A 136,216-nucleotide genomic window follows, 5' to 3' on the forward strand; every position below is an offset into this window, starting at 1 on the left:
AATAATAATTATTCTTCAAAAACTTAATTATTGAAAGTATACAAGCACAATTATTCAATCTGCGAGATGAGGCTTCCCTAAATTAAGCGTCACTACTATTCTCATAGTATAGGGTCCATTGTGTTCAACCCAAACAAGTGAACCATAAGAAACTATTTGTGTCCCAACTATGTAATTTATGCTCAGAGTATAGCTTTGCTTCTCATATGTCTTTTGAAAGACAACTATACTTAGTGAACCTATAACTTCAGAATTAATTGGTATTGTCACTAAAGCACTATAAGTTTTGTTGCCATTTCCTACATTAGTTATAGTTCGTTAAAAGTGTTTCTCTTTCAACATTCCCAAGTCTGCAATATTATATACAACAATAAATAAAGGATAGTTGAGGTTAGAAGATGCATTTGAACAATTATAATCGTTATGTCTAACAATGGATCACATTTGGTTTGTTTTAAAACCCGAAGAGCATAATAGATTGATATAATCTTGTTGTGCTGCACCATAAATCAACCCAGAGTCAAGGGCCTGATGCGGGTCAATATAACCTGCTCCTATATCTAATGGCGAAGCAAGATGATGAAGTTTGCCATATATTTTTATTGGGTTTCCCGTATATTATCCAAATGATTTGCAGTGGTCATAATGGTAGACCTAATGGCAGCATGGCTCCATTTTCAATGAACATTTTTCAAAAGTGCAGCTATTCCAAAAACATGAGAACAAGCTGAAGATGTCCCTGATGTCAAAGTGTACTTATTATAAAGCGGAAAAGCTCCCAAGTGAGCTATAGGTTGGTTTGGAATCCAGCCAACAAGAACATACACACCAGGTGCCATTAGATCTAGCTTCAAAGATATTTGAATAGCTTCGTGAATGACCTCTTGAAGCAAATATAGGTACAGTTGGTGCAGGATTTATGCCAATAATAGTTTTTTGAAACTCTATAGTGACAACAGGTTTATCATGAGATTTTACATATTGTATAAGATCCATTGCATGTTTTGATGTGACCATGATACAAAAGCAAGGTGTATTTTTTAAGTCAAAATCATCACTAGTAAGTATAGCTCCTTGAATATTTGTTGAGGAACATTGAAGAGATTTGACCAACAATAGATCCTCCCTTACATATTATGATTTTGTGCTACATTATAGACTAGTGATACATCTTTTATTCAAACATATCCTAGAAATCTAGACCATCCTATAATGTGTAGCCCATTTTCAAGAATCAAAGTTCCAGCAAACCAACGATTAGTGGAACCTGCAGTGACAATTGTAACCTATGGAATCCCATTATGCATTGTTGCTAAGAGTGGGCCTTGATTCCCAGCTGAACATGCAACACATATGCCTTTTTGTTTAGAAAAAAATGAAGCTATTGCTATAACATTTTCAAACAGTGGTAATCCATAATCATGGAGAGAGCTATGTTGAGATTTCAAATATACAGAGCTATGCTCTTGAACAGAGAAGGGAAAACAAGAAGAGGAAAAAGATTGGAGCTGAGAGAGAAAAGAAATCATTGAGAGGAGATAGAGAGTTTGTTACTGAGCATTAACCATTGCAATGCACACATATTCACTATGATTTCATTCCAACGGAATTATACCTTTTACAAAGAATGAAAACAAAATCCAACCTTGCAATTGTGTCAGCAATATGAGCTGTACACTTGGCAAAAAACTAGGACATGTAAGTCCTAATGTGTGATGGCATCTAAGCCTTACATTTGTCAAACTAAGGATTAAACCATAAAACAATTTACATTTCAACATTCCCTTATAAATTGTTAATTGTTTTAACTCCTAGTAAACCTCTCAAATAATTGAACTGATATTTAGGAAGAGTATTTGTGAAAATATCAGCCACTTGTTCTTTAGACTTGCAGTACCTCAAATCCACCACTTCTTCTTATAAAGCATCTCGGATGAAGTGATATATGAAGTTGATATGCTTGGTCTTTTGATGGAAAATGGAATTTCTGGTTATTGCAATGGCAGAAGTGTTATCTACCATCAATAGAGTTGCTTTTGTTTGCAATTCTCCAAAATCCTCTAGCACAAACCTCAACCATATAGCCTGAGTAGTTGCTTCACTTGCATTAACATACTCAGCTTCAGTTGTGGAGAGAGCAACACTATGTTGCTTGACAGATGCCCAAGAAAACACACCACTTTCAAAAGAGAAAGCATATCCTGAGGTGCTCTTCATTTCATCTTAACTTCCACTCCAATCACTGTCAAATAATTGAACTGATATTTAGGAAGAGTATTTGTGAAAATATCAGCCACTTGTTCTTTAGACTTGCAGTACCTCAAATCCACCACTTCTTCTTATAAAGCATCTCGGATGAAGTGATATATGAAGTTGATATGCTTGGTCTTTTGATGGAAAATGGAATTTCTGGTTATTGCAATGGCAGAAGTGTTATCTACCATCAATAGAGTTGCTTTTGTTTGCAATTCTCCAAAATCCTCTAGCACAAACCTCAACCATATAGCCTGAGTAGTTGCTTCACTTGCATTAACATACTCAGCTTCAGTTGTGGAGAGAGCAACACTATGTTGCTTGACAGATGCCCAAGAAAACACACCACTTTCAAAAGAGAAAGCATATCCTGAGGTGCTCTTCATTTCATCTTAACTTCCACTCCAATCACTGTCACAATACCCGATTAGTATAGCCTCATTGCCTTTTTGCCTTTCTGATACTCAATACCATAGTCTATTGTCCCTTGTATGTACCTCAAGACCCTTTTGGCTGTTCCATAGTGCTTCTTGGTAGGACAATGCATAAACCTTACCAAAAGACTAGCTGCAAACATTATATCTAGCCTTGTAGCAGTTAGGTACAATAAACTCCCTACAACCTGTTTATGTTGAATCTCATATGCAAGTTAATTACCATCAGTCTTGCATAACTTCTCACTTGTCACCAAAGGAATACTCACAGGCTTGCATTGGTGTAATCCAAACTTATTCACTAGAGTCAATGCATATTTCTTCTGACTAATGAAAGTGCTATGTTCAGTTTGAATCACTGCCATTCCAAGCAAATGATACAGAAGTCCTAGATATGTCATTTCATACATTCTCATCATTTCTGACTTGAATTCAGCAATGAGTTCTTCACTGTTACCTATATGCACTATATCATCAACATAAATTGAGACGATTAGTGTTCCTGAATCTTTCTTAGTCTTGCAGTACAATGTGGCCTCACTTGTGCTTCTGACATACCCATAACTAATGAGATAAGCATGAATTTCTTCATACCAGGCCCTTGGTGCATGCTTTAAACCATACAAGGCCTTCTTCAATTTGTACACCTTATCCTCATAGTGTTTAACCACAAAACCTTCAGGCTGATCCACATATACCTCCTCCTTAAGTTTATCATTTAGAAACGTAGACTTGACATCTAACTGGTATAACTTCCACCCTCTTTGAGCTGCCAAAGCTATGAGAATTCTAATAGTATCAAGTCTGGCTACAGGAGTAAAAGTCTCATTGAAATCGATTCCAGGCTTTTGTGCATAGCCTTTGACCACCAACCTAGCTTTGTGCTTCTGTATTGAGCCATCAAGTTTCAACTTGGTTTTGTAAACCCACTTAACACAAATTACAGGTTTCTCACTTGGTCTGTCAACTAGCTCCCAAGTCTCATTCTTCTCAATCATTTCCATCTCAGCTTCCATTGCTTGTTGCCAAGCTTTGTCTCTTAAGGCTTCTTCAAAATTTTATGGCTCAATGATGCTCATATTACATCGAGCATATATCTCTGTTATATCTCTAAGTTTCACAAGAGTAAAACTTGGTGATTCACTTTGTGAGCGAGCATTAGTAGAACCTGAAGTTATCTCAGCTGCTCCACAGTCATTTCCAATATGAGATTATGGTGCAGATGAAGTTGTGACTTAATAATCTTCTTCAGTAACAATAGAATGCTCTTCAGAACATATAGGAACTATGACTTGTTCCACATTCTACTGCTCCCAATTTCATAAAGAGCTTTCATAAAAAAAAATTACACTCCTATAGACTACAATTTTATTAGTATGCAGATTGTAAACTCTGTAACCTTTCTCACATTTGCCGTAGCTAACAAAAATGCAATTAACAGTTGAATCCTCCAGTTTTGATTCCCATTTTGGCCATTTTGGTGGCTTAGCAATCGATCAAACCTCTCATTTATCTGAGCATTTTGGGTTGCTATGGTTTAAGCCATATCTTGCAACCGTTGATGGTTGAGTTGGTTTGATGTCTTCATTACTCAGATGACCTGTTGGATCTCTAGTGAAGTGGCCAGATTCAGCCTCAAGACTGGTCCTCCATTAGCTTCCGTAACATCTTCGACCACCACATGGTTGTGGTCGATGGCCGTTGCTCGGCCGATGCCGTTTTGGCTTTGTTGTCCGTTCATAAGATTTTGTGGCTGAGTGTTCATGGGAAGTGAACTAGCCATACTTGTCTCTGATTCTGAACAAAGTCTGGACTCTTCAAACTCTCGATCTCTTCTAGGATTCCCTCTAGTGTTCACGACCATACAAAACCTAGTGATCCCACGAGCCACTGACTAGCTTGAATGGAAAAGGTTGGATTGCTGTGTTCGCGGTTCTGACTTCTAAGTAGCCGACTGATTGGCCAAACAAGGAACCTCATCTTGGCCTAGGTTCTTTTACTTCCTTAGAGTCAAGGATGGTTAGGTTTTGTATAGGTATTTTAGTATTTTAGAGATTTTTAATGATAATGATGCAAATTAAATTAAAATATGCGATTAAACTTAAAGACGAGAATTGAAGTGCGATAAAGTAAATCAAAGCGATAGATAAACTTAAGTTAAACGAAGAACGAAATAAGAACGATATAAATGATAAAGGCAATAAAATAAAGCAATTTGAAATTAAATTAAGCTTAAAGCAAATTCGATAACAATTAACAATAAAGCGATAAAATTGAATCTTAAGACAACGTAATGAAAAATACAAGAAATTAAACTTACACTAACGAAAGTGAAGAACTGATCTAGTCTACTTCCTTGGAAAATAAAAACCTAGCCTAGGGATAGAAAATTGAAAACAAAAAGTAGGTTTTTGTGTCTGATGTCGGGGTCCTTTGCTATTTGTCTGATGTAGATTATATAGGTCATTCGTCAGCCCATGGGCTGGCCATTAAATGGCCAAAGGTCAACTTCATTCAAAATCTTTCCTTATGTGGCTTCCTAAATTCGTGGAGTTGATTTGAATGAGATCATCGGATTGCAAATCTAATCAATTGATTCTCTCCTCCTTAAGAATGTTCCAGATTGACATCACTCTCTTTTGATTGCTTTCCTTGGATGAATCTCGTCACGTGCATGAAAACATCCAGAGATTTTTGGGCCTACTTTCGAAGGCAGAGCTTGGGCCTCCAAAGACTTAGACCTAACATCTGGTCAGACGATGTGACTCCCAGAGTCTTTAATTTTGATTGAACATAATCCATCAATGTTGGGTGACTTGGAATTTCAATGAGTCCATCTGCACCATATACATATATATATATATATAGATATATAAACAAATATATATATATATATATAAATAAATATATATATATAAACAAATATATGTATTATATCTATATATTATTATATATATGGTATAAGGCCATTAAATGGCCATCCAACTTTCATAAGACCTTTTGGATAAAGGTCTCTAGGCCATTTGGCCTTTTGAAGAAGCTCAACCAAGGTGACATGACTTCATGTCCCTCCATATCAAAATATATATATAAAACAATTACATGTCAAGATGCAAATATCACCATATATATTTTATATAGAAGGAATCCGTAGGCCATTAGTTGGTCTTTGAATGAAATCCCAGCCATCAGACTTCTCTCTGCTCTAGTCGAATCACACAAACCAAGAAACATCCAACCACATCTTCCTTCTCAAATTATAAATATATATTATAATAAATAATAATCAAAGCTTTTTAAAAATATCAAACTGACCAGCAGCATGCCCATTTTGGTTCTTCGTTTTTTCTAGCATTGTCCCTACTAGAGATCTGATGACCATTAATAATATCAGAGCAACAGATTGGCAAGGGAGGGCTTAGCTTTTCATCCTTTCTAACCTTCACATCTTAAGTTTTGAAAACGATTTCCACCCAGGATCCTCAAGCATTGAAACTTACTTCAAAAGCTATACCCCAAGTAAAGAACTTGAGCCTTGAAGATATGGGAAGAAGAGCTTCAACTTCTTGACCTGCTATTTTTGGATCACGCAAGTGAGTGGTGAGAGAATCTAAACTTCTTGGATCAATTGGCTAAGCATGTATTCCAAACCAAACCTACTTGGTCTTTCATTTATTTGATGCCATTATAAATAATAATTTCTTTACTTGGCTAGACCTTGTGGAGTTGAGTCCCACTTTGACTTGGCTGGAATTGAACCACTCGAGTTGGCTGGAACTGACCACTCAAGTTGGCTGGGATTGAACCACTCGAGTTGGCTGGAACTTGGTGACCACAGCCAAACAATTATCCAAAGCTCTTGTTGGACACCTGTTTTTAACGTAGACAACAGTATTTATTGCTTCTCCCCATAACTTAAATGGAAGTCTCTTCTCATGCATCATTGCCTTACTCATTTCAACAATAGTTCTGTTTTTTCTCTATGCAACACCATTTTGCTGAGGTGAGTAAGCCACAGTGAGTTGCCTTTCCATGCTTACATCTTCACAAAACTTCAAAAATTCAAGTGAGGTATACTCTCCTCCTCTATCACTTCTAAGCCTTTTGATCTTGTAGCCACTTTGTAGTTCCACCATATATAGCCTTGAACTTCTTGAAAATACCAAATAGTTCAGACTTGTATTGCATGAAATACACCCAACACATTCTAGTGCAATCATCAATAAAAGTCAAGAAATATCTATTTCCACCAATAGTTGTGGTATGCATTGGCCCACAAACATTTGAGTGGATGAGTTCTAGTGGCACACTTGCTCTCCAAGTCTTCTCTTTTCGAAAAGATTCTCTATGTGCTTTCCCCATTGCACAACCTTGGCAAATTCTCCCTGTATTCCCAATTTTTGGTAGTCCATAAAACATTTTTTGTTGTTGTAACAATCTCAAACTCTGCATATTGAGATGACCAAACCTCCTATGCTAACACCAAGTAGATTCTTCAACAATTGCCTTCATAGCCACAGAGCTCACATATTTCAATGAGAGTGGAAAACATATATTCCCTATCATTGGAATTTTAGCAACCAAGTGTTCCTTTGAGCTGTCATCAAATATCTCCACCACTGAGTTTCCAAAAAACAGAAAATAACCATGTTCCACCATCTAACCAACATTGATCAGATTTTCATCCAGCCCTGGCACAAGCATAACTTCCTTAATGTATCTAGGCCCAAATTTAGTGTCAATCACCAAAGTACCTTTACCAGTTGCCTGCACCAAATCTCCAGTGCCCATTTTTACTTTTGCAGTGACCTTTGTATCAACATTGATTATAAAGGATTATTATGAGGTCATGTGATTGCTGCAAGCACTATCCACATACCACACATCATTATTTTTCACTACAATAGCAGAATGATAGGCATAAAACATTGTATCTTCTTCCTCCTTATGTGTTGCATAGTTGGTTGTTTGAGCTGGTTTGCCTCTGTAGTCCTTTGCCACATGACCAAACCTATCACATTTGTAGCATTTAGGCTTACCTTTGAACCAACAAGCGCCATAGTGAAGCTCATCACATGTTTTGTAAGGAACCTTTGCCCCTTCAGTCTGATTTTCCTTCTTGGAATTGTTCTCAAACTTTGCATCCCACTTCTTCCATTTATGTGGTTTCCAATTCTTCTTAGATTTTGAACTTCCAGTTTGACCAGTGTTTGGTTGATCCCTAGGAATCACACTTAGACTAGAAATTTTTTGTTGTTGTTAATTTCTCAGTATGCCTTTGCAATCGTTGTTCACGGGATTTCAAAGAGCCTATAACCTCTGAACTCCTATAGTTTCAATGTCCTTTGTTTCTTCTATCACTTCAGTAATGGAATCATATTCCCTAGACAAACTAATCAAAAGTTTCTGCATAATCTTTCGATCAGCAATCTCTTCACCATATGCTTTCATGTGATTTACTAACTCAAGCAACTTAGTTATATAATCAGATAAGGAATCATCCTCTTGCATACGTGTCATGTCCCAGACCCGGGGGTCGGTATAAACCTCGCGCCCGGCGTGTGAGAAAAAAATAAAATAAAAAGAAGCCGAAACGTGGGTTTAAAATAAACTTCTCTTATAAAAATAGCTCCCAAAATCTTACAACTTTACAATAAATAAACAAAGCTCTACTACTCTTCTCTAATTTAGCCTCAACTTGTTTAGTCCTTGTTTTGCCCACTAATTCATCTGAAAAATTAAACAGGGTGAGGGGTGAGCAACCACCGCTCAGTGAGTAGATTATGTAATATGCCAGTCAAGCAATGCCGTTTTACACACTCTAGAAAATATTATGAAAAGATACACCAATCCAGATCATATCACATCATCCCTTCATATCTTGGTTATCCTTCATAGCATGTAACCAACCATGTGACCTCTATTGGCCTCACTGCCCTATGTCCCCGTGTGGTACATCCATTATATATCAAATCTTATGATCAAGAGAACCTCTCAATTCTTTGGTACTCAGATATTCCAATGGTCCATAAAACTTTGAGTGCACCCACTGAACTCTCAAATATTTTGGTACTCAAATATGAGTCTGCAACAGTCCATAAAGCTTGAGTCATCTGCTAAAGCTATGAACAACATAATAGAACTTAGTTCATTAAATAAATTAAATAAAATACTAAAGTAGTTCACAATACTCTTACTCCAAATGGTTGAAATCATGATCGTATATCCAAGTTGTCATTGTATCTTCTCGAGCTTGAATCAAGTTTGAACTTGAGTAGTATTATTCAAGACGCAAATTAAAAGCATCACTTAGAATCAATTAGCATCGATTTAGAATCCTAAACCTATATTGCTTTATATTATGCAAATCTCCTGATGGGTAATTCTATATAATTAAAAAAAAAAAAAGTTTATAATTATCATGTGTGATAATTAACAGATCAGCTTTTTTTTTTTTTTTTTAATGAACAAAAGTTTAGAGGGAGGGGAGGCTACCCCATCTCAAGTTCAGGGCATACCAAGGCATGTTTAAGGATTTCAGATGGGGTCTTAGCCCATTTTTTAATTTTTACAGATTACCCACCAAGAGGGATTGTTGGGAGCTGGACTCGAACCTAAGTCTTGATAGCAAAGAGAACTATCCTTACCAACTCCTTTTTCGAGAGTTGAATGGAGTGAATCTTAATGTAAATCCATCAATTATCAATGCATATAGTCGTGTTGAAGCAGGAAGCAAATGTATTTCTAAAGTTCTTCCCAAGTACAATTAGTAAAACTATTACCCACACAGCGTTTACTAATTCATAAGAACATACATTTGGACCGTCAAATCCAAGACCAAATAAGGTAGCTGTCTACTAAAACCTTACCTGGACCGTCTATGACATTTATATACTATATATATATATATGAGTGGTGATTTCTCCACTCATTTTTCTCCTATTTTATCCACTTACACTCCTTTATAACTAAAAAAGGAGTGTAAGTGGATAAAATAAGTGAAATCATTGCCCATATATATATATATATTGTCCCCTTCTATTGAGGATCCTCAAATAATTTTATTTGAGGGACGCCCTTTAGGGTACCCTACAATTTTTTTTCCAATGATCAAAACCATCTATTTTTTAGGTCTTCATTCATAGATCATCTTTACAAAAAATTAGACAAATCGAAAACCGTTTCAACATCCAATTGTGTCCTACAAAATCAATGAACACGGTGCTTCAAGAAAGTACTAAGATTTCAATAACTCAATTGAATGGTCAAATGATATCGGATTCAAGTGATTTTTTGTAGAGATGATCTTTGAATGTGTATCTACAAAATAGACGGTTTGAATTAGTGAAATACAATCCGAGTGGGCCTACAAGAGGTGTCCTCAAATAAGCTTATTTGAGGGATCCCTCAATGGAAGCTCTCTCTCTCTCTCTATATATATATATATATGATATCAATTTGGTGCTTTTTCTTTAGTAAAAGGTAGCCCTCGGACCCTCAACTCAAGCTTCCACTTTTGTTTCTTGTATAAATAGTAATAAGGCATTAGTTGTACAACCTCGTGGTCCTTCTATTACGCGCAGAACTATCTGAAGACCAAGACTCGGTTCCAAACCACAGTCATGGTTCTACTTTTTATTTTCATTTTTAATCAACTTGTTTTGGGTCAACCTTGGCATCCTTCGTTGCATGTTGACTTTTAAATTCAGTGGGCATGATGAGGAAACTACCTTCCTAGTAGTTTTCTCATTTTTCATTTTATATGTTCTTGGCTTTTCTGAGACTATAGCTTCTTAGTTAGGTAAGTAGGAGGGGGATAATTTTCTCAATTGATCCATGTGAGAAAGGTTGTTCTCGAGTGCAAGGGGCTTGTTCGATTTAGAACCCTAAATCCTATATTGCTTTATACAAACTTTTTTTTAAGGTCATTTCCTCTTGAGAGGGGCGATAATGTATTAAACTAAAACATACTACATGGATGTTATGACTCAAATACAGAACCTTGTCTGGGGGAGCAATTACTCCAAGCCACTACATTAGTGGATACTTCGTTGCTTTATACAAACTTTAAATCTCCCGATGGGTACGACAAAAAAAAAAGCTTAGTTCATTATAATTATCATGTGTGATATAATTAACATATCAGCTTTTCTGCGTATTGATTGAGTGACTCTTATAATATAAATCCATCAATTACCAATGCATAGTCGTTGAAGCACGAAAGCAAATGTAATTTGCAGTACGAAAGCTACTCTTCCTAAGTACAATTAGTAAAACTATTACCCACACAACGTTTATTTTATTCATAAGGACAAACATTTGGACCGTCAGATCCAAAGACCAAATACGATAGCTCTCTCCTAAAACCTTATTTTAACTCCTAAAGGTAATTACTTATGAGATACTAGCTAGTTGTACTTGTAACACACTAATCATTTGTCTTGGACGATGGAGGGTAATTTGATCCATCCATAATCAGTTGCTATAGATATGATTCTATTCCATGGAAAAGTACTTCCTAGCTGTCCATGTGACGGCGCTGCCTTTGGTGGCGGGGGCGGGGATCGAGTGTTTCCATAATCAGTTCCTATCAATAACTTCAGTGACGGCGGAGGTGACCTTGGCTTCCTTACACAATGCTCAGTTACCGTAGATATGATTCTATTGCATGGAGAAGTACCACTTCCTAGCTCTCCATGTGACGGTGCTGGCTTCGGCGAAGGCGGGGGGGATCGACTTCTTTCGTAGCTTCTTCCTTGACCTATTGGTTTTGTACGTGGTGGAGCTGGTGGTGGAGAAGCTGTGGAACCAATTGTAGATTCATGGGTTGGAGGAGATGATGATGGGGATGGTGGTGGGCTCGGAGGTTTCCTTCCATAAATGGTTATAATCAAGGCCAACTTTCCTCCTGCACTCTCTGTGGAACAAGAAAATGCATGGATCAGCTAATATATGTACTAGTTGGGCTTGGGAGATAGACAAATAATGTACAAGTTTGGAAAATAAGAAAATAATAAAGCAAACTAATCATGCATATTATCAACTTTTCACATAACCAAAGAAACTTGCTAACAGTAACACAATTTTGGTGAAGTTGCTAAAAAATAATCATGAACCATAATTGGAAGAAGTTCAAAGAGAAGCAGGAATAAAATAGAAATATTTCCCTGAAAGACAAGAACTAATAAAACAAAATAATCATCCGATGTTGGTTAGGGCAGTTAGTCAGGGCTGTGAGGCCGTTTTTGCACTCAAATTTAAATTCCCTCTTCGTAAATTAGATTAATGTAGAGTAATTCAGATTATAGCTGGTATAAAAAAAATAATTTAAAAAAAAAAAAGCAAAATGCAATCAATGAACATATACTGGCTGTAAAGAAATTCATTACCTGATAAGATTCTGGCATGAGCAGGAACAACAATAACTGGGAGAAATGCAAAGAGAAGCAAGAGAACATTCATGATTGCTTCTAGCTAGATTCAAATGGCTGATGATGAGAATGCATGACATGAAAAGGCATATTTATAGTATCAAAGTGCTTTGGTTGTCATCACTGTTGAGTCAAAGCTTCTGCTTTTGTTTTTAGAAAATAAATGAAGCATGCAATTATTCACTTCCGATATCCTTAGTGCGTGGTCCTAGTCTGAACAGAATCCAAGAAAACCACCCGGTTTTCTATCCAATCAGGTTTTTTTTTCTTTCTGTTTTTTTATTATTTAGTTTTCAATGACTTATTTTGTGTCAATGTTTATCGCGTGACGTGCATATGGACCATACAAAGCAATAATGCTGTGGAATTTATATTCAAAAGCTAAATTAGTAAAGTAAGTGGTAGTCATTTTCTGAATTTACCCATGTGGAAAATATCATCCATGCATACAAATTTCAATCCATCAGATTGAAGGGTCGGTTCCTGATTAGCTGTTGTTTCTATTTAGTATCCTACTTGAATTCAATTTTATAAACTCAAAAATAAATTTTCGAAGCTTTAAAAACCTGTTTAATAGGCCCTTTTTAAAAACTCAAATCCAAAAAAAACTCAAAAACACCCCATTATTGAAAAAAAATAAATATTTGAGGTTTTAGAGTTTCTCTCTCTCTCTCTCTCTCTCTCTCTCTCTCGTTTGTCTTTTTTTTAGATCTTAAAAATAATTTGGAGTTCAAATACCAAACAAATTTTTAGATCTTAAATTCACTATTTGAAAACCCATCTTTTTAAAAAGAATCATATTTTTTAGTTTAATTTTGTTGAGTAGGATACCAAACATGGCCTAATTATATAAATTTTTTTTTTTTTTGAGTCATTTTAGATTTTCATCGAAGATGATTTTATTTATTTATTTATTAAGTCCATGTGACTAAGCTGTGACCTCAAAATGCTAAATAAATTAAACAGCAAAAATATTCAATCAAATGCCCGGCCGACGACCACTAACAGCTTTTTGAAGTGTGGCCCATAGTTTTCAAGTTTTAGCCTTAAAATGAGTTTCGAGGAAATGAACCACACCCTACTCTGGACTCCGCATGGAAGGAGCGACCAATGGCATACTGGCATGATGTGAATGCCACAACTTTCTGCCACTTTGTCCGGGTCATGTTTTCAACCTTTTTTCACTCTCAGTCTTCATGTCATCTCACCTGTTGAACACACCATCCAAGTTTCTTAGAATTCAAGTTGGGTACGTTTTAGTAGAAACACAAAGTGAGATCTTGTTTCTCTTCATCTTTGATGTCCAATGGCTAGGGTTTTATTTACATCAATTTGTGCGTCAAGAACAAAGCAATCTGATAAGTCAATTTTCTTCCCTTCTTTTTTTACACACTTCCATGCATAATCTAAGACCTATAAACTCATCTTTTTCACAATTCAAAAAATTTTAGGCATACAAAGATTTTATTTTTCACTCGCCTATTGCCAACCATGGCGACACAGGAGGTTAGGCGAAAGTAGCAGTCTTGGTCAATTATAGAGAAAGATCAGAGGGCTAAGAGACTTGGTCAGGTCGTTTTGCTTGACGGCTTGTGTTAATTATATTATTGGATGGTTGGTTTACCATGGTGTGCCATGCGCACATGCTGTGATCAGTTTGACTTCCAGAAGGTCTCCCCGCCATGCATATTGTAACGACAGAAGGTGAAGAAACTTAATTATATAATGTTTAGGGTTTAATAAGAAAAGATATGACATATTGTAGAAAGACCTAAGTCGTCCCTCGAAAGCGAAGTTACTTGGATTAAAATATTCTCAATTTGACATGACCATGGATTAAGATACCAAGGATTTGGCACTTTCCCATTACACAGTTCATTATTCTCAAAATCTTCTCATCTAAGGGTGTTCATTAGGTTACGGCTATCAATTGGTGTTCAAGCCCAAGTTCATTAGGTTACGTCTATCATTAGGATTTGGCACTTCATTCTTTCATTACCTTTATGTTCCAACTTCCAATATATACACACACTACCAAAAAAAAAAAAAAAAAACGGTTTATTGTTCTTGTGCAGATTCATTATTGATTTCTTTAAGATGTATATTTCTGGAGGAAATTGATATTGTTGATGCTTGGTTTTTACACCAGCAATTTAGAGTACGCCTAAGCCCTTTTCGGCCCAACCTTCCTCAAGGATGGTCCTTTTGGCTTAAAGAATTTGCTTATGTAAGACTCTTTTTTCCTTGCCTTCTTGGGCAGTAGCGTGGTGCCGTAGATGATGGATGTTAACTTCCTGAAGAAGAAGACAAAAATGTCACGGAAGGTGGTGATGGGGTTACCAAAAACTCTTCGATGGCTATGTCAAATCTTTCCCAATAGAAGGATTGAAAAATGTTGTACTTGAAATTGGTACTTAGGCGACGAGGGGTAAATTTAAAGATATTGAAACCAGACACAACAAACTTCACACATTTTAAACCTTGACAAAATACTCTTATGACTAGTCAATTATCAGACATGAATTACCACAACCAAGAACACACACAGAGCATACCAAGATGTACCTGCAAGCCTAGAGAATTACTAGTGACAACCTAGACACTTAGAAAAACCCGTCAATCTAGGCATCTTCTGTGCTAGCAACAACTATGGTGAAAGTGTGTGAAGACATCATAATCAATTAAACACCAAACAGTAGAAAATTATGACTAATCAACAGAAAGAACACACACCCATAAATACATGAACATCATGCGATGACTAGTCAACTGTTAAGAACACAAACCCAGAAAATTACAGAGATGCAAATCAGAAATTTTTCACCCAGAAACCCACCATTGGGAAAAACTGGGGGTCATCAACCAACCAGACAATCCACTAAGCAAAAAGATTCTTACAAGGAAACACTAGCAAGCTCAACAAATCCTAGGTTTATTTAGGAAGATGAGCTATACCTCATTTGTTCAATCTTCTTCTCCAGCTTAGCAAAAACCAGCAGCTTAGTCTTTCATGGCAATGACAGCTCATTCTTCAACTCTTTCATCCCATGGTACCAACTGCCAACTCCAACTCAGACAAAAATGAAATTTGGATTCAATGAGTAAATGACCAATTTCTTCAAGAAACCATACTCTTGAAGAAATCAATCTTGAATCTAACCTACATATATATGAGAGAGTGTTTGATCTAGCAAGATGAGGTTTTCATATTTCAAATGCAGTCTTCGAAAAATCAATTTTGAAAACTCAAAGATGAAAAATATGAAGGTTCACTCTTGTGGAAGAAGAAGAGAAAGTTTCCTAAGAAGCTTTCCAAAACTCACCCACAAAAGAGACGGCTGCCAAATGAGGAATTCTTTGGCTTTTACCCAAAAATTCATAGGTCAGAATAGTACACATGGCTGCTGAGAATTTCGCAGAATAGGACAAAAAACAATTGGGTAGGGTCCAACTGGAAACAGTGAGCTCGAAATCCTAACACTACAAAAGTTGACTAGTCATACGAAAGAAAGATGACTAGTCATAATTTTCAGGAATTTAGTTAATGCAGTGTAATGCAATGCAAAATTTACCTTTGTCAAATACATTGTTGTCCATCATAATGCAGCCAGATAAAACACCTAGAGATGTAATTCTTAATCTAAACTAGAGCTTGAGAAAATACAATGATTGTCAAGGGAAGCCAAAAGAAAATTACAAAATCCTACACTTAAGTCTGAAGAGAGTTTTCTACTCAAGTCTGGAGAGTTCAAGTTGCTTATTTTGGTGAAAGGACTCCTTTTTATATTGGGAAGGAGGAACCTTCTTTTTGTTGTCTTCCATCGACGTGAGACTACTGGACTCCTGAGGACATGGCATCCTTATATTGGGTGATTGGTAGGATCCTGGCACGTGATTGTTTCCGCTACGGGATCAAGCCTCATGACCCTCGCTACCAATGTTTGGGCCCTTGTAGAGGCTCGGAACATGGTCTGATGCATGGGGCCTTGGCGCATGGTAGTTGCATGGTGTAGAGAATTATATTTGATTGAATAAGGAAAAGCCATTACATATATACACAATTTACAGCAGCTAATAAGGAAATAATTTAATGCGATGTAAAGATCCTAAGTCAACTATACATACTAGGAAATGAGATCAATTACAGAATATTGTTTGGGAAAATGACATTTAGGAGGAGATCACGGTCTCATCATCAGAAGAAGATTGAGAAGATTGAGCTTCTGTTATACGCCCCTGCAAGATGGAGCCGCCATCTGTGACTCCAATCTTGGAACAATGAAGGAAGAAGAGCTGGTGAGAAAGCGGCTTCGTTAACGCATCAGCTAATTGATCAATGGTAGAAACATGAGCAACCTTGAGAAGTCCTTGAGTAACAAGATCATGGACAAAATGAAGATCAATGGCGATGTGTTTCATGTGGGAATGCACAACAGGATTTGCATAAAAAAAAATGTAGCACCAATAATATCGTTAATGCAACAGGAGGTGCCAGAAACGAGACCTAATTCTCAAAGTAAGTTCTGCAGCCAAGAGAGCTCTGCGGTGCAGGCAGTGGCGCGATACTCGGCCTCGGTGGAGGAGCGAGCAACGGATCTTTGTTTGCGGGAACTCCAAGAAATCAAATTTCCACCAAGAAATATTGTGTAAGTAGTGGGTGTAACTTGTCCACGTGTTATAATACAAGTTAGGGGTACAAGATCCAACCCCAATCGACCAATCCAATCCAATCCAATTTTAATAGGTTTCGATGATTTGGCGGATTGGATTGGATCCATAATTTTCAAAACCGACATGATTCGATCGGATGATGTATTTGCTTATTTTTCTCTTGTAGGTATTTGTAGTTGAAAACGTTATCAATGTAAGTCATTTAATGGAGTTATGTTTAATATATTATAGAATCAAAACAATTTTATCTAGTATTTTATTTATATTTTACATTGATGTCTATTAATATGTTTCATTAGATTAAACCTAAGGATAAATGTTTAATATTTCATTATTGTCTTTTTCCATTATCAAAACCGATCATCCAATCCAATCCAATATCAATTAATTGGATAGGATTTAAACATCTAAAATGATTGGATTAGATTGAAAAAATCACAATCCAATCTATATTGGATCGGATGTGGATTGACTAAATTGTATTGATTTCGAACCGACATACACCCCTAATACAAGTGAATATTTATTGATACTATATTCTAAAAGTGAGAAATAAAAAACCTAGTGATTGATTCATATTATAACGCGTGAACAAGTTATACTACGTAGCCTATACTATGACATCATATGGGCAAGCTTAAGGATTTTCTCAATGCCCGCATCATCTCCCTTAGCCACTTCGGGTCGTCTCTGCTCTCTCTCCTCTCCTCTCTCATCTCTCATCTCTCATCTCTCATCTCTCTTCTTCTCTCATCTCTTCTCTTTTCTAATTTTTCTTTTAAAAAAACTGATTTCTCTATTTGTTATCCATATTTTTCTGGGTTAGATATTGAGTGCTGTAGTTTTTTGGGTTTGATTTCTTTTGATACCTTTCATTGAAGATCTTCAGATTTTTTTTTTTAATGTTGTTTTTAGTTTGTATTTTCTATGATCTGAAAGTTATACTGTAGATTTTTTTCTTTTGTTTCAAATTACCATTTTAGTTTTGGTCTACAATCTTTTCTCTTGTATAATAAAAAAGATAGATTTTCTTATGATAGAAAAAGAATGACCTTTTTCCTTTTTCTGATAAAAAAAATATGAATTTTGGGGGTTTACTATTTTGATATTGCTCCAGTGTGGGTTGATTCCTTTATGCTGGATGATCTGCTTGGTATAGTAGAGCTTGTCTTGTGGGTACTGGGGCTGCTTAGTTTGTCTGTTGTTGGGGTTTACCCCTTTTCCTAAAAAAACAGATAAAGTTTATCTGATAAAGAGAAATTTTAGATTAGAAAAAAAAAAGGATACTGAAAAAAGAGAAAGAAAGATTTTGAAGGAAAAAAAAAGTAAGCATTGATGCAAAAAGTTGGAATTTTGCATCTGATTATTGTTAAATAAAAATTTAATATTTATTAAAAAATTGTTAATTTTAGTCATGTTGTTTGGTGCCAAAATGAATAGAACCAGACTCAAAGCCTAGCCATTCTAAGCTGGCCCAATCCAATACTTCAAAGCCCATCCTAACCAGTCCAAGTCAACATACCAAACGGGGCCTTAGGTTTTTGTGATGCAGATTGGGCTACAGACCCTAATACTCGCAGATCCACTACAGGCTATATTGTTTTTCTTGGTCATAATCCCATGTCTTGTTCTTCAAAGAAGCAGGTTTCAGTTTCTTGTAGCTCCACTGAAGCCGAGTATCGTGCTCTTGCTCATTGTGCCGCAGAGAATTCCTCGATTCGACAAGTTTTATGTGACTTGCATATGTTCATTCCAGAAACTCCAGTCCTGCATAGTGATAACTTATCAACATTACCTCTTTAGTGCTAATCATGTGCTTCACTCACGTATTAAGTATATGGAAATAGATTTTCATTTCCTTTGTGAGAAAGTTTAGAACCAGGGGCGTTTCTAGCCTATGGCAGGCTCGACTCATACCCAACTCAAATGTTTGTTAAAAAAATATTACCTACACTACATATGTCTAGCCCACTTAAATTAAACCTATACAAACCTTTTTCTTTCCTTTCTTTTCCTTCTATCCTCTCTTCTTCTTTTTTTTCCGTTCTTTTCCTTCTCTTTTCTCTCCCTCTCTTTTTTTTCTTTCTTTTCCTTCTCTCATCTCTCCTCTCTCTTCTTTTTTGGTTCTTTTCCTTCTATCTTCTCTCATTTCTCTCTTTTTTTTCTTTCTTCTCCTTCTCTCTTCTCTCCTCTCTTATTTTTTTTTCTTTTCGAATTAAATTAAAAATTATGATTATTACTTTTTTTTTGTCTTGCACAAACCCCAAGCCACCCTATAATTTTTTTTGTCTCACAAAAAGACAGCTATTTTAGAAATTATGAAACATGATGAGCTTGAGGTGGACAACCATAAATTATGGGCTTCGGAGGTCGAGGTGGAAAGCCAGAAACGGGTGTCATAATGAATGTCTATAAAAGGAAACAAAAGGAGAAAGGAGGTCACAACTCATAAAGAAAAAACCCTAGCTCCGCCAATTTTATTCTTTCCCATTTCTCTCAATATAAACCTAGCTCTACCAACCCAGAAATAAAATAGCCTATTCATTCCCATTTTCTCTTTATTTTGAATAAAATAGCCTCTTCATAATGAGATCTTTATTCCTTTCTGATCGGCTTTCAAATCCTGAAACTGCCATTATTTAGAATAAAGATCTCATTGTTCAATATGTACCTACTGATGAACAAGTTGCTGACATTCTCAACAAAGGTCTCATATTCCCATTTTTGTATCCCACAGCTACCATTAGGCCATCTCCAACGGAAGGACCTAAACCCAAAATATTGCCCAAAACTTCTCCAAACTCGAGAAAATGAAGGACCCAAAATTTGGGAAAATCCAAATTTGGACCCAAATATGGGTCCAAGTATTGCCTGGACCCAATACTATTCAATGGAGCCCACTGCACCTAAAACAGCCTCATGTGCATAGCATCTAACATGGGCCTAGCTGACCTGCTGTGTTGTTGCTATTTGTCTGCTTGTCCAGCCACTGGTCAAGCTGCTGTGAAGCTGCCGTTGGAATTGAACGGCAACAATTGAATTTGGTTTTTATTTATTTATTATTTTTTAAAATATGCTAAATGTAACTTATATCAACGATCTATATTAAATCTAAACTATTTTAATGGTAAAAAAAAGATCCAATGGCTGAAATTTAAATCCAATGGTCAAAACAATATTTTAAATTAACCTAGGTCAAATTATATTTGTGGAATTTCTATTTTTTTAGGTCAAATTGTTCAAAAAATTTAATTATGAAGTTATTTAAAAGATTGAATGAAGAAAATTTATCCATAAAAAAATAGACTTAAACCATTATTAAACAATTTAATCAAGTTGTGGACTTAAAATTTGAGTCCGGAGGTTGGGAGAAAAAACGATTTGAATCCAGGCAAAACGCAAGTAGTTATTTTTTGAAAGGGGAAAATTTGGGTTTAGCCCCTCGTGGGTTAGAGAAGGCCTTAAGGGAGGATGCTAACAGTATGCTGAGGTGTCCAATTAGTTAATGAGATGGCAAGTCTGTTAGCTTCACGTGTTAATTAGCATGTTGGTTAAGTTGTTCACGTACTTTTTAGCATGATTAGTTGGACTTTTAGCATGTGTAGCTTAGTGAAGAAGCAATGTACGTTTAGTTAGCTATATAAGTCTTGGTTAAGATCACTTTCATTCATTGCGTAAAAAAAAATTCAGAGAAATATATAGAACTTTCTTATTCTTCTCTCTCTTAAACAAAACCTAGATTACTCTCTTTCGACCTGGTTAACAGAAAGAATATTCCGTATATGAGGAAGAAGGAACTGATCTTCACAGCACGAGGACATGTTCATGAAGGGCTTTAGCATTCAAACTGAAACTGGATGATTAAGCTAAACATGATTCTAATTAAAGTTAATTAGAAACGAGCTTAGTCCTTATTCTAATTAAAGCAGCAAATACATAATAGAAGGTGTACGGCCCACCCTCATCAACTATGAACGGCTTGATTTTTTATGTTCAAAATGAAGCCACATCGGACACTCGCAGACTACCACCACCAGTTACAATACCATGTTATTTCGGTGGCCCAGGAGAGGGTCCAGGTGGAGGTCCTGGGTATGGAGATGGAGGAGGATAATGGGGTGGTGGCGGCGATTTGAGTGGACGCGGATGAGAATTTTCCGTATACGAAGGATCATCAACTGTTGTATGATGGGACAAGGGAGCAGCAGAGGTTGAGGACCTTCCAACTATGATTATCCTCGTGGATTGATCCCTTGGATTAGTTCCTGCAACGTGCACACATGTAAATGCAGATCAGTAGATAATTTTAGTTGATGGTTTCTAGATTAAAATAGATTGCCAGTGTAAACGGAATGTTCTTTAATTTTTATTTTTCTGGATGTATACGCCCTTAGACCTGCCTGTTATTTTCTACATTTGCTTCGACTCACACCAGTTTTGATCAATCATTAAGTTAAGGTGTAGAACTTTTTAAGTTTTAAATCTCGAGAGCTTTAACCTAAAATTTATGTTATAACTTAAAATCTGTCAGTCCATGGGAAATAGTGAAAATCAGAGCTCATATTGATCAGGTATTGTGTATCAATATTTGGCTATTAGTTAATTTCTTTATTTTTGCTTTTAAATGACTCTCAAGAACGACCCATTTTGAGGAACTCAATCTGTTGCCCACAAGTCAACTTAGTTGCTTGCCCCTTTATATCTACCTCAGCCCCTTATGTGAGGTATTTTATCAAACATGTTGCCCCCACACTCAAACAAATCAACATAAAATTACTAAGCAAGTTCATGGTGGAGAAAAGGCAGTGAGGGCAATGGCTCTCATTGGCCCCTTGCTGAAATTGGTACTAGGTCAAGAGGGGTAAATTAAAGGCTACTTTAAACACCTACCAACTACACAAATCTTAACTTAACTTGAGATCAATATGACTAGTCAACTATTAGTCATAAACTAGCAACAATCACACACACAGATGAAACAACCAATACTTGCAAGCCTAGAAGATCACTAGTGACAACTTAGGCACTTAGAAGGACCCGTCAATTTAGGCATCCATGTGCTAGCAACAACTAAGGTGAGTAGTGTGTGTGAATACATCAAGATCAAATACATAGCAACATTCAGATGATGACTAGTCAACAGGAAGAACACAACACTAGAAAAACATGAACAACAAACCCATAAAATTGTTCACCTAGAAACCCACCGTTGGGAAAAACTGGAAGTCATCATCCTACCATGTAATCCACTAAGCAAAGAAGATTCTTATAGAGAAATCACAATCAAGCTCAAGGAAACCGAGATCTATTTAGGAAATGAGCTATACCTCCTCCATGCAATCTTCTTTTCAAAACTTAGCAAAGCTTGCAGCTAGTTCTTTATGGCATAGCACTAGCTCACACAGCTCAACTCCAAGTAAGAACACGAAATTTGGATTCAAAATGAAATGATAAATTTCTTCAAGAAACCACTCTTGAAGAAATCAATCTAGAATCTAACCTAGATCTATATGAGAATATGTTTGATTTAGCTAGATGCAGATTTCATCTTTCAAAGCAGTTTTCAAAATCAATTTGAAAAACTCATTTATGAAAAGATGGAGAAATCACTCCAAAGGAAAGGAGAGCAAAGGTGGAGAAACTCACAACCTCTCAAAAACACCTTTCCTGAAGTGATAGCTCCAAAAGGAGTGAAGGGACCATTTACCCTAAAATGTCAGGTATGAAACAGATAGATGACAACAGAAGAATATCAAAGAATAAGATAAAATTCGTTAGCTAGAAACCAAATGAGCTGGCAGACCTCATGATGCACAAAAGATGACTAGTCAAACACATACAGGTTGACTAGTCATAACCTAATGCATTCTAATGAATGTAATGCAAGATTTACCTTTGGCATCCCTTGATTATGTTAAGCCATTGAAGAACACAGCCAAAGCAAAACAACTAGGTACCAATTTAACCTAGTCTAATAACCTTGAGCTTGAGAAATACATTACATGTTCTATTACAAAGTTGGCAAGGAAAGCTAAAAGTATACTAGCTAGAATACAACTCAACAAAACACATGCAAGTGACTAGTCATAACCTAATGCAATCTAATGAATGTAATGCAGAATAATTACCTTTGGCATCCCTTGATTATGATGAGCCATTAATGATCAAAGGCACAAGAGAACAACTAGATAACAATTTAAACTAGTCTAATAACCTTGAGCTTGGGAAATATATTACATGTCCTATTACAAAGTTGGCAAGAAAAGCTAAAAGAATACTAGCTAGAACAACTCAACAGTACTTGCTAGATCTGCCAGTGTATGTGGGACTTACATGTATTAGAGTGATGGTCAATAAGGTGGTCAATAAAGGTGATACAAATAACAATGCCTTAAATAATAAGAAATTCTTCATTTTGGAAGCTGTTATTAGAACATGAAAAAATGACTTTACGAGAGCTCTCGAGCTGAATCATGTATGGTTACAGCATATACATTTTAACATATAATTGCATGTTTTTTTGGTATCAAGGCATATATGATAATTTACCTATCAAAGGCCTCTCATCATTGAAGCATTCCTGTTTCCCTAGCTACCTAGAATTCATTGAAATATTGGGCTATATAGACCAATGTAAATGTATAGAACACTAACTGGCTGGTAGTAGGTAAACTTAGCAGTCAAGGGCGTTCCTAAGACTTGTAGGATCTTACCCGTGCCAGGGTCAGCCAGGGTAAGACTCGAAATACTACAAAAGTTTATCACATATGTCAATGTCATCATGTCCCAGTGAAAAGACACTAAAACTTTTTGTCTCCTGTTTTTATAGAGCAGAGTAGTTTATGCATATCACAAACACAACACAATGAGATGAAGCTGAACAAATTTGACCCATCCACCAAGTTAATTTCATTAACATATTTAAAATTTGACTTGATCTATTTCACTTGCTCAAAAATAAATCGTGGGTTTGAAGTAAAAATGGCAGTTTGTTGCTTCCTCTCCAACTCAGTATTTTTGTATAACCTACTTAAAACTGATATGAACGTAGTAACATGTGGATATATACATGCGCCATGAATTAAACTCAGCGAGGTTTAGGAATTAACTTTATGAAACATGGCCGAAGCACAAACAAGACCTCAAGCTAATTAAACACACCTTAAAATTGAAATTAAGTACTGATCAACTTGGAAGACTAATTTATATCACACATTTACACTGACTCCATTATTCCATCATCGTCTACTATCTCCCTCAGGCTGAAGATATGTATCGACTTCTCGGAGGAGATTTCTCGAGTATATTGGTGATCGTTGGTGTTTGCTTTGGGGTTGGTGCTGCTTTGGGCGGAGGGGGCGGGGATTTGGACCTTCGGTTATAATTTCCATTCAAACCTGTCTTGGTCACGAAAAACTTACTTCCAATATTTTCTGTACCAAGGAAAGAAGACATGGGATGCTTGGAAGAACTTTGGTCTGAATATACACACAATAAAAAATGGTGGGCATCAACAAAAACAAATCTATCAATTATATGTGATCTGCAAGTGTCATAGTATATTGTTGTTTTTCTGTTGATATAATGATGATGGGGATAAGGATTGATGATGATGATGATGATTATCGATTAAATTGTTTCATCATATGATGACAGCATGAATTATTTTAGAAAATTGACTTTTTGGTTGACACTTAAATTGTGGACAACTAGCGAGCACAGCTAAATGAAAGACCAGATGTTTTTTTTAATAGTAAATTTGACTTTTTCCCTTCAAAATAAGGGCCTATCTCCCATGAACCCCCTTTTTTTTTTTTTTTTTTTGGACAACTGAAAGACATACATAGTACATATCTGTACAGTGCAGAAACAGCTGTGAAGGAATATTATTTGGAAGCTGTTATTAAAACATCATAAAAATGGCTTTGTAAGAGCTCCGAAGCTGAATAATGCATGGTTACAAAAAATATATTTAACAGAAGAACACATACAATTATTGCATGTTTTTTGGTATCAAAGCATACATGATAATTTACCTATCAAAGCCCTTGCATGAGCAGAACTGATCCAAGTTCCCACAGCAAACATAAGGATAATTATGAACGTGCCTCTCATCATTGAAGCATATACATGTGTCCCTAGCTGGCTATAATTCATGGAATCGAATTGAAATGAAGTTATTTATAGACCAATTTATGTACTACAGTACTATTTGTATTAGGTATAGGAATCACGATGCTGGTAGTTGGTGTACTTAGCAGTCAAGGGCGGTCGTAAGACTTGTAGGATCATATCACATCAAAGCTTACAAGGAGTAATAATTAGGGGAGTTATGAAGTAATTAATGTGTTTCCTAAACTTAGTTCTCATCAGCATATCCTACTGCAAACTGCATGGCCAATTTTGGGAAGCTCGACTAGTTGTCCTGATCACGTAAGTATATGTATTGTTAGGTGTTTTGAGAATTTTTTGGTCGCCAAAATTTTCTCAAGACATCTACGCGCTGCCCGCGCTTCTGGTATGGGTCGCCCATTTTTAGGGCTGGCAATGGGTCGGATTGTGTCGGGTTCGTGTCGTGTCAGGATATTAAATGTGTCAAGAATGCTCAACCATAACCCAACCCATTTAATAAACGTGTCGTGTCGGGTTCTGGTCGTCTTTTATCGTGCGGATTTCAAGTCGTGTAACGGATTGATAAATAATAACATGCATGTTACAAAAGTCACAACTGAAAAAATTTAAATAAAAAAACAGAGAGAGGAGAGAAAGTATAAGGGAAAAAAAAGAAAAAAAAAGATAGAGAGAGGAGAGAAGAGAGAAGGAAAACAAAAAAAGAAGAGAGAGAGAGAGAGAGAGAAGGAAAGAAATAAAAATAAAAAAGAGAGGAGAGAAAACTAAAGAGAAGGAAAAGAAAGAAAAAAAATAAGAGAGGAGAAAAGAGAGAAGGAAAAGAAATTAAAAAAGAGAGAGGAGAAGATAGACGGAAAAGAAAGAAAAACAAAAGAAGAAAAAGAAACATTATACATATCAAAAGGCATAGTATATAATCACAAAGTTGTATCTAGCATAGTGGATAAGGTGTTGGAGAGTAATGAGGATGGAGGGGGTTCAAAACCGCATATGTGTGTTTTGAAGTCTCTATTTCTCTATATTTTAACGGGTTGGTGGTTTGACCCGAAATCCACCCGTTTAATAAATGGGTCAAAACGGGTTGACCCGAAAATTACCCAATTATTAATCGTGTGGGTTCGAGTCGTGTTTTTTCCGTGCGGGTTTCGAGTCATGTAACAGGTCGTGTAGAAAATTGCCACCCCTACCCATTTTGTCCAAAAATGACCCCCATGTCGTCCTGAGCACAATGGTATGCTCGGATTCAAATTTGGTTATCGTTTTATGGTTGAACGGGTTTTACTTATTATGCGCTATCAAGGTTCAATATGTTCGGACCTTTGGATCGACTCCATTTCCAGATATGTTGATCTAGGAACCTCTAGGATCGTGTAGGAACTCACGGATAGAGAATCGAAGTCCCGAATGCTTGGATTCAATTGTTCAAAAATTACGTAAAATGGTGACCGCTCGATCTGGACCAAACTTGCAGAACGTGTTTAGTAAATTTTGTTGAACCCATAGGAACTTTTGGATTATTAATCGAAGGTTGTGGATCCCACAGAGGACCGGGTTGACCAACATAAGAATTTAATCGTATATTTCATCTTGGTCTTTTCAGATCATTCTAATTGTCAGAACTATTGAAAATGGGCCTAGGAACTTTCTTGAGTTGCGCACCTGCACTTTAAGGCCGGTTATCAGAGTTTTGATTAAATATTTGTGATTGAGCTATTTTATTAATTAAATATTTTAATCGCTTAAATAGGTACTCGGGCTCCAACAAACCTGCAGGAAGGACCCTCGAAGGATCAGGCTAGCTCGAACGCACAGTGAGTGGATGTTTGTTTTATAAATGAATTTATGCAGTAAAAGTTTTATTAATTGATTATTAATGAATTATTTATGGTTTTTGCTTTCCAAGCATACAGCTTGAATTCAAATACTTTTATAAAATTTTGTTTATGATTAAATGTGAATGGCTTGGAAAGTAGAAAATGAAATGGTAACAGGATTTAAGGATTGAGTGAGGAATAGTATTATAATTTTCCAGGAAAGGTTTTTAAACCACCATAGGTAACTGTTGCCTTCAGATATAATGATGTCCACAGACATCCTAGTTGTCGTCGGTTGAGTCAGCGCGCATTTGGCATTTGGCCCACGAGTCCTAGGTATAACTAGACCGTGAGGAGCGAGGAATGCTGCTCAGGTTGACCAAGTGTTTCCTGAGTTCTGCGAGGAATGCCGCTTAGGTTAACTTTGTGTTTCTCGAGTTCTGCGAGGAAGTGTCACTTTTGTGACACTTGGAATTGATTGTATAATGTGGAAAATAAATAAATAAAAACCATGGAATTGACGGATTTATAAAGGGTACACCTAGGTGGAAAGGAATTATTATTTTTCAATGCTTTCAAATAGTTTTGATGAATTGATTGAATGTATGAACGGTTATATGAATATAAATATGCATGCTTGATTTTTGTACAAATATAGAACATGGATTAAATGATTTTTCAAATGGTCTTAACAGTGGTGGTAGTATGTTGATATTATACTTTGCAAAACTTTCTTTTGTCCACTTACAATTTTAATGTTTTGCTCCCTCAGGCAGTAAGCGAGTATAGGAGCATCACCATCGGGTAATCATCACCCACCACTCATCCACCACTTCCTTTATTTAGGCAATCGTACTGTAACCGTGTAATTTTTGTAAATTAAACTAATTTGTAGGCTCTGATCTTGTCCTAGGATTTTTGTAAGGCCTGAGGCCACACAAATTTAATGTGAATTGTGTGTGTTCTAACATTGTGCATGCTGAATGATTGTGGATATATGAGTTGCATTTTTGTACATGTGTAAATTTTGGAAAACGAGCAATTTACAGGAGACACTTTGCCGAATTTTTGGCAGAAGTCAAACCTTAAAAGAATTTTCGAGTTTTAGTTTATAGGGCAAATTTGTTGTGTGTCCGACACCTAACAGGTGTTGGACATGCACAGGATTCAAGACAAATTCCAAGGTGGAATTTGGGTTGGGTCTTGTCAAAATCAATAAAACCATTTACACATCAACACTATGTATTTTTATTTTTTATTTTATAAAGTACACGATATCATTTTGGACCCGGGCAAAAAAAAATTGAGATAAAGCCTTATATTCTATGGAACCTGCTGCCAAAGTGCAATCAGTATTATTAATAATTTAATATAAAGAAAGTCCACATTCACTCAATTTTTTCCTTTTGGTATTTTTTTCTTCTGTTTTTTTATTTCTAATTTTTTTTATAATATGTTTTTTTTATGATTATTAGTAGAAACACAAAGTGAGATCTTGTTTCTCTTCACATTTGATGTCCAATTAATGGCTGGGGTTTTATTTACATCAATTTGTGCGTCAAGAACAAAGCAATCAGATAAGTCAATTTTCTTCTCGTCATTTTTTACACACCTCCATATATAAGCATGTAAAGATATTAACTTTTTGTTTTTTTTTTGGGGTCACAAATCATATATAAGCCCTAATACAAAAATAACTGATGCAGCAAGTTTAGCAAACACATACATGGACCATTGGGATCTCGTTCATGCGATTAAGGTGGGATATTAACAGTATGCTGAGGTTAGTGAAGATGCAATGTACGTTTAGTTAGCTATATAAGTCCATGGGGATAAATTACTCAAATGGTCATCAAACTTGTACTCGATTTACATTTTGGTCCATAAATTAAATTATTAGTGCAAATGGTACATAAACTCTATTTTAATCGCCCATTTTATCCAACCGTTACATTTTCTGTTAAATGTAACCAAATTTTAGAGGCAAATACGACTTTTCATAATTAACAAATAAAATAGGGTTAAAATAAATACAAAATTAGAAAATAATTGAAGAAAAAGAGAAAAAAAAAGTGTTTGGTCCCTTTGATGTCTCTTCCTCTTCCAATAGAACCCATTTCTCTGGAGAACTCCAACACCCCATTCTCAAATTGCCTCCCATTATTAATCCCATCTGAGTAAACCCCTCCTCCAATCCCCTCTCCCTCATCCCCACCACTAGTAAACAAAGACCCATTTCTTGAGCCTGGCAAGCTGTATCCATGTGGCAAGGACTGAAGCAATTCCCTGAACAATGGTGGCTGTGGAGGCAGGTTCAAATGCAAAAGTGGGTCATAGAGAACCGAACTCGCTATCCCTGGCGGGGTCACTACAAAACAAAAGCCCTTTGTCTTTGCAAAGGGCTTTTGCCGAAAATATCTTTTTCAAGGCAAAAGTTCGTTGGCAGTCGTCGCTAAAAGCTCGGTTGCAAATACTTCATTTCCGACCATTCCGTCGGAAATAATGTATTTCCGATGCCCATGCTTCGTAGCTATTGCTTAAATTTCTATCGGAAATGAATTTTTAAAACGACCCTACATATTTATTTCCAACCGTACATGTGGTTGTAATTACTTATTTGATTGTCGGAAATAGTTCTTTTATCGTGATTTTTGTTTTTGTGAATTCATATTTTCAACCAATGAGTGTCGTCAGAAATACTTTTTCCGACAATGATATATTATTTGTGAGGGCTAGATTTCGTCGCAATTATCATTACCGACCAAAAGAGTTTATAGAAAATATATAATAGCTCGTCGGAAAAGAGTATAAAAATATATTTTCGATGGGCAAGTTACGTCGGAAATATATATTTCCAACCATATTTATTCGTCGCAAAGTTTGTCGTAAATAGATTAATCCTGTCGGAAAATATTTTCGACCAACAAGTGGTCGGAAATATAATTGTTTCGACCCGATTATGTCGTGGGGAATTTTGTCGGAAATAGGCAATTATTGTCGGAAACTATTTCCGATGATAAAGTGTTTGTTGGAAATATGCATTACCGAGAGGGAAATGCGATCGAAAAATGTAATTATTTTATAAAAAAAATTAATAAAAAGAAATTTGAATTATAATATTTGCTAGAAATAGTTTTCTAATCATCCATATTTAATTGGTAATAATAATAAAAAAAATCATACGACACCATACTGTACTAAAATTTTATGCATTCAATTAAAATTATTCTAAATAGTTAAAACATAAACAATCCCCATCATCCTTAAAACATATAAGCAATCCGCAAATATATCAAAACTTTGAAAATCAAAATACATATTGTAGCAAAATACAATTGATGTTGCACTACTCGTCTTCGAGGTGAGCATTTGAACAACTTTTTACATTGTCCTGTCGAATAAAAGATAATAATTAATAAGACATAAATCATTTGAGAATAAAAATAACAAATACAATATTTAACAGTGAGCAAAATATTGAAATGAGAAAGAAAAGAGTTCACCATTAAAGCAGATTGTCTTGAGCGTGCATATGTATTTGAGTTGTTTTCCCTCATACTTTGAACTAGATCTTTCAATTCATACAGCACACTTTTCAAGTCCTTCACTTCCTCCTTTAATTTCTCATGCTCTTCTTCACGTTCTAAGCATATACGTTTATTACAACCTTGGTCATCTGAGGGATACACATCTTTTGTACTATAGCCACCACCTAAGCCAAGGATACGACCGTGACTTGGCCCACCAATAACCTCCTTGTATATATCCCAATCATCTACTTCATTCTCGTCTTCCGTTGCAGCAACCTTTTTATTCTCCATTTTTTCCTTCAATGAAATAGTAGAAATATAAACATGGATATAAAAAAAATGTCATGTGAATAAAAAAAATTTTAAAAAGAAAAAGAAAAAGAGAAACAAAGTAGGGGCAACGTACAAAAAGTTCTTTAGCCTTTTCACTTGGCCAACTTTCTTCTCCTCCATTCTTAGGCTTACTTACATGGAACTTTTTGAAACAATCAATTGGACTCGGTTCAATTCTAGTTCGATCAAGCTATTAAGATTTAAACAATGAAGTTTGTTAGGACCAAATTTGGAAATAACCACAAAAGGAACAGTCAACAAAAAGCAACAACCAAATGGATATTTTTACCTCATCTTTTCTGTACTTTTCCATTGGAACAGAACCTGTGGTATGCACAACTGTGGATTTCACCCTATTAGACTTGTTTCTTTTACTTTTATCCTACATGAAAAAAGTAAATCATAACCTAATATCAACTTAGTGAACCCATATAAGGCATCTATAAATAAAACAAAGCACACACTAGCTAGTCATAACAATATTATTTTAAATTGAGTTTTTACCTGCCATGTAGGCTGCAACCAATGATCAACTAGTATAGACCAAACATCTTGAGATATCTCTAATGGGCAATGAGTGTATCTATCACCAGTAGTCTTGTATTTCTTAAAAACGCTATTTCTCAATGCGGACATCCAATCGGAATATCGCAATTTAATATATTGTTCGAATGCCTCCCTCATCTCTTCTTCTGAGCACGTGTGTGTATATCCTGTTGTGTTAAAGCGATCATACAGTAAATCCATTTGAGTTGATGAAAATGTTTTAAATGTTGGCCATGCTCCATCGATAGCCTGATAAAAAAGCACTCCTATAGTTCGCACAGCTCCAGTGGTTATAATCCTGAAAATTTAAACCGAATTTAAATAAATAAATAAAAATGAATCTACACGAGAAATGGCTAACTTTGTAGGCCTTATACATTACCTTCCTCTACATATTACAATTGGAGTGTCATTTCCATCTTTACCCTTAGCCTTCCCTCTACCTTTTTTTATTCCAACAGTTGAACCTAATATATATATATATATATATATATTTGAAGTACAAGGTAAAAAAAAACTAGCTATAGGATCATATATAAATAAAAAATAAAAAAAATTATCATGTGAAGGTTCAGTTTAAACCTCATATATATATATAAATAAATAAAATTACCTTCTTCATTTGATGGTTCGGTTTCAAGAGGCATGTCTTCCATTTCATTATCATGTGATGGCACATGTTGGTCTAAGGAAGGTCTAGATGACTGAGGATGTGTAATGTCGGATGCTTTATTCTAATTCTTTCTCTTTCTTGCCCTGGCTACAATTTATAATAGAGCAAAAAATTGGAAATTAATTGAGAACTAATCATATAATTGAAATATATATATATATATACACACCAAAGAAAATTCAAAATTCAAAATAAATCATACATGTTTCTTGCATTTCGTTATCATGTGATGACTCATTGGAAATATGGCAATCTAAGGAGAGTCTAGATGACTGAGGATGTGCAGTGCCTGATGCTCTATCTTGACTCTTTCCATTTCTTGCCACGGCTAACATTTGTAAGAGAAATACAAACACAAAACATAATTGAAAAATTAAAAACTCATATAATAGAAATACAACTATAAAAAATAATAGAAACAAGAATTTAATCGATAATACGACACAAATAACTCATACATGTTTGATTTGTCTCTTGCATTTCACGATCATGTGATGCTCTATTATTGCTCTTTTTCTTTTTTGCCATGGCTGCAATTTATAATCACAAAAGAACCCATGTCATAATTTTAAAAAAAAAACATAAATCAGAAATAATACTTAAAAAAAAATTCATCCAAAAAGGAAAAACTAGGTAGAGAAAACAATTTGCTTCACCCGTTCAAACTAAATAGGTACTGATTTCCATGAGTACCCATGTCAGTATCACCATACATGGGTATTGATTTCTATCTTTCTGGAAGACAATTTGCTAAAGGTATGCTAAAGGCTGCCATAGATAATTTCCTCTTTTGAAAGAGTTTCAAACAATTTAAGAGGAAATTGCATGCTGTCCGTTCAAACAATTTGCTAAAGGTATGCTAATACCCAATACCCATTTTTCTATATCAATACCCATTTTTCTATATCTATATCAATACCCATTTTTCTGGTATGAAAACTCATGATTGTCATGTGTTCTTAGAGAGATTACTTCCGTTTGTGGTGCGAGATTTATTGCCCAAAGATGTAAGTGAGCCTTTAATTGAATTATCGTACTTTTTCAAGGAATTGTGTGCTAAAGTTTTAAGAGAAGATGACTTGAATCTTCTTGACAATCAAATTGTCATAACTCTATGCAAGTTGGAAAAAATATTCCCTCCTGCTTTTTTTGACATCATGATTCACCTAACTTGTCACTTGGCATGGGAGGCAAAAGTGGCCGGTCCAGTACAATTCAGGTGGATGTATCCTGTGGAAAGGTAATCTCAATGTTTAAATATTAATTTTATTCATGATTTGTTTAACTGCTGATGTATGATTCTCTAATTTTGGTATTTATAACGTAATTAGGTATTTGCATAAGCTAAAGACTTATGTTCGTAATAAGGCTCATCCAGAAGGGTCTATTGCCGAAGGTGTCTTGGGAGATGAGTGTTTAATATTTTGCTCTCGCTATTTGCATCGAGTTGAAACTAAGTTTAATAAAAGAGATAGAAACGACGATGGAGGTCAACCGTCATATGATACATCTCCGTTATCTATTTTCTCAACACCTGGTCGAGCTTTTGGGAAAGGTGTACTTAGAGAGATGAGCATCGAACTTCATAAGGCTGCCACTCATTATGTCCTGCAAAATTGTGATGAAGCTTTTCCATTTGTCCAGTAAGAATTCTTAAACACTATAATTTCTAAGTGTATTTAATAAGTTACTATTTATTTAGATGTAATATGTCACTGTATTAATTTGAATATAATCATTTGTTATGTATGCAGAGAACATAAGAACATTCTAATCCAGTCTAGTGCTGATAATGTGGAGGAGTCACATAGACTTCAATTTTCAAACTGGATTTCTAAAAGGGTATGGATAATATTGTATTCAAAAAATTATTGATTGTCATAGATGTTTATTTAAAAATATTTTTTCCTTTCTATGCAGGTCACAGAACTATACAACGATGGTAAAGTTAGTAAGCAAATGCTTTCTTTGGCTCGAGGTCCTGAAAGGCGAGTAACTTATTATCCTGGTTATTATATTAGTGGTTTTAGATTTCATACATTGCAGCGTGATGAGAATAAAAAAACACAAAATAGTGGAGTTATGGTTAAGGGGGAGAATCAGATTGACGATGTGCCTTGGTATGGAACCTTAGTAGATATTGTTGAGCTCCGTTATACAGAAGGAAATAGAGTTGTATTTTTCAATTGTGATTGGTATGACACGGCACGAAAAGGAACAGGTTACAAGATAGATCGTTATGGAATAATCACTGTTAATACAACACGCAAGCTAAATACTCAAGAGCCATTCGTACTAGCAAGCCAAGCGACCCAAGTTTTTTATGTGAAGGGGGTTAAAAATAAAATTTGGAGTTTTGTCGTGGAAACAAATCCAAGAAATGCTTATGAGACGACTAATGATGAGATTGAGCCATACCAAGAAGTAAAGACTCAAATTGAAAGCATGCATGCCATCCAAAATGATGTTGAAGACAATGAAATTGATTGAAGAAGGGATCGATGTGTTCAACTTACAACTATGGGATGAGTTGCCATGTAATTGTGATTGCTTATTTTTTTTGGATTGGCTATTTTTAGTTATTTATTTTGGAGTGTGATTGGTTATTATCAATATTTTTTTTTTACTTATTCTAATGGGAAATTCACAGCTAGCTAGGCTCTTCTTTTTTGTGGGGGAGGGGCCAAAAAGTTGATAGGTTCAAATAAGAACTGCATATCACTACAGAGAGCTTTGGTTTGTGCATCAAATTATAATTTTCATATCATTTTGATTTTTAATTTGGGTTTCATTTCATATGCAGATAATGCCTTTGTTTTGTTTTGTGTAGAGACTTGCGAATGAAACTGTACCAACCCCCCATGGAACACAGCCCCCACCAACTACCATATATATTGGCATCGGGTTTGTTGGGTCTACATGATAACCAAATTCTCTTTAAAAAAAATATGTTTTCTTCCCTAGCTAACAATATTATCAATCAAATTTTTTTTAATTTATTATAATGGGAAATTGACATTCAAACGTTTTTCCGAGAGGACATATTTCTCCTCGAAAGTAGTCAAACAATTTAGACGAAAGGAGAACCCCTCGGAAATGTTCAAGCAATTTCAACGGAATAAGAAGCCCCTCGGAAATAGTCAAACAGTTCCCGACGGAAAGAGAAAGCTGTCAGAAATAATCATCCTATTTCCGTCAAATGTACTTTTGGTCGTTAATAAAGTTGGCGCCAAGTCTTCCCACCAAATAAATTACATTTCCGACGACAATAGAGACTTTTTCCGAGGGTATTTCCTTTGTCAGAAATAAATTTCAGGCTCGTGACATATTTCCAACGGACAACATTTTTTGGTCGGAAAAAACACTTTTACTGAGGAAATTTCGGGGCCCTCGGAGAATGTTGGTCGGTAATGACCCTTTTTTTTTGTAGTGGGTGTCAATCCCACCATGGACATCTCCGAGGAACCCCAAAGAGTTCGGAAAATTCGAGCTTTTCGGGTTGGGGTTTGTGAAGGTAATGGACGAGTTTTGGAGAACAGAGGAGGGTGAGCATCTAGGTAAGCTGAAAAGGTTGAGAAGGTTAGGTGTAGGTGTAGGGTGACCATCTTGCAATTGTTGCTGCATCTGATCATGGACACCATGAATATTGTCCCAATTGGTTTGTTGCTCAAAGGAAACCAAATGGCTGCTGTTGTTGTTCTGGTCAGTATTGGTGCTGTATGGATTGAACCCAAGTTCATTTTGGAGCTCAATTTCCATGGTAGCATGATGATCTTGTTGATGAGGGTAGGAGAGCTCTTCCATGGAGAGTCTCAAGTTTTCTGCAACAGCAATAAAGGTGTTGTTGTTGTTGTTGTGGGTTTCTGAGGGAGAAGGCATGACAAATTGTGGTGGAGGTGGCGGACACTTTCTGCTGATTCTGGCATGGAGTTTTGGTCAAAGTTGCAGCCTACTGTATCTTCATACATTTTTGGACCAGTCTTGAAGTTGTCTTCTGGAGCTTTTTGCCTTTTATGGGTCTGTTTTGTCTATCTGCAGCATTTTCACATTAATGGCCTGGGATGGAGGGTGGTTGTTAGATGGGTTTGGGTGGAGAGTGGTTGTGGGATGGTTTTGGGGTTGGAGCTTGAGGGAGGGAGTTTTTATTTATTTTTTAGTATTTATTTATTTTTAACGTACGAAATGACCAATTTGCCCTCATATTTAACATCAACATTGATCGAATGTAACGGTTGGATCAAATGGGCGATTAAAATAGAGTTTATGTATCATTTGGACTAATAATTTAATTTATGGACCAAAATATAAATCGAGTACAAATTTGAGGATCATTTGAGTAATTTACACTAAGTCTTGGTTAACAGAAAGAATATTCCGTATGAGGAAGAAGGAAACTGATCTTGGAACGGGGACATGTTCATGAATGGCTTTAGCATTCAAAGTGACACTGGATGATTAAGCTACACAAGATTCTAATTAAAGTTAATTATAAAAGAGCTTAGTCCTTATTCTAATTAAAGCAGCAAATACATAATAGAAGGTGTACGGCCCACCCTCATCATCTATGAACGGCTTGATTTTGATGTTCAAAATGAAGCCACATTGGACACTCGCAGACTACCACCACCAGTTACAATACCATGGTATTTCGGTGGCCCAGGAGACGGTTTAGGTGGACATCCTGCGTCTGGAGGTGTAGGACCAAAATGTAGTGGTGGCCTAGGTGGACATCCTGCGTCTGTAGGTGTACGACCAAAATGTAGAGGTGGCCGCGATTTGTGTGGAAGCGAAGGAGCAGCAGAGGTTGAGGACCTTCCAAACATGATTATCCTCATGGATTGATCCCTTGGATTAGTTCCTGCAACATGCACACATGTAAATGCAGATCAGTAGATAATTTTAGTTTATGGTTTCTAGATAAATATAGATTGCCAGTGTAAACGGAATGTTCTTTAATTTTTATTTTTCTGGATGTAGACGCCCTTACACCCGCCTGTTATTTTCAACATTTGCTTTGACTCACAACAGTTTTAATCAATTTTTACGACTTTTTGATTTTATTCTTGGCAACGTGCATGTTTTTAAGTTTTAAATCTGTCAGTCCACGGGAAATAGTTAAAATATCACAAAAAGTATATTTAACAGAAGAACCATACAATTATTGCATGTTTTTTAGCATCAAATCGTATATGACAATTTACCTATCAAAGCCCTTGCATGAGCAGAACTGATCCAAGTTCCCACAGCAAACATAAGGATTATTATGAACGTGCCTCTCATCATTGAAGCATATATATGTGTCCCTAGCTGGCTAGAATTCATGGAATCGAATTGAAATGAAGTTATTTATAGACCAATTTATGTACTACAGTACTAACTTATTTGTATTAGGTATAGGAATCACGATGCTGGTAGTTGGTGTACTTAGAAGTCAAGGGCGGTCGTAAGACTTGCAGGATCATATCACATCAAAGCTTACAAGGAATAATAATTGGGGAGTTATGAAGTAATTAATGTGTTTCCTAAACTTAGTTCTCATCACTGCAGATCCTACTGCAAACTGCCAATTTCGAGAAGCTCGAATCTCCCACAAAATAAAATGACTTCACCATCATCTTTCAAGATTGAGCAATTACACACGCACATACAAATTTGTACACAAACAGAATAGAAATATTTGCCGACGGATAGGCTTAATAGTTCAATAATGCTATTTGTACCACCTTCATAGACCACTTTAACCTCTCTAATAGAGGTGAGCTCCACGAGTATATATATGGGACTCACATATATTAGAGAGATGGTCAATAAGGTGGTCAGTAAAGATTATACAAATAACAATGCCCTTAATAATTAAAAATTCGTCATTTTGGAACCTAATATTATAGCATATACATTTTAACAGAAGAATACATGCAATTATTGCATGTTTTTTGGTTTCAAAGCATATATGACAAGTGTAAATGTATAGTACACTAAGATTACTTCCACCCATTTGTCATGGCAAATGGCTAGGACAAGGCAATGACTATTACTATTCATATGAATAGTGTTAGCCCTTGCAAATTAAAGAAAAAAAAAGTATTCTAAATTTTTTGGTTTTTTTTTCTTTTTTATTCTTTAAATTATTTCGGCGTCGGCCAAGATTACATCATTGCCAGCAACGACGGGTTGGATTTGCTCGTGGGCTTGCTCGACGGTTTGTCGAGACCCACTTGCTTGCATCTTTGCCGAATCGCAATTTGGGGCTCGTGCCCTTTTGCTCAGGGCCAACCTCCAGGTACCGAACATGATCTAAGCCCGGCTTGGCAAGAGCGCCTAAGACTTGTAGGATCTTATCACACGTCAACCTTAGAGCAATTCCGACAACGTTGGGGCGCGGACCGGGGAGGGGTTGGGCCAAAAAGCGATTCCAAAGGCAATGAGGTGGCGGAACCAGGCAATGTGGACCCCAATGACTAGGCCGCGAGTTTTGGATGACGTCCGGGCTACGCCGCTATTAGCCGTAAGCCACGTGGCGTCCATCAGGTTCTCGATCGGATTTTCCTCCAATCCAAGTATAGCGAATTTTGTGCAATGAAATAATTAAAAAAAACCCCTAAATTAATGAATTTTTTTTTTTCTATAAATACCAACCAATACTTTTCACTTTTAATACCAAATCCTCATACATTTTTGTCTCCTTCAACTATTGTTCACTTTCTATTTAATATTTTGTTCACTTTCAAGTTTTATTTATCCAAAAAAAATTTCCAATCATGATATATGAATTTTATAATAAGCACGTACGAACCCAAAAATCTAAACCGAAAATATTATCCAAATTAATTGTTTAGGTAAAAAAATCTGAAAAAAACAAAAAAAATGAATAGTATTTGCCCTTTGACATGGCAACTAGTGGAAACACACATTGCTTTTTGTAAGGGCAGCCACTATTCACATAAATAGTGGCTGCCCTAACTCCCTTTGTCATAGCAAAGGGCAAACTGTTAGAAGTGCTCTTAGTATACTAAAAAAGAGACTAGAAATACTACGTACAAAAGTTGATCAGATGTATCAATGCCATGTCCCTGTGAAAAGTACCTAATACTTCGTCTTTTGTTTTTATCGAACATGGTAGTTTATTCATATCACACACACAGCACAATGAGATGAAGCTGAACAAATTTGACCCATCTACCAAGTTACTTTTATTAACTGGTTTAACTTTAAAAAAAAAAAAAATTGGTTCCTTATTAAGTTTTCTTTTTTTAGTTTTAGAGTAAATAATTGGGCTTAATATAATATTAATATAGTCAATGTCATGTCCCTGTGAAAGGACACTAATACTGGTATGAACGTAGTGACATGTGCATATATATATATACATACGCTATGAATTAACTTTATTAAACATGGCTGCAGCACAAACAAGACCTCAAGCTAATTAAACACACCTTGAAATTGAAATTACGTACTGATGATCAACTTGGAAGACTAATTAATGTTGGTGTTGACTCTTGCACATTGCCTGTGTGTTCTCTGAACTCTCGACAGAAACTTGGAAATTCAAAAGACAATAGTTTATATCACACATTTACACTGCTCTATTATTCCATTGTCCACTTTCTCCCTCAGGCTGAAGATATGTATCGAGTGCTCGGAGGAGATTTCTCGAGTATATCAGTGATTGTTGGTGTCTGCTTTGGTGTTGGTGCTGCTTTGGGCGGGGGAGGCGGGGAATTGGACCTTTGCGTATAATTTCCAGTCAAACCTTTCTTGGTCACAAAAAGCTTACTTCCAATATTAGTTGAACCTTTCTTGAGACAATTGTCTGTACCAGGTAAAGAAGACAATTAGTTGAACCTTTCTTGGACACAAACACATCATTAATTAGTTGAAGAGTTGAACCCATCCTCCATGAAAAAACCCTTCACGTTCTCCAACTGCTCTCTCCTTCTTTGATCTCTCAACCAAAAACCCACCACATGTTTTTTCTGACATTGATCTAGAGAAGCGTGAGAATTTGAGACCTAGAAATTTAAAGCTAACCATATTTTTTCTGCAGTTTTATACCAGACACATTTTTTAATCAAAATTGAGAAAAAGATCATTAAACGCTTACTATTAAGTAAATCAGAAGATCAACTGGCAGATATATTAACCAAAGCTGTTTGTGGAAGAGTATTTCATGACTCACTTATCAAGTTGGGCATTGGTGACATATATGTACTAACTTGAGGAGGAGTATTGACGTGAATCTCCTAATTAATCAAGGAGATTTACTTCCTTGATTAATTAAGGGATTTACTTTCCTATTTTTTATATAAATGATAAATCATTGTACAATTACGAGATACTTTCCTAATTCTTTATTGTATCTAATTCCTTGTAAGACCCTCGTGTAAACTCTTATATATACCTCCTTATGGAGAAGAATAAAACTCAACCTAATACATTCAAACCATATTCATATTTTAGCAAATCTTGCACACAAAAAAAGGGAGTTTCACTAAAACACCCAAAATGGAGGCTGAAATTATAAAAAAACCCAACACCCAAAACGCTTTATAAACACACCCAAAACCCATCATTACACACACGCAAAACCCATTTATAAACACACCCAAAAATATACAATTGTTGATTTTGGGGTTGATTTTAGGTTTGTTTCTATGTTTAAATAGTGTTTGGGTTTTTTTTTATAAATACATGTCTAGGATTGGGTTTATTTATAAATTTGTAAAAAAAAAAATTATGTCACATGAATTTTATTTTTCACTTAAATTATCAAAGCATTTAAAAAAATTAGTCCGATCCGATGTTATCCGACGGAGCACTAAACACAATATAACTTATTTAGAATATCCGAAACAGCATCAAACACCTTATAAATAAATTAATACTTGGGAAAATTGATATCTTTGTCAAGGATTGAAATATCGGCCGATACACCGATATATTGGCGATATATCGACATTTTGAATTTGTCGACATCGATATTGGGGATAAGGTTATATCTTCCCTATATGATATGTCCACGATAAGTCACGATATTCGATATTTTGCCGATATCTCCCGATATTTTGCGATATCTCGATATTTCCCCATACCCATAACAAAACCCAAAAAAATTAAAAAGTTTTGAAGCAAATTGAAACTGAAAATATTTTTAGAGGTATATGTGTAGTGATTAGATATGTGTGAATGCTTTTGGCAATATTCAATGCAAAAGATGTTTTGGAGTATGCATGTTTTGGAGTATGCATCAAAAGAATCTATGCATAGTCAATTGAAGGGACATACATGTCCTATCTCAAGCTTATTTGCCACTAACTTGGCTTCCCATCTTTTGGTCTAACGTGTATTGATCACAACCACTATATTTGTAAATTTGTAGATTATATGATAGACAAAATATTAGTATAATAATAATTAATAATGTAAAGAATGTGAGTGACTGTTTTTGAGCCATGAAAAGAAGAACTTGGAAGAAGAATTGATTCTTTACTTCGTGCTTGGAATACTGTTTTGAGCTTTGGGGTTCTCTTTTTTGGCTTATTGTTCCGCCTTTAAACTGTTGAAAGCTTTTATCTAAGTCTGAGCTTCTTGTGGAACTCTTTATCATTTAATATTTGTTTCATTTTTTGGTTGTTTCTTTTTCACTTTTCGAAGTCAGACAATTGGCAAAATGCAATTCACTGCCCACATACCTCCAAAAAATTTGGCTACTTTTAGTTCCATCAAAGTCAGAGAATCATCCAACTGGAATCCATAAAATAAAGTCTGCAAAGCCCATATACCATTGTCCCCCAACCCCAAAAGTTCCCATTGTTATCACGAGAGAAGCCCTCTTTAAATCAAAGGCTATTTTGCTTTTTTTGGGGCACCAAATCTTCCCTTCTCTTCTCTTTCTTTCTCTATTAGCTTTTCAATTTTTATTTAGTCTGTGAGCTTCTTTCCTTGTTTGCAAGTTCTCTTTGACTGCTATTTCAGGTATGTGGCTCTCCTTCATGGTCTATATTATTTTTATGATAGATTTGATATTGTAAGTTCATTTAATATATTTTAAGTGTGATAGATTAAAAATGGCAAGTAGTAGTGGACCGAGTGGAGCTAGTGTGCCTGGTGGTCTTGATGTGGCATGGAAATATGCTCATCCAATAGAAGGCAATAAGCATGGCACCATATGCACATTTTGTGAATCCACATTTAAAGTGGTGGAATTACACGGTTAAAGTATCATTTGGCGGTTTGATCCACATAAAAGTGTAAAGAAGTGCAAAGAAGTACCAAAATATTAAGAAGGAGGTAATTGCATGGATAAAGGAGAAAGAGTCTAGCAAACAACATAAGAAATCTGTTGAAGAAAACATAAGATCTCAGCAAGAGAGGGATACATGGGCAATAAAAGTAGCAATCCTGTTGATGATGATGATGGCGATGATGACGATGGATATGCATATCCTCCAGGACATGCACCCTGTGGAGAAAGAAGATTACCTTGCTGCCATTAGGCGTCGAAGCAAGAGCGGTTTAGACAAAGAGGAGTTTATGGAATAGGAAGCAAGCGATTTGCAGAGAGGAGCAAGTGGTAGTAGTCAACCGCAATACCGTGCCTCAAAGCCTTGAGACCACTTCCATCTCCTCCGGTACCAATGCCACACAAGAACACTAGAGCAAAACAGAGAACAATCAAAGGCATGATTAGAAACTCAGCAGAGGTACTTGGAAGATACTGCAGCAAATTCTTCATACTTGAGAATGTGGCTCCTCAAAAAGCAAGTTCCCTCATTTCAAAAATATGATTGCTGCAGCCCAACAAGCAGGTTTTGCTTTATTCCTTATAACTTTCCTTTCTTGAACTTAAATATTCTAAACACACCAATTACTAATATGAGTTTATATTAGGTCAAGGCGTATACACCATCACCGTATGAAATAAAGCATAAGTACTTAGATATGGAACACACAGACATGCAAGCCTATGTGGAAAAGGTAAAGGAAGATTAGGCGTGTATGGATGCACCATCATAGTGATGGATGGACTGGCCCCACGAGGTTGTCCATAATAAATTTCATAGGTCTACTCAAACGGGAAAACAATTTTTTGAAATCAGTGGATGCTTCAAATAAAACCAAGGATGCAAAGTACATTGCCAAATTGTTGAAGGATGTCATAAAAGAGGTTGGGCTGTCGAATGTTGTTCATATTGTCACCGACAATGGTTCAGCCTTTGTTAAAAATGGACAAATGATGATGGAGCGGTACACTATTTATTGGACTCCTTGTGCTGCACATTGCATTGATTTAATATTTGAAGATATTGGGAAGCAAAGTCGGTGGCTAATGTCATAAATAAGGCTAGAAATTAACCAACTACATTTACAATCATAGTTGGCTATTGGCTCAGATGAGGATCTTCTGTCAAGGAGATTTGGTCCGACAGTGCAACTCGATTTGCGACAAACTACATCACCATCAATAGCATCTTAAATAAGAAAGCTGGGTTGAAGCAACTTTTTACAAGTGAGGAATGGTATAATAGTCGATTTAGTGAATCAGACGAGGGGAAGAGAATTGAAAGTCGAGTCCTTGATCATAGATTCTGGGATGCCATGGAAGAGTGCAATCCATCTATGAGCCTTTGTATAGCATCTTGCGAATTGTTGACAGAGGTAGTTCCTACCATGCCTATCTTATATGATATGTTTCACATAATGAAAGAGAAGATTTCTAAGTTGAAGGGAAAAAAATGGCTTCTCAAAATCATCAATCACAGATGGGATGTCACATTATCTCGTCCATTACATCAAGCTGGTATGTTTTAATCTTTTAGTAAAAATATGCATCAATTTTTAAATTTATACAACGGGTATTAACTACTCTTCATATTTGTAGCCCACTACTTGAACCCTAGATATCAATATGAAACAGGGGTTGGCCACAATAAAGAGTTACTTCAGGACTCCAACGCGTATTTGAAAGGTTGAACCCAACTGGGGATAGAGGTTTGCAAGCATTTGGGGCTGAGGTAAGTGAACACAAAACAATGTCTTCCTCATTAAATTTAGTTTTATGCATCTTGAAAACAAAACATTGTGATCCAGGTGATAAATTTTAGAGGCTGTAGAAAGACATTTCACCGAGATGGTCAAATCAAAAATCGATCCCCAGTATGGTGGAATCTTCATAGTGATTCTGCCCGAACTTGCAAAATTGCAATCGTATATTGTCACAGACAGCATCATCATCGGCATGTGAGTGAAATTGGAGTACATTTGCTCTTATTCACACGAAACAAAGGAACCGTCTCGCATATACTAGGCTGGAAAAGATTGTCTTTTGCTATTATAATATGAAACTTAAGCTACGTGATGAAGAGGCTGAAATGAACAAGGTTGCAGAAAATGACTACATAGACCTTCTTGACATTGCAGGGCAACCATCTGATGATGATAATAATCCAATTCAACAATGGATTATGACAGCTCACTTGGATGATGAACAAGGCAACCCTGATGCCGTTATAGCACAACATGCTGCCCAAGAAGGAGTTGATGTTGATAGAGTCATATCCGAAGATGTTAGGAGTGGAGATACTTCATCATTTGAAAGGGATATGCTTGGACCTAGGCAATGTCAAAGACGTCCTTGAGAGACGATGCTAGTGCTAATAGAATGGAAAGTTCATCCAATTCGTCAGATAATGATGGAGGAAGTAATGTTGGATCGAAGTAATGAAGAAGGAAGACAATACTGCCCATTTACTGTTGAGGCTGATTTTACTCATGCCACAAGATGAGGATCATGGATCAGAGAAGCTGGACCAGGCATTGGCGCAATTGGGAAGCAATACTCAAAGAAAAGAAGCCAACCAATCAATCCATCTGAAGATGACATGGCGATCAGTTTTGGATCTATGAGCATAGGAACTAGACCTAGTACTAACTCAAATGAATCTTATGATGGCTATGGTTATGTCATGTCTGATTATAGTGGAACTAGATATGGAGCTCAAGATGAGGAAACAGATTATGGACCTACTAGTTGGGTTAATCCTAACTATCCCATATATGGGAGGACAGTAGGGAGCTCAAGAGAGACATATGTGCACCATGTTCTAATATGGCTTACAAACTACTTGGGTTACATGACTTGGTATGATTATTGTATGAATCTAGATGGTTGTTCCTCATTGTTTGAACCTCATAGGAGCTCTTCATTTATGTAGTTGGACACTCATCTAAATTGTAATACAATGTTTAAATAAACTATGGATTTATGCATGGTTTATTCATTCTAATCAACTTTTTATTTTCAAACTTTTCATTAACGCGCATTACATACCACTTATACTTCATCATATATATATCTTATTATTAGTAAATTTTGAGTTTTATTTTTTCAATACATTCATTGACAATGTACATAACATCTATGAAAGTTTTACACCAAAATGATGTGTTTCAATGCCTATATCTGTTATTTTTATTGATTTCTTCCCGATATCTAAAACGATAACGATATATCCCCCGAAATATCCGTAAATTGGAGGCCCGATATTATCTGCACGGCCGATATTTTAATCCTTGATCTTTGTATATGTTCTAACTTCATACAGAACTAGGACTTATATACATACGAGAACAGCTATTCTAGGTAAGGAATTCTATACATACAAGGAAATGGCTATTCTAGGTAAATAGATACTGATTATATAATAATTACATTCAGTTCCTACAATCTCTCTATAACAAATCATTGACTTATTTTCTTTCCTTTAACACTCCCTCTCAAGTTGGAATGTGGATGTTGATAACACCCAACTTGCCAAGAAGTGAACTGAAGGCAGGTGCCCTCAATGGTTTGGTAAACAAGTCAGCTATCTGTTCTCCTGTCTGCACATATCCAGTCTTGATCTCACCTCTTTCTATTCTTTCAAGAACAGTGTGACAATCGAGCTCAATGTGTTTGGTTCGTTCGTGGTACACTGGATTTGCTGCAATGTATAAGGCCGCTTGATTATCGCAAAACAACTTTGCAGGTTCGAATGTGCAACACGCAGATCCTGCAATAGATATCTTAGCCAAGTAAGTTCACATGTAGCTGCAGCCATTGAACGATATTCGGCTTCGGCAGATGATCGTGCTATTGTAACCTGTTTCTTGCTTTTCCAAGACACTAGTGCATTACCAAGAAAGATGCAATATCCAGTTACTGATCGACGTGTGATTGGACATCGAGCCCAATCTGCATCACAATAGCCAATTAGTTTCAACTTGTTCTCGGCAGAGAATAACAACCCTTGACCTGGAGCTTCTTTAAGGTAGTGGAGAAGGCGATATGCAGCATCAAGATGTTGGTGTTTCGGCTCTTGCATAAACCGACTAAGGGTGTTGACTGCATAAGTGATTTCTGTCAGTAATTGTGAGATAGATCAGACTTGCCAACTAACCGCGATACCAAGTAGGGTCTTTGAGCAGTTCACCCGTAGGAGATAATATTAAATTAGGATCCATGGGAACCTTGGCTGGTTTAGCTCTAAGTAGTCCAGCTTCTTCCAAAATGTTAAGAGTATACTTGCGTTGACAAATAGAGATCCCAGTTTTCGATCGTGCCACCTCAACACCAAGAAAATATTTTAAGGATCCGAGATCTTTTATTCGGAATTGACTTCCAAGAAAGTGTTTCAGCTTACAGATTGCCTTTTATCATTGCTTGTGATTATCATATCATCCACATAAAGCAATATAATAGTTAGGGAACTTCCCTGTACATGCGTGAACAAAAAGTTATCGGCCCAAGATTGCTTGAAGCCAATGCCATAAATAGCAGATGAAAACTTGCGAAACCAACTCCGTGGAGCTTGTTTGAGTCCGTATAAGGACTTGTGAAGTCGACATACAACATGCTCCCACGAGAACCGGGCGGGGGTAACATGTAAACCTCCTCTTGGAGGTCGCCATGGAGAAAGGCTTTATGGACATCCATTTGATGTAGAGGCTGATTGCAAGCAGCAGACGAACGGTGATCAATTTTGCAGCGAGCAAAGGTGTCGGTGAAGTCAATACCTTCGCGTTGATTGAACCCTTTGGCAACAAGACGAGCCTTGTAACGGTCAACTGTGCCATCAGAGTTGTATTTGATTCGAAAGATCCACTTGCAGCCAATTGGGCGATGGCCGGGAGGCAAAGGACCAAAGACCAGGTGTGGTTGGCTTCAAGGGCTTGCAATCAGAGTGCATCGCACAACCCATTTGGGATCTGACAAGCTGCGCATATGAAGATGGCTCGACCAGCCGAGAGATATTACATACAAAATTTCGATATGCGGAGATAAGCCAGAGTAAGAGATATACCGATAAAGGGGATATCGGGTTCCGGACGTGGAGGAAGAGACGGCCCCATGTGTGAGCAAGGCGGTGTGATGAGCTTTATAATCGTGAAAATGTGAAGGAGGGCGTTTAACACGCTCAGGACCGACGAGGTAAAGGGGGTGGGTCGGTGGGGTTGAGATGGACTGGGGGATCGAGGAGGTCGGCGACATCGGGGGATTAAGGGAGGTCGGCGGTATGGGTGGATCAAGGGAGGTCGATGAGGGCCAAGCAGCGGCAAAGGAAGACCAGAGCCGTCATCGATTGGAGAGAGGCGGCATGGAGAGTGAGGAGGCGAAGGGAACGAGGGACTGAAAGGGGAGCAAGAGAGGGAGTTGGGCGGGTCGACTTAGGCGGATCTGCTGAAGGTGAGGTTGGTAAGTGTGGGTCAGCTTGGGCCGGATGTGTGAGAGGAAAGGTGGGTAAAGAAATGTCTGACGTGGAACGGAGGAATAGGAAGAGTGGTTGTGGCTGGTTGATGTGCAGGGGGATGATCAGACAAAGGAAATATGTGTTCATGGAACACAACATCCTGAGAGACAAAAAATTTCTTTGTGTCAAGATCAAAGACGTGATAGCCTTTCTAACCAAGAGGATAACCAAGAAAAAGACAACGACGAGCCAGTGTCAAACTTGTGAGTGGGTGTAAGGTTAGTGGCATAAAAAGACACCCAAAAACCCGGAGGTGAGAATATAGAGGGGAAGTCCCATGTAATAGCTCATAAGGGGTATGATGAGAGAGTAAGGGGGAAGGAAGGCGATTGATGAGGTAACATGCAGTTTGAAGGCTATCTCCCTAAAAGTGTAAGGGTAAGTTGGCTTGGAAATGAAGTGCTCGACTAATGGTCAAAAGATGGCGATGTTTTCGTTTAACGACCCCATTTTGTTGAGGGGTATATGTGCAAGAATGTTGAAAATTAGTGCCATGAGTGAGGAAGAATGAGCGCATGGATAGGAATTCACCACCATTATTAGAACGAAGGGTTTTAATGGAACGATTAAATTGAGTTTTAACCCAAGAAAAAAAGGATTGCAAAATGGTTTGTGTATCGGATTTAAAATTCAGAAGATGAACCCATGTGAAACGAGTGAAATCATCAACAATTGTCAAAAAATAACGTGCCCCAGAATGGGTACGGGTGTTGTGAGGTCCCCAAATATCAGAATGAATAAGATCAAAAGGTGCAATGGTTTTAATTGAACTAGAAGGGAAATGTAATCTAGTTTGTTTAGCCAAAGGGCAAACATCACAAATATGCTGGGAATTAAACATTATTTCTGGAATAATCTTGGACAAATGGTGAAGGGGTGCAGGTGATGGATGCCCGAGACGTTGATGCCAAAGAGTTGAGATACGACGAACATGACTAGCTAGGTGAGGATTTTGGGTAGGCATAAGGTAGTAAAGCCCATCAAAATGCTCGCCCAGGCCAATCGTCTTCTTTATATCCACGTCCTGCACAACACAAAAATTCGGAGAAAAAATTACAATACATCGTAGAGCCCGAGTTAATTTATTGACAGATAACAAATTGACACGAAATTTCGAGACATGTAAAACTCCATCAAGAGACAAATCAGATGATAATTTAATAGACCCAGTGTTGCATATTGCTGCCTGTTCTCCGTTGGGTAAGCCAACAAATTCATGATGTGTCGCGGTGTGGTTATGTGTAGGAGGCATATGAGAAATGTGATCCGTTGCTCCGCTATCGACAATCCAATATAATGTGGAATGTGGATCATGTTGTGCAATATTACAAGTGGGTGTAATGATACCTATTGCATGTGCCAGTGGCTGAATGTTACCCTTTTTATTGTGAAGCATGTCAATAAGTTCGTTGTACTCCTCGGGTGAAGGTTGGGCCATTCGCAGTGGTTGTCTTGGCAGTGTCAGTATGTTTGGCTGGTGACTAATGAAGTTCAACATTGTGAGCCGTTGGGTTGTAACGTTGGTTTCGACGCGTTTTCCCATGCCATTTATGGCCAGTGAAACCAATGATGAAATGTAGCGTCCTTTCGTATGGCCATCTCCATCGCGATGTGCACTTCGAGGATTGTGGTTGTGAAGATCCATGACCGTGATTTGCATTGCATGGGGGAGGATCGGTGTATCATTCCGCTGGTCACCTCAACTCGGCGTTCATCTGAAGAATCGGACCGTGAACCTTGCATCGACGCAAGGGATTCATCATCGAATCGATCCTAGAACCGTAGAGTAGGTGTCGTTCAAGCCCATCAAGAACCGCATCACTCTCTCTTTTTCTTCTCTCTCGGCAAGGTTCTTTATCCCTTCACAGTCACAGGAAAAAGGCTCTTGGTATGAGGCTAACTTATCCCAAAGAGCTTTCAACTTCGTGTAATAGATGGAGATTGTTTGCTGTCCTTGTCGACACTCGACAATTTCTTGTCGAATCTGATAAATCCTGGAGTCATTGCTCTATGAAAATCGATCTCGAAGGTCGTCCCAAACAGCAGCCGCTGTTTTAGCGTAGAGAACACTGCGGCTATGTCAGGATGGAGGAAGTGCAAGATCCATGACAAAATCATATCATTGCAGCACTGCCACAATGGGAATTTTGAGCCATTAGATGATGGTGTCTTGACAGATCCATCAACGAATCCAAGTTTGTTCTTGGCGCTGAGGCTGAGATGCATAGATCTGCTCCATTGGCCATAGTTGTGGCCTTCAAGCTTGAAGTTAACTAGGGAAAGTCCAGGTGTGTCGGAGTTGTGTAAAGAGAGAGGATCGGAGGAGGCGTCTGTTGGCTTTGTGGTATTTGATTCAGCCATGGTTGCTGTGTATGGTGTTTGATATCTGTATTTGTGTTTGTAGCGGAAGGTGTTTGTACTTTAGAGTCATCTAATGCTCTGATACCATGAGAAAATTGATATCTTTGTATATGTTCTAACTTCATACAGAACTAGGACTTATATACATACGAGAACAGCTATTCTAGGTAAGGAATTCTATACATACAAGGAATGGCTATTCTAGGTAAATAAATACTGATTATATAATAATTACATTCAGTTCCTACAATCTCTCTATAACAGATCATTGACTTATTTTCTTTCCTTTAACAATACTATATGACAGAAATTAATCAATACAGTCTGACGTACCAAATAAGCCTTAAAGTTCATCAAATATCTTACTCGGATGACTTTGGAGAAGAGAATTTGAACTTAAGACTTATGTGGGTTGAATTATCTAAACTATTAATTGAAGCTACAAACCTCCACTTCAATTACACAATAGACAACAAAATCAATCTGATTTCCTATTCCAATTTAGATTATTTTTTAAAAGAAAATCTAGGCAACATGCTTTAAACCGTAATTTACCGAAAAATAACAGGTTTTCTTATTAATCAATGAACTTTCCGGAAACTAAAAAGTAATAGAAAATGATGAAACAAAAAAAAGTTTTTCATATAAGACAAAATGTTAAAATAGTCCAGCTCCTCCAAAATTAGACAAACCGGTCCAGTTACTGTCCAACAATTACATGAAAGAACTTTTATGTCACTGTCAGATAGTCACCCTAGAGTTGTTTGAGGGACTAGACCATTTTGTCTTGGTGCCCTTTTATTTGTCCTTAGAGCATCTCCACCCACAAGGGCTAAGTCTAAGGCAAGGGCAAGTAAATGCCACTTATTCACATGAATAGTGTCAGCCTTGCCATTTGCAACTCCACCCATGAGGGCAAGGTCTATGGCAAGTCAAAGGCAAATACTATTCATTGTACTTCATTTTCTATTTTTTTATACTTTAAACCATTAATTTTGATAATCTTTTGTAATTAAATTTTTGGATAAAAAAATATTGGATGTAGAAGAATTGTATGAAGATTTAGTGTGGAAAGTGAATAATGTGAGTGGAGACTAAAAAATATTGGATAAAGAAGAATTATATGAAGATTTGGTGTGGAAAGTAAATAAAATGGTTATGTATTTTATAGGAAAAAATACATAATTTTTTGGTATTTTTTTAAAAATTTCAGAATTTTTTCGAATTTTTTTTGCAATTTTGCCAAAAAAAGAGGACCGTCGGATTCTGGAAAAAAAAAACCATCGAGAGCGTCCCTGTCGCGACACGCACACAAAAAAATTGAATTTCCGTGTACCGACGTCATAAAACTCAGTGGCAGCAGAACTGCCCTTGGGCCTGCCAGGCTAGTGGGACCAGGCTTGCCGGGCTGCAGGTGCTTGCGCTAGAGTGCAAAACTGGGCTTTGGGGGTCCTTTTGCCCGGGTTATTGTCTAGCGATGGACATGCTCTTATGTGATAAAGCCCCAAAAAGTAACTGTTTGGTTTGTAACAATAATGAATTATTTATGACCAAAATAAATAAATTAGTTAGAAACATTTCTTGTCTTCTTTTCCGTACCTGTATTAGTAGATAAGTATCCACCGGCTTTACTCTTTCCTTGGTTAAAAAGTTTCCAATTTTTCCGTACTCTTTCTTACCTGGCTTTAAATTAGTAATTTCGCAACGAGTTTGCTTGGCGTTCACGTCTCAATTCAAAAAAATCAAATAAAACTTGACCGTTGGAAAGAAAACACACCAGGACTCCCTACTTCTCCTCAAACCCTAAACCGACACATTCATGTGCCCTATCCTATATAAGTACTGCTGATTCTCCAAACGAATACCCTTACAATTCACCAAACAAATTAACATTTGCTAAGTTTCTGTGAAGGAAAAGGAACCATGAAAAGAAAGTCCGAACAAGAAGAATTTGAAGAAAAGAAAAAACAGAGGATCTGGAGTCATGGAGAGCACTGGCTGAGAGGGGAGATGGTTGGAGAAGGAAGCTCTGGTTCTGTTTTTCTTGCCACTCCCAAAAACCCAAGAAGGGTGAGTTTGGTAGCATGCTAAACTTTCCAGGATTGATGGCGGTGAAATCGGCAGAGGACTCTGATTCGGAGTCAATCCGGCATGAGGCAGAGGTTCTGTTGGATATTAAGGGTTGCCCTTTTATCATTGAGGGCTTTGGTGAAGAAATCACAACCAGTGAAGAGGGTGGTAATCACATGGTCTATAACTTGTTGCTGGAATTTGTGTCTGGAGGAACTCTTGGTGATCTGATTGAGAAATCCAACGGTCATGGATTGCCTGAAGCTGAAGTTAGAAGGTATACGAGGTCGATACTTGAAGGGATTAAGCATATTCACAAGTTTGATTATGTTCACTGTGATTTGAAGCCGGAAAACATACTGTTTGTATCAAATCCTGCAACTAGTACTGGTAGTTTTGTGGTCAAGATTTCAGATTTTGGATTGGCTAAGAAAACCAAGGAGAATTACGGTCAATGGAGAGGCACTCCTACGTATCTGTCCTCAGAAGCCTTGAATGATAGTGAGCAGGAGCCGCCCTCTGATATATGGTCTCTTGGTTGTATCGTACTTGAGATGCTAACCGGCAAGTCCTCCTCAGATTTAAAGCCTGGTTGTGAACTCGAAGTTTTCCACTATATGTTTGATCACGTATGTACTCCCAAAATCCCTGCTGAAATCTCAGGTGTGGCCAGGGATTTTCTTAAAAGTTGCCTTGCCACGAGGTCTTGCGAAAGGCTGACCGCTGAAAAGCTCTTCCTTCATCCATTCGTTGTACGGCCAAAGCCATCGAAAGCAGCTCGTCATACAAAGCGGAAGGTGGTTTGATCATCTTCAGGCTATGCAGATGGCTCCAAACCAAGTGCAGATTGTCACGCAAGCTCTGCCATTGTTCGCAGAATTCTGCCACCACCAGGTTTTGAGATACTTGCTGCTCTTGTTTGATGTGATAAACTCAGGACAAATGTGTTCGGTTCTTTGTTGTTGTATTCTTTTGAATTGTAAAGTCCCTTACTTGAAACTATTCGTTTCAAGTTTATCAACACGGAATTTTTCAAAGTGATTCAAATTTTCTGTCCTGGTTTTTTGTTTACTTTTGTTCGTACTAAGTTGTGTTTACTTTTGTATGCCCTCATTTCTTTGTGCTTTATTAGCTCTAACAAGGTGCGCACGCCGGTAGTGGCGACCTAATCCTAATTAAGCTACTAGAATTTAGATCAGATGACTAATGACTTATTTCAATAATCTAGACTCAGCTTCTGCACTGGAGATAAATAAATTCACGAAGATTTGCAGTAACTTTGGGAGTATTTGTCCTTTTATTGCTTGGCCTAATTCCGGGATGGTGGAAGATTTGCTCACTTAACTATTTTTCTATTTTTAAAGTCCCTTAATTGCAGTTAACCATTTCAAAATTTCAAGTTTATAATGACAGAACTATGCAATCACTCAAATTTCTGTCCAATTTCTGATGCAGATTCACTCTCCCTGATGAGTGTACACTTCATTTGATTTGCTACTTCTTATTAAAACAGCTGTTTTGGTTGGTACTTGCTGCTATGCCTCATTAAGTCCCCTTTTTTCTGTTGCTAAACCGGATTTTTGTTCGATTTGTGCTGCCACTTATTTGCTCTGGCTTGGTCTTAAATCTTTTGTTCAACAATCCCATGTTATGCACACTTTTCTGACAGAGGCCCGAGTGCTAGACCATGAAAGGCGGCTAGAATTTAAATACTCATCCACTTGTTTAAAATGTGAGTTCATCAATGAAAGCTGCAAGGGGGAGCAAAGTTCAAATGAGGAAAATGATACCATATGATGTTTCATTAAGTCCTTTGTGTGGCAGAGATACCCTCATTTTGAAGATAGATTACTGAAAAAAGATATATAAATTAGTACTTGTAGTTCCCTCAGAGAGGAACAGGTTTTTGGATTTGTTTAAATTGACTCCTGAGCAGAGAGGCATTGGTACTTGCTTTAGGATTTGAACCACAGGGGCCCTATATCCATCAACATGCTCAGGGTGCTCTTGCTACTAATTCTTAGATAATTCTTATACAAGTACCATTGCATGAACAAACTTTAAAGAACAAGAGAGACTACACCAATTAATGTACGTATAAGCTGGACATAATAGACAGCCTAGACTAGCTAGCCTGTAACTTCCTGAAGCTTAAGCATTTCAAGCTGAAGCTGTGTATCGACTTGGAGGAGCTCTCTTGGACTTGGATAGAAGATCTTTTGGACTTGGTGACTGGCCTGGTGTCGGTCCTGCTTTCGGAGGTGGTGGCGGTGAACGGAGTCGGACATCATTGTAGTTATCTATGCTCACAAACCATGTTTTTTGTGATGACCCTGCACATGTAAGACGGCTCATGTGATTCTCAGAAGAAACTCAATCCCAGTAGACCCGTTGACAAATAATTTCCCTCGTCTTTGGAGCGGATTAATTATAACTTATAAAGCATCTCGTTACGCACGCAGACAAAAATATACAGTCAACAGTTTACCAAAGCTAATCAACAGCAAAAGTTACAAAGAAGAATGATTAAGGAGGACAGCTACTTACCTTGTGAACTACTCTTTGGTTTAACCAAAGTAGAACAGGTGGAAAATTGGAAAAAACTGATGAGAGAGAAAAGAAAAATGGCTCTCAGCATGGCCATATTCATCTTCTTGAATATTGGGCATGCACTGGACTAAGCAGGCAGATATGTCCATTCAATTTATAGTGATCGTATATTAGCAGACTAAGTAGCTAGCATGTCTGTCTCTCTCTCTCACTCATAGTGGAAGGATTAATTATATCAGAAAGCTTGACCTGCTCCTCCATTAAAAATCAGCAAGTGACACAAGAAACCCACTTCTTATACTGTCACTCCCACATGCAAAATTGACCGTTAATTTTAAAAATGTTTAATTGGGGAAGTTTAATTGGTCTATTGTTTTGTATATGACTGAGGGCGGTTCATATGGATGCAGTCATCATTTCTTTAATTTTGATTGCATGTTGTCCCTGTCTCTAGGTTTTGTTTTATTCATATGCTGGCTAGGTTTCGGTTTTGTTTTATTCATATTCTGTAATCAACTCTATTGACTTCTCATAGAGAGGAGAGGAGACAAGGAGCTGGCAGCTTCTGACTCTTCCCAACAACTTTAGAAAAGTAAAGGAAACTACTGTGACTACCCAGTGAATGTTCCAGAAACATATATCCCCCACGATACCAAACCCAAACTTGCCTTTTAACTTTGCTTTCCATGCCCAACAAGCACCTAGCCAACTACTACTTTTTTTATTTAAGGGTTTTTATTAAAAACATCTATGAGGCTTCCGAAACCTATTAGGTGTGTCACTAATAGTCCTTAAGGCTAACTTGTGTACTTAAAAGTAGTCATTTCGCTATAATTGATTTTTCCCGAATCTTGAAAAGTGGCTAAAATATAAAAACTCATCCGCTTATTTAAAACTTGTTTTGGTGGATGGAAATTTACAAGTGGAAGGAGGTGCGAAAGATAAATATGACCACATATGATGTTTAATTATAAGTTATTTGTTCTGCAAAGTTTTGGTATTGCCTCTATTTGAAATAGAACCATTGAAATTTGATCAAAAGTTTAACACATAGATTAATATTTGTAGGACAAGAGATCTGATCCTTTCCCTTTCTTTGCTAAAGATGATGACTTTGTTGAGTGGCCAAATAGAAGTGAATGCTCAATGATTTTTTTTTTCCTGAAGTCCATAACTTTAAATTAATCATTGTGACATTTAATGACACAATTGTACAAAATAAATATATGTCTTAGTTTTGGTTATCTGCATTGGATTTGTGCCTCTCTTTAATTTATTTTATGTTACTGAAAGCTTTTGGTTCTGCCTGGGAGGTTTGGTATGGTTGTTCTAGCTGGAGGTGGATATAGGCTGCCTCAGTTCCTTGCTGGAGCTGTTCTTATTTTTGGTGGATTCTGCACTGTAGTTCTAATTCCTTTGTTCTCCCCAATTCATTCACAGAATTGTACAAAACGATTCGAAAAAATTTCGTAAGTTTGTTTACTTTCGTTAGTCTTGATATTGCAGCCAGTGGATTGGTTTCATGGCATAAAGGATGGAGTTGGTATTTCCATTAATTCTGTCTTTGCTTAGATCCTAGCTTTTCCATTTCACAGCAGCCTCCCTCTGCCGGATTAGTTTCGCCTTGCTTGATTTGCTGACCTTTTGTTTGGCTTTTGGCTTGTCTGGCTCCTTATTTTCCTTGGCTAGCTGGTCTTCCAATCTTTTTTCCTTTCAACAACCCCAACTTTTGCCTACTCTGCTGAGAGAATAGTATACAGTTGTTTGTCCTAAATCTTGAAAGGTAGCTAGAATTTAAATCCTCGTCCACTCTTGTTTAAAACGTGATTGTGGAAATTACAAGTGGGAGGGAGGAGGTGCAAAAGCTAAAAGAAAGATGGCAATGATGTTTTTGGACTCTGAGTGTAATTCTTGTTAACATAAAAAGCAGGTGAGGAGTGCAAATGGACAAAATGGGGCCACTTCAGGCCACTGTGCTGATGTTTAAATCCTGGCATTCATGTCGCTTTTGCAGTCTTCGTGTCAACTGCTTTTCTTAACGGGTTAACACGACACGACACGATAAGAAAACGGTTGAAAATGTAAAATATGGACACGACCAATTACAATTCGCTATCCCCAACTCTTCTGTCCTGCTCCCCAAATTTCTTCATCATCTCAATTGCGTCGTCGTCCAGGCCCTCATCATCACGCCATCGCTTTGCTTCCGCTCATTGATGGTGCCATAGATCCAAACCTTTCAAGGGTTTGATTTTAAAAATAAATAAATAAATAACCTCTCTGTTTTTCATGTAAATGCACAAATAAAGAAGAAGATCAACCCCTTTGTCGATATTTACAAACATACGAGAGATACCCACTACCTAAATTCCAACCCAAACCCAATAATTCACTCAACAATTGTTTGTATCGTATTTGGAAAATGTGCCGAAAATACTTTAATTCTTGGAAAAGATTTATTAAGCCCATGCCCAATATCTTTCCTTTAGAAAAGACGATAAAACGAACCTTTTGATTTTTGGGCCAACAGTGGGTAAAACTTTATAGAAGCCCACAGTGCTAAAGAGTCCTCATTTGGGTTCACACTAAGTTGGAAATCAGTAACCGTTGCACATCTACTCATGTGAGGATCTGAAGAAGGATTGTCACCATTAATGGCGACTTGACCACCTTCTCTCCCAACAAGAAAAGCAAGCTGGATAATAGCCACTAGTACCGAAAGAAATTGATTACTAACTAGATTTCCAGCTACAAAGGACTCAAGTCAAAAAAACATCTCGTATGACCAACAGTTTTGACCGAGATATTCCGTCCTCTCACCTATAAACCGGTTTAAGAAGACAAACCAACAGCTGACTTTGGATAGCCGCCAAATATCCTCGTTCAACTTTCATCATTAGGAATTCTTGCCTATAAATATAAAAGCTCCGTAGCAACAAAAGAGGACTCTCTTTCTAAAAACCAGACGCAATGTCTTGAAAATACTTGAAAAAATTCAAGATCTTTTCAAATAAGTTTATTTAATATTCGATAACCAGTTGACCACTTATGCGTTTATCTTTTGTCGCTCTGTCATCCTCATGGTATGATTTCTTTTAAATAATCAGTTTGAATTGTTATAGATATATGTACTACTCAAACTGGATAGAGAAATCTCTAGTTTTTCCTATATTGTAATCGATGTTTGAAATTAGTTAAATGGAGAAATATGTGGCTCTTATCCTTTTTGTCATCAAGCTAAAATTGGATAGACAGATCTTTAACATCTGAAACCTCCCCACTCTCTGAAATTTGTCTTAGTTATTTTATCGAATATCTGCTATTTAATTGCTTTATATATATTCTTATAGAATAATTTGCTTTCCCACCTTTATATATTATTCAAGCCTATTATTCGGACCCGAAATAAAGGTCCAGGCCCGAATAAGGCTCTGTTAGTCCAAAAGTAAGGGCTCGTTCAAGCTCGAACTATATCACTGAGCCCGAATCGACTGAAATCTTGACCCAATCTAGGGTCACTTAGGATTTAAGTTAGGTTTCTGAACCCAAATAGGGTAACATTAGCCAGAATGCTGGCTTTCCTCTTGTTTGATCAGGTACTGTTCATATCTATTGAACTGACAACACACGAATGAAAGAATATTGAAGTCCTCTTGATTGAGGCATAGAAAAGAATTTATCGAGGCCAATATCCACCTTGGAGAACAATGACTTGAGCAGAATTCCAGAACAAGTGCAAATCCATCAAATCGATATCCTACACTACATATACCGGATCTATTGGGCTAGTCTCATACCTAATAGTGGCACTCCTACGCAATCCACGATCAGGACAAAAGAAACAAGTCATCAGGGTCTAGCTCGAGCTCGCCCATTCTTGTCAATCTGATCCAACTTTTAATTTTGTTCAGAAGTTGAAAGAATCCCCTCACAGGCTAGAAATCCAATCAGGGCATTAGTGTTGACTTGACGACCTTTCCACTCTCCAGAGCAGCTCAATCCAGAGTGTCACACAGAGTGTTGGGAAAATGGACCAACAACAACAAAATACATATCCAAAACTGAAAAGCTAGAGTACCAATTGGTGAGGAGGAGGGCTCCAATTCTTACCCAGAGCACGATGTACTTGGGAGGCATGAGACTGCTCTCCATGCCTACATATTCAATTTATCTTCCTTTTCGTTGTGTGACTTGTGTTTGTGGCAGGTGAGAGAATGGAAGAGTGAGAGTTTTTTGATTTTGAAAATGAGAGAGAGTTGGAGCAGAAGAGTTGGTGGAGAGGGGAGCGAAGGAAGAGAAGTCAGGAGAACAAAAATAAAGAAGCAAATAAAGTTATAGTGTAAGCTGTATAAATATAAGACAGAATTGATCTAAATATTGGGGTTCGAGTCCCCTTCTTAGTAAACAATGTTTTCTTATTTTTCCCACCCCATTCTAATGTAAAATTACAAAAATGCCCCTGACACGATAGCTTATCGAGTCAACATGATGTCAACACGACCCATATAGGATATTGCGAGGTCTATATTTAATGGTGCATATCCTAAGGCTGTGAAGAACTTAATTAGAAGAAGTGGGACTGTTAAAGGAACATTGCAAATTTGAACACCATTTTTTTATTAAGAAAGAAAAAAAGTGAAGTAGGTGTAGGGAGATTCCACTGCTTCCCAAACCCATTGAAATAGAGACTAGAATGGTAGGCTGAGTTCATTGGTTTTAGGAATCTGGCTGATGTAGGAAAGGTAAAAGTTAAGAAATACATATTACATATATAGATGAAATAAAAGTTTCAAAAGCTAAGGACCTGTTTGATAATCATTTCAATTTTAGCTTTTAGTTTTCATTTTTTATGTTAGAACCTAGAATATAGAGAAAAAGGAGGGAGAATGGAAGTGAGAATGAGAGTGAAGATGAGATTAAGAGGGAAGATGAGAGGGGAGGATGGGAGAAAGGAGTAACAAAAGTGAAAACAAAAACTAAAAACTGAAATTTATTTGAAATTGTTTTCAATTTCAAGTTTTTGTTTTCACTTTTGTTATTCCCCTCTCCCATCCTCCCCTCTCATCCTATCTTTCAAACCATTATCAAACGGGCCCTAATAATTTGGCTACTTGTTTAGGTTTCTCCAATGTTATATGGGAAAAATAACTTCATTTGCTAGCTTCATTGAGTCAATATTGGATTTTCAGAGTTTGCTTACTGTAGAGAGTATAAAAAACTAAAGTGGAATGCTGTTATCTTTCAAGTTTCCCATTCAATCCATTCAGACAAATAACGAGAGGCCCGTAGTTCGGAAAGAGTATACAAACTCAGTGCCCTCATACATAAGGTTCAACTACACACCAAGACAATATAAAATGTCAATTCCCTCCTCTCTTCTCCCTCTCTATTGTGCTTTCAGTGTTTGCGTGCTGAGATGACCAAAACGTTTCCTATCTTAATGATTTCTGCAAGGATGTCCTAAATGTAGACGGTTCCGATCATTAAACACATTTATTAGTGGAAGGATGTGCTATTACAACAAGGACATCCTTAACATAAACAAATTATATATGTATATATTGTTAGATTTCTATAGGAGTATAGGAGTCCGTGATCTTTCACACAATCTGAAATACATAGAAAACATGCATGGTGTCATCTTCCTTGAGTACACGATATCTGAATTCATTCAATCATAGCAGCAAAACACGAGCAAAAAGGCACAAACGGCAAGACCTCTGCTTTCTCTTTATTATGAGTTTAGAGTTAGAGAACATATGAGAGCAAAGTCTTAAGCTTATATAGGGCTAGGTCATGTCATCTCTACTTATCACCAAAGGCTGACTTGACTAACACTCCACGACCATCAAACAACAATTCACGCAAAAGGAAATAAATATGACCCCTTTAATTGGCTTCAAAATTTTCCTTATTTCACAAGGTTTCGGGCCTCAAGGTATAACCTAATTTAAACTCTTATTAAACTTGATATAACTTAGTATGTAGTGCACCAATCTAAATAGGAATATAACATATATATATATATATATAGTTCCCTTCTATTGAGGGATCCTTCAAATAATTTTATTTGAGGGACTCCCTTTAGGGTACCCTACAATTTTTTTCCCAATGATCCAAACTATTTATTTTTTAGGTCTTCATTCATAGATCATCCTTACAAAAAATTAGACAAATCAGAAACTGTTTCGACATTCAATTGTGTCATACAAAATTAATGAACACGGTCTTCAAGAAAGTACTAAAATTTCAATAACTCAATTGAATGGTCAAATGCTATCGGATTCAAGTGATTTTTTGTAAAGATGATCTTTGAATGAGTATCTACAAAATAGATAGTTTAGATTAGTGAAATACAATCCGGAGTAGGCCTTATAAGGGGTGTCCCTTGGATAAGCTTATTTGAGGGATCCCTCCATAAAAGCTCTATATATATATATATATATATATATATATATATATATATATATGCTGCCAATCATGTGGCAAGCCTCATGTCGGTTGAGATTGCGCTTGGCCTACCAAAATAGAAATTTCACCCATCAACCCATCACAATTTCTTATGCTGTCCTCTGTCTAGCTATCAATTTATATACGTTCAAATTGATAATCTACCATCATGGTTGAAACCACTTTATGGAAGGATAAAAGAGTATCCCCAGTCCCTCCACAAATCATAGCCTCCATTGAATTCTTATTCCAAAATATCATTTTCCACCTTCTCTATTCTCCATTGAGTGTGTGCTTTACACTCTTAAAATATGTTCGACTCACTATTTTGAACTTACTATTATGAAGCATGATGAAAGTAGAACAGAAGAAAATATCATAAACAAATATTATTAGGCTCTTTCAGTTTATCCAGTATGGTCTTGGTCGAAACCATGTTTTTTCTTCTGTTCCAGCATTTGGTTTTAACATCTGGTAATTCAGTTATAGGTCATCACCGCCATCCTCATCACTCTTTGCTTGTAGACAAGGCAACTCTTCTGGAGTTCAAGAAAGCCATCGTATATGATCCACATTCCACACTAGCTAATTGGAACGAAGCTACCAGTGTCTGCAACTTCACTGGTGTCAGCTGCAACAAAAAGCGTCATCGCGTATCAGAACTCCTTCTGCAGGATTATGAGCTTGTAGGGCGGCTTTCTCCTATCATTTCGAATCTAACAGGCCTTCGTAACTTATCGCTCGTAGGCAACCATTTTTACGGAACTATCCCTTCTGAAATTGCCTTGCTAAGGCGCCTCCATCATCTTCTGCTTGATGGGAACAGCTTTCATGGCTCAATACCAGATTCCTTAGCCCTTCCTTCACAGCTCACTATAGTTAGTCTGTTGCAAAATAATTTAACCGGTGCCATTCCACCTACATTTTTCTCCAACTGCACTATGTTAAAGGTTTTAGATCTTTCCAACAACTTTCTTTCGGGAAAAATTCCAGTTGAGATTGGAAATTGTCCAAACCTATGGAGCCTCAATTTATACAACAACCAGTTCACTGGAGAACTTCCTCTGTTTTTGACCAATAACTCACTGGCCAATTTAGATGTAGAATATAACCATCTTTCTGGTGAACTGCCCATCAAATTTGTACAAAAGTTGCCAAATATTGTCTATCTTCATTTGTCTAATAACAATTTGATAAGCCAAGATGGCAACACAAATCTCAACCCATTCTTCACTGCCCTCACAAATTGCACTAGTCTAGAGGAGCTTGAATTGGCTGGCATGGGCCTCGGAGGAGTATTGCCTAGTTCCATTGGCGGCCTTGGTATCAACTTTTCAAATCTGTTGCTGCAAGAAAACCAAATCTTTGGCTCAATTCCTCCAAATATAGGTAATCTTTCTAAGCTTGTGGTGTTGAATTTGACCTCCAATCTTCTGAATGGAACAATTTCAGCAAACATAAGTCAGCTGTCAAACTTGGAACAGCTTTTCTTATCACACAACCTTTTCGCCAGTGCAATTCCACCGGCATTGGGGCAGATGACTCACCTCGGCCTGCTTGATCTGTCTCACAATACGTTCTCCGGTGATATTCCAAGCAGTATAGGAAATTTGGGTAGGCTGAACTATCTGTTCCTCAACAACAACCTCCTTTCCGGATCAATACCTCCAACATTAGTACACTGCACAGAATTGTACAAGCTTGACTTATCATACAACAGATTGACAGGGAGCATCCCCCCAGAATTATCAGGTTTGAGTGAGATCAGAATTTTTATTAACCTGTCACATAATCAGCTTGAAGGGCCCATACCGATTGAGCTCAGCAAACTGAAAGATGTTCAAGAGATAGATCTTTCATCAAATAACCTAAGTGGAAGTATCTTTCCACAGATATCAAGCTGCATTGCATTGACCCTGATAAACTTCTCACACAATTCTTTGGAAGGGAAACTTCCAGATTCCATAGGTGAGCTAAAGAACCTTGAGTCCTTTGATGTTTCAGGAAACCACTTGTCTGGAAGGATTCCGCTAAGCCTCAACAAAAGTCGAACACTCACATATTTAAATCTTTCTTTCAATAACTTTGAAGGAAGGATTCCCTCTGGTGGCATCTTTGAATCAGTCTCATATTCATCTTTCTTGGGAAATCAGCACCTTTGTGGTCCAGTCGCTGTCAAACCTGCTTGCCCTCAGAAAAATCGTCTGTTTCGTTCATGCATTTTCTTAATCATATTCACCTTAGTCATATTCATATCAACATCCTTGTCAATAATATGCTGTGTGATTGCATTCCGGCACATTAAGGCACTAATTTCAGCTGAGAGGACTGAGACAGCAAGAAAACCCACACAACCAGGAATTGGTTCCTAATTTCCCAAGAGTTACATATCGAGATCTGTCAGAGGCCACTAGTGGATTTGATGATCAGAGACTGCTTGGGATGGGCAGCTATGGACGCGTCTACAGGGGAGTTCTTCCAGATGGGACAACTATAGCAGTCAAGGTCTTACATTTACAATCTGGGAATTCAACAAAGAGTTTTACCAGAGAATGCCAAGTCTTAAGGCGAATTAGGCACAGGAACCTCATAAGGATCATAACAGCATGCAGTCTACCTGATTTTAAAGCTATTGTTCTTCCTTATATGGCAAATGGTAGCTTGGATAGCCGTCTCTATCCACATTCACAGACAGGTCTAAGCTCAGGTTCTTCTGATTTGAGTCTGATCCAAAGACTGAACATTTGCAGTGACATAGCTGAAGGGATGGCCTATCTACATCACCACTCTCCTGTCAGAGTTATACATTGTGACCTAAAGCCAAGCAATGTTCTACTCAATGATGATATGACAGCTTTAGTTTCTGATTTTGGGATTGCAAGATTGTTGATCGCCGGAGGAGCAAATTCAGCTCTTGAGAACATGGGAAACTCTACTGCAAATATGTTATGTGGATCAATCGGATACATAGCACCAGGTAAAGTTCTATCCTCTGCTTAAGCGATTTGTAAAACCAAACAAATAGAGAACAAGTGTTGTTCACAACTACATTTATCAATCAGGCAATGTAAATTGGGACTTGTTGCACTGATTTCTGAGTACAAGTAAAATCTGTGCAAAGTAACCAAGATCAATAATTCATTTCTTCTTCTGTTTATTTTCATATTGAAGCCATTTTGAAGAGTAAAGGCAGAGCGCATTCAACTTATATCATCAGTTAACTATGGAAACAGTAAAAATAACCATAATGATAAGAAATCTCTACCCAAGTCAATTTTAGGTCCATTTATTAGTTCACACTCAATTCCTTGTATGCAGAGTATGGGTTTGGATCTAATGCATCAACAAAAGGCGACGTTTACAGCTTCGGCATTCTGGTCCTAGAGATGGTGACAAGAAAAAGGCCAACAGATGACATGTTTGTTGGAGGGTTAAGCCTGCACAGGTGGGTAAAGAACCATTATCATGGAAGGGTGGAAAAGGTAGTTGACTCTTCCTTGATGAGAGCTTCTAGGGATCAGCCACCTGAGTGAAAAAAATGTGGGATGTTGCAATTGGAGAATTGATAGAGTTGGGAATTCTCTGCACACAGGAGTCCTCGTCCACTAGGCCTACAATGCTTGATGCAGCAGATGACTTGGATCGACTGAAGAGATATATCTGTGGAGATACAACTGCAACATTTGCCTTTTCCCTAGGAATTTCTTCTTCTACCCCAGAGGATGATTAGCATCTGCCCTACCCTTTGAGCCTACATTGAAAAATGCTTTTCTGATTTACACTCTTGTACACAATAAGAACAAGCAGTATAGTTGGATATTTGAAATGGTGTTGTCATTAGCTAAATGTGAGTCCAATTAGCCAATATTGTGGTTCAGGTCATATCATACATAGCATGCATATGGCAATCTGAAATAATTGAAAGTTGCTCATCTGCATCAATGGCACAATGCAAGCAATCTGTTTACAATCATTTGCTACTTGCAGATACACTCATCATATTATAAGCAGAAATTGAAAAAAAAAAAATCCATAAACATAAACATGGTAGGAATAGATTTCTCTCACAGGAAACAATACAATACCAACCAAAAAAGGGTAATTGTTAGCATTGCATTATGCACTAGCAAGAGAAACTCTCATGCAACAAGAATAACACTTTTTTATTATCCTGGCCAATAACACAATGACACGTAGGATAACTTTTCCACGTGTCATTGTGTTATTGCCGGGAATAGCAAAACAGTGATATTCCGGTAACAAGAAAGTTTTTTTTTTTTTTTTTTTTTTTCCACATAAGCATATGTGACTGTGACAATGAAGTTTAGTGGGTAATGGTGATCCTGACATCAACCACTAACAATTATAGGAAAGATAAGAACAGATTAGGACACCCAAGTTGCAGAAAATTGCATATTAATAAATCATTAAAGATAGAAAACATGATGATTAAGAAGCAAAGCGCTGCCCTGTTGCAGATTATAAGAACCACATAAGCACACATGGTTCACATATATAACAATTATAGCTAAGATAAGTATGGCTTGGGACATCCAAGTTGCAGAAAAAAGGCATATTGATGATGAATAATTAAACATAGAAAGCTGGATGATTAAGAAGCACAGGGCTGCTTTAATGCAGATTATAATAACCACAAAAATACAAATCCTAACACCAGAAATGCATATGGTACACAGTAGAGAGAGGATGCAAAAACATACTGAGCACTGTGGAAAGGCATGAAAAGAGATCAAGCAAATCAAAAACACAACGATAAATAAAACATGATTGTTGTGCTCAGTGACACAGCCTCCAACCCACTATTCTAGTCATGCTGAGCATAAGTGCCTTACCCATCACTCAAGGTATTAATCTGTCTGCACATTTGATTAGATATTTGAAAGCTCCAGTCTTGAATCCTTGAAGGTTGCTGCTTGCTTATTGTCAAATGTCAACTAAAAGGTGTAGAGTGTACCATTTCCACATATATATCATCCTTATGTTTCCAGTGGCTTCCAGCATAGGATTAATGTCAGCATCACATGTGAAATGATACAACAGAGAAGATATCAATGGAGAAGGTTCTACATAAAGAAGTTCACAACTCAATCTCAATCAAATTTTATTTTATTTTTTTGCCACAGTTAAGGGGAAGGGGGGGAAATTCACACACCCGGGTACCATAAGGGTTTGAATCCACGATCACTTGGGAGCACACCAAAGGCCTGGGCCAATCCAAGTAACGCCCCATTGGTAACTCATTTCAATCTATTAGCTTCAACATAAAAATAAAATTTAAAGAAATTTAAAAAATCCAAGAAAGGATGGGAAAAAAAAAAAACAGAATCAGACAAGTCGAGTGCAATATTCACTGGACATCAGTTTTGTCAAATTAGTGAAATGAGTGGCCATATATCAACACCAATATGAAACAAGCAATATTATTTACCTTTCTTATGGATGTACAGAGACTTAGTATTTTTATACAAAGTCATTAAATCCCTTTTGGTAATATTACAAAATGAGTATGTCTGTAATTTATTGCATGCAATTTTGAGGGGTGTTCAGTGACAGAAACTGTGTTCACACAGAATTCCTTTCCAAGAAAAGATGGGCAGGCCCAAAAGAAAACACAACCAGATGCAGCAGAAACAAAGTAGGAGCTTCCAAGAAGATGTAAAATGAGCCCAAACAATACTTATACCCACCACTGAAAAAGGAGCAACTAACACACAAAGAAAAAGAAGAGACCCAAACAAACAAGACCAACAAAATAAACAACAATAACCAAACAAATCCTAGCCTTAAGATTGGAGGCACTTGCTTATTTTGCCCGAGACAAATGCGCTTGTTGGAGAACATTGCCCAGATAAAATTTCCTCAACTACCCTTAATAATCACTTGAAACTTCTTCCCCATTCTTCCATTAACCTTGACATGATTCTGCTGCATATCATATATGATAATGAAGCACAATTTTATGAGAACAAATTATGATTATGGTTTGGCTTGTTTGACCACAAAAGCAAGAGCAACAAAGGGTTCAATGAAAGGCAAACCAGTTCAAATTACAACTTATCTAGTGAGGCCCTGAAAACAACATTGTACTTAAACAGTAAACAACATTATGGAGCAAAGCAAATTATAATATTCCAGTAAAGAAAGAAATATGTACTTAAACATACATCATTGTAATTTGTCAGAAAATAACATAGACTTTGTATTGTTTTCACACATTCATTCAAGCAGAGCTCAAAAGCAGAACATCTTCAAGAAACCTCTCCTAGCTTAATCAACCTCTTCAATCTTTGGCCCAGCTCCTGATCCAGCAGAACTAGCATTGCCAAATCCGCCACCGGGCATCTGAGAACCGCCCATTGGCACATCTCCACCAGCACCTTGATACATTTTAGCAATAATTGGATTGCACAAGCCCTCCAGCTCCTTTTGTTTGTCCTCAAATTCTTCAACTTCAGCCAACTGGTTCCTGTCAAGCCACTCGATTGCCTCATCAATGGCCTTCTCAATCTTCTGCTTGTCTGCAGGGTCCAGTTTTCCAGCAATCTTCTCATCCTTCACAGTGTTCCTCATGCTGTACGCGTAGTTCTCAAGCGAGTTCTTGGCATCCACCTTCTTCTTCACCTCCTCATCTTCAGCCTTGTACTTCTCTGCCTCCTGCACCAATCTCTCAATCTCCTCCTTGCTCAGCCTTCCCTTGTCATTGGTGATAGTGATCTTGTTCTTCACTCCAGCAGTCTTGTCTTCAGCAGACACATTTAAGATGCCATTTGCATCAATGTCAAAGCACACATTGATTTGAGGAACACCTCTTGGGGCCGGAGGAATGCCTGTGAGTTCGAATTTTCCAAGAAGATTGTTGTCCTTGGTTCGAGCCCTCTCTCCTTCATACACCTGAATTAATACTCCCGGCTGGTTGTCAGAGTAAGTAGAGAAGATCTGCTCCTTCTTGGTCGGGATAGTGGTGTTCCTCGGAATCAAGACAGTCATGACACCACCAGCAGTCTCAAGACCAAGACTGAGAGGCGTAACATCAAGAAGCAGCAAGTCTTGAACCTTCTCATTCCCTTCCCCAGTCAAAATTGCAGCTTGAACGGCGGCCCCATAAGCAACAGCCTCATCAGGGTTTATGCTCTTGCACAGTTCCTTGCCATTGAAGAAATCTTGCAAAAGCTGCTGAACTTTAGGAATCCTCGTCGACCCACCAACCAGAACAACTTCATCCACCCGACTCTTATCGATTTTTGAATCCCTCAAACACTTCTCCACAGGTTCCATACACTTCCTAAACAAGTCCATGTTCAACTCTTCAAATCTTGCTCTTGTAATTGTGGAATAGAAATCAATACCTTCGTAAAGCGAATCGATCTCAATTGTGGTCTGTGCGGTTGAAGACAGAGTCCTTTTCGCCCTCTCACACGCAGTCCTCAACCTCCTCAAAGCTCTGGCATTGCCACTAATATCCTTCTTGTGCTTTCTCTTGAACTCTTGCACAAAGTGATTAACAAGCCTATTGTCAAAATCCTCACCACCAAGATGAGTGTCCCCAGCAGTGGCCTTCACTTCAAAGATCCCTTCCTCAATTGTGAGCAAAGAAACATCAAAAGTACCACCACCAAGATCAAAAATAAGAATATTCTTCTCGCCAGCCCTCGACCCTTTCTTGTCAAGACCATAAGCAATGGCAGCAGCAGTTGGCTCGTTGATAATTCTCATCACATTCAGGCCAGCAATGACGCCCGCGTCCTTCGTAGCCTGCCTCTGCGAGTCATTGAAGTAAGCAGGCACAGTGACCACAGCGTTGTTGACTGAATGACCCAAATAAGCCTCAGCAATTTCCCTCATCTTGGTCAGCACCATGGACGATATCTCTTCAGCTGCAAACTGCTTCTCTTCGCCTTTGTATTGAACGACAATCATGGGTTTGTCCCCAGGACCGGGAACGACCTTGAAAGGCCAGTGCTTCATGTCGCTCTGGACAGATGGGTCGGAGAATCGCCGGCCGATGAGCCTCTTGGCGTCGAAAACGGTGTTTTGGGGGTTCATGGCAACCTGGTTTTTGGCTGCATCGCCGATCAAACGCTCTGTATCAGTGAAAGCAACATAGGAAGGGGTGGTTCTGTTGCCTTGGTCATTGGCTATGATCTCAACGCGGTCGTTTTGCCACACTCCCACGCAGCTGTAGGTGGTGCCGAGGTCGATGCCAATACCCTTGCCTTCAGTCTTTGAAGCCATAGATAACAAATTCAGCAAGAAACTAGTTGATTATTTGATTGAGAAAGCAGTAACGAAGAAGCAAAAGAAATTGGAGCTTAAGAGCTAGTTGGTTGCTTCGGGTATGGTGTTTTGGTAATTTAAATCTGGATGCTTGAAATGCTTTTGGTTTTTTCACGATATGGTGGTGGATATTGGAGGGGTTGAATTTATATGCGTGGGTAGGGTTCATGGAAATCTTCATTGTAGAGGAAGAGAAGGGGGTGGAAGGGTCGTGAAGGAAGAAAAGAGGCCAAACCAGAGAGTTCTGGAGAGTGGTGGAGCTAGTTTGTTAGCTTTTAAAAAAATTAAAATTAAAAAATTTTATCTTGTGTTAGTTGGCCTGATACATTTTTTTCTTTTCCCAAAGAGAAGTTTAGCCAAAAATAACTCGTGACCAGGTTCAAACTCTTATGGCACATTAATAGTGAATTCATATCTCTTGTTAGAAAAAATTACTCCAGTTAAGCTGCAGGCACGGTAATTTTATTTTTAGAGTGTGATTCTTACTTTTTTTTTTTATCACTTACACTCATAAAAAGGAAATTTAAAATAAGTAAAATCATTTTTTTTAAAGAAGAAAGTTCCTTTTGGGCCTTTTTATTTATTGGACAAGTACCATATTTATTTTCCAATTTTAGGGGGTTTTTCTAAATTTGAATTTATGTTTATATGTAAGAAAAGTTGAGAAATAATTGCGGTTGCATGTTTTTTCTTTTGATATAAGCAATATTGTAGACGGGAAATTTGAACATAGAACTTCGAGTGCATATGTGATTACTCTTAACCATTTGAACTATTAAAAAACAAATCTTCCATTGTGGTTGCATATTTTTTAGGACATTTCCTATTTAGATGAGCGATAATATACTAAACTCACACACACAACACAAATACTAGACTCGAACTCAGGACCTTGCTTGAAGGAGCAATTACTCCAGACACTATACTAGTAGGCGCTATACCTTATGGTTGCATGTTTTAAGTGCAGCATAAGTGTGCGCTAATTTTCTTTCTTTTCTCTATAATTACATTGCCAAAATGTGAACTAAGTTTGTTTTTTGAGTGGAGAGAAACTATAAACCATAATTCATTATGTATTAATTATTCTATTATATCTTAAAAGTACACCATTACTATATAATCTGAAATGCAGTACAGAAGTTCAAACCCCTCCCCTCTGTCTCACTTCTCATACTCTTCAACTCCCTAGTTCAAACACTAACATGTAAATTGTAAATTAAAATGTAATATGAAATGATAATAATAAAAACTTATTTCTAGTTTGTTTAATTGTTTTTTGTTTTCATAATTATACATTCTTAGGTTGTTAATTATGACTTGTGAATAGAATATACAAAAGAGAATACCTGTATAAAAACAAAGGTATTTTAGAATACCTCATTTTGAACGTGTGTTGTGTGTTGTGTGTTGTTGTTGTTGCCATTTTGGGTTTTGCAGAGAATGTGGTACCAACCTTCGAACCCAAGACCACTAGGAGTTAGTGCAAGCACTTAACCACAAGGGCAGGTTGAAGGCCAGTGTTGAGACTCGTCAAACAAATGGCTTTATAGGGGAATCCAACACATTTCAACCATTTGATTTAGGCCACGTAATATAATTATTGTATTATCAAGAAAACATAGGGCTCAAATGCTAATTGGTTAGTGATTAATTATAGTTTGGTAATCAAGCACACGGTATCTAAACTACGAGGAGGGAGATTCGAACTTGGATGCAGAGTGGGAAACGCATTTACTTTAGCCAACTTGGCTAAGCCCATGTATGTTAATTTGGTAATTTTTTATAAGAAATATCCTTGAAGGTTGGCCTAAAAAATGAATGATCCATATTATGAGACTATATCTTGCAGTGGATTCAAGCGAGTGCATAACGTTGCATAAATTCACTAACCGATTAGCACTTGAACACCTCTCTACCAATAAATAGGTAGTTTTGTTTCCTTTTTTCAACTGGCATATATAACACTGGCGTCTTTGATGAATAAATTATCTAAGTCTACTATCGGCAAGGGATAGACTTGTCCTTGAGGAACATTATTGAGCTTGGGTGTCCAAATACAACGTTTGGGTGCAAATAGATCAGCATTATTGAAAGCCAATTACCCCAAACGTGTTGGACACCTTCAAATCCCATATCTCATTTGGAAAATTGGTATTGAATTGGACACCATGTAAGGAAGCATCCACAGTCCTCTGGACAAACCCAAAAACAGAGGGAATCTGCTTGTATCAATTTCTCCAGAAGTTTCTGGTTGCTTCTTTCTTTGGGTCAGCCCGTCAAGTTTGCTTAGTACAGACGGGGGTGACATGCATTCACGCAAGTGTACTTTTGTTTTTTGTTTACAGAAAAAGCAGAATTTCTTTAGAACATGAGCAAATACAAGTGATTTATGGTAACACATCCCAAACAAAGGTTATTACATACAATAAATCTGGAAAATTAAATCTAGTAAGACAGGGTGGAAAAACATGACAAGAGCAAGCCTAGCTCATTCAGAATTGAAAGATAAAGAATTAAGAAGACTTCTTGCAACACCAGTGTTCCAAAAGAGATTTTAACGCAAGTGTACTTCATTGTGGAGTTTACATGCATTTAAAACATTAACATGTATGAGCAAATTGTAAATTAAAATGTAATACGAAATTAAAAAAAAAAAATTTCTCTCAAAAAGAATAAAAAAAAACCTTCTTTCTTGAGAATAGGTGAAGAGAAAACATTGAAAACAAAGGTATTTTAGAATACCTCATTTTATATAAGGCCCTCACTATAGAATGACACATTGTTGTTGCTAGTTTGGGGTTTGTAAACAACAATGTTGAAGTACCAACCTTCGAACCCAAGACCACCGGTAGTTAGTGCAGACGCACTCAACCACAAGGGCAGGTCGAAGGCTCGTGATGAAACTAGTCAAACAACCAATTTATAGGAGATTCCAACCCATTTCAACAATTTGAGTTTGGGCTGGATATTACTATTTTATTACTGAGGAAAAATAGGGCTCATATGCTAATGGATTAGCGAGTAATTATAGTTTGGTAATTAAGTACAGTCATGTGAAATAGCTTGTTCATGTGTTATAATATAAATGAATATTTATTGACATAATACTTATAAGTTGGAACCATGTTGTCTATCCATATCATACTATGTCACTATATTCTAGTATTATACAATAATTCCTCCCAATTGGTAATTTAATACGCCTCTAACTACTCGTTTGAACCCACTTTACACTGACATCTCATGATCAGAATCGTTCATGTTTTATGTCCTCATTCAAGGAACATCTTTGCAAAAATTAGCCAAAGAAAAAAATCGGACTATTTGACTATTATCGTGACTATTTTAATTGTTTGCAAGAAATATGAAAAATCACTTGTTTATATGAACACATTTAGATGATTAAATTTTGTTTAATTTGGCTAATTTTTTGCAAGAGTGATTCTTTAATGTTATCCTAAAGAAAGAAATGATCTTGATCATGAGATGATATCTTAGAATGGGTCTAAATGAGTGGTTAGCGTCATATAAATTCACTAATCAATTAGCGCTACAGCGTCTCTCTACCGATAAATAAGTAGCATTTATCTTGTATTCTTTTTTCACTTGTATTTCTTTTTTCAATTGGAACACGTAAAGAGATCAAACGTGTTTGATTAGCCCAACTTCACTCACCTTCAAACCCCAAAATCAAAATTTGGAAATTGGTATTGTATTTGGACACCATTGTGTGGAAGCATCCACAACCCTCTGGATTCGTCCAAATAAAAATAAAAAAATCCACAACCCTCTGGACAAAACCCAAAAAGAGGAGGCTGCTTATATCAATTTCTCCAGAACTCTCTGGTTGCTTCTTTCTTCTTCTACTCACCTCTCCAAATTTCTTTCCACCGCCTTCATAGACCAATGTCTATATATACACTTTCATATCACATCCAAAGACCAACAAGCAATCAATCAACAACAGGAAAGTGCACACAACATAACCTTAAAAAAATCTCAAACCATCCCTATTCTTGAGCTCTTTCAATTTCTGTTTCATTCATATAGTTTCTTGCTGAGTTTTGTCATCTATGGCTTCAAAGACAGAAGGCAAGGCCATTGGCATCGACCTCGGCACCACCTACAGCTGCGTGGGAGTGTGGCAAAACGACCGTGTTGAGATCATAGCCAATGACCAAGGCAACAGAACCACCCCTTCCTATGTTGCTTTCACTGATACAGAGCGTTTGATCGGCGATGCAGCCAAAAACCAGGTTGCCATGAACCCCCAAAACACCGTTTTCGACGCCAAGAGGCTCATCGGCCGGCGATTCTCCGACCCATCTGTCCAGAGCGACATGAAGCACTGGCCTTTCAAGGTCGTTCCCGGTCCTGGGGACAAACCCATGATTGTCGTTCAATACAAAGGCGAAGAGAAGCAGTTTGCAGCCGAAGAGATATCGTCCATGGTGCTGACCAAGATGAGGGAAATTGCTGAGGCTTATTTGGGTCAGTCAGTCAACAACGCTGTGGTCACTGTGCCTGCTTACTTCAATGACTCGCAGAGGCAGGCTACGAAGGACGCGGGCGTCATTGCTGGCCTGAATGTGATGAGAATTATCAACGAGCCAACTGCTGCTGCCATTGCTTATGGTCTTGACAAGAAAGGGTCGAGGGCTGGTGAGAAGAATATTCTTATTTTTGATCTTGGTGGTGGCACTTTTGATGTTTCTTTGCTCACAATTGAGGAAGGGATCTTTGAAGTGAAGGCCACTGCTGGGGACACTCATCTTGGTGGTGAGGATTTTGACAATAGGCTTGTTAATCACTTTGTGCAAGAGTTCAAGAGAAAACACAAGAAGGATATTAGTGGCAATGCCAGAGCTTTGAGGAGGTTGAGGACTGCGTGTGAGAGGGCGAAAAGGACTCTGTCTTCAACCGCACAGACCACAATTGAGATCGATTCGCTTTACGAAGGTATTGATTTCTATTCCACAATTACAAGAGCAAGATTTGAAGAGTTGAACATGGACTTGTTTAGGAAGTGTATGGAACCTGTGGAGAAGTGTTTGAGGGATTCAAAAGTCGATAAGAGTCGGGTGGATGAAGTTGTTCTGGTTGGTGGGTCGACGAGGATTCCTAAAGTTCAGCAGCTTTTGCAAGATTTCTTCAATGGCAAGGAATTGTGCAAGAGCATAAACCCTGATGAGGCTGTTGCTTATGGTGCTGCTGTTCAAGCTGCAATTTTGACTGGTGAAGGGAATGAGAAGGTTCAAGACTTGCTACTTCTTGATGTTACGCCTCTCAGCCTTGGTCTTGAGACTGCTGGTGGTGTCATGACTGTCTTGATTCCGAGGAACACCACTATACCTACCAAGAAGGAGCAGATCTTCTCTACTTACTCTGACAACCAGCCGGGAGTATTAATTCAGGTGTATGAAGGAGAGAGGGCTCGAACCAAGGACAACAATCTTCTTGGAAAATTCGAACTCACAGGCATTCCTCCGGCCCCTAGAGGTGTTCCTCAAATCAATGTGTGCTTTGACATTGATGCAAATGGCATCTTAAATGTGTCTGCTGAAGACAAGACTGCTGGAGTGAAGAACAAGATCACTATCACCAATGACAAGGGAAGGCTGAGCAAGGAGGAGATTGAGAGATTGGTGCAGGAGGCAGAGAGGTACAAGGCTGAAGATGAGGAGGTGAAGAAGAAGGTGGATGCCAAGAACTCGCTTGAGAACTACGCATACAACATGAGGAACACTGTAAAGGATGAGAAGATTGCTGGAAAACTGGACCCTGCAGACAAGCAGAAGATTGAGAAGGCCATTGATGAGGCGATTGAATGGCTTGACAGGAACCAGTTGGCTGAAGTTGAAGAATTTGAGGACAAACAAAAGGAACTGGAGGGCTTGTGCAATCCAATTATTGCTAAAATGTATCAAGGTGCTGGTGGTGATGTGCCAATGGGCGGTGCTCAGATGCCCGGTGGCGGATTTGGCAACGCTAGCTCTGACGGAGCAGGAGCTGGGCCTAAGATTGAAGAGGTAGACTAAGCTAGAATAGGTTTCTTTTTGGATGTTCTGCTTTTGAACTCTGCTCTTGTTCTACTGTTTTCTCTTGAGTGATGCTTGAATAATAGGTAGAGGTAGGAACCATGCGACGATGTGATGTATATTTCAGTGTTTTTGTGTAATTAAATAAAAAACTTTATTCTGTTCTTCATCTACAAATATCATTCAAATCTCAGTGATTCTGTTTCAAAAGGAATTCATTCTAATTCTTCTCACCTGTAACTTATATCAATCAAATCAAGTTTTAAGCTCCAAACAACTGTATAATCTTCTGTCAGCATTGTTTGCAAAATCGGGTTAAGGAATAAAAGATTTAAGACCTAACCACAAGAACACAAGGTAAAAAATTCAAATACAAAGCCAAAATCAATCAATAGCAAGCACCGGATAGACAAATCAATTTCAGAAGCAAGACCAAGCTGAAGCCAATCATCAATGTACTTCTAGAAACATAACAAATAGGTTTAACCTGAAAAGGGAACAACCATCAGGCAGAGGTAGGCTGCAACAAACTGGCAAAACTGGGATCTACGCAAGACACCAATGGAAAAATAATGGACCAACTGCAACATTAAGCCAAGAAACCAATCCGCATGCTACAATTCCAGAATTAGGCAAAACCATAATAGATACAATTGGCCCCAGTTGCTGTTAATTATGTCTCCAGAAGTCAACAAAAATTAGGACAGAAATTTGAATCATTTCAAATGAATAAGGAAACTGATATTTCTTTAGTCAATTTATCAAATCAAACAGTTAGTTCTGCAGTCCAACTAGTATAACGAAATCTGCAGGTGGAGGATGAATTTTGGGAACAATGTTACAGAGGTCGCATGGTATTCTGGATTTGGTTCGAAGCAACAAGCATCTGCATAGCCCAAAGATGAGCAATAGTAATTTCACATAAATGTCAAGGCTCCGTTACCATGTCCATAGGATCTCCTTCTAATAGTTTTGGTGCCCTGCAGTTGCATGATAAAAGTGTTTTTCAGCAGTGTAACCCTTCCCAAGGCCTCACAGCTAGGAAACCTTGTCTGCCCGCATTTGAGACTTCAGCAGAGTTTGGGGAGTTGCATCACAAACCACGTACCTCAAAAATCAATAATAGACTGTAGTTCAAATCTATAACAGAGTGCTCCAACGATGAGCACAATTATGAACTCATAATGAAGTCCAAAAGAATAACAAAAGATTTCTTTGTTCCATATCTAACTTATACAGTGAAGTCATAATCACACTCAATACACCAAACTACCACAGAAGGCTGATTCCAGTGTATAAGCTTTCAATCAAATTACACTCAATACACATCAAGATATGAAATAAAAACCAAACTGAACAACCATCAAAGTCTGATTCTTTAAAAGGAACGTATTGTCATATAGATGATTTGGGAATCTTATAATGAAGAGGAGAAATTAGAAAACGCAATGCCAGCATGCCTCTGTAGTCAATAAAATATAATGATCATCACTATTTCCAAACTCATAAAACATCCAAAGAAGTGGATAATTCTTTTCAAATCAAGTTACATCTATCAAAAACTGAATCTTATCCTAAAAACTCCAAACTCATTCAACAATGTGTGACACACTAGAATCCATAAGCCCAAATGAGAAGGGTGTGAAACTACCTATAATCAAATCCTCGTAGATGATGAATCAAAATCATCAGGAGCAACCCTGGCAATCCAGCTATTCAGTGTCCTCTTAATATCAGAATGATTAACGTAAGCCAACTCGTACATACTACACAAATTCACCACAACGGTTTCATTCAATGCCACCGTAGGCACTCTTTCCAGGGCATTCTCCAACACTTTGATCGAATCTGACAGGTCCCGCAAGTACATCAAGCAAAGTGCCTTATTGTTGATGGCCACGATGTCGTTATGCTCCCTCTCAATGCACTCCTCATACTCCCTCACTGCAGACACATAGTCCTTCCCCACCATGTACACCAAGGCCTTGTTCCTACTTACTATGTTCTTAAACTCGTTGCTCGCCTCATCCTCATTCTCCACCAATCCTTGGACCACGTTGAAGGAGCTCTTAGCTCCTTCTAAGTCTCCCATTTGCATCTGAATGTACCCTAGTTTCGACACCAATACTGGATCTGTGTAATCACGGTTAAGCAAGTCATTGATCAAGCTCAAGCACACAGATACCTCCTTGTTGCTCAAATGGACCCCAATTATACCATTCATTACAAACACCTCCCTTCTCTTCCACACAGAGACACTCCCATTTTTTTGTGTTTCTTTTATTTTGCTCCGTACAAAATCTAACAAGCAGTAGAGCCGGTCCAGACCATCTTGTCGCTGGCCCAACTTGATGGGCATTAAGGCATAAAGCCACCGGAGGGAGAAGGGTACCATGGACCCAACCCGGTTTGGGTACACTTTTGGATACGACTCGTACTGGTAGCGAGAGCTGTCGAGGTCCTCTAAGGAATCGATCTCGGCAGCGGCTTCGGGGAACCTGCGTAGTTTAGTCAAGGCAAGCACGTTGTAGGTGAAATAAACGAGGTGGTCGTGGGGTTTGTGGAGGAGAGATTGGGCTCGAGCCCGGGCCACCTTGTCGAGGATGGAGCGCCATGAGCCGCGCGTGGCAAGGTCCTGGAGGGAGGCGAGCTCATGGGCCACGTCATTGAGGGAACCGAACTGGTCCGTCAATGGATCGTTGGAGAGGGTTAGGGTTTCCAGGTCAGTCGTTACGGTTTGGGGATCAGGTGTCTCGGTGGTTACGGTTTGGGAATCAGGTGTTTCGGTGGTTACGGTTTGGGGATGAGGTGTTTCGGTGGTTACGGTTTGGGAATCAGGTGTATCGGAATCCATACTTTTTACCCGTAGGATTTGATTGGAGTTCTAGGAAGGGACTGGTTTGTTGGCTTCCCTTGGAAATGGTATCCCCTGCATGTAAGGTTCAAATAAATCAATTAGGTAAGAAAAATCAGAAAATCATGCCCAAAAAACTCAGATCGAATGCCACAAACTCAGATTGAAAACCCAGAAAATTCAAATTCAAGAAAATCCTAGCTGAATTGATAGAAGGGAATAGAGAATAAAGTGAGAGAAGCAAAGAGAGGAGAGAAACAAAAACAAAAAAAATTACCTGAGCTTTCAGCCTTCAGCTAATATGGGGGAGAAGAAGAGCTTTAGCTACCTGACCTGAACCAGAACCAGAACGAACGCTGAAGAAGAACGCTTGCCAGCTCAAGACGACGTCGTTAGTTTAGGTTGGTGGTGGTGGGCATTGCTAAGTTTTTTTTTTTTTTGAGATTTTCTATTTAAACACACTTCTCTTAGTTCAAGTTCACCCCAATTTTAATTTAAATTTTCACAATTTCTAAGAAAACCCCACTATCTTCCAAACTACCCTTAAATACACCCCAAACTAAAAAAATAAAAACTAAAAGAGATTTTCTATTTAAATCCCACAATTTTCTTTGTTCTCAGCAAAAAAAAACACAAACAAATGAAACCCCAAATCTGAAATTTAATATTTCCTAGAGAAAGAAAACAACTTTACCTTTCTCCAAGAACTGTAACTGGAATTCTAACACTTGGGTATTGTTGAGTTGAGAGAGAGAGAGAGAGAGAGAGTTTGTAAACAGGAAGTTGGAAGAAGGTTTTTAAAACTTAATATAAAGAGTGGTGGGGTGTGCGGGGGTGTGTGTATAGATGTACTAGGGTTAATTATTAAGTTGGATGACCTTTTTTGTCTTTTTATACAATAATAAAATTTACAGCTTAATGATTTAAGTATTGGGGTGAACAAAGAGAAGTTTTAAATAGAAAATCTCTTTTTTTTTTTGGCGTTTCAATGAAGAAATTATCTGACAAAAACAAAAAGGGAAAATTACATTTTACCCCTCCAAATTTGCACTCATTGTCAATTTAGGGGAGTGTATTCCATTGAGATTTTAACATATTGTAATTACATGATTTTAATGTAATGGATTTCAACCGGATTTGTAATTATATGATTTTATTTATGATTTTAATAGATTGCAATTACATGATTTTACTCATATTTTATTAACTTAGGATTTTACTTATGATTTTAATAGATTACAATTGTATGATTTTACTTTATATTTCTATGGGAGCATTTTGCTCACCACATTAACCAAATGTGTATGCTCACCACCACCCTTAAAAGGTGGCTGCCTCATCCTTCTCAGAATCTCTTCTTCTGCAACACACTAGTACTAGTAACCAACCATCCACACCAATCAAAAATCAAATAGGCAAGCTTTGAGCTTTGAAATTGGGAGTAAGACTAAGAGCAAGAAATTCCGTATTTTCTTTTGTTAGATTTTGATTGATTCATAATTGGTGGTTTATTGGATTTGGAAGATTTTAGTTTTGGGTTTAGGGGTAGCCAAATCATATGGAGGAAGATGAGATGGATTAGTTGTTTGAAGGGATGATGTTGTTTACCCCTGACAATACCAATAATAATCACTATGTCATCTTAAGAAAAGTGGTGGTTGTTTTTATGGGGGAAAAAATGGTGGTTTACAATGAGGAAGAGAGGAGAGTGTAGGAAAGAAAAGAAAGAGGGTTCAGGGGAGGGAGGAGGAAAGAAAGAAAAAAAAAAAAAAAAAGGAAGAGGGAAATGAGGAAAAAGGGGGAGTGTGCTGTGATGTGGGCCCTTTATTGTTTCTCTTATGATTTTTTTTTATTTTTTTTTATAGTAAAAAGCATGAAAAAATAGTGGGGAAAAAAAAGTATGAGAGCATATATGAGAATCATGCATAGGAGGGTGTGATTTGTTATGTGGTTTGGTATGTATATTACCCACTCAAAAATCTCACACAATACACCATATAATGAAATACATTAAAATCAGTAAGTATTTGAATACCACAATAATTTTTCTTAATTTTTAAAAGTCATAATTGAATACTACCAGACTTGTGCTGATTATTTAAAAATCTTAATTGAATACCACTAGACTTTTATTGATTACTTAAAATTCCTAATTGAATACTCCTGTACTTTTAAGCTTCAAAATAATCTATTAAAATCACAATTGAATACACCCTCCTTAATTCCTCATTGTCAACCATGCATGTATAAACCAACAAATTCTAGCACCTCACTTCTCCCTGGCTACTATTTCAGGCCAGCCTCCGGCCAAACACCATAAGGAATGTTCTCCGGTTGGCCAACTTCGACGATTGTGACCAACTACCATCTAAATGCGGTGATTGCCGCAGTCAACCTCCAACTCCAACCACCATTTAGTTATTGACAAACAGTATAACTAACTAATACACTAAAATGACTCTTGTGACTAAATTGACTTTTAATAATATTTGTACTTAAAATGTAAGGTCAATTTTTACAAAGATTCATTTTTAGTCAAATTAACACTCGATTTGACCCAAAACACTTGTGGCCTCAAAATCTGCATAAATAGAGTCGATCAAAAATTGAATAGCTCATCTCTCAAATAGCTCCAATTCACACTCAATGAGTTCTCTTAATCAAATGTTCTAGACTAGACAAGAAATTTCAAATTCCAGTATCTCATCTCTCAGATAACAAAAGACTTATGTGGATTCATCGTCTTTGTAACATGAGTTTTCATTTTAAGAGCAAGGCCCCAAGTCCCCATGGTACCCATGTGTGTGACTTTTTCCCTTGCCCTTTCTAACTTTGACCAAAAAAAAAAAAAAAATTATGTCATGTGCTAAGCTTGACAAACACAACCATTGTGTAAAAATATTCCTCCACTCCACAGCAAAATGGCAGGGTTTCGGAATGTGCCTATATAATTGCTCCTCTTTGACGCTACCATTTTCTGAGTTCCTTTTACAGCTGGTGCTTGTGCCACTCTTTTAAGATTCTCTCAAAAGCTAGAAACTACCATCCCTGAGGCCTAAATCTTTTAACAGTTTGTCCCTATCCTATCAACCCAAGATCCCTAATCCCTCTCCCAATACGAAAAATGAAGGGAATGAAATTACTTGCATGGTTTTTGTTCATCTCATGCTCTCATGCCCTATCAAGCTTGGCTCTCAAAGGCTTCTTCAAGTTAGAATATGATCAAAAAGGTGCTAACCTCTCAAGGCCTATTGACAAGGACAAGACCTTCATGGTAAGAATTCCTTTATATTTACAAATGATTTAGTTTTTTGTTGCGCTGAATGTACATTTTATAGTAGTGAGGCATACAGGTGTAGACCGCGCGGTCAAGCTATGTGGAGAAAAATATGAAATGGATGAGCCAAGGAAGATCCAAAAAGGGAAAGGGGGAGTTTATGGGGGTGCAAATATTGCTCATAAGCCACGCCCAAATGAGAGAAGTAGTGCACCATCATTGCTAGCAAGGCCCCAACAGCCCTTTCTCTTCACTAAAACCAGGTTGCAAGTAACCTTTGCTTTGATTCTTATTCTTCTCTTTCAATTGCTCTAACAAGTTTCCATTCGATCGGAAATTTGTATTGAATATGTAGCTTTGGTTTGTCAGTTGTGTGTTCTTCTCCCTTTTTCTTTGGTGTTTTACCTCTTCGTGGCTGATTTTGAGCTTTCCCTTTGAGTGTCCTTGGAAGATCCTTTGATACCTAGTCTTTTTATAGGATTATGACACCCTTACTTATAATTAAGATTGTAATTTGATGAGTGTTGACTTTTTTGTTGCTAAGTTTTCAGAAATTGCTTGTGAGCTTGTACCAGGATTATTGTGCTATTCTTGTACTTTCTCTTACTAAATTGGTTGTGCTTGTGGTGTGATTTATGTTTATGTACTCTCTCTCTCTCTCTCTCTCTCAGAATAATGGGCAATTATAAACAGGACTTCAACACATTTCCTTGTTGCAGAATTATCATCTTCCACCAATTTGGAAAGAAATGAGCTCCTCAAAGAAAAACCGAAGAATCAAAAAGATGTTAGAGGATCAATAGCCTGAAACATAAGTGTTGTTATGAGGTGTATATTATTATAGCAAGATGACACTCTTGGTTTTTGCAAGGCATTGCAAACATGTTTGAGTTGAAATTAGTCCCACATTGGAAAACTAGAGTGGTGTTCATAAGACTTACTTTTGGAATAAAATAGTTTAGATTAGGCTATGCAAGTGGCCCAATTAAGTGGCTTGTGATTTCGTCTTTTGGGTCAATGCCTAATTAGTTAGCTCAATGATTAATTCATTTTTATATATATAAATATATAATATATTTAATTAATCAAAAGATGGGCCTTGGGCATTTTGAGCTATGTGATTTAAAATTAAACCCAATTAATTAATTTAATTAAATTAATTCCAAGTTAATTAATTAATTATTTGAATTATTATTTTTTAAACACATCAAAAACACAGATATCATTCAAAGTCATCATTCATGTTCATAGCTTGAGAGAAACACACAGATTTCGCCATAAATCAAAGCCCTAGTGCTAGGACTTTGATTTTAGATAGTTGTATCTTGGTAGAGCAGACGCCTGCAGAACTACAAGCACTGAGTAGGGGTGAAATTCTGTTTCAAGGACATTGCAATTTGCAAGCCTCTATTTGAAAAACCAGTCAGTTTTTATTTTACTGCCTTTTTTAATTTCGTGATTTTATTTATTATTGAATTTAATTGTTGAATTAAATTATTAGTGTAATACTGATTGTTGTTCCTCATGGAAGTCAGTGGGGCTATCCTTAAGAAATTGAGGAAACACATATACAATCTTGTATGATTAAAATTCTTGGCAGAGGAAAATATTGATTGTAGAAGGATTATAGATTAAGGCGGATGCCTGTAATTCGGTGTTAATCCCGAAATGTAAGGAAGGAGTGAAGATCTCTCTGAAAATGGAAAAGGATTTAAGTGTGAATCAACATGACCTAAGCTGCACTAATTAAGCTAAACTTCCACACCAAAGCACTTAAATGACACACTAATTGACTGTTCTGTTGAGTAATGTGCTCTGCTCTGTGCCTCACAGTTGTGCTGTGGTGTTGAACCTTTTTACACTCTCAAATATAAGTTTAAGCAGACACTAGTATGCCAACGGGGTCTAGCTCTATGGAAAATGGCATTGACTTGCAGAATAGTGGTCTGTGTGTGTGTGAGAAAACCCTCATTCCCATGTAGTTTGGACTATCGCTTATAGTAAAAAAAGCACAAACTAGTATAGTTCTTTTAGCTATGCTAATGCAGTTTCCACAATATATAAGAAATAAAACTACTACTGTTCTTGCATATATATTTGCATAAAACAAGAATTTCCAAAACTTGTACCAGTTTGTAGTTTTAGCACAGGCAAATATTCTTTATGCAACCTCTGATTTAACAAAATTAAACTTACTGTAAATTCAATATCAATGAGTAATACAATTGTTGTCAAAGTCCTTAAATGTATACAACAATGTCCTATTTCAGACATTAGTATTCCCACTGACATAAACCATGTATGAGGAAAAGAGCACTCGGAAAGACCATATCAGAAAAATATGGCAAACCTGAACATGACCTGCCCGAAGTAATTTAAGCTGGACTAAATTCATCAGGCATGTCGGTTCCTTATATGTCGTATAACAACTTGGAAAATGATTTCATATGTTCAGATTGAAGAGATATGGCCACTGATAAACTCCCATCATTAGTTGCACTTGGTATTACGAAAGCCAGCCCCTCAAATGCAATTCCACCAGGTCCCATGAAAATGGGTCGACCCCAACCAAAGTCAGCATCATGGATCGGCAGCCTAACCCAGCTAGTTATCCCAAGATTAGGGCACCTAAAAGAATGAGCACCGCGAACAAGGGCTGACAGATCAGGCTGAAGCTCAAGATAGTCTAGAGCCGATCTAAGATAGTTATCATCCATACGAACCAAAGAATCATGAATGCGGCTTGCTGCGAACCATGTTGGTTTTGATTGGAGATCCCCTGCGACAGCAATGGGTGTTGCTGTGAAAATCACATTGCCAAAGTAACCAGGAGGGAGTGGGGGTTGCAGTCTGGATCTTCCATCAGTGGCAATATATAGTTTGGTGTCTTGATCATTGGGAAGTTCGCGTGCCTTGCATACACATCTCCAAATATGACCCGCCATCATCTCATATGAGCTATAGCTGATTGTGTTCCCAGCTTCCTTGGACTTGGCTTTCAAGATGTTGAGCTGCTCCCGCGTCAATCTAAAAATGGAGACTGTTGTGCTATCAGCGCCAGGTTTTGTGCTTTGCAGAGGGGTTTTCAATGGTGGAGCAGGTTGGTATTCGATGTGGTGGAATGCAGGCTGCGGTGGATCTCGGGCACGAAGTAATGTCCTGTCAATGAACGGCGGAAGTGTAAGATCAAGGCCGCGAGCCATATCAGACCATGTGTTGACAAAGTGGAGACCAGAAAATCCATCTGCTGCATGATGCTGCATTCCAACACCAAGGGACACTCCTCCACATTTGAAGTATGTGACCTGCAAAGAGCACCATACCTTGTAAGCTCAACTCTTCAACAATTCCAATTGGTCAACTGGTTGAAACATTCAGTGTTACTCAACAGACTGTTAGCAATTGATCACCAAGAATCATGCAACCAAGTCCAGAGGGTGACATATTCAAACAATCATTCAATATTATTTCACTTGAAATGTTCAGCAAATATTTAGTCTCAATAATAACTTCTCAACAGCACATTTTTCCTATTAAATATTTTTTTTTTTTGAACTTTCACTATTTTGACGTCTGAGACATGATTGCTTAGACATTATATTTAATAATATCACACATCTGACTTTATCCTTTGAAAAATTCTAGCAAGGGACATCAAATCCATAGAGTTTTATTTTATTTTATATTTTATTTATTTAAAAATCCGGAGACTTTTTAAAGCTAGTTTTCAATAGTTTCCTGAATGGAAATTACCCTGATGTGTAAAATTAGTTTTCTAGACTTGACTGTATTATAATGTAGCTAGGAAATTAATAATTGGTTGGAATGTGACAAAACTTAGAAAATAATTGTCGTGAAATGTGAGCAAACTTAGAAAATAACTGTTGTGAAATGTGACCAAACTTAGGAAATAATTGTCGTGAAATGTTACCAAACTTAATTCTTTTATACTCTTCATCCGCCTATCGCCTTCGCTTAAAGCCAAAAGTCCCATGTCCTCTCACCAATCGAAGGAAAAAAAGCCGCTAATCCAAAATCACACCAAATCACTGAGTTAAACCACATTTCCTAACCACCTTGATCCATCAATTAGATTAGATGTGTACTTCACCTAACATGGTAACGATGTGAACACATTTTTCATAGGTGGGACCCACTTGTGTATGTAAATACCTATGAGTTCCACTTGCATGAGTGATACAGTCCATGTACGTGACAAACAAGTTCAGAGAACAATTATCTACACAAATCAATAGCTATGAATCACTCACGTGTGCATACATACGGCCGAATTTAAGCCGACTTACGACCTAGTAAATGCAATGTATATAGTAGGTCAATACATTTGATCATTAGTTTCTACCAGAACACAAAAGTGCTACAGGTTGACCAATTGATGATATAGACATTTTGTTTGAATAGGTCCCCGTTCCCTCCCAAGATTTTTCTCTTTTTTTAAATTATTTTATTGTTATATACGATAATACGAACATTCATCAAAACAACAACATCAATACGATAATATGAACATTCCAAAACATTACAGGAAAAAAAATAATTAAAAAAACCATCAACACAATTTATACCTGTAACACCAAGAGAGCATATGAGGATATCCCAGCGGAGTAATCAACGGCGGGGATGAGCCTCCGGAGCTCGAGAGTCGGCGCAAAATCGCCGAAATCATCGATGACCGAGCTCGTCTCGGCCTCGACAAACAGCACCCCTTCCCCGTTGCAGTCGATCTCGATACGGCCGTCGTCGTCGCGCTTGAGGCGACCGGCCATGGGGTAGAAGGGCACGAGGGCCTTGGACAGGGCGAGCTTGAGCACCGCCGGGTCGAAGAAGTTCGACGACGCACCGTTTTGGTTGGGCCTGTAGAAGTAGACGCTGGGCGTGTGGATGCTCGGGATCACCAGGTCCACGTTAGAGTTCCACAGCGCCTTCCTCGGCGTCTCCGCCGCCGGCTTAACCAGCGTTGTCTCCCTCACGCTCACGTTGACCACCATCTTTTGGCGCGTTTCCTTCTTTGGGCCCCACCGCCTGGCTCACCTGCATACCACCCAACACACACACTTTTAGCATTTTATTTTAAATTTTGGATTTGGCTCCTGGGCTAACGTGCGCCGTCCTCGGGGTATAATTAACTAGAATCCAATCTCTTTCCTTTTCCGGTTTCTTTCTTCTTTTCTTTCATACGCGCTGGTTGGTGCACCACCAATCTAGCCGCTTGGGCTAAACGTGCTCCGTCGGATTTAATAAAAGTTAAAAAATCCCTCCTCTTTCCTTTCTCGCGTTATGTTTTTTTCCGCTACGGATCTCTAGCCATGGTCAGCCTAGTCTTAAAATGCGCCGGTCCGGCTAAAATCCACCATTACTACTAAAATGCACTGAACCGTTGAGGCTAAAATGCGCCGTGCCGTTCTGGCGAAAATGAGAAATAGAGGAGAATGGAATAGGGAATGATATGATAGAAAATTTACCTGTGAATTTGGGGAGTGTGTGCTGCTACCGGCGTACTTTAGCAGGGAGGGGAATATAATTAAGGGTACTGTTGATCAGAGTTGAGAGAGAGAGACAGAGAGAGATAAGAAGAACAAGACGCCAGGGGAAAGCAAGGATTTTGGGTATAATGGGTTGGGAGACAGAAAGAGTTCTTAAGAAGTCAGAGGTGGGTTGCCCAACTAAGTATGGCCGAAGCCGAGAGAGGGCATCTGTCACTCACCTAACCTGCTACCCAACTTGCCCAGTCACGACATGCCACGTCACCACTCAAGCCTTGACCATCACAACTCTCTCTCTTTTCTCTCTCTACCGTGCTTACCCTTTTGTTTTGTGAGAGGAGGTGGTACACTAAGAAAAGTGGGATTAATTTCTTAATTGGTTAGAGGAGAATGCTAGCAATTTTCTCTCTAATATTCTTTTTTGTAACTTTTTTTTTTTTTGCTTGACATGTGTCATTCGTTTTACACTTAAAACAATGTCATTAATAAATTATATAAGCTAACTTTTACTTTCCAAGTTTATCCTTATTAAATGTATTCATTTTATCCAAAAAAAATTCACAACTTTCTTACCATCTTATTAATTTTTTTTAAAGTCAATTATTTTTTTTTATAAAGAAAATATCTGTTTTTAAAAACAAAAGGAAATGTCCCTTTTTTTTTTGTTAACACAAAGGGTTTATATAGAAAGAAAAAAAAAAGCCCTTCACATCCGTAAACACCTCAATGGTAGTTAATATTTTTCATATATGATTTATTTGTGTTTATTACTAATATATTTTTATTAATTAAGGTGCATATCTACTATATGTAATAGGGAAATTATAATTTGTGGACCTCAAACATGCATGAATATTTTGCTGGTCAAGGTACCCAAGATGGCATTGTTATAAGAAGGACTTTTTTTTTTTTTTCTATCTAAACACTTTGTGTTATTAAAAAAAAAAGAAGAAGGGACATTTCCTCTTTTATTTATTTATATATATATATTTTTTATAAACTAATATTTTCTTTATAAAAAATAATTGACGTTAAAAAAAATATTAATATGATTGTAAGAAAGTTGTGAAATTTTTCTTGGATAAATTGAATACATTTAATAAGGGTAAACTTGGAAAGCAAAAGTTAGATTGTATAATACATTAATGACATGATTTTAAGTATAAGGAGAACGACACATATCAAACAAAAAAGAAAGAAAATTAGAGAGAAAGTTGTTAGCATTCCCCTTGCTTAGAATGCATGGAATGGAAGTGATGATAAGAGTTGGTGGCACGCAATTTTCCTCCTTTTTTTTGGTTTGTCGCTTTGTCTACTTTTCGTTGAGTGAGAGAGAAAAAGAGAGGAGAGAGAGAAAGAGACTTGACAAAAAAAAAAACAAGGGAGAGAGAGAGAGAGTTGGTGAGATGGTGACCCATAATACTAAGGATTCGTTTGGGACTACTTTTCTAGGAAGGACTTCTGTTCATAAGTGATTCTAACAAAAATATTTTTATTATAAAAATCTTGAATTTTCATAAAAAATTAAAGTGCTTCGTGAAAAAGCACTTGAAAGTGCTTCTTGAAGAAATATATGACAGGTATTTCTCTAGAAAGCGCTTTTATAACTTAGAAGTACTTCTAAATTTTTTTGTCAAGCAATATCGAAACGTTTTTAATTATCAAAAAAAGGTTTTTGGCCCTTCCAGGGGCTTTCTTCTTCTTCATCTCCGGTTGTCCACCGACACTCTTTTTCCCAGGTACACGGTATTAAAAAACAAGAGATATCATATGTGTGTGGGACCCACTGATTTGAAAACTGGGTCCACTTTTCTGGCGGGGGTTGGTGGGCTTGCAGAATGGACCCGTGCACACCTTATCTATGCTGACGTCATACGTGGGAGCGGGAGGAATGCGGAACTGTTGGGGTTGCGACGTTATAACGGCGGTAGGTAAGTCCGTTAGTTGTGTGACGTCAGGCTGACGGGCGGCATTTGTCTTTCTGGATAAAGATGTATAAACTCCGTAATCAAATTGACGTGGACTCGGACCAATTTATGCGAAGGCGGCACGAGTGGAGACTCGAGGAGTTGGTGTGGGGGGGAGGGTGAGTCCGTGTTGTCGTGCTTGGCCTTGTCCTCTCTTTCTTTTTTTATTATTGATTTTTCTCTTGAGATAAGCTGTCCTTGAGATAGTTGATAGTTGGTAGTTTACTTTATTGATTTATTATTTCTTATTGTGTCCTGTGAGGGAAGTTTTGCTCATGCTTACATCGGCCGTGAGTTTGATGGGGTTTTCGGTTGCTTGTGGCCTTTTGGGCCTTTACTTTTATTATTGTCTCATTTTGGGTTTTACTATTTTCCTCATTTGTATTAATAGGTGTTTTTAGTGTGAGTATCTTGTATCTCTAGCTTTGATGGCATCAAAAGTCAGAAGTGCAATCATTGAGAAAATCAAACAAGCAAAATATTTTTCAATGATACTTGATTGCACTCCTAGTTCAAGTCACAAGGAACAAATGACTTTGATAATACCATGTGTGGATGTGTCAAGGAGTCTGGCCAAAATAGGAGAGTGCTTTTTAGAGTTTTTAATTGTGAAAGATACATCAGGATAAAGACTTTTTAATGAATTGCAATCTGTCCTAGAGTCTCTTGATCTTAAAATTGATGGTGTTAGAAGGATATGGTTATGATAATGGCTCTAATATGAAAGGGAAAAATCAAGGTGTACAAAGAAGATTACTCGAAATAAATCCTAGAGCTTGTTCATGCCATGTGGTTGTCATTCTCTTAATTTAACACCATGTGATATGACAAATTGTTGTGTAAAAGCGGAAATCTTTTTTTTTTTTCAACTCATTTATTGTGTTTTTGCTAATTCTACAAAGTGTTGGAAGCTTTATTTAAAGTAGCAGAAACTAGTGAAGATGCTAAAGTAAAAAGTGAAGTTGAAAGTTTAGAAAACATGAACTGGAAAATTTTGAGTTTTTATTAGGCATGGTTATTTGGCATGATATGTGGCATGTGTGTGTGTGTGTATATATATATATCAATCTCCTTCTACTGAGGGATCCCTCAAATAATTTTATTTGACGGACACCTTTTAGTACAAATATTTTTTCAACGATCCAAATCATATATTTTTTAAGTCTACATTCATAGATTATCCTTGCAAAAAATTAGACAAATCGAAAAATGTTTCGATATCCAATTGTATCCTATAAAATCAATGAATACGGTGCTTAAAGAAAGTGCTAAAATTTCAATAATTTAATTTAGTGGTCAAATGATATTGGATTCAATTGATTTTGTTTTGTTTTTGTTTGTTTGTTTTTTTTTTTGTAGAGATGATCTTTGAATGAGTATATACAAAATAAACGGTTTGAATTAGTGAAATATAATACTGAGTTGGGCCCTACAAGCAGTGGCGGACCCAGACCTTTTTCCATATGGGGGCATGAAAAACAATTTCATAGCTGACTCCTATAAAGTCTAGGTTTTCATAGCAATACGGGAGTGTCCATCAAATAAGCATATTTGAAGAATCCCTCGACTAAAACTCTCTCTATATATATGAGCCTAATTTTTCACTTTTGCCCTGGCCACTGAAAAATTCAGGACTGGCACTGCTAAAATATTCGCAACAACATTGGTTTCCTGTAAATGTGAGTAACTATTATTTGAGAGAACTTCTCCATGAATTGCCAAATATGATCCGCTATAGACATCACACTCCCAATGTAAATTTGCCCTTTTAGTAATTATTTGTATCAAAGTTTTAGAATCCCCTTCCACTTGTATTTTCGACAGCCTTAACCGAGTTGTCCAATTTAACGCAAGCTTAAGTGCATTAATTAAGCCTGGAGAACATTAATTATGCCCCAAACAAGAAGAACTTGCTATAATTGGTTTAGTATTTGAGGTTCGAATTATGAAACCTGCAGCAGAATTACCATTAACTAGAACTGAATCATTTTTAGGTGGACTCCACCCATAAGCTGTTTCATTTTTATTCTTACATTTTTAAAAAAAAAAAAAAAAGTTATATGATTGGCTTGCCAACAAATGAGGTGTTTTATTTTGATAGATGTAACGATTTCGTTGATCCGAGATTTTCCAACAAATGGTAAAACAGTTAATCAACTGAGTACGAGAAATATTATTCCAATGGACTAAATCATCCCTGTTATGCATAGGAGTATTTCCAAGTAAAGACATTTGTGTTCAAATTAGATTTTACAGCTTGCGTGTTTCGCGTCGTGATTGATAATTCACGACATACTTTGTGCATCATAATAGATGTGTTCTGATGTAGTGATTTATAGTTTTTATTGAATCAGCTGGTTTTGCAGTTACTTCAAAACTAGAAGAATTCCGAAGATACTTTTGATATGTTAATCCACCAATTATCAGGCCGTGTAATCATCTTCCAGCCCAAGTTAGCTATTGAAGCATTATTAACTAATGGTAGCTTTACGACGTGCTTTGTGTGCCGTAATAGATGGTCCTTAGGTTTACACAGAGTATTCCATGCTATAGAAGGACTTTAGTAATGGTATTTTTAGAACAAAGAAAACATGCCATAAGGTATTGTAGCATCCTTACAATTTGAGAATTTATGAGGGTTAGTTTTCCTGCTCTGGAAACTAGAGTTGCTTTCCAACCTGAAATTTTTGAAGATTGACCTTTCGTTGTTGCTTGGGCAAAAAGTAGTCATCAGCAAAATAAAGATTAGAGATTTTTAGGCCATGGTTAGATGTTAAAAGTCCAATATAGGAAGAAGCATTACAAGTTAAATTATTTAAGTGTCGAATAAAAGGTTCCACAAAAAAGAATGAAAAGATAAGGAGAATCCTGTCTCAAACCTCTAGATGTCATAATATTTCCATATGGTTTACCATCAATTAGAATAGCATAATAAGATATCGTGGTTTCAATTGATTCGATCTTATGCCTTTTTCATGTTCAATTTAATAGCCATTCGAGGCTTTTAAAAGGAAAAGTAGACATAATTTCATGTCCAATTAGGATATTATTCCTAAATCTAAAATTGTTGGGTTTTATTTTTTTTATTTCCGTTTTTATATTTGCTGTGTGAAATTAATTTTTAATAACAAATTATGTAACAAAAACAGATGACAAGGGTTGCCATATCATGTGCCACATGTGTTGGTATCTAAAAATTGATAAATAAGTAAAGTCAAAAGATAAACACTAATGGTGTCTGCATCTCCTGGTTTCAGGTTTTCGGAGTCCTGTTGTCATGAAGGATGGTTCATCCAAATGGTTCCGTTCAGAGGATTTTGCGACTCCTGGAAGAGATGATGGTGGCATGGATCAGTCCGATCAGATCCCTCCTATGCCAGAGGTCAATTTCAAAGATAAGTTACTAAGCTCTTCTTGTTTTGAATATTTTGAAGGAATGGAGAATGATGGGTTCTCTATTGAATCTGGTGATTATGAAGTTAAGGATTCTCCTTATGGTCCTTCGATTCGGTTTTCTGACCATGTCAAAAATAAGATCTATAGACCGTGGAAAAATTCTGTGATTATCCAGTTTGTAGGGAAGACTCATACCTATAATTTTGTCCTTGCACGGTTGAAGCAGCTTTGGAGACTTAAGGGTCCTATGCAATTGGTTGATTTAGACAACGGGTTTTTCATTGTTCGGGTTGTTCTTGAGGAGGACATGTTGTATGTGTTAACTGGGGTCCTTGGATAGTAGTAGGACAGTATGTAGCTGTTCAAAAATGGAGGCCTAATTTTTGTGCAGCTGAGGAGCATGTCTCCCGTATCACTGTTTGGGTGAGATTATCTGGTATGGGAGTTGAATTCTTCAATTTTGAGACTATTAAGTGTATTGGGGATTTGATTGGTCCATCAAATAGGAGATAATGATGACTAGTCAACCGCAAGAATAGAAACCCAGAAATACATGAACATCATGCAATGACTAGTCAACTATCAAGAACACAAACCCATAAAATTACAGAGCTGCAAACCAGAAATTGTTCACCCAAAAACCCACAACTGGGAAAAACTGGGAGTCATCAACTAAGCGAAGAAGATTCTTGCAAAGAAACACAAGCAAGCTCAAGAAATCCTAGATCTATTTAGGAAGATAAGTTATACCTCATTTGTACAATCTTCTTCTCCAACTTAGCAAAACCAGCAGCTTAGTCTTTCATGACAATGACAACTTCTTCTTTAGCTCTTTCATCCCATGACACCAGCTAGCCAGCTCAAACTCAGACAAGGAAAAATGACAAATTTCTTTAATAAATCATACTCTTAAAGAAATCAATCTTGAATCTGACCTAGATGTATATGAGAGAGTGTTTGATCTAGCTAGATGCAGATTTCATATTTCAAAAGCAATTTTCGAACAATCAATTTGGAAAGCTCATAGATGAAAAATGTGATGGTTTTCTCTTGAGGAAGAAGAAGAGAAAGTTAGCAAGAAACTTTCCAATACTTCCTATCAAAAGAGACCGCTGCCAAATGAGGAATTCTTTGGCTTTTACCCAAAAATTCCTAGGTTAGAAAGTACACATGGCAACAGAGAGAATTTGCAGAATATGACAAAAAAGTTGGTTAGAATCCAGCTGGAAACCAATGAGCTGGAAATCCTACTGATGCAAAGGATGACTATTCATACGAAAGAAAGATGACTAGTCATAATCTTAAGAAATTTAATGAATGCAATATGATGTAATGCAGAAATTACCTTTGTCAAAATCATTGATTATCCATCAGATTGTAGCCAAATAAGAACACCTAGAGAAGCAATTCTTAATCTAAACTAGAGCTTGGGAAATTACAATGATTGTCCTATTACAATATTGTCAAGAGAAGCCAAAAGAAAAACTCAAAATGCATACTCTTACAGCTACTTTTGGATCCCTTAAATAAGTTTGCTTCGATACAATGAGATTCTATTTAATTTTTTGTAAGGATGATCTATGAATGAAGACTTGAAAAATAGATCGATGGTTTGGATCGTTGAAAAAAAAATCGTAGGGTACCAAACCAAAAACAGATGGAATCTCATTTGACCCGAAAACAGAAAATATATATTTTTCTACGAATGATATCTGAATAACAATCAGGTTTTAGAAAATATATATAAGTTTTTGTTAAGATACAATCTCATTGAATCAAAGCAAACTTACAAAAGATCTTAAATGATATTCGGGGGCCCCTCAATACCATATGTAGATGCATTAGTAAGAGACAAAGCAAATCGTGCTAGTCTATGGCCACAAGATTGGCCTCTCCACTCGAAAAACAAAATGAACAGAAACATAGCTAAATTCAAAAGTAAAGCCTTACAGTCCAACATCTGAACATCTGACCAACTTTCGTCTGCACCAAGAATAGACTGGAGATCAGATTAAAGGCATCTCCTTCAACAAGTTTGACACCTCCCTCCAATTGTTGAGCAAATCTCAGCTTCCGCATGTGTTGCGGTTGGCGGAGGCGCGGCTCCCACCTGGTGGTTGCTTTGGCAATGCGCCTTTTTTGTGCAGCTAACTACTTGCAATAACTAGTTGGATTAGCCTGTGACTGTCTATATCTATGCATGACAACCTGAATTTTTATTTTTATTTTTGTCGAACATCTGAAGAAATTTAATAAAGATGAATAGAAACGTTTACATCACTTGAACAAAGTTATAATTTTGGGGCCCACTTAAGATTGGGACCTTGTATGTCATACAACAACTTGGAAAATGATTTCATGTGCTCAGATTGCAGAGAAATGACGAGTGATAAACTCCCATCGTTAGTTGCGCTTGGTAACAACAAAGGCTTCCCGTCAAATCTAAATGGGCGACCAGGCCCCATGAAAATTGGTCGACCCCAACCAAAATCAGCACATGAATCGGCAGCCTAATCCAACTGTTTATCCGAAGAAACGGGCGCCCAATCAATGAAATTCCGTTAATAGTTTCGGCTTGAGAAGGAGCATGAAGCTCAATATAGTCAATGGCTGATAAAAGATAGTCGTTGTGCATCTGCACCAAAGCATTGTGAACGCAACTTGCAGCATACCAGGTTGGTTTCGACTGGAGATCCCCTGCTGCAGCAATTTCTGAGGCTCTGAAAGTGACATTGCCAAAGAAACCAAGTGGGAGTGGACGCTGCAATCTGGACCGTCCATCAGTGGGAATGAGTAGTTTGGCTTCTTGATCATCAGGAAGTTTACGTGCCATGCAAACACATCTCCAAATATGACCTGCCAACATCTCAAATGAGGTATAGTTCCCTCCGCCATCTTCCTTAGATTTGGCTTTCAAGATGCCGAGCTGCTCATACGTGATTCTGAAAAGGGACGTAGTAATATTACTTGTACTGCGTTGTAATTTCATTTGTGGAGGGGATTGGAATTCAACGTGGGGGAATGCAGGCCGAGGTGGGTCTCGGGCACGAAGTAATGTCCTGTCCATGAAGGGTGGTTTAAAATTTGTGAAATCACCACGAGCAATATTAGACCACGTATTTAAAAAATGGAGAGCAGAAGGTCCATCTGCAATGCGGTGATCCATGCCAACACCAAGTCACACGCCTCCACATTTGAAGTACGTCACCTGCATTTGAGTGTATATATGTAGAGTAGAGAGTAAAATTTAGAACTACATAATTTGTGGGCTTATTTATAGACTATAAAAGTTAAATGTCTCTTTCTCTTAGGAACCCTAATTGTTAAATACCTGTAACACCAAAATTGGATATGAGGATATCCCACCGGAGTAATCAACAGCGGGGATGAGTTTAAGGAAATTGGCAGTGGGCACAAAATCGCCAAAATCATAACGACAAAGTCTGCGCTACGACAAAGAGCACTCCCTCTGCATTGCAATCAATCTCCACACGGCCGTTCTGGTCGTTGTGTTTGAAGCGACCGGCCATGGGGTAGAAGGGCACAAGGGCCTTGCTGAGCGCCTGCTTGAGCGTTACTGGATTGAAGAAGTGTGCGCACCGCTTGGTCTGTAAAAGTAAAGAAGGGGTGTGTGATAGGGGTGGGAATAGGTCCAAGTTTCGATATTGTGGCCTCACCACACTCAACTCACTTACGCTCACGGTAACCACAAGTTAACCCAAAACCCACAACAACAACCAGAAGTAAATCGATCAAACTTGAAATCGAATCTGGGGAAGACTTGCATGATTTTAAGCTGATAAGACCCGTTAATAATTTCTTCTATTATTGACCCTGACATTTTGATCTCTCCTATATTATATAATATAGAGCAACAGTTTTATATATTGTTTGTATATATATATAATTTGTAATAAAAAACTTGTGTTATTTGTGTGTTTGCATTTTTGGTGTGTGTGCGCTTTTACAGTGACCCTACATTTTGAATTTCTTATCATTTAAGTTAAAATTTCAATTTAGACATGACTAAATTAGAAATTTTTAACTCTAAACATGTAACTATTGAATACATAAGTGTTTTATATACTCATATTTTTTACTTCACTCCCACAATTTTACAATTTTAACTCTGCCCTTATACTTCTACTTAGCGTAGTTTGTGTGTACTCATTGTGTAATCCATTACCGACAAGATCTTCGAGTATTAAACCCCAAAAGATACATGCTTTAAAGCTGATGAGACCTGGACGTTGCTAATGGCAGTGTGTGCGAGACATGCTGGATCCACAGGTGTTGTGTGTTGGGTTTTAATCTAATTTTCTAGTTGGGCAAAAGATAAAGTAACATCCTATCATGATACACCACCTAGCTAGCGTGGGGGACATAAGGAAAGCCTTATCCCTCCATAAAGTTCAAACAACAAGAAGATCATAAAGATATAAATGATAAAATAAAAAAAAATTATATACTTTTTTCTTTATATACCCAGTTCTAATATCAACAGTATAAAGATATCCTAATTCATCTAATTTGGAAGAAGAGATTTTTGTAGACATGTCACCTGAACTTATACTTTAGTTTCAATTTGTCACTTAAATTTTTTTTTAAAGAGAAATGTCATCTTAATTTTTCAAAATTCATGATTTGTCATCTGACTTTAATATAATCCAGTTTTCCATCCATTTTTAAGGGTATTAAAGTCTTTTCCCATTTTAAGGGTATTTTAGAAATGGAAAAATCATTATAAATTTTTTTTTATACATGGTCAGAGAGAGAGAGAGAAAAAGAAGGGGGTGGGGTGTCGTCCTGTGTGATACGTTTTGGGTGCGGGTGGGGGAGAAAGGGAGAGATTTTTTTCTTGAAAATGAAAAGACTAAAATACCCTTAAAAATAGATGAAAAATTAGATGGTGTTAAAGTGAGATGGCAAATCATGGATTTTGAAAAATTAAGGTGACATTTCTCTTAAATTTTTCTTTAAGGTGACAAATTGAAATATAAGTATAAGTTCAGGTGACATTTCGACAAGTATCCCTTTGGAAGAATAAACCCAAATTGTCCAGCTGGCCATTTTTTGAGTTTGAGTTAGTATGTTAAATACCTTTATTGCCCTTTAAATATAGGTTTTAGATTTACAACCTGGAAGTGGGGGTGGTAATTTCCGATAAGACTAGTTACACAATTGAAAACCTGCACGATAAAAATTCGGATAATTTTTAGGCCAACGCGCCATGACCCATTTAATAAACGGGTGGGGTTCGGGTCAACCCACCAACCTTTCTTTGTTTCTTCTTCATTTTCTTAATTTTTCTTATTTTTTTTTTTTTTAAAATTTCTTTCTCAATCTTCATACTTAGAGAGAGGCAAAAAGCACATCAACTTTGATTTCTCTCTTACGAAAAATATGGGAAGAAGAATTAAAAAGAAACTCATAAGCATATACAATCAATGTTTAATTTAACAGAATCAGATGTTATAAAATTCAATTGAAATGACCTGACCCAAATTCCACTTTGGAATCCGGGCTGAACCCTATTTATAATTGACATCTGGTGGCTGTGGGTCACAAATGACCAAAATGTCTCTGAAAAACAATAACACAAACTCAAAGGCTCGACTAGTGGTGCACCTTATAATCTGAGGTGCTCGCATTCCCTTACTAAGGGATCAAGCCACACGTAGTTCTTTCCTATGTTCCTAATCTGCAAACTGGCAAACCTCTAGAATCTGCTTCTATCCAGGGCCGCAACCTATAACTAACTATCTGCTCATCCCATAACAGGATTTAGATAACTCATTTCGGTCCGGACTTGTTTATTGTAAACCTAGCTCTAGGGTTGGCATTTCTAAAATATTGTTTTACGATCCATCAACTATTATACGATGCTGGAATTACGAGTCAACATACTTGAACATGACTACGATCCAATGGCTCAAACATCTGAACCGGAAATCACACACTGGCGAAATCCGTTCGGAGTTCAAGCGTTATCCGAATTAAGATCTGCGAAATCCTACGCGCTCGTGAGGACTAAGGTTATTCTGGGACTGATTATGGTCCCACCCTACTGCCCACGGGCAGCCACATGGGCGGCAGGCGTGGTGCATAAGCGATAACGCTTCGCGGAAAATCTCAAAATCACGGTTCAAAACTCCTACCCTAGGTGTAACACCCTAATTGGAACCGCTTTTGTTCTTGGACATGCCCCAAAAATGGCCGGAAGTGGCTGGAATCTCAACCCGAAATCCGGCCAAACTTTGGATCCAAGATCGAGTTAACTACGCTAGAAATTTCTGAAATCCTACCCAACCAGCAAATTTTTGAAATCCTACCCAACCAGCAGCTAGGGATTTAGAAATAGATGAGTTTCCATACCGGATAGCGAAAATGGTGGCGGATGACGGAGAACGAGCCGGCGAAAGTTTATTTAAAAACTGTCCAACACCGGTTGTTTCTTGGATGTTTCGCGACTACGGATGTGGATCGGGTGACAAAGAACTGGGGCTGGAAGAGGAAGTGTGGTGGTTCTAACGGGACTGGTCTTGCTTGAATTGGTGGTTGGAGTTGAAAGAAATCACCTCCAGTCGTCTGATCGACTTCGGAAAATGCAGAAATTCTGGGTTTAAAACTAACTAAACTTCGAAATATTTACGGTTATGTCACTGAACTTTTTTGATCACCGTTTCTTTGTTACAACTCCGATTTGAGTCCACTATGTGTCTACAGACTCGTTTCGACGTGCTCTACTCAACGGTACAATTGAAATCCCCAAATTCCTTCCCAAATAAAAAGTTAACTTTTAAACCATTAATATATTCTAAGGGTATAATGGTCCTTTACTAGAATAAATTAATAATTAACTAATAATTTAGGATCGGGTTATTACAATTCAATATTCTTTTTATTTCATGAGAAAGAAAATGTCATTAAGAATAACAAGAAAACACAGCTTTTGTAATAAAGCTTGCAATAATTAATAATCAAAGCAACATGAAGAAACACTCAAAATAATTAGGGTTTAAAACTGATATATTTATTCTTCTCTCAATGAGGAATATATATATATATACTACATACAGAGTGGTTACAAATAAGAATGTACATCTCATAATTCTAATCAAATTAGATAATTACAATAAAATATAAATTCTATTCCTAATAGGAACACTATTCCTAATAAGAACGTTGACTCACGCCAGCACTCCCCTTCAAGTTGGTGCATAGATATCAGTAATGCTCAATTTGTCAAGTGAGTCTTCAAATCGGCCTTTGACACGGCATGGGTTAACATATCTGCAAGTTGCTTTGAAGAAGGCACAAAAGGTATAGAAATTAACTTATGCTCCAGCTTCTCCTTAATGAAATGCCGATCAACTTCTACATGTTTGTTTCTATCATGTTGCACCGGATTGTTAGCAATTTCAAATGCAGACTGATTATCATAGTGGAGCTTTGTAGTAGCATTCGGTCTAAACCCAATTTCAGCAAGTAACCATCTCAACCATAGTATTTCACAAATCCTTAGGCAATCCCTATGTACTCAAACTCTGCGGAGGATCGAGACACAACGTTTTGCTTCTTGCTACGCCACGTAATTGGATTACCGCCAATAAAGGTGAAGTAACCTGATGTAGAACGTTTATCTGTAATATTCCCTGCATAATCTGCTTCAGTGTAACCTTCTAGATCCAAGTGACCATTTTTCTTAAATAATAAACCTCTCCCAGGAGCAGACTTTAAGTAACTCAGAATACGCATCACAAGGTAGCCATATGATCCTCACTAGGTGAATGCATAAATTGGCTAGCAACGCTTACAGCATAGGCAATATCAGGGCGTGTCAATGATAAATAAATCAATCTCCCAACCAACCTTTGGTATCTTTCTATGTTAATTGGGACTTGATCCACATAAACACTGAGTTTATGATTCTCAACAATAGGTGTATCAGCTGGTTTATAAGCATTCCAGATTATCTGCTAGCAGATCCATGACATACTTTCTTTGTGAAAGAAATAAGCCATGTTTAGATCGAGTGACTTCCACTCCTAAAACATATTTTAGACTGCCCAAATCTTTAATCTCAAATTCAAAAGCTAAACGTTTCTGTAGTATCTCAATTTCTACAATATCATCATCAGTCACAATCATATCATCAACATAAATAATCAACAAAGTCATCTTACTAGCCCTATGTTTAATGCATAGAGTATGATCAGTATTGGCCTGTTGCTAACCAAACTTCTTCGTAGTGGTGGTAAATCTGCCAAACCATGCTCGAGAAGACTGCTTTAACCCGTACAATGCCTTTTTCAATTCGCACACGTTCCCCGTTTCACCGGTAACCCTATACCCTGGTGGAAGACTCATGTACACTTTTTCTTCTAGTTCACCATGTAAGAATGCATTTTTTACGTCAAATTACCTCAGGGTCCAATCCAAGTTTACTACTAAGGACAACAAAACTCTGACAATGTTCATCTTAGCCATAAATGCAAAAGTATCACGATAATCAACTCCATATGTCAGAGTGAACCCTTTAGCTACTAATCTTGCCTTGTACCTCTCCACAGTACCATCTGCATTATATTTAACTGTAAACACCCATCTACATCTTACAGGCTTTTTTCCCTTTGGTAGATCAACAATGTCCTATGTATTATTTTTTTTTTGTAATGCCTCCATTTCAATATTCATGGCTTCAGCCCACTCTGGATCATTAAATGCCTCTTTAACATGGATTGAAATTTTAATATTATCCATTTTGGTCACAAACGCTTTGCACTCAAGAGATAACCTGTGATCAGACACATAATGGGCAATAGCATATCTCACTTTGCCTTTTGATGAGTAACGATTAGATGGAACCTCATGGTTCTGTCTAGGTGGTAAAACATAAGAATTATCAAAAGTATGAATAGAAGCACTTACCTCAGGAATATCTAGGGGAGCTTGATCGGGTACTATTAGAGAAGCTTCATGGGCGGCAATCGGTTCAGTGATAGTGACATCGAGTTAAAATAGCGAGGTTCATCTAGTGTAGCGGTTCGAGGTTCGATCAGTTCTTCCCTTTGTATCAAACTATCCAATACTACTCCCCTTTGTAAATCTAGCTAGTTCTGATAAAGGTAACATCCATAGAGACATATAGACGTCGGGTTGCAGGATGATAGCATCGGTAGCCGTTCTGATGAGGAGAGAAACCTAGAAAGACACAACAGATAACACATGGGTCCAGCTTACTCCTCTAATTCTGATGGAGGTGAACATAAACAACATAACCGAACACCTTTGGAGACAGAGTCAGCATAGAAGAGGCAGAGATATGATGGGTCAGTACCTACATAGGAGTTTGGAAATCCAAAACTCGTGAAGGTAGACGATTCAAGAGATAGACTGCATAGGTAACATCATCCATCTAGAACCGCTTTGGAACCAACGCACTAAGCAAAAAGCATGGGCAGCAGCAAGGATCTGCCCATTTTTATGTTCAACAACCCCATTCTGTTGTGGTGTTTGAGGGCAAGCAATCTCATGGAGTACACCCTTAGTGTGAAAAAAATAGGATAATGCAGAATTAACAAATTCTCCACCATTATCAAATCAAAAAACCTTGATATGGAGCATAAATTGAGTCTGAATCATCTGATAGAAACGCTGAAAAATTTCAACCACATCACTTTTTGTTTTCATCCCATATAACCACATCATACGAGTGCAATTATCCACAAATAACACAAACCAACGAACTCCAAGGTTGTAGAAACCGGGGAAGGTCCCCAAACATCAGAATGAACTAAATCAAATGACATAAGTCATTTATTACAACTTCGAGGGTAGGATACCTGATGACTCTTAGCTAAAATACAAGTCTGACACTAGAAAGCAGACTCGTTGACACCACTAAATAATGTAGGAAACAAATGCCGTAAATATCCAAAGGAGGCATGACCAAATCAGTAATGGTGAGAAGTTTCGGCGCTACTAGCACGAAGAACCCGACTAGTTGCCACATCATCCACATAATAAAGACCCCCTTTTTAGTACCACGACCAAAGATCTCCCGAGTCTGGATATCCTGTAGTAAGACAAAAGATGGATACATCGACAATGCGATTTAAGCTCAAGGTAATGCGGTATGATAATAAATTACTAGACAAAGATGGAACCAGTAACACTTTGTCCAATGGTAAAACAAGTGTCAAGAGTATAAAACCAGCCCCTGTGATAGGAGCAACATCATTATTAGCCGTTAGAACATGATCACGATGAGGCGGAAGAGTAGTAGAGAATAAAGCAAAATTTGACGTCATATGGTCAGTAGCTCCTAAATAAATAATCTAACTTGTATCTCGAGTATCATGGGCATGGAAAGCCTTGCCAAAGTTACCTGGAGGCGGAGGTGTCGGAGTGCTTGAGACAGCGGTCAAAGTCAGAGGAGAGTAGCAGTAAGATGGTCGTACCCAGGTGATGTCAGCCACCGAAGTGAGGGCAACCCACATGAACTTTGCTGTTCAGTTGTTCCTTTTTTAAATGCCTCCGCTCCTTCTCCCAATCTGGTACCCCATGCAATGCCCATCATGTGTCGATAATGTGTCTCTTTTCACCACAGTGATCACACTTCAGTTTGTCTTTTTCTGCAGAAGTGGCGACGAGGCGGAACAATGAAAAGCGCCAGACACGAGAAACCAAAGTAGTGTTTTTGGAAGCAAACACAACAGTAGGTTCCTCAATCTTGATGCCAGATCCAAGCATAGTAATCTGTCGTTGAGCCTCTCGATGAACCATAAAAAATACATTTTCGGCAAAATAGGTAGAGACAGGACGACCCTCTTACTTAAGATGGGTGGCCTGGCACCGAGTTCATAGAGTAGGATATGTTAGAGCCATCATAAAGCATCTGATTAATAGCATCCCAAATTTTCTTAGCAGTAGGTAGAGTATGAAACATATTCAAAAAACTTATAGTTCGCAGCATCCAACTTTTCACAACAGCATCAGCAATTTTCCACTTCCCAAATTTCGGGTCTTTGGAATCAGGGGCATCAGTGTCGCCAGTCAGGTGGCCTAATTTGCCTTGTGTAGTAACATGGAGTTCGATCATCGAAGCCCATATCTCATAGTTGGATCCATTTAATTTGAATCCCATAGGTAGGTTGGTGGATGATTCAGTATGAACCGTCACAATAGGAGTAGAAGGAGAAGAGTCAGTGACATCTGACATGGTGATAAATAGCAGTGGCAGCGAAAGATTAGGTGAGACGACGACAGTAAGAGATATAAGACGGCACAGGTTTAGGTGTATAGACTAGGTGCAGCGGAAATAGGTATTTTTAGGATTAGGGTTTTGATGTTGTAGAGACGGATCGGAACCCGCTTTGATACCAACTCAAAATAATTAGGGTTTAAAACTGATATGTTTATTCTTCTCTCAATGAGTAATATATATACTACATACAGAGTGGTTACAAATAGGAAATATGTACAAAATCTCATAATTCTACTCAAATTAGATAATTACAATAAAATATAAATTCTATTCCTAATAGGAACACTATTCCTAATAGGAACGTTGACTCACTCCAACAGAAACTAATACGCGAACTTTAACTTATAACGATTAAGGGAATGACAGCAATTCAAACGAAACAGGACCAACGTTAACTTGGAAAATGATTTCATTTCCTTATATGTCATACAACTTGGAAAATGATTTCATGTGCTTATAATTCAGAGAAATGACCAGTGATAAAGCTCCCATCATTTGTTGGACTTAATAATATGAAACACAACCCGTCAAATTGAATTGCACCAGGCCCCATGAAAATGGATCGACCCCAACCAAAATCAGCATCATGAATCGGAGACTTAACAAGTTTAGAAAGAGAAGAATGATGAAGCTCAAAATAGTCAAGGAATGATCGAAGATAATCATCGTCCATCCGCACCAAAGCATCGTGAACTAAGCTTGTAGCATACCATGTTGGTTTCGATATGAGATCCCCTGTTGTAGCAATTTGTGGGGCTCTGAAAACGGCATTTCCAAAGAAACCAGTTGGGAGTGGGGGTTGCAATCTGGACCGTCCATCAATGCCAATAAATATTCTGGTGTCTGGATCATCACTAAGTTTACGTGCCTTGCAAGCACATCTCCATGTATGACCTGCCAAAATATCAAATGTGGTATACTTCATTGTATTAATATTTTTCCCACCATCTTCCTTAAACTTGGATTTCAAGATGTTGGGCTGCTCTTGCGTTAATCTAAAAAGGGACGTAGTAGTATTAGTTGTGCTTTGCAGAAGGTCAGAAGCTAATTTCATTTGTGAAGAAGGTTCGAATTCAATGTGGGGAAATGCAGGCTGAGGTGGGTTTTGGGCACGAAGTAATGTCCTGTCCAAGAAGGGTGGATTAATATGTTTCAGATGACCACAAGCGATATCCGACCACGTATTTACAAAGTGGAGACCAGAAACTCCACCTGCAATGCGGTGTTCCATCCATGCCAATACCAAGTGACACCCCACCACATTTAAAGCTAGTACGTGACCTGCACGTTTATGTACAGAGTAAAATCAAGAACCATATTTATATGTACCTAGTCTAGGACCTCTTCCAACGTTGGTCTAAGGTTTTGAAGGTTTAAGACCTTGCATGATAATAGTACTCATGGAACTTTTAATCATTGAAAATATTACTAGACCTTGCATGATAATTTTTAAATACCTGTAACACAAAAATAGGATATGAGGATATTCCAAGGGAGTAATCAACGGTGGGGATGAGAGTAATGAAATTGGGAGTGGGAGCAAAATCGCCAAAATCATCAACGACAGAGCTACTCTCTGCTACAACAAAGAGCACTCCCTCCGCATTGCAGTCAATCTCCACACGGCCATTCTCGTCGTTAAGCTTGAATCGACCGCCCATGGGGTAGAAGGGGACAAGGGCCTTGCTGAGCGCTTGCTTGAGCATTCCCGGGTCAAAGAAGTTGTGCTCACCGCTTGGTCTGTAAAAGTAAACACTTGACGTGTGAAAGGGGGGAAACGCTAGGTCTGAGTTGGAGAGCCACCAATGGGCCTCGAGGTGTCAGCGTCGACTCCTTTGCTAGTTTCACCAAAGTTGACTCCCTTAGACCAACTCCAGCGGGGCCAACTCCAGCGGGAGCCCAGCCCGAGGCTTGGGGGAACTTGTTCCAGCGGACAGCCCAGGCTCGGGAGGTGTGGGACTCACCAACCGGGCTGGCCCGAAAGCAGCTTCAACTCGAGGTCCAAAACGAGGGCTGACGCGTCATCGCTACAACTGACGATTTTTTGTTGCCACGCGGCGTCGTCTGGGCTCTCCGATTTGATTTTTTCCTCTAATCCAACGGCAGCCAATTTTTTTGCAATAAAATACTAGAAAAAATTCGGAAAAATTAATGAATTTTTTTTATAAATACCAGCCAATTTTTTTTTAATTTATCTGAAATTTGAAATTGAAAATTTTATCCAATTATGAGATATGAATAGTATTGACACGTAGGAACCCTAAAATCTAATCCTAAAATATTATCCAAATTAATTATTGTGGTAAAAAAAGTTGTGAAAAAAATTAAAAAAATGAATAGTAATTGCCCTTTGCCATGACAACGAGTGGAAACGGAAAATACTATTTGCAAAGGCAACTACTATTCACGTGAATAGTGGCTGCCCTAGCTCCCCCCATTGCCATGGCTAAAAGCACTTCCACCAGTTAGCCCCTTGCCATAGCAGCTACTATTCACGTGAATAGTGGCTGCCCTACCTCCCTTAGCAAAGTGTGTTTCCAGCAGTTTAGGTTTGTCATGGCAAATACTATTCATTTTTTTTTTTTTTCACAACTTTGTTTACTTAAACAATTAATTTGGATAACATTTTCGGATAAGATTTTTGGGTTCCTACGTATGAAAAATCATTTTCTCAAGATTTTTAGCGGAGGTGCAATATTGACTAAGTATGAAAAATGGTTTTTCGAAATAATCATTTTCTCAAGAAAATTTTTGGCAGCTTTTATTCCTTATACATCAAATAAGAAAACTTAATTTTATGGGATTTTAATATGAAGTATATATTGACTTAATGAGGTATCATTTTTAGCCTAAATCGTATTTTGCACTAAAACCGATTTTTCATATTTTGATTTGGTGGGAATTTGATTTTCTAGTATTTTTATTTGAATCCAAATGGGGGGTACTTCCTTATTTACATTGTAAACTTAAGTAAATGGAGTAATATAAAAATAAATAAAAGTAAAAGGATAAAGACATTTACTTAAATGTTGAAAATGGAAATAAGGTATAGAGAGAAAAAAAAAGAAGTAATTTTTTAGTATTTTTTAGGGAGTTTCACTAAAACACCCAAAATGGAGGTTGAAATTATAAAAAAACCCAAGCACTATTTAAACATATAAACACACCCAAAACCCATCATTACACACACTCAAAACTCATTTATAAACACACCCAAAAAGTTGACTTTGGGGTTGATTTTGGGTGTGTTTCTATGTTTAAATAGTGCTTGGGTTTTTTTATAAATACATGTCTAGGATTGGGTTTATTTATAAATTTGTATATTTTTTATTACAAAAATATTGGTTGTTGGTGTTAAAAGTGAAGAGTATTGGTTGGTATTTATAGAAAACAATTTCAATATTTTTTGGGTATTTGTTTTACATTTTTCGATTTTTTTATTTTTTTATTGGGAACAATGTGGGTGACGCTCATCGTGACATCAGCTCAGCAAGCATGCAGGCGAACCCCACCTCCCAGCCAGCTGCTGGCCCCAACCTCTTGCCCGCTCCATTTTGTTGCTGGAAACGCCTCAGATCTAAACCACCCCAGCCCGAGCCCACATTGCTAGAAATGCTCTAAGGGCAAATGGGTGGAATTGCTCTTATGCTTACTGTCCCTTTCTGGGGCATCTTTTCTTCTTCTATTTCTTTTTTCTTTGGTTTTTCAGAACACACACCATTCTTTTTTCTTGTAAGAACATAAATTTTACAACTTCTTTCTATCGATCAAAAGTGAATGTGGAATTATTCTGAGCGATTTCCCAGAAGATACATGCTTTAAGGTTGATAACACTGCCATTTGTATATAAATATATATACAAATAGCCGCTGCAAGTGTTGAACATTAGTTGAGAATTTGGTTGTCTGCTTCACATAACTTATTAGAAAGTTAGGTTGGAAGAGATCGATTGAAGTGCAAATCCATTTTCTGCATGTAATCGACTGGCGGGTACGTAGCCATAATTTATTTTTGTTAAAAAATAATGCACATTGTACTTTGAATAATAAAGAAAAATCTTGAATAATATAGAAAAATCTAAAAAATTTGAGAGAAAGTAGACAAGTTAAAATAACTAGAAAGATCTATGTACTATATCTAGAGAAATCTAGAATAAGGAGAAAAACTGTGGCTGAAAATGACTTTCAAACAGCCAATTGCATGAGCAACCGACTTTTCCGAAGCAAGCTGCCGACTTAGCTACTCTATGTATATAGCTAGCAGCCCAATTATGTATTCAAGTAAGAAAAGCTGCAAACCACAGCTAGTGGCGGCGAAGTTAGGAATTTATGTGTTGAGGGGCCAACACATAAACCAAATAAGACATTAAAAAATTTCAATTTTTTCAACCTTAACAACGTTTTTGTAATAAAAGGCAGAAAACAATTGTTTATTCAATTAGGTATCAAAATAACACTCGTTATTCTTTCATATCTCGAAAACCATCTGTAATTGAGTCAATGCTAAACTTTGCTTCATATAGGAACAAAAATTAAAATCCCAATCCTTTTTTATTTGAGTAAAAGTCTACTTCCTATTTGACAAAGGAGATTTTTTGAAACTTTATTTGATTGGCTACTTTTATTTTTTATTAATATATTGGTGGGCCCAAAATTACTTAATCTTTCTATTTGAAATCACTTACTCTTTTACTTGCAAAGAGAAAGAAACGTATCTTTTCTTTTGTGAGGGGACCACAAACGGTTTATTATTATATAGACTTCCTAAATGTGTAGGAAAGCAAGAGCAAAAATTAAATTGAGTAAAAAATTTGGGGGGGCCCAAGCCCCTTCATGCCTTAACAAGGCTCCGCCACTAACCACAACTGTCTAACTCTCCCATCAGCCAACTCTTGTATCCACCAACTCTAAAGCCTTGTACCCTTCTTATTTCAATCAATAAAATAAGGGGCTCTTAGATATGGGTCCAATTTGAAGAATACAGTTTGATTGCAGGACATTAATTGTTACATATTTATTCCAGTCCTAGAGCCCAGTCGTGCAGCCACCTAAGCAAATAGTGTGGCCACAAATTTTAATTTATTTACAACTACTGCCATTATATACAAACGGAAAGTAAATGAGGTTTCACCAAATCGCATATCTCAGATCCCTCAAATCGCAGAAATTCCAAAAGTGATGCTCTGTCTTTGCCAATTTTCACTGATTTTTTGGTTCCTTAATGGGAAGATTTGTGGGTTCCTTCTAATAATTCATAATTACATATAATGAGTCATTTGCACTAGTAGCAGGCGTAGATTATAACGAGACATTTGCACCAGTAGCAAGACTTGATACCATATGAGTATTAGTAGCATTAGCAGCTCAAAAGAAATGGAGAATTTATCAGCTAGACGTAAAGTCTGCATTTCTAGTGCTCGAAGAAGAAATATATATGTGGAGCAACCACAAGGATATATTGAGCAAGGAGGAGAAGATAAAGCACTCAAGCTAAAGAAAGCCTTGTACGGACTCAAGCAAACGCCACGAGCTTGGAACAGCTGCATAGACAAATACTTCATCAACGCAGGCTTCAAGAGGAGCAAAAGCGGGTCTACTCTCCATATCAAAATTCAAGGTAAGTCTGATATCTTGATCGTCTCTCTATATGTGGATGACCTCATCTACACAGGAAACAATGAAGAAATAATTAAAGAGTTCAAAAAATATATGATGAAAACATTTGAGATGAGTGACCTTGGGTTGATGCACTATTTTTTGGGCATCGAAATAAACCAAGAAGAAGAAGGAATCTTCATATGCCAGAAAAAGTACACTGAGAATGACCCGACCCAAATTCCACTTTGGAATCGACTGCGTGTCCGACACCTGGCAGTTGTCAGACACATTCGACCAAATTGCCCTTCTAACCCAAAATTCAAAGAAAATCGAGTACGACTTCTGCCGAAAATCTAGCAGAGCCTCCCCTGTAAAGAACATTTCCCAAGAATTCTCACCTGTAAAACAAGCATATATGTTTATATATAACTCAACTACTAGCATGTGTCGAATTATGTCTAAAAATCAAGCATCAAAATATTCTAGCCTCAGGCCTCAATAAATCAAGTAAAACATTATGCTAAAAGTCCATCTCAACTTTCAGAATATCAATAGTACACTAGCAATCTCAAAGACTCCAACTCGTGGTTGCACCTTGTAACGTTAAGCTGCCTACATACCCTTACTGAGGGATCAAGCCACACGTAGTTATTTCAAATACTCATATCAAACGTATACTGAATATAAATATGCCATACATTGAGCTTTCTTTAGTTTAAGAATATCTCATAATTGAAATTCTCTCCACCTGTGCGTACCCTCATTCCTGATCCGTCTACTGAAATTCTCGCAGGCCTTAGAGATACAGCTTCTATCTGAGCCGCAACCTACAAATAACTATCTATTCAACTCGTAACATGACTTAGATAACTCCTTTTCGGTCAGGACTCGTTCACATGGTCATTTTATCACTTCTTAAGGGTATAACTGCCTCGGAAGACTCACGGTCAACCGAGGGGTCAAACGGTCTATACTTGGTCAACCGGGCCTGTGAGGACCACGACCTCCTCTCACCAATCCGGGAGTCCCTAAAGGTTCCAACATGTCTAGGACACATGTCCCAAGAGTTTGGTCTCAATCAGATGGTCGGATTAAACACGATCGCATGATCAGACGATATTGTAAACCTAGCCCTAGGGTTGGCACTTCCGAAGTATCCGTTTTACGATTCGTCGAAACCTATACGATCCTGGAATTACCTAGATCAACATATATGAAATTTACTATGATCCAACGTATCGAACCTGGAAATCGCATAATAGGCAAGAGCCGTTCGGTGCAAACGTCATTCGAATGAAATCCGCGAGAACCTACACACTCGTGAGGACCATGAGATCATTTCAGAACACAATGCTAGGCCACCATGCCGCCCACATGCCGCCACACGCCGGCAACGCGTGGGTGGCTTGATCAATTTTCGACGGCCGGAAATACTCTAAACCGCCGGCCTAAACTCCTACCCTAGGTGTAACACCCTATTTGGAACCACTTTTGTTCTTGGACCTACCCCAAAAACTGGCCGAAGTGGCTGGAATTGTGACCCCAAAACCGACCGAACCCTAACTTAAAAATCGATCTATCTACGCTCGAATCGAAGAAAACCTACCCAACCATCAGCTAGAGCTCGTAGATTAGGTGAGAAACCATACCTCACTTGAGTGAATAGGTGGCCGGAGGAGGGAGATCGAAGCTGGGAAGTTTCAAACCAAACCGACCTTTCCTTTCAATTTTCCGGAACTACCGTTGGTTGCGAGGGTGGGTGGGTTGTGTGACTGGCGCAGTTATTTTGGAGTCAGTCTCGTGTCACGCAGCGTGGCGCTGTTATGGCGGTTGGGGTCGTTGTCTGGAAAAACCAAGGGGAGGGGAGGTCGCGCCAGAGAGAGAGAGAGAGAGAGAGTATAACGCATAGGTAGGGCTCATCAAGGGGCGGGCAGACTTTAAAGAGGAGAGAGAAAATACGCCCAGCCCTTTTAGAAAATTCAAAGCCCAAGCGACCCATGAGTAGCTTGAGAAAGCCTATCGGGTCGGGCCTGAACGGGCCTACTTCATTAAAAAAAATCATAAACTTAATCATAATGGCATTTTAGTCCAAATTTGAGATTAAACTCACTTAATTCTAATATTTTCACATCAAACTAAATTCATAAAACACCCAATAAAGTCACACAACTTAATAAGATTTTCACAAAAATAATAAAACCAAGTATTATTTTTGAGGTTATTACATAATTAGACCGTAATACGTTTTAAGAAATAATTTTTAAAAATAATAAGTATCAAAAAAATATTTTTTTTAAAGGATGGTATGAATAAATATGCAAATATTTGGTGATGTGTTCAAGAAAAGCATGATTATATTTGGTGGTATGATTATGTTTCGTGATATGATTATATTTGGTGATGTGATATGTTGTTCATCTTATATATATATATATATATGTTGTTCATCTTATATATATATATATATATAATTGTTGAATTAATTATTGACACAAATTAATGTGCTAATTATTTAATTATAAACTAGAAATGAGTAAAGAAAAGTAAATGAAATGAAACAAATTATATATGTGATTTAAGTGATATAATCATAAACCTAAACACTTATTTATACATAATTATATATGTATGCGGGCCTAATGGGCCGGGCTTTTGTGCAGGCGGGCGGGCTTAATTGGGCGGGCTTCAAACACCCAAGTTCAAGCCTAGCCAGCCCAGGGGCGGACCATCTCAAAGCCCATAACGGACCGGGCGGGCTTTTTCGATGGGCAGGCGGGCCCCAATCGGCCTATGAGCCCACATGCCAAATGATGAGGCCTACACGGAGGGGAGAGAGAGAGAGAGAGGTTTTAAAATCTGACCTGGCAAATTACCATTTTACTCCTCACCGTATCTTGATCATATTTTCTTCGTTATAACTCCTATTCAAGCCCACTACATATCTACGAACTTGTACCGACGTGCTCTACGCAACAGTACAATTGAAATTCCCAAATTCCTTCCTGATCAAAAAGTCCACTTTTAACCTAATAAAATATTGTAGGGGTATAATGGTCTTTTAGTAGAATAAATTAATAATTAACTATTAATTTAGGATCGGGTTGTTACATAGAATCTTTTGAAAAAGTTCAAAATGTACAATTGCAAGATTGTAGCTACTCCACTTATCACCAATGAGAAATTAAGAAAGGAAGATGGATCAAGAAAAGCTAATGAATCAGTTTACAAAAGTCTCATTGGGAGCTTACTATACTTAACAACAACAAGACCTGACAACATGTACGTGACAAGCTTACTATCAAGATTTATGCAAAATCCAAGTCAAATACACTATGGAGCAGCAAAGAGAATATTAAGATACTTGCAAGGCACAATTGACTATGGCATATGGTATAAGCCCACTACAGATCCAAGACTATTTGGCTACATAGACAGTGATTGGGCTGGATTAGTAGATGACATGAAAATCACATCAGGCTATACATTTACAATTGGATCAGGAATATTTTCATGGTCATCAAAGAAACAAGTGACTGTGGCTTAATCATCAGCAGAAGCCGAGTACGTAGCAGCAACAAGTTCAACATGTCAAGCTATTTGGTTCAGAAGAATATTTGAAGATATGGGAGAGTGTCAAACAAATACAACTGAAATATTTTGCGACAACAAGTCTGCTATAGCAATAGCAAAGAATCCAGTGTTCCAGAGCAGGACAAAGCATATTGCCATCAAGCATCACTTCTTACGAGAAGTCTCAACAAAGAAAGAAGTTGAGCTCAAGTACTGCAAGACATAGGAGCAAATTGCAGACATCCTCACTAAGGCACTTTCAAGACCAAAATTCGAACTGCTACGAAGCATGCTCAGAGTAACACAAATGTATATTAAGGAGGAGTGTTAAAAAATAATGCACATTGTACTTTGAATAATAAAGAAAAATCTTGAAAATTTGAGAGAAAATAGACAAGTTAAAATTACTAGAAATATCCATGTACTACATCTAGAGAAATCTAGAATAAGGAGAAAAATTGTGGCAGAAAATGACTTTGAAAAAGTCAATTGCATGAGCAACCGACTTTTCCAAAGCAAAGCTGCCGACTTAGCTACTCTATATATATAGCTAGCAGCCCAATTATGTATTCCAGTAAGAAAAGCTGCAAACCACAGCTGTCCAACTCTCCCATCAGCCAACTCTTGTATCCAACCAACTCTAAAGCCTTGTACCCTTCTTATTTCAATCAATAAAATAAAACTATTTTGTTACTCTTTCAAAAGTTTTTCTTTCTAAGTTAAGTTATTGTCCTAAACACTATCAACCATTTTCCAAACCTCTTCTCTCTTAAACTAACAATTTTCATGCAATTACATTGGGAGTTTTAATCCTATCTTAGTTGTAACTTGAGGGGACAAATGAAATTCTTTTATTTACCCAGAGACAAGAGGGATTAACAGGATTGCAGGCCATCCTCTCCCAAAAGCTGCAAAACTTTTGTAGATCATTGGACATAAATTTTTCAACTACCGACTGCACCGACCACTACATAGCATTTATTCGATGCATAGTGGGAATTTAAATTCAAACATACACATATAATATTTTAATTCTCGAACAGAGGGATACATTTTTATCAGAGAAATTTAAATGGTGGTGGGTGATGAGATATTTCAAACCCAGCGAACAACAGCTTGCAAAAATCTTTGGATGTGCAATTTTCTTTTGTTTGCTGATGGATCCAATGAGAGAAAGAGATTATATATTATAAAAGGTACGTAGGTGATCTCGGTAAGGGTTGAGGTTTCGTCACTTGCAGGCAAACCTTTCCCTTTATTCACCAATTGGGTATTCCTATAACCAACCAGAGAGTGTATAAAAGATAATGTATTTGGTGTTACTCATCTTTTCTTTGAGGTTTGGTTGTTCAATATTTCAATGTAATAGTTCAATAAATTTTATTTTTTGGTATTTATTGAATTGAATTACAGTTCTACTTGCAATAGTACAGTTCAATAACTTCATAGCAATAGTTATATTTACTTACATGTTTTTTTACATACTCAAATAAAATAAAAGAGATAAATTTAATAACACTAGAAAATTGTACTGTTGAAATATTCTCGAAGAGAACTTTAAAAATATCTAATAAAAAATTAATTGTTGTGTTTTTTCTATGGCACCAATAAACAACCATTGTGGATGCTCTTAAAAATATAATGCATTAATTGATGTATTTTTTCTATCTTCTATTGGCATGTGGGTCCCATGGTTAGCCTATTGCAATTGCAATAGAGGGTTCATCACATTAGCACCCTATATTGCAATTGTATCTATTGCAAGTGAGATTTTACTATTTTAATTCAATTTCATGCAATAAAATTGCATTGATCTTAATCATCGCAAATGCTCTTATTTTGTACATCGTGATTGTAATTTGGTCGCAAATCATTTTATTAAGCTTCCGTTTTGTTCTTAGTATTCATGTTTGGGTTGTACATAGAGCTTTTTGGCTATCCGTTGTATATTTATGGTCAAATGATATTGGATTCTTGTAGAGATGATCTTTGAATGAATATAAAAAAAATAGACGATTTTGATTAGTGAAATACAATGCGAAGTAGGCCCTACAAAGTGTTGGCTATTCTTGGATTGCCTTCACTTTGTCTTCATCAACATGAATTCCTTTTCAACTCACAGCATACCCCAAAATAATAATATGCAGGTGAGAAAACTGCTCTTCTTAAGATTGTTGTATAGTTTATTTCGCTACAGTACTTCCAAAATTTGCCTTAGAGCATCTCCAATCAATATATCAAAAGTGCCACATAGACATTTAACAGCTAGAAATAACATCTCACATCACTCCAACCGATATGTCAAAGCTTATGTGGAATGAAGGCTGGAGGTTGAGATGTTATTTTTGACATCCCAAAAGCAAGATGTCAAATGAATATTTTATTATTTTTTAAAGACAGCTGGCTGTTACTTTCATTTATTTTTTAATTTTTTAATTTTTTTTCTTCTTTATCTTAAATGATTTGACTATTACAATAATTATTTATTTGAAATATCGGGTAGAGTGTAAAACTATGTAGATGTCAAATTGCCTAATCAGCCATCAAATTTAAATTAGATGTTTGGTATTTGACAGATGCTCTTAGAAGCCACAAGTGCTCATGTTTAGTTTCACTGTAAATTAAGATATCGTGAAAATAAACAACCATAAATAATCCAATAAAAGGACGAAGCACCTGATTCACGAGCCTCATAAAGGTTCTAGGGGCATTCGAAATCCCAAATGACATCACCAACCATTCATGCAAACCGTCTTTGTTTTTTAACGTCGTTTTCCGCTTGTCACCTCGCCTTCGAACAAATTTGGTGGCACCAGCTCCTCAAGTCAATATTGGAGAAAAATTTCAAACCCTTTAGAACATTCAACACATTATCCAGATAGGGAATGGAAAATCTGTAATTGACAGTAATTTTGGAACTAGTAGTTTTATATTGTATTTGCATTGCATGTTTATTTTTTATTTTCTTTTATGTATTGGATACATTTTTAGGGTATATGACTCATTATGTCCTCCATAACTAGGTGTATCATATATATATATATATATATATAATAAAATTCGCTCGTGCCGTCGAGTTTTAAAGTAAATCCAGCTCAGTCTATTTTAAAATCCTGAATCCATCCCTAATCCTTTGTAAAGTTCAAATAACAAGAAGATCACAAAGATATACATGTGTATCACAACTTTCTAACAATACAAGGCATATCTGTTTCATGGGCTATGCAAGCTGGGCGACCGCAGAAGGCCTCCAAAATTTAGGGAACTCCAAATGTTCTGCTCAACTATAACATATATTATATATATTTATTTATTATTATAAGGTTGCATTACATTTTTCCAAGCAGTTCTTGTTCCAGCGTGCTAATCTCTTTTTTTAACCCAAAAACAATTTTCCAAGCAAGTTTGTGTTCCCCGGGTGCGCTCCTCTCCCAAGTTCCCAACGTTGCTTTTCCCAAATCCCTTCTTCTTTTCTTTGACCAAATCGTTTCTTTACTTGTTCTTTCCAACTTCTTCTTTGCCAAGGCCAAAACGTGCTCTGCTCCTCCATCTCTCTCCTATTAGAAATCATGTCTTGTAGTGGAATATGAAGCCATGATTGCAAGAAGAAACCTAGAAAATAAGGTGAATCCCTAATTTGTCGATGCTTTTCGTATATTATTTTTGTAGTTATTTGACCAGATGTAATGGACCGGCCCTGATATAGAAGGATGTGGACAGCCTTTTCTACAACTTGCAAAAGCACAACAACTTAATTTCTCTCATGAAATATATGTGAAGGAGAATTACAATATCAGAAACTTATGACAATAATATACAAAAAACTTAATTCAACAAAACCAGAATTGATATAAAATTCGGAATTCTTTTTATGTGATGAGAAAGAGAAAATTAAGAATCACAATAAAACACAGCAAGCATGGTGGACAGAACGTCCACCACATGCACCAATACATTCATGGCTTTTGAAACAAAGCTTGTAATACTCAATCAAGCAACGTGTACAAACCAATACACAACTTCAAAGTTGAACAACCGTGGAGGTGAAGAAGAGGACAGCGTTTCAAACCGAACATGACCAAATTTCTCCAACGGTCTCATTTCCTTAATTATATGTCATACAACAACGTGGAAAATGATTTCATGTCCTCGGATTTCAGAGAAATGACCAGTGATAAACTCCCATCATTTGTTGCACTTGGTAACAAGAAAGACATCCCGTCAAATGGAATTGCACCGGGCCCCATGAAAATTGGTCGACCCCACCCAAAATCGGCATCATGAATCGGCAGCCTAGCCCAACTGTTTATGCGAAGATTTGGGCAACAAATCGACAGAGGCCCCGTAATGAGTTCAGAAAGACAAGGATGATGAAGCTCAAGATAGTCAAGGACTGATCTAAAATAATCATCGTCCATCCGCACCAAAGCATCATGAACAAAGCTTGTAGCATACCGTGTTGGCTTCGATTGGAGATCCCCTGCAACAGCAATTGGTGTGGTTCTGAAAACAGCATTGCCAAAGAAATGAGGTGGGAGTGGGGGTTGCAATCTGGACCGTGCATCGGTGGCAATAAGTAGTTTGGTGTCTTGATCATCCTGAAGTTTACGTGCCTTGCAAGCACATCTCCAAATATGACCTGCCAACATCTCAAATGAGCTATAGTTGATTGTATTAATATTATTCCCGCCATCTTCCTTAGACTTGTCTTTCAAGATGTTGAGCTGCTTCCGCGTCAATTTAAAAATGGACGTAGTAATATTACTTGTACTTTTCAGATTATCAGAAGGTTTCATTTGCGGAGAAGGTTGGTATTCAATGTGGGGGAATGCAGGTTGAGGTGGGTCTCGGGCACGAAGTAATGTCCTGTCCATGAAGGGCGGTTTAATATTTGAGAGATCACCACGAGCAATATCAGACCATGTATTTACAAAGTGGAGGCCAGAAACTCCATCTGCAACGCGGTGTTCCATGCCAACACCAAGTGACACTCCACCGCATTTGAAGTACGTGATCTGCATTTGCATATATATATATATGATATAGGCATTAAAATCCAGAACAACAACAACATATGTATGTATGGGTAGAAAAGGTGAATTTGATAATCTCATTGATACAGTATATGATCTATATATAGGTACAAGTGGGTTAACCTAGTCACGTATAAACATGAAATGTGATGAAGAAGTCATTAACAATATATATACACGTAAATATCCCATGTCCCGACTTTCTATATATTCTTTTTAAACTAGATAAAGAAAAGGGAAAACCAGATCTGAATTCTGAAGTAAGGAGCACATGCTGCACTTCAAGTTTTATAATACCACTACAAACAACAAGGTACAGACACCTTCAAAGTTGAGTTTCCACTAAATTAATTCTATTCAGAGTTTCACGTGTTCTAAGATTTGAAGGTTTTTTTTTTTTTCTTTTTTTTCAATCATTAGACAGGAGGGAATGGAACTTGGTATATTTCTTTGAACCTTTGAGAAGAGAAGCTTTGCACTAAACTAATAGCTAGTTAATCTAAGACTATATGAAGGATTTAAGATGAGAAAGTCAAGTGCAAGATACTTGTTGGAAGTACACCAGAGAGTTCTCCATGAGAATGTACCTAAACAAAATACACATTTATTTGACAAAAATCACAAAATTTAAAATACCTGTAACACCAAAATCGGATATGAGGATATCCCACCAGAGTAATCAATTGTGGGGATTAGTGTCAGGAAATCGGGAGTAGGCGCAAAATCACCAAAATCATCAATGGCAGAGCTGCTCTCCGCTACAACAAAGACCACTCCCTCCGCATTGCAATCAATCTCCACACGGCCGTTCTGGCCGTTGAGCTTGAAGCGACCGGCCATGGGGTAGAAGGGCACAAGGGCCTTGCCGAGGGCCTGCTTGAGCACTCCCTTGTCAAAAAAGTTGTGCTTACCACTAGATCTATAAAAGTAAACACTGGACGTGTGAAAGGGTGGGAACGCTAGGTCTGAATTGGAGAGCCACAGGGAGCCCCGAGGCGTGGACTCCTCGGCTGGCCTCACCATTGTTGACTCCCTTATGCTCACCATCACCTTCTCCGCCATCTTTTCTTTGGATTTTAGAAAGGAACACACTGTTCTTTTCCTTATGAGCAAAGAAGAAAAGAAAATTACAGCCTCTTTCTTGTGATCACAAGTTCACAACTTACAACACAAATACACGACTACAACAAGAATCTATCATCCCTCACAAGCTGAGATTAATGATGTTGACAGTGTAAATCTTAGAAAGAATTAATCATAGCTAGAGAGACCCCAAACGATAGAATGCTTTACACTTGATAACACCCGCCATATTTATATGTGGTGCTTTGCCAAAGGACGTTGCTAATGGCAGCGGTAGATCGACATGTAGAGAATATTAGTTGGAAATTTCGTGGCTCCACATGACTCCGGAGTTAATATTTTTTGGCAAGCCCGTTTTCTGCATGGATTCGACTGATAGGCATAATATATTTTAAAGCAATTTCGTGGCTCCACATGACTCCGGAGTTAATATTTTTTGGCAAGCCCGTTTTCTGCCTGGATTCGACTGATAGGCATAATTTATTTTAAAGCAATTTCGTGGCTCCACATGGCTCCGGAGTTAATATTTTTTGGCAAGCCCGTTTTCTGCATGGATTCGACTGATAGGCATAATATATATTTAAGCAATTTCTTGGCGTTCGTCTTTGTCCTTCTTGGTCCTTTCGCTCTCTCTATTTCACTAGCTTACATTGGAAGCTTTAATCCTATCTTAACTTTGACCATTATCCCCACCCCGCCATCCCTCACAAGCTGAGATTAATGAGTGTTTTTTCATATTGAAACATTAAGGGATCTAGCCTGGATTTATAAGAAGTTGGACCACTCTCCCAATTGCTAATTGCTTTTTGGGTGAAACCTCAACTTCCTTCATGGAATCGGAGTAAGGCTATTCATGTTTTGGGCCCCTCTGACGGAGCCATAAACTCTACAATTACAATAACCTTAGTTTTTATCGATAAATATACTTAAGAATTCATTATAATGATTAACTTTCAATATTACGAATTTGATATCTCGAGTAAATATAACCCTGATTCTATCAAGGTAAAAATATTGAAAGGGTAAACAAATATCAAAAGTTGATCTTAGACAGAATGACATAATGACAAAATCAAATGAAATCCATGGCACATACATGTAAATGACATATGAAGACATGAAAATGTATAGTCGATGATGACAGGCTCGTTTGGAGTGATTTTAGATAGGCAAAATCATTTTTGGAGAGAAACATCTTCCAAGTGCTTCTCCATATAATCATTTTTAGTGATTTTGGAGCATGTGCTTCTCCATAAAATCACTTAAAACTAGTTAAAGTAATTATATGAAAAAGTGATTCTCCATAGAAGTGATTATTGGCTTATCCAAAATCACTCCCAAACAAATCCTTAAAAAATAACTTTGAGTGAGTCAAGGAATGACGTGTGTCATGGACCTTCGAAAAATCATATTCATGTTTTCATGTTATTTGTACCAAATATTGTAGATAATATTACATTTGCTAGAGTCACCATGGGTAAGTATAACTATAAAACAACTTAAACATAACATATATAAATATAGATTTTCAAAATGCTGAGAATGGTCAAGTGACCCCCTGTGGGGACATTTTTGGTGTGTGTTTTTTTCAATTTTTTTTCGGTTTGGGTTATGCTGTCTTGGTTATTTTGTTGTTTTCTTGTTTGTTTTGGTGTGGCTCTGGTTTTGTTTTCTCCCTCCCTGCTTTTGGGTTGGTCTTTGTGTCTTTTGAATGAAGTTTTATTCAACCAAAAAGGTGATCATGAAGGCGTGGGGTGAGAAGGACCTCAACTGGGTTGGCCATCATGTTGGCTATTCCAAGCGTTTCACCCATGTACCTGATGGAGTTGCAGTTGATAAGAGGTCTTGAACAGGTGAATTTCCATATGCCGAAGGATGTCAGAGGTTTTGGACAGGTGATTTCCATCTGCTTCTTTTTTAAGTCGATAATTAAAATCAGGGCATTGTTACTCAATGATACAGCACAGTCACCAATTCTACCTCAACCTTGAGAGCCAAACTCCTACTCATATAAATTATACACATTGCGTTATAGTCTTCAAAGACAAAAAGAAGTTGGGAAATAAGGTATAAAATTTCAAATTAAACAGAATGACAAAATTAAAGCAAACAATTAAAAAATTAAAAAATATCTACAAGGAATTACTCCTACATTCGCAATCATGTACATGGTTTGAACCTTGATAGTTAATACGTGGGAACAATAACAATGCATGATTTGAACATGTAAGAGGCTCCTACTCTCCAGTTAACACAACAATTGGTATCAGATAAATAAAATGGACATATCGATGAATGCTCAAACCTACTCTCGCGAAACAAACAGCCAATAATTATTTTAATACTACTGTTTAATAACAATGAGTGGAACTGCTGGCCTTCAAGTTTTATAATATCACTACAAACAACAAGGTATTTCATGGCGCCACATGACTCCACATGACTTTAGTTGGAAATTTCATGGCTCCACATGACTTTAGTTGGATAGAGAAATAATGTATTTTTTGGCAAGCCCGTTTTCTGCATGGAATTGACTGATAGGCATCATTTATTTTTAGGCAAAATCACTTGGGAGTCCATCTTTGCCCTTACATTGGGAGCTTAATCCTATCTTAATTTTAACCATTAAGCCGAGCTCCCTGCAGGGGATTATGAAACTCATTTTCCTTTCTATGATATTTACCCCATGGAGAATGCTAGCAACTTTCTCTCTAACCTTCTTTTTTGGACCTTCTCCCTTCTCCTTATGACATGTGTCACTTTATTTACACTTAAAATAATGTTATTAATGCATCACACAAGCTAGTTTTGTTTTCCAAATCTACCCTTATTAAATACATTGATTTATATATATATATATATATATACATGAAGTTAGTCTTTTTAAACTTTGTTACCACCTTTTTTACTCTAAACATCAGTTTTTTTTTTTCTGAAAAAAAGATGTTGCTAATATTAATTTGACAGAATTACTGCACCACACGGCAGAGTGGCTCGATATCAAATTGTCACATCCCGGGATCGGCTCCGTCGTAGCACGATATTGTCCGCTTTGGGCCCCCCTCTTTGCCCTCATAGTTTTGTTTCTGGGAATTTACGAGCAACTTCCCAATGGGTCACCCATTATGGGATTGCTCTAGCTCCAACTCGCTTAACTTCGGAGTTCCCATGATTCTGAAGCCAATGAGCTCCCAAAAGGCCTCGTGCTATATGGAGGTGGGAATGTATATATAAGGCACATCACCCCCTCTCCGTTGGTCGATGTGGGATGTTACACACATGGCATAAGGAGAAGAGAGAAGGTCCAAAGGAGAAGGTTAGAGAGAAGGTTGCTAACATCTCCTTGTCCCATTGGCTTTTGGTTGAGAGAGGATTACAAGAAATTATTAAGTGTTACAGTGTATCTCTCTACTCAAATATCAATATGTTTTCTTTTTACGAAAAATAAAATAAAATTTAAACTTCTGTATAGATGAACCATTTCCATAAACACCCAAAAGCCCTCATGTAATTGCAAAAATATTTATTATTATTATTACTATAAAAATAATTTTTAAAAACACGTTAAAATTTTGCTAGCACTATCCACGTTAATTTTTTTATTTATTGAAAATTAAACTCCTTTCTAAAAATGTACTTGAGCCAATGCAGTCTAACCTAGTGGAAAAGGGTATTGACTTGTAAATTAGTAGTTTAAGGTTCGAAATTCCTAACACCTCAACCCCCCACCCCCAACAAAATATCACTTTGTAAAGTGTTGCAAACCACCACCTATGTCTCACTTCATTAAAAAATTTCATTAGCTTAAGAGTATTTCCGTCAATTCACTATAATAATAATTTTTTTTTAAACAGAATTTTTATTTTTATTTTAACAAAGCTAAATTTTTTTCCTAGAGACCCAATTGAATTCTTGTGTCAAATCCAGTGACAAAAAAATTATTTAAGCCATATTAAAAAATTTTAAAAAAGAAAAGAAAGAAGAATGTGTGAACTATAATTTAGAAGCCAAAAAGTGATATTGAAAACCTTGAAGAGTGATAATGGAATCTAATCTCTTTCCCATCTCCCCCTGCAGAAATATCAAAACCCAATAACACCAACAAGAAAAAGGACATTCCTGAAAGAATTTAATATTGAATTGAATGAATATTTGTATTGCTTACCGACTTAGATCTTTATACACGGTTGATACTTCTATTCTAGGTAAATACATGCTAATTCTAAGCTAATTACAATCTATTCCTACAATCACTCAACACAGAATCATTGACATATTTCTCATTCAATATAGAATCATTGACATATTTCTTTCCTTTAACACTCCCCCTCAAGTTGGAGAGTGGATATCAATAACGCTCAACTTGCCAAGAAGCGAACTGAATACGGGTGCCTTTAGTGGCTTGGTAAATATATATGCTATATGTTCCCTTGTTTGCACGTATCCTGTCTTGATCTCTCCTTTCTCTATTCTTTCACGAATAGTGTGACAATCGAGCTCAATATGTTTAGTTCGTTCATGATACACTGGATTTGCAGCAATATACAAGGCGGCTTGATTATCGCAAAATAGCTTTGCAGCTTCAGAATGATTCACACGCAGATCTTGCAACAGATATCTTAGCCAAGTTAGTTCACATGTGGTTGCAGCCATTGAACGATATTCTGCTTTGGCTGATGATCGTGCAACTGTAACTTGTTTCTTGCTTTTCCAGGACATAGGCACATTACCAAGAAATATGCAATAACGTGTGACTGATCTGCATGTGATTGGGCATCTGGCCCAATCTGCATCACAATAACCAATCAGCTTTAACTGATTCTATGAAGGAAAAAGTAACCCTTGACCTGGAGTTTCCTTTAGGTAGTGGAGAAGACGGTATGTTGCATCAAGATGTTGACATCTAGGTTCTTGCATGAACTGATTTAGGGTGTTAACTACATAAATGATTTCTGGTCTTGTAATTATGAGATAAATCAGCTTTCCAACTAACCGAAGATATCGAGTAGGATCTTTGAGTAACTCCCCTGTAGATAACAACACCAGATCATGGTCCATAGGAACTTTGGCTGGTTTGGCTCCAAGTAATCCAGCTTCTGCCAAAATTTCAAGGGTGTACTTCCGTTGGCAAATAGAAATTCCAGATTTTGATCGTGCCACCTCAACACCAAGAAAGTATCTCAAGAGTCCAAGATATTTTATTCGAAATTGACTGCCAAGAAAGTGCTTCAGTTTACAGATGGCCTCTTCATCATTTCCTGTGATTATCATGTCATCTACATAAAGCAATATAATGGTTAGAAAGCTTCCATGAGCCTATGTGAACATAGAGTAATCAGCACGTGACTGCAGTGGAGGATCGGCTGATTTGCATTACATGTGAAGTAAGCGGGCTGTCATTTCGGCTAGTCACCTCCATTTGATGCTCATGTTGAAGGATCAGTCCATGGACTTTGCATGTATCTGGTAAAGGATTTATCATCAGAATTGATCCCCGAACGGTGGAGTATGAATCGTTCAAGTCCATTAGAAATTGCATCACTCTTTCTTTTTCCTCTCTCTCTGCAAGTTTCTTCAGCCCTTCACAGTCGCAAACAAGAGGCTCCTGGTAAGAACCCAACTCATGCCAAAGTGCTTTCAGTTTTGTATAATAGATGGAGATAGGCTTTGATGCTTGTCGACACTTGACAATTTCTTGTTGAATCTGATAGATCCTGGAATTGTTGCTTTGTGAAAAGCAATCTTGGAGATCCGTCCATACAGCTGCCGCCGTTTTGGCATAGAGGACACTACTGGCTATGTTTGGATGGAGAGCATGAAGAATCCATGACAGAACCATATCATTATAGCGCTGCCACTATGGGAATTTTGAGTCATTTGGTGAAGGGGCTTTGATTGATCCATCAATCAATCCAAGCTTGTTCTTGGCACTGAGGCTAAGATGCATAGATTGACTCCATTGGCCATAGTTATGGCCTTCAAGTTTGAAGTTAACCAAGGAGAGTCCTGGTGTGTCTGAGTTGTGAAATCGAGCGGGTCGTGGACGGTGGTCTTCAGCTCTGCAAGAGTTGTTTAACCCATGATGCTAGGTCGATGGTGGCTGTGGCGGAAGGTGTTAAGGCAGAGTCACCAAGAGTGGTGCTCTGATACCATGAAATAATTTAATATTGTATTGAATGAATATCTGTATTGCTTACAGACTCAGATCTTTATACACGGTTGATACTTCTATTCTAGGTAAATACATGCTAATTCTAAGCTAATTACAATCTATTCCTACAATCACTCAATACAGAATCATTGACATATTTCTCACTCAATATAGAATCATTGACATATTTCTTTCCTTTTACAATTGCCTTCTTGCCCCTTCCTCTCAAAAAAAATTTAGAACAATATTACACACAAATTTATCAAATTATCATATAATAAATTAAAAGAAGAAAATGTGTTAAAGTTTTTTCTTTATGCTGAAATGTTGATTGTGCAAGTAATTTGAAGTAATTTTCTGTCTAAAGTGTTGATTGTGAATTGGAACTTCTTGATTCTGAGTTTTTTAGTGAATCTTTATAGTATTTTTTTGGTTCTTTGTTATTAGTTTGGTTTTGCTTCTGTTCACTACTACGTTTCACTATTTGCGCGACGAAACATTGCGCGACGAAGATAAACTCGTCGCGCAAACCATAATTGCGCGAAAAAACATATTCGCTCAATGCACGGAAAATTTGCGCCACCAAACTTTTTCGTCGCGCAAAGGTATATCGCGACAAACAAATTTTTCGTCGCAAACCGAGTTAAAAAGCGGGGAATTTTTTTAGCGCGAAACATTTCGCGACGAAATATCGTCGCTGAAGGCAACATTGCGCGACGAACACATTCTCCGTCGCAAATAGGACGATCCTGATTTAGCGCGACGGAAATAAGTTTCGCGCGTAAGAGAACAAGAGATATTTTATTTTTGGCGCCAAAATGACTGGTGGGATATTTTTTTGCGCGACGTTACGTTCGTCGCGTAAAGTTCAACGCTTATCGACGAATAACTTCTTTTGCGCGACGGAATTTTGTTTTGCGCAACAATTTTGCTGACAGTTTGCGGCGACGGAAAGTATCACGCGCAAAAGTTAGATGTCGGCGGTGTTTGTGCGACGAAAAATGGGTTTGCGAGACGAATAATTTGGTTTTTTGACGGAGTTTGCGCGTCGAATAAGTATGTTCGTCGCGCAAAGTCCTTCTTCTTCATATTAGAATTCTGCCATTGCAGAGGCAGAATGCAAAACAAAGCATTCTGCCTCTGCCTCTCTCTCAACCTCTCTGCTGCTGCTGGGATTTCAATACATTGATTGGGTAAGTATTTTTCGTCATTAGTTTAAAAGTATTAATTTAAGTTCGTACTAAGGTTTTTTAATTTGTTTTCGTTAGGGATATTTGTAATTAGCGATTGGTGGAGAACGATTGAGAAGGTATTTTATTTGTTTTATATATGTTTAAAATGTTCTTGTGAAGTTATATTTATATTATGTTGTGCGTAACGTAGTACAATCGGTTGTGATGTACGAAGTTAATTGAAATTAACTTCGTGCTTTTATTTTTATGTTTAGTAACACTTAGTTTCCCGTTCGAGATTAGTTGGATTTCGTGCATGGATGCGTAATGCATGACTGCGGTCCAATTAATTCTTGAATTGTCCCATTATTTGGACAGTTTGGTAATGCATAGTGTTGTCACGTAATCTATGGCTACAGGATTAGGTTTCGATTGTGGATATTTCGTTGTCATCTCAGTCGTTCTTCGGGTGGTACATAGGTATTTATACCTGGCCACCTCAAGAACTATGAGCGAGATCTGGCGAAATTCATCCACGTCGAAATCTAATCTCATGTAGTCGTAGGTTACGTGGCAGGAGTATGCATTCCCGAATGGGATAGGACCCTTACCGGAGGCATAAGGTGACATTATAACTTCGTATGAAGTTGTTGTGATTGTTGTGTTGTGATTCTGGTTTCAGGAATTATGGACAGAAGGTGGATACAAAACCCTAACAGATGCGCAGACGAATACTTGGATGAAATCGAGGATTTTATTGAGTTTGCACGTAGACACAACCCGGGTGCAACTAGAATCCGTTGTCCTTGTAGGAGGTGCAACAACACGTTATGGGAGACAATTGAAAATGTTGGATTTCATTTAGTAAGAAATGGAATGATTGAGACATATAGCATTTGGAACCTTCACGGGGAACAATTAGAGCATGCTTCGTCTTCAAATGGCACAAGAGTGGACAATGTTCAACCTATTGTGGATGCTAATGATGAAGTCATGGATATTATACAGGATGTTTTTCCATTTGCATTGACCAACATGAATCAAGAAGAGCAAGATGATGTGCCTACACCAATAGACAGTGCGGAGTTTGAACAATATGAGAAATTGTTAAAAAATGCCAACCAAGAGTTATACCCGGGGTGCGAGAGCTTTTCCGTTCTCACGGCCATTGTGGAGTTAATGCACGGAAAAATAAAGTATCGTATGTCGAACCTGTGTTTCGATTACTTTTTGGGGTTTTCAAGAGAATGCTTCCGACGGACAATTGTTTGCCGAAAGACCATAAACAGGCGCAGAAGGTGTTGAATGGTCTTGGATTGGGTTATGAAAAAATCCATGCTTGCAAAAACAATTGCATGTTATTCTACAAAGAGCATGAATCGTTGGATACATGTCCTATATGCAATGAGTCGAGGTTCAAGATGACATCTCAGAATAGGACGACTAAGATCCCACAAAAAGTCATGCGTTATTTGCCCCTGAAACCTAGGTTGCAGCGATTGTATATGTCGACGCATACTGCCACAGACATGAGATGGCATCAGGAAAAACGGGTAGACGATGATGTGATGCGGCATCCTGCAGATGGGGAGGCATGGAAAGAGTTCGATCGAATGTTCCCGAGTTTGCTGCTGATCCCCGAAATGTTAGATTGGGACTTGCCACTGACGGATTCAATCCGTATGGGGTTCTAAACCAACACCACAGCACTTGGCCGATTTTCGTATTCCCATATAATTTGCCGCCTTGGAAATGCATGAAAAAAGAATACATGATGATGACTGTTTTGATAACTGAGGATCCTGGGAGGTCAATCGATGTTTACTTAAGGCCGCTGGTTGATGAGCTAAAGGATTTGTGGACAAACGGTGTTCGCACGTACGATAAATCAACTGGGAAGATGTTCACTTTGCGGGCAGCAGTTATGTGGATGTGAATGATTTCCCGCATATGCAATGGTTTCGGTGGAGCACAAAAGGTTATATGGCATGTCCTGTATGCAAGGAAGATGTAACTTCTGGTTGGCATGCTGGAAAAGTTTGTTACCTTGGTCATCGGAGATGGTTGCCATGGGACCATGAGTGGAGGGAAAAAGATAAAGAGTTCGACGGGAACACTGAGCATCGCCTTAGACCCGAGAATGGTCCGGTGATGAGATATTGGACCAATGAACCGGTTGATTTTGCTCCCTTCGGGAAAACAGTTAGTCGTATCAGACCTTCTACACATATGAACTGGACGCACAAACCTATGTTTTTTGAGCTCCCATATTGGTCGAAACTAAAATTGAGGCACAATCTAGATGTGATGCATGTTGAGAAAAATGTATTCGACACATTGGTGGGCACGATTCTAGATATCGAGGGGAAGACAAAGGACACGATCAAAGCTCGTCTTGATTTGGAAAGAATGGGCATACGAAGGGGTTTATGGATGAATAGGGACAATGATAAAGCTAGAAGGGATCTTGCATTCTTTTCTATGAAACCGAATGACAAGAAAGAGTTTCTAAAGTTTGTATCGTCAGTAAAGTTTCCCGATGGGTATGCTTCTAATATCGCACGTTGTGTGAATGTTGACGGGGGTAAATTTACTGGACTTAAAAGCCATGACTGCCATGTGTTTATGCAACGCCTACTTCCTGTTGGTATTCGACACCTATTGCCGGAAGATGTAGTGAAGCCAATCATTTTGTTGTCCAGATTTTTTTCCCAACTGACGGCGAAAACTTTGCAAAAACGGACATGTTTCAGTTGCGCCATGACATTGTCCAAGTCCTATGCAAGTTTGAGATGATATTTCCTCCAGCTTTCTTCACAAGTATGATGCACGTGATGGTTCACTTGCCAGAAGAGGCATTACTTGCTGGTCCTGTCAACTATCGCTGATGTATCCAATAGAAAGGTATATAATCCTTATCATTTGTGTATGCATCATTATCACATGCTTGCTAATTTCAATCATATCGTTTTATTTTGGCAGTTTCTCGAGAGCCGAAAAAAGTGTACGCAATGCGGCCGAAGGATCAATCGTAGAGGCTTGGGTTCAATATGAGTCGCTTACTTTCTGCGGAATGTATTTAAAAGATGTGGAGACGGTTTTCAATCGTCCTCGCGCAATCATGATGGAGGTATGAGAAATGAAAAACTTTCTGTTTTTGCCCAAAGCGCACGACCCTTCGGAGATCCTGGACGCGGAGAGTCGTTTTCTAGAAATGACATGGAGGTAGCGCATTGGTTCGTACTGAACAATTGTGATGAGATCATGGGATACTTATATGAGCATGAAGAGATGATGAAGCGAGAACATCCATCACATTTGGTTGCCCAGAAACACCGTGAATTGTTTCCACAATGGTTTTTGGATTCTGTAAGTTATCAGTGTTTGTTATTTGAGAAATATAAATTTTTTAATAAATTTTGTCAGACTAACATATGAATGGTTTTGTATAATATTAGGTGAATAAGTTGAAATCATCGAATTCCCCAACTTACAGTGATGAGTTATATAACTTGGCGTTTGGCCCGATTCGCGCTGAATTGTTCTCGGGTTGTAATGTCAACGGTGTCAAATTTTTGGCCGAAGCACGAGATGACAAGTTGTGTACGCAAAACAGCGGTGTCCATGTCCTGTGGAGGCGAAAGTACGGACATTGATTTCTATGGCAAACTCACAACTGTCGTGCAATTGCTTTACAAAGATCGATACCAAGTGATCATGTTTAAGTGTCGATGGTTTGACACCAACCCAAATAGGCCGGGAAGTGTTAAAATCGATCATGGCTTACTATCTGTGAACATGAACAGAACTTGGTATGATGACGACCCTTATATTTTGGCAAACATGGCAACACAAATTGTGTATCTAGATGACCCTAAAGCCGGAAGCGGTTGGAACGTTGTTCAAAAGATGGATCACAGGAACGTGTATGCTATACCAGAACTAGACCCAACTGACAACAACGTCAACAATGTAGCTGACCAACGTTTAGAATCTTCAATGGAAAATGATGCGGAAACACTTCGAGATACTAATGTTATACAAGAGCCATTTCAAATACAAGGAGTGTCTTCAATCGAAATACCGATTCAGTCAATTACAATTGACCTCGGTGATCTTCCGCGATATGATGTTGCAGTTGGCCCGAGCAACGACGATGATGTAGTTATAGAGGAGGCGGAGGAGGAGGAGGAGGAGGAAGAGGATTGGGAGACCGAAAGTGATGATAGCAACGATAACGAAAGTTATTATAGTTCAGATGATGAATGATTAATTTTTATTGTAATTTTATTATGTTAGTGGACATATTTTGTGTAATGCAAATGTTTTTGAATGTTTTTCACTTCCTTCAGTTCAGGTTAGTAAAAATTTTTGAATGTTTTTCTTCCCTTCTCATCCACACGTGTACTTTCCCTCTGTTGATGAATATTTCTTCTATTATTTTCATCATGCTTGCATCCTGAAGCTTATCAATATTTCATCACAAAGCTATGTTTGCATATAAATATTTTATTATATTGATTGTCTCATATTTTTATTGTTTGCATACAATATTTTATTATATAATTTTTTGCCCTTAAACCCATTAATTTATTATTTAGGTACTGTTTCTTTACCCATAATTCATTATGTGGATAATTTTTTCATATAATATTCTCAATTTGATTACATCCCATGTATTGGGCTAGGAGAATTGTGGGAATATAGACTCTTGTAATCTGACCATTTCTGTTGGTTTGTGAGTGTTTATGAAATATTATTCGTGATTGAGTAATATTTATTTCTTTTGATAAGAATATGTTACTCATCTATGTGATTAGATTTGATAAATAAAAATTTAAAAGGTGCATTGGATGCATTTTACTAATAAGCTATTATGAAAATATACACAATTAATAAGGATTTGTATCCAATTTTTTTTTTTCCTAATTTTTTGTTCCATGTATGCCGACTAGTTCATTCAACATAAAAGATAAATGCTATTCGTAAAATTTAAAACATTAAAAATAAGTATTTAAAAGTCTATAAAACTCTATGACAAAAGTATATGAAAGTTTGTCACTTAACTTTATCAAGTATATTAAAGTCATTAAGAATTTGTCAACTCTAGGAAAGTCACTCACTTAAAAAAAGTCTTTGAAAGTTAGAATTGGATACACCCCCCTTACTTTCATACAAGTAATTATATGTAATGATGAATACTTCAGATTAATAATATGTGGTTTGCGCGACGAAGACATAATGGTCGCGCAATTTTTGCGTGACGGATAATGTACACGTCGCGCATACTCTCCATTTGCGCGACAAATAATATCGTCGCGCAAATATCTTTAGCGCGACGAAAAAGACCCCGTCGCGCAAACATATACATATATATATATTTCTGAATTATACACACGTATATAGTTGAAATTGACGATCGAAGTAGTTCACTGTATTCACATAGGGTTCAACAGTATAGCTTTAAAAAATCATCAAAATCAGAGTCAAAATAACCGTTAAATCATCACTTTTCGCTTATAACCGTCGAAACGCTTTGTCCCGTTACTTGAGCTCTGAATGTTTTTTTTTTCTCATTTTTGACGTATAAGATCTCGAAGTATAAACAAACATATTTGACGGCTAGATTACTGAAACTAGTTTCCTAGAATGCGTATTCCATAAAAAGACAATATTCATAAAAACTGAATAATTTCTTTATACATTCCTTCAGTCTAACATAAGATTATGTGATGTCTTCTACTGTAAATATCTGAAATTGAAGATCGAATTACATCTCTGTATTCATATAGGGTCAAGAACCGCAGCTGTAAAAAATTTTCAAGATCGGAGCTAAAATCACCGTTGAATCGGGACAATTTGTTTACAACCGTCGAAACGTTTTGTCCCGTTACTCAATCTCTGAATGTTCATTCATTATGATTTTTGACGTATACGATCTTGAACTATGAAAAAAGAAGATTGTCGGTTGGATCATTGAAACTAGTTCAGGAGTTCGGGTTTAGGGCTTAGGGTATAGGTTTTAGGGTTTAGGGTTATGGTTTTGCGCGACGAATTGATTCTTACGCGTCACGCAAACCTTATGCGACAAACAGAATCAATTCATCGCGCAAAATCATTAAAAATTTCGCTCCCTCTCCGCTCCAGCACTTAGTGAAATTTTTTATCAAAGCCGTTGCGATTTAATACACTTCCTTCGTCACAAAATCAATAAAAATTTCCCTCTCTCGCTCCAAAGACTTAGTGAAATTTTTTATCAAAAGCCGATTTGCGACGAATACACTTCCTTCGTCGCGCAAAATCAATAAAAAATTTCCCTCCTCTCGCTCCAAAGACTTAGTGAAATTTTTTATCAAAAGCCATTTACGAATACACTTCCTTCGTCGCAAAATCAATAAAAAATTTCCCTCCTCTCCGCTCCAAAGACTTAGTGAAATTTTTTATCAAAAGCCGATTCTTATGACGAATACACTCCTTCGTCGCAAAATCAATAAAAAATTTCCTCCTCTTCGCTCCAAAGACTTAGTGAAATTTTTTATCAAAGCCGCTTATTCTTGCGAAATACACTTCCTTTCGTCGCGCAAAATCAATAAAAATTTCCCTCCTCTCCGCTCCAACACTCAGTGAAATTTTTTATCAAAAGCCGCTTGCGCGACGAATACACTTCCCTCCCGTCGCGCAATCTCATTGCATTGATTTTTCCCGCTCAAAATCAAATCCCAAAATTTTGGGCGGTGCATATCTTGTGACGATGTAGTTTTTAAATCGTCGCGCAAAGTATATCTGTTCACAAGTTTGCGCGACGAAAATCATTGTTTTAGTCGCGCAAAGGTCCAATTTTTATATTATTGCGCGACGAAATGTTTATTTTTTCGTCGCGCAAAGGTTATTTTAATGAAGTTTGAGCGACGAAATTCATTTTTCGTCGCGCAAAGTCGAATAAGTTTTCTGAAAATCGCGATCTTCTCCTTCTTCCCCAAATTCTGAAACCTAACCCTAAAACCTCCCAAATCTCTCCGCCGTGACCTCAGCCCCTAATCCGCCCCAAATCAGATCCTGCCGCCGCCACCGTCGATCCCAGGAGCTTCTCCGCCGTGGCTGTCCATCCTGCCGCCGTGAATTGCTCGGTTTAGCCCGAATCTCCGCCGCCGTTGTTCTCTCTCCTCCGGGCACCAAATCCGGCAATTGAGGTATGCTTTTTGGGCTATTTTTCATGCTCTAGCTGATGGTTGTGTAGGATTTGATTGATTGTGTGCATAGGGTAGTCAATTTGAAACCCTAGGTTTCGGCCGGTTTTGAAATTCAAATTCCGGCCACTTCCGTCCGTTTTTCGGGGTAGGTCCGAGAACAAAAGTGGCTCCAATTGATGTTTTAAACCTAGGGTAGGAACCTTGCCCCTTAATTTGTAGGATTTCCCGGGGATCGTTATCTCTTAGGGCACCCACGCGCGTGTGGTGGCGCGTGTCTGTGGCATAGGGCATTTTGTCCCAGTGCAAACATTTCGTTGTCACGAGCGCGTAGGTGTGCTCGGATTGGAATTTGGTTATCGTTTGAGTCTCGAACGGTTCGAACCTATTGTGCGATTTTAGGGTTTGATATGTTCGGACCGTTGGATCGAGCTGAAACTCACGTATGTGGTACCATGTATTTATAGGATCGTTTAGGAATCGACGGATTGTGGATCGGAGTCCCGGATACTCCGAAATCGCAAACCCTAGGTCAAACTATGATTTTAATTAGTTAGTTCAATTTTTTACTGACATTGTATGTGCTACATTGGATTAATGAAATTGTGCAGATGTCAGACTTGATTAGACGTCGTAGGGCGGTGACGGCTACCGAGTTCGGAGGCCCGGCTCGGCCGCCACCTTGCTCCCGATGGAGCACGACCACGCTAGCTGGTCCTGGGGATCCCAGCGGCTGCATCATCATCTTCTTCGGTGGTGCAGCCTCTTAGCGCTAGGCGGCGACACCGCCCGCTACCACCACCGACACCACATCCATCGATCTGATCGTGCCTCGGGGCACCTACAGGTAATACCCTTCCCCTTTCATTTTTTGTTTAACATTTTTTTAATTGGGAATTTGATGGTTCAATTTGATTGTATATGTAACAATATTGTCCTATCCCTTTGCAGCCAAGAGGAACACCCGAGGGCCGTGTCGGCCTGAAGACGGAGTCACCCGGGTGACCAATCGTATTAGCATCGGATATGACGAGCGCCATCGGGCTGCACCGACGGCGGACTTGCATAGCTCCTTGGCCCACGACATTGGCCACCGTTCGGACCCATTGCCCGATGCAATGGAAGTCTTGGAAGGTCATACCTGACGAGATCAAGATGCAAGTTCGCGGCCAGTTGTCGGTATTTTTCCTATCTTTTAATTATTTTTCTTTCAAACTTTATATATTTCTATTACTTAATGTATGTAATCAATTTATTGCAGACGAACTACGACTTAGAGGACCTCAACGAGGAGACTTTGGCGACGTCAATGACTCTTCGGTGAGAGGTACAAGCAGGAAGAGCGACTTGCACCACCATTTCCAGCGTTTGATGATCCGGAAGTCGCTCTTCAGGGAGGGTTGCCCGAAGGAGCTTGAGGGGCGGGAGGATAGTTACGTGGCTTGCGCTCATTTTGATTATGTGGTATTTTTTTAATAATATTTGTTTAATGTTTATTTTATTTTTTATATCTCATTATTATTTAATTTATTTATAGTTCAATTCTTACGTTTTATTTTTTGTATAACAGAATAAAGCCCAAGTGAATAAGGGCAATAGGAAGAAGAAGACTCTTCTTCACCATTCCGGCTCCAAGCCCTTCTCATATAGGATGGATGCACGGCGTCGGGTAAGAATAATATAATTTATATTTAATTTTTAATACGTCATTATTATTAATTTCTTTTGTTCATACTAATATTTTTCTTCTCTTGTTCAATTAAGGGGGGGTTGAAATTCCCAGAGATCGACGTCTTTGGTGACGTTTATGTTCGACTGGGAATGAGTTGGCCGAGTCCCTTCATGTAAGTATTATGTATTTTTAATTCTTATGTTACACTTTCAATTTATATGCATTTTTGAATTTATATTTTATGTAATGTTAAACAGACGGCGATGGTGGAGATGAGCCAGTTGGTTCTTCAAGAGTCCGCCTCCCAACTTCCTCCCGAGACTCCGATCGAGTGTGGATCCTCCGCATGATGCCGGATTTCAGATTTTGACGCAGACGTTGGATCGGACTCTCGGGAGGAGGCCGGAACGTATTGTAGGGGATGGGAATGCCCGACAGAGGAACCTCGACCGCGGTCATCGTCGCAGCAAGCGGTGGTGCTTTGACATCGCGGTTGCCGAGCTTGAGGGTCGGATGTCGGTGATTCTGCAGCGCTCGCGCGGTCCGGATTCCAATCCCGAATTTTGGTGCGTCGACCTCCGAGCCCGTCCCCGAGCATCCCGACACCACGGCCCCGCAGACACCCATACCTCCGAGCCGCATGTGGCAGATGACCAATTAGATTTCGGAACATTATTTGATTAGTTTTTTATTTTTATAATTACTTTTACAATTTGTATACATTTATTTTATTTTATATAATATATGTTTTCTTTACGATTAATTTTTTTTATAGTAATTTCATTTTAATTAAAAAAAAACAAAATTTATTTTTTTACAAAATTAAAAATCAAATAATAATAAATTTTTTTTAATAATATATATTGCTTTTGCGCGACGAAACATAAATCGTCGCGCAAAAACATTTAAATATATCTTAATCTTGCGCGACGAGTAATTTCGTTGCGCAAGATGTGTATGCGCGACGAATAAGATGTCGTCGCGCAAGGTTCATCGCGCGACGGACAATTCCGTCGCGCTTGTTTTGCGACGACTTACATTTCGTCGCGCAAATATTGTGCGACGGAGAATGAGGTCGTCGAAATGTTTTTGAAGCGAAGATGTTATACGTAGCGCA

The 136,216-nt window shown here is 37.6% G+C and overlaps 7 protein-coding genes, 3 long non-coding RNA genes and 5 pseudogenes across 11 annotated transcripts; 4 read left to right on the forward strand and 11 right to left on the reverse strand.

Annotated features, from left to right (window-relative positions):
• Positions 1–10,966: 10,966 nt before the first annotated feature.
• LOC103328225 (uncharacterized) lies at positions 10,967–12,237 on the reverse strand. The gene is made up of 2 exons (XM_008230614.3): positions 12,077–12,237; positions 10,967–11,604 (listed from the first exon to the last, which is right to left on the reverse strand). Exons 1-2 carry the CDS (start codon positions 12,147–12,149, stop codon positions 11,120–11,122), a joined length of 558 nt encoding a protein of 185 aa, XP_008228836.2. The 5' UTR covers positions 12,150–12,237; the 3' UTR covers positions 10,967–11,119.
• An 8,237-nt stretch (positions 12,238–20,474) lies between these two features.
• Positions 20,475–22,456, reverse strand: LOC148917836 (uncharacterized). The gene is made up of 2 exons (XR_016126332.1): positions 22,117–22,456; positions 20,475–21,054 (listed from the first exon to the last, which is right to left on the reverse strand). It is a non-coding gene; the product is annotated as an uncharacterized LOC148917836 (long non-coding RNA).
• A 1,410-nt stretch (positions 22,457–23,866) lies between these two features.
• Positions 23,867–24,956, reverse strand: LOC103328224 (uncharacterized). The gene is made up of 2 exons (XR_513847.2): positions 24,826–24,956; positions 23,867–24,267 (listed from the first exon to the last, which is right to left on the reverse strand). It is a non-coding gene; the product is annotated as an uncharacterized LOC103328224 (long non-coding RNA).
• Positions 24,957–42,817: 17,861 nt separating this feature from the next.
• Positions 42,818–44,453, forward strand: LOC148917837 (uncharacterized; annotated as a pseudogene).
• A 4,130-nt stretch (positions 44,454–48,583) lies between these two features.
• On the reverse strand, positions 48,584–49,964 carry LOC148917838 (uncharacterized; annotated as a pseudogene).
• A 1,902-nt stretch (positions 49,965–51,866) lies between these two features.
• LOC103328272 (mitogen-activated protein kinase kinase kinase 20-like) lies at positions 51,867–53,040 on the forward strand (annotated as a pseudogene).
• An 846-nt stretch (positions 53,041–53,886) lies between these two features.
• LOC148917839 (uncharacterized) lies at positions 53,887–54,776 on the reverse strand. Its single transcript, XR_016125777.1, has 2 exons — positions 54,582–54,776; positions 53,887–54,367 (listed from the first exon to the last, which is right to left on the reverse strand). It is a non-coding gene; the product is annotated as an uncharacterized LOC148917839 (long non-coding RNA).
• Positions 54,777–61,393: 6,617 nt separating this feature from the next.
• Positions 61,394–64,880, forward strand: LOC103328221 (putative leucine-rich repeat receptor-like serine/threonine-protein kinase At2g24130). Its single transcript, XM_016793747.2, is given in 4 exon segments — positions 61,394–63,381; positions 63,383–64,011; positions 64,353–64,562; positions 64,565–64,880. Coding segments are annotated over 4 exon segments (2,970 nt in total). The 5' UTR covers positions 61,394–61,450; the 3' UTR covers positions 64,765–64,880.
• A 2,279-nt stretch (positions 64,881–67,159) lies between these two features.
• Positions 67,160–69,578, reverse strand: LOC103328220 (heat shock 70 kDa protein). Its single transcript, XM_008230611.3, has one exon. The coding sequence runs from the start codon at positions 69,285–69,287 to the stop codon at positions 67,323–67,325; it is 1,965 nt and encodes a 654-aa protein (XP_008228833.2). The 5' UTR covers positions 69,288–69,578; the 3' UTR covers positions 67,160–67,322.
• Positions 69,579–72,983: 3,405 nt separating this feature from the next.
• On the forward strand, positions 72,984–75,536 carry LOC103328219 (heat shock 70 kDa protein). Its single transcript, XM_089049528.1, has one exon. It carries the CDS (start codon positions 73,403–73,405, stop codon positions 75,365–75,367), a length of 1,965 nt encoding a protein of 654 aa, XP_088905654.1. The 5' UTR covers positions 72,984–73,402; the 3' UTR covers positions 75,368–75,536.
• Positions 75,537–76,830: 1,294 nt separating this feature from the next.
• On the reverse strand, positions 76,831–78,658 carry LOC103328218 (Tetratricopeptide repeat (TPR)-like superfamily protein). Its single transcript, XM_008230610.3, has 2 exons — positions 78,499–78,658; positions 76,831–78,296 (listed from the first exon to the last, which is right to left on the reverse strand). The coding sequence occupies exon 2, from the start codon at positions 78,219–78,221 to the stop codon at positions 77,025–77,027; it is 1,197 nt and encodes a 398-aa protein (XP_008228832.2). The 5' UTR covers positions 78,222–78,296; positions 78,499–78,658; the 3' UTR covers positions 76,831–77,024.
• Positions 78,659–83,692: 5,034 nt separating this feature from the next.
• On the reverse strand, positions 83,693–87,099 carry LOC103328216 (shikimate O-hydroxycinnamoyltransferase-like). The gene is given in 3 exon segments (NM_001293269.1): positions 83,693–84,803; positions 86,085–86,550; positions 86,982–87,099. Coding segments are annotated over 2 exon segments (1,317 nt in total). The 5' UTR covers positions 86,508–86,550; positions 86,982–87,099; the 3' UTR covers positions 83,693–83,909.
• A 7,010-nt stretch (positions 87,100–94,109) lies between these two features.
• LOC103328270 (shikimate O-hydroxycinnamoyltransferase-like) lies at positions 94,110–103,589 on the reverse strand (annotated as a pseudogene). The gene is made up of 4 exons (XR_016126103.1): positions 103,349–103,589; positions 100,791–100,944; positions 95,697–96,055; positions 94,110–95,573 (listed from the first exon to the last, which is right to left on the reverse strand). The product of XR_016126103.1 is annotated as a shikimate O-hydroxycinnamoyltransferase-like (transcript).
• A 462-nt stretch (positions 103,590–104,051) lies between these two features.
• LOC103328269 (shikimate O-hydroxycinnamoyltransferase-like) lies at positions 104,052–105,355 on the reverse strand (annotated as a pseudogene).
• Positions 105,356–116,630: 11,275 nt separating this feature from the next.
• On the reverse strand, positions 116,631–119,100 carry LOC103328214 (shikimate O-hydroxycinnamoyltransferase-like). The gene is made up of 2 exons (XM_008230607.2): positions 118,471–119,100; positions 116,631–117,816 (listed from the first exon to the last, which is right to left on the reverse strand). Exons 1-2 carry the CDS (start codon positions 118,894–118,896, stop codon positions 116,911–116,913), a joined length of 1,332 nt encoding a protein of 443 aa, XP_008228829.2. The 5' UTR covers positions 118,897–119,100; the 3' UTR covers positions 116,631–116,910.
• Positions 119,101–136,216: the final 17,116 nt, after the last annotated feature.

The sequence above is a fragment of the Prunus mume genome, linkage group LG4, assembly GCF_029339155.1.
Source record: "Prunus mume cultivar Tortuosa linkage group LG4, ASM2933915v1, whole genome shotgun sequence".
Lineage (NCBI taxonomy): Eukaryota > Viridiplantae > Streptophyta > Magnoliopsida > Rosales > Rosaceae > Prunus > Prunus mume.

What these genes read in the sequence shown, in the direction of transcription:
- LOC103328218 (XM_008230610.3), bottom strand. Translation starts at nt 78,221, where the DNA reads ATGGATTCCGATACACCTGATTCCCAAACCGTAACCACCGAAACACCT.
- LOC103328219 (XM_089049528.1), top strand. Translation starts at nt 73,403, where the DNA reads ATGGCTTCAAAGACAGAAGGCAAGGCCATTGGCATCGACCTCGGCACC.
- LOC103328214 (XM_008230607.2), bottom strand. Translation starts at nt 118,896, where the DNA reads ATGGCGGAGAAGGTGATGGTGAGCATAAGGGAGTCAACAATGGTGAGG. An exon ending in ATCCGATTTTGGTGTTACAG is followed by an intron (nt 117,817 to 118,470) that starts GTATTTTAAATT and finishes ATGCAAATGCAG; the next exon opens with ATCACGTACTTCAAATGCGG.
- LOC103328220 (XM_008230611.3), bottom strand. Translation starts at nt 69,287, where the DNA reads ATGGCTTCAAAGACTGAAGGCAAGGGTATTGGCATCGACCTCGGCACC.
- LOC103328225 (XM_008230614.3), bottom strand. Translation starts at nt 12,149, where the DNA reads ATGAATGTTCTCTTGCTTCTCTTTGCATTTCTCCCAGTTATTGTTGTT. An exon ending in TCATGCCAGAATCTTATCAG is followed by an intron (nt 11,605 to 12,076) that starts GTAATGAATTTC and finishes CTTGTTCCACAG; the next exon opens with AGAGTGCAGGAGGAAAGTTG.